At 38.5% G+C, this 142,710-nt stretch overlaps 9 protein-coding genes and 1 long non-coding RNA gene across 20 annotated transcripts; all 10 read right to left on the bottom strand.

The window, feature by feature from the left end:
- Nucleotides 1–4,104: 4,104 nt before the first annotated feature.
- LOC113047631 (uncharacterized) lies at nt 4,105–21,452 on the bottom strand. Its single transcript, XR_003276326.1, has 3 exons — nt 21,264–21,452; nt 20,961–21,061; nt 4,105–4,342 (listed from the first exon to the last, which is right to left on the bottom strand). It is a non-coding gene; the product is annotated as an uncharacterized LOC113047631 (long non-coding RNA).
- Nucleotides 21,453–25,280: 3,828 nt separating this feature from the next.
- ndufa4a (NDUFA4 mitochondrial complex associated a) lies at nt 25,281–29,160 on the bottom strand. Its single transcript, XM_026207901.1, has 4 exons — nt 29,008–29,160; nt 27,832–27,920; nt 27,527–27,587; nt 25,281–25,555 (listed from the first exon to the last, which is right to left on the bottom strand). The coding sequence occupies exons 1-4, from the start codon at nt 29,047–29,049 to the stop codon at nt 25,499–25,501; spliced, it is 249 nt and encodes an 82-aa protein (XP_026063686.1). The 5' UTR covers nt 29,050–29,160; the 3' UTR covers nt 25,281–25,498.
- A 2,667-nt stretch (nt 29,161–31,827) lies between these two features.
- slc35b1 (solute carrier family 35 member B1) lies at nt 31,828–38,840 on the bottom strand. 2 transcript variants are annotated; one of them, XM_026207900.1, is made up of 10 exons: nt 38,019–38,840; nt 36,726–36,829; nt 36,471–36,601; nt 36,362–36,392; nt 35,185–35,345; nt 34,965–35,091; nt 33,394–33,500; nt 33,161–33,314; nt 32,544–32,626; nt 31,828–32,509 (listed from the first exon to the last, which is right to left on the bottom strand). In XM_026207900.1, the coding sequence occupies exons 1-9, from the start codon at nt 38,138–38,140 to the stop codon at nt 32,574–32,576; spliced, it is 990 nt and encodes a 329-aa protein (XP_026063685.1). In that variant the 5' UTR covers nt 38,141–38,840; the 3' UTR covers nt 31,828–32,509; nt 32,544–32,573. The 2 variants fall into 2 exon arrangements, with proteins under 2 accessions (XP_026063685.1, XP_026063684.1); XM_026207899.1 differs by having other exon boundaries at nt 31,828–32,626; nt 38,019–38,838.
- Nucleotides 38,841–39,190: 350 nt separating this feature from the next.
- fam117aa (family with sequence similarity 117 member Aa) lies at nt 39,191–53,087 on the bottom strand. The gene is made up of 8 exons (XM_026207898.1): nt 52,594–53,087; nt 49,014–49,162; nt 46,149–46,244; nt 44,732–44,851; nt 43,649–43,765; nt 43,423–43,549; nt 43,011–43,164; nt 39,191–41,038 (listed from the first exon to the last, which is right to left on the bottom strand). The coding sequence occupies exons 1-8, from the start codon at nt 52,709–52,711 to the stop codon at nt 40,771–40,773; spliced, it is 1,149 nt and encodes a 382-aa protein (XP_026063683.1). The 5' UTR covers nt 52,712–53,087; the 3' UTR covers nt 39,191–40,770.
- Nucleotides 53,088–54,353: 1,266 nt separating this feature from the next.
- rundc3aa (RUN domain containing 3Aa) lies at nt 54,354–68,561 on the bottom strand. Of its 4 annotated transcripts, none has more exons than XM_026207895.1 (12): nt 68,083–68,561; nt 67,483–67,718; nt 58,537–58,652; nt 57,915–58,048; nt 57,677–57,762; nt 57,493–57,582; nt 56,972–57,052; nt 56,728–56,893; nt 56,347–56,504; nt 55,630–55,749; nt 55,441–55,541; nt 54,354–55,367 (listed from the first exon to the last, which is right to left on the bottom strand). In XM_026207895.1, exons 2-12 carry the CDS (start codon nt 67,716–67,718, stop codon nt 55,225–55,227), a joined length of 1,431 nt encoding a protein of 476 aa, XP_026063680.1. In that variant the 5' UTR covers nt 68,083–68,561; the 3' UTR covers nt 54,354–55,224. The 4 variants fall into 4 exon arrangements, with proteins under 4 accessions (XP_026063680.1, XP_026063681.1, XP_026063679.1 ...); XM_026207896.1 differs by having other exon boundaries at nt 67,483–67,667; nt 68,083–68,434; XM_026207894.1 differs by lacking the exon at nt 68,083–68,561 and having other exon boundaries at nt 67,483–67,854.
- Nucleotides 68,562–70,572: 2,011 nt separating this feature from the next.
- tlcd3ba (TLC domain containing 3Ba) lies at nt 70,573–82,709 on the bottom strand. 5 transcript variants are annotated; one of them, XM_026207890.1, is made up of 9 exons: nt 82,479–82,709; nt 81,904–82,176; nt 81,660–81,812; nt 78,967–79,126; nt 78,270–78,353; nt 75,720–75,942; nt 74,759–74,854; nt 74,281–74,390; nt 70,573–72,779 (listed from the first exon to the last, which is right to left on the bottom strand). In XM_026207890.1, the coding sequence occupies exons 4-9, from the start codon at nt 79,089–79,091 to the stop codon at nt 72,539–72,541; spliced, it is 879 nt and encodes a 292-aa protein (XP_026063675.1). In that variant the 5' UTR covers nt 79,092–79,126; nt 81,660–81,812; nt 81,904–82,176; nt 82,479–82,709; the 3' UTR covers nt 70,573–72,538. The 5 variants fall into 5 exon arrangements, with proteins under 5 accessions (XP_026063675.1, XP_026063676.1, XP_026063673.1 ...); XM_026207891.1 differs by having other exon boundaries at nt 81,660–81,809; XM_026207888.1 differs by lacking the exon at nt 81,904–82,176.
- Nucleotides 82,710–86,106: 3,397 nt separating this feature from the next.
- nlk1 (nemo-like kinase, type 1) lies at nt 86,107–98,633 on the bottom strand. Its single transcript, XM_026207887.1, has 12 exons — nt 98,392–98,633; nt 96,376–96,684; nt 96,077–96,206; nt 95,133–95,188; nt 93,371–93,477; nt 92,279–92,364; nt 91,994–92,203; nt 91,574–91,675; nt 91,375–91,461; nt 89,454–89,652; nt 89,269–89,362; nt 86,107–88,306 (listed from the first exon to the last, which is right to left on the bottom strand). Exons 2-12 carry the CDS (start codon nt 96,681–96,683, stop codon nt 88,258–88,260), a joined length of 1,428 nt encoding a protein of 475 aa, XP_026063672.1. The 5' UTR covers nt 96,684; nt 98,392–98,633; the 3' UTR covers nt 86,107–88,257.
- Nucleotides 98,634–100,006: 1,373 nt separating this feature from the next.
- Nucleotides 100,007–111,471, bottom strand: LOC113046839 (myc-associated zinc finger protein-like). Of its 2 annotated transcripts, none has more exons than XM_026207886.1 (8): nt 110,322–111,471; nt 110,028–110,178; nt 108,526–108,899; nt 105,295–105,632; nt 104,480–104,543; nt 103,312–103,483; nt 101,945–102,353; nt 100,007–100,951 (listed from the first exon to the last, which is right to left on the bottom strand). In XM_026207886.1, the coding sequence occupies exons 1-7, from the start codon at nt 110,355–110,357 to the stop codon at nt 102,028–102,030; spliced, it is 1,461 nt and encodes a 486-aa protein (XP_026063671.1). In that variant the 5' UTR covers nt 110,358–111,471; the 3' UTR covers nt 100,007–100,951; nt 101,945–102,027. The 2 variants fall into 2 exon arrangements, with proteins under 2 accessions (XP_026063671.1, XP_026063670.1); XM_026207885.1 differs by having other exon boundaries at nt 100,007–100,902.
- Nucleotides 111,472–112,549: 1,078 nt separating this feature from the next.
- Nucleotides 112,550–116,237, bottom strand: LOC113046838 (CDP-diacylglycerol--inositol 3-phosphatidyltransferase-like). Its single transcript, XM_026207884.1, has 6 exons — nt 116,044–116,237; nt 114,989–115,123; nt 114,755–114,908; nt 113,846–113,927; nt 113,652–113,733; nt 112,550–113,498 (listed from the first exon to the last, which is right to left on the bottom strand). Exons 1-6 carry the CDS (start codon nt 116,084–116,086, stop codon nt 113,353–113,355), a joined length of 642 nt encoding a protein of 213 aa, XP_026063669.1. The 5' UTR covers nt 116,087–116,237; the 3' UTR covers nt 112,550–113,352.
- Nucleotides 116,238–116,865: 628 nt separating this feature from the next.
- On the bottom strand, nt 116,866–137,826 carry LOC113046837 (serine/threonine-protein kinase TAO2-like). Of its 2 annotated transcripts, none has more exons than XM_026207882.1 (20): nt 137,350–137,826; nt 132,458–132,598; nt 132,310–132,381; nt 132,108–132,209; nt 131,987–132,032; nt 131,662–131,758; nt 131,403–131,516; nt 130,411–130,502; nt 129,961–130,054; nt 129,257–129,338; nt 127,482–127,649; nt 127,137–127,343; nt 126,921–127,049; nt 126,593–126,829; nt 126,034–126,162; nt 125,645–125,848; nt 125,304–125,543; nt 122,415–122,636; nt 121,757–121,939; nt 116,866–120,821 (listed from the first exon to the last, which is right to left on the bottom strand). In XM_026207882.1, the coding sequence occupies exons 2-20, from the start codon at nt 132,587–132,589 to the stop codon at nt 119,940–119,942; spliced, it is 3,432 nt and encodes a 1,143-aa protein (XP_026063667.1). In that variant the 5' UTR covers nt 132,590–132,598; nt 137,350–137,826; the 3' UTR covers nt 116,866–119,939. The 2 variants fall into 2 exon arrangements, with proteins under 2 accessions (XP_026063667.1, XP_026063668.1); XM_026207883.1 differs by having other exon boundaries at nt 122,424–122,636.
- Between the last annotated feature and the right edge of the window lie 4,884 nt (nt 137,827–142,710).

Raw genomic sequence — 142,710 nt, 5'->3', positions numbered from 1 at the left:
GTTTACAATTAGGATCTAATCTTCTATATTATTATTATTATTATTATTATTATTATTATTATTATTATTATTATTATTATATCAATATTTCTTTATTCAATAAAACAATATAGCCAACCGAAAAAAAAATGTCTTTGAAGCAAAGAAATTGCTTGTAAATTTGAAACATGACAATTTTACGTAGAAAAGGGGTAGTATTTTCTGAATTCTTTTATTTCAAAGTTTTTTTTTAATAAGTCCCCTCTGAATGCAAATTAACTGTAGTTAATAAAGTTTTTGAGGTCCTGGCATTAATCTCAGCAGCAGACGATGAACAGAAATCAAAGGTCAAGAATCTGGACTGATGTTCTCACAGCGTTTGATCTTCACGGACAGACAGTAATCTCCAGTCACACGGCAGAAATGAGCATTAGCCGGCTACCAGACAGAGTGGAAACAGAGAACTGCTGGCTGATGAGCTTGGCCACTTATGCACGTTGCTGTGGTAACTCTATTATAGGGAAGGTAATAGAGAGCGACGTTTGTTTGTAAGCTTGGAATTTGTTTAATTACGGAACTGCGAGCGAAACAGGCTCACATTTGCATATGTAAATCCAACACAGGATTGGATGGAAACGTTTTGGCATGCATAAGATTATTATTTATCCCTCTCTTTATAAGAGAGATTTATATATATATATACATATCAGTACCTTCTTTGTTTTATGACTTATATGCATTTCATAAAGCAAAATCTAAATGTTTTTTTTTTGTTTTGTTTTTTTGTTTTGTTTTTACCATACATATAATGTCCCAACTATCATAGATTAATATAATGAATAATTGGAATTGTATTATTACCTATAAAATATAGAGGAAACCAGTTTGAAAACAATCATCACTGTTGCAGTTCCATTTGATGTCACTAGAGGGCAAATATGACAATGCTTCTCTTTAAACGAATAGCTCACACAAAAACGAGAATTCTGTTATCATTTACTCCAACGCAAGTTGTTTCAAACCTGTACAAATTTCTTTCTTCCTTGGGATATAAGATATTTTTGAAAGATTCTGGTAACCAAATGGGTGATGGTTCAAATCAGAAAAAAAAAATTACTATGGAAGTCAACGGGAACCATCATCTGTTTGTTTGCCAACATTTTGCAAAATATCTTCTTCTTTGTTAAGCAGAAGAACTAAATGCATGCAGGTTTGGAAGAGCTCAGGGCTGAGTAAATAATAAAAAGAAAAAATTGGGGGGTGAACTATCCCTTTAAATGCACCTCACAAAGTGATCATGATTTACAAACAACACACCCACAATCCTGCTGACAGAGGGGAAAATCCCAACCCTTAAATTCCACCTTGCACTTTCTCTTCTTTTGTTCTCCCTCCCTCCCTCCCTCTCCATCTGTCTCTCTCTGCACTCTGTATGTGGTTTATGGAGAATTCATCAACAGTAATTAGCCATCTTGAGAGGGTGACTCCGCACTGTTCCTCAGGGAGGTTTTTCCGCACTAGGTTGAAGGGTCTAAACGTGTCACCTCACAGGTGTGCACAGATTTCACCCATATGTGTTTTAGTGTGTGTGTGTGTGTTTCTGAATAGTCACATTAGCATCGCTGCATGTTACTAATTCACAAGGACAGATGAGATATGGTGACAACGGCTCCCTGAGGGCAGCGAGGAGGGTGTGTTAGCCGGGTTCAGAACGCAGGCTCAGTTTGTGACATTTCAGGTCGCGAGGCAAAGCTCGACTCTTACTTGAGCGTTAACCACACCAGTGACAGATGTGATGCTTCTCCAAAAATATACCCAGAGGCACAAACACACAAACACATTCAAACAAATGCATCTGGTGGAGAATTTATTGTGAAAGTAATGTTTCTAACATTCCTGTATACATGTACCGGGCATATTCTGGGAAAACATAATACAAAAGTGTGATTCCTACAAACAATTCATTAATATTTGTCAAATAAAAGCAATAGAAACAAGTCATTGACTCTTCAGACATGGGACAGAAAAATCACTAAGAAAAAGAAATATGAATATGTACATTTAAAGATAAAGATTATTTATAGATAGATAGACAGATTGATTGATATAGTGAAAACGTATAGTAATGTAATGCTTAATGCATTTCATGTTGTTAATTACCAAAAATGGATTAAATTATACTTTGTAATCTACCCCGCTCTGTGTGAGTGTGTGTATATATACATATTTATATAGAAAAACTACTTTTGATATCTATGGGGGGAAATATGAGTATGATTTCTATTGAAAAACAAACAAACATCAAGATCAAAGGTCATTTTGCTTATAGGTCATATTACTAGCTAGCAACCCAAGAATAAGTTTAATTTAATTTATGGAATTCATTTTTTTATAAAATGATAATAAATATAATCTTAATACATAAATTTGACATTTTCATCATCATAGTCTTATTTTCATCTCAAGTTGAGTGATAGACAAGTGGAAAACACAGACTGTGAGAGAACACTGAAGCCTTGAACACACCAGAATGTCAACAGATTCAATGCTATACATATATCTATCTATATATATATATATATATTATCATATCCTGACCTTAATATGTTTATCAGTGGCACAGGAATGCACACACAACAGAGTGACCGCTTGTGTGATGTAAGCAGCAGATAGCATCTCACATGGACAAGACCACACAAAAACTCTCACACACCAAATCCATTAATAAGCATCCATTTGTGGTCCCAGGTCTTTTCCTCTCGTGTGTGTTCCCATCGTTCTTCTTTCCCTAACAGATGTACTGACTCATGGCATCACCAGAAGTAGCCCACCTCTCCTCCATCTTTCCCTCCACACAGAACACCAGCGCTGTGCTGAGACTACAGCTACACATCACCAATTAATCTCCACAGAGGACATGTCCAAGACCAGATGGTCCTGTCTTTGCCTGTGTGCGGGTGTACGTGTACATGTTTTATTGCATTATTAACAGCTTTCTTATGACCTCGCTGCACTTTGCTATTTTTTCCCCACCCTGTCTTCTCGATCTGATAGAGACCCGTGTGCGTCTGTAAATCCTCTTGTGGTTGAGTTGCGTGTTCGCTTCTCATTGCTTATATTGAGTGACCTGAAATCACCAGGGTCAAAAAGCATCCTCCTTCGTTTTCTCTCTCTCTCTTGCCCTTTCTCTTTCTCTCTCTCTTGCTTTATGAACCACGCAATGGTTAGAACACAATAATGTAGAGTTAAAGTTAAAAGAAATAAGAGGATGTAAAGAACTATGATTTGGGCATTGCTACAGTAAGAGTTAAAGAAGCGTATATAATAAAGAATATGTTTATCAATTTCATGGAAGTCCTAAAGGGATAGTTAACACAAACATAACTTGTCATCATTTACTCACTCTCATGTTATTCCAAATCTTTATGACTTTCTTTCACTTTCTGAGTAGCAGAAAATAAGATCATGTGAATTATGTTTCAGCCACTGTTATCCATATAATGAAAGTCAGTGGGGTCCAATGTTGGGTGGAAGTCATTGATGTTCATTATATGGAAGATATAAAACATTCAGAAGCAGAAGCTGTGGTTGCCAGAACTGTTCAAATCAGATTTTTGATGAACTAATAAAATATCAACCTCCTGAAGTACAAAAGTCTGTCTTGTCCCTTTAGAATACACTGACAACCACCAAAAACAAACGTGCTAAATGAGTAACGCATTGTAGAAGTGAAGCTCAACAAGCAGATTTCCCATGCAATTACAAAACGGCATCATGGTAATAATTCAATAAACATTCACTTCACAACATGAGATGTAACATAACATAACCCTAATGTATAAAACCAATAAGATAAAAACTAAGAAGCAGCTCAATATTATTTACAATTTTAATGAAAACCCTCAAGTGTCACATAGGGTTTTCTATGAATTTCTTTGCACTGTAAATTATAAGATGACTTGTTCTGTGACATTATTTTACAGTAAATGTCCTGTTAGATTTATTACAGCTTTTCACTATATACAGTAACAGAACTTGCACCATTACAATTTCTATCTTTTTTTTTTTTTTTACAGTGTACAGACACACACACACACAAAAAAAACTTTAGTGTTCTGCGCAAAAAAGAAAGTCACACAGGTTTGTAAAGACATAAGAGTGAATAAATTATGACAGAATTTTCATTTTTGGTGAATTATTCCTTTAGGCAAGTTAAACAGAGACGTGAATATAAGAGCAGAATGAGACTAGCTGCTCTGGTGTAACGGATGACAGGTTACAGGAGAAGGTGATTTCAGAAAGCCCACTCGTTCTCTCTCCCTCCTTCTTCTCTTCTGACACATGGCATGGGGCTCCACAATTCCTGAAATCAATGACCCAATATGTTCAGGCACAGATAACAGATGATCAGAAGATAGACATAATGGTCCCCACGCAATTGGTGAATGTCCATCACCAGCGTGAATATTAGATGTGAATCAGATGGGGAAGGTGAGCAGGCTGAGAAGGAATCTCGTGGGAATGTCAATTGCCGTTAAAGTAACGACAATGTGGAAGACAAATGAAGGCAATATCTGGAAATGGAATTAAACTTGTATAAAACGTGGATATGGGAGAATCTGGACATTTATCAAGACTATTGCACCAGATGCGCCAAAGTTCTTATTGGGGAGCGAGAGGATAAAACTCCAGGAAATGGCACGCCCTGGATTCATTTGAGGGATAACTTCCTGACAGGAGGGGAGCCACTTAGTTTACCCTTTGAGTTTCTTCCTTTTTTACTCAACCAACAAGACAAGCAAGATTCAACCCCTTTTGTTTCTTTAAGGCACAATATTCCTTAAAATCCTCGGGTCTACAAAAGACTTGAGTTAAATCAATAAATTAAATAAATAAGCAGTGCACAAGCTAGAATGGAAATAAAATGCAAATAATATGAGAAAGAGAATAAGACTGAATTAAAATCTGCTTTTAATCTATATAAAAAATTTACAAATTATTTAACAATCATAAAAAAAATCTTTAAAAAAATCATATAATATTCTGTTATATTTTATATAATTTTTATAAAATCCCTCTCTTTTTTTTTTTTATTTTTTTTTTTTGCATTTTACTTTAGCTCTTATACACTTATACTTTAAACCCGGATGTTTACTATGAACATGTTGGCTCTTGTGAAAAATTGCTTGCAAAATTAAAATGCCTGCTAAATGAATAACTGTAAAATGCAAACCTTTGTAAACCAACATCGCTGACCCTCATGCACACCAACACTAACCAGCACTTAAAAAAACAGGAAATTTACTCTGGACCGAGCTGGTTTTTTCGTCACGGGAGTCATCAAAGAGCTCAGGGAACTGTATGATTTTAAAATAAGATCCTAAATCTTGTTTCCCCCCAGTGTTAAAATGGAATCTTGCCTCGTTCGCCCCTGCTCTTGAGATGAATGATGAGGGATTCCTGCTAGCCGCCTGAAATAGCATGGAACGCCTATTGATATTCATACCATAACGTTTCCCTACAAACCCTGAGTGGAAATTTAAGTCAGAGGTTCCGTGGTAATCGCCTCGGTTACTGGGCCAGGGCCATTTCCAGGCTCTGATTGTGAGTTTAGTTCCTGTTCTCACAGGTATCTCCCATCCCATTACAAGCTGTCGAGGTGGAAAATGAACATTTTCCCCCCAACAATACTTTTTTTCTGCCTGCAACACTTTCTTCGCCTATCTGGCAGCACAAAAAAGCCTTCACCTCAAATAATACAACAGCCTAAACCATTTTTGTCTTCGTTTCATTTCTGTGTTTTACACATTTGGGAAGAAATCCATCTACCTGACCATATTTCCAAATGCCTCAAAACATGAACGGCACCATTAAATAACGTGGTCAGTGTAATGTTCACTTCTTTTGAAAGTTTCAGGGCATTTGTGTGTGTATTCTGGGCTCCGTCACTATCTTTGTAAGTGATGGGATTTCTCATACAGCCATCATTAACACTATTTTATCACTTTACCAAAGGAACACATGATATTTGGCATTGCGGAGGAGGAGACAGACATGCAAAAGGCAAACGCTCAAATTCTGCATTCCCCTGGTGCCTACCCAGCATGCACCTGGACTCAGATGTCTTGGTAAATTTTATGTATAAACACAGCGAGCCTGTTATTCCACTATGAACGTGTGGATAATTGCCAAGACTATCTAATATTTATCTTAACACGTATCCTCACCCCCGCGACAGAAAAACAGGAAAGAGAGAACAGAATTCCAATGTATTAATGTGACATGATCGAGGGAGCTTTTAAAAGGCTCGTTATTACCGCCTCAAAACTTGGGGCTAATGACTTGTCTGCTCCAATGCTAAGGTTTCACGTAATTGTCTCTTAAACACAAATATGAACAGTGTCGTCTCATTATATCCGGCTGGAGTTCTTAAGTTTCAGGCCTGAATGAATTATTTCTCGCCTCTCATCATGACCGTCTTTCTGCACACCCCTGCGCACCAATCATAAGAAATAAGAGTACAAGTACGTACAAGCTATATTTCTTTTTTTTTCTTCTTTTTTTGTGTAGAAATATATTCTATTTGTTAAACACACTGAAGACCAGAGTAATTAAATATCATATTTAAAGACAAACACAGTATTATAGGAAGACAATTAGAGAGATTTTGGAAGGGGACACAAATAATACAGTTAAAATTGTACTTGTATGGATACACAGAGCAAAGCCTTACTACTATTAGTGTAGCAGGGAAACCGTGTCAAATTAGACAACTTCAAGCTCAGGGTTGCCAGGTTTTCACAACAAAACCCGCCCAACTTCTACTCAAAACTAGCCCAAAACTAAGTGGTGTTTCGAGGTGGATCCCCCAGTAAAAATTGCATTCCGGGTGGGAAATACATGTTTTTTGACAAGGTTCCCCTGGTAAAGTTTGCATTGCAGGGGCTAGATATCATGTTATTGGGGTCGCTTCAACCCACGGACATGAAAAAGAAAAACCAGCAGCAACCGTGTTAAAGTACCCCAATTCCACGGGCAAACCACAAAATTTGTGACAAATTAGCTTGTTTATTGAAGATGCAGAACAAGCAGTGCATTACAATAGTCCAGTCTAGAGGTCATGAATGCATGAACTAGCTTTTCTGCATCAGAAACAGGTAACGTGTTTTGTAGCTTGGCAAAGTTTCTAAGATGGAAGAATAAGCAATAAGCAATATGTCTGTCTTATCTGAATTTCACAGGAGAAAATTGTTGGTCATCAAATCTAAAAAAATTGAACACACTCTAGCTTAGAACATTTTAGAAATTTAATCTGGTCTTGTTGAAATATATTGTTGAATATCATCAGCATAACAGTCCCGTATTTTCTAATAATATTACCAAGAGGCAACATGTATATTAAAATTACCAGAGGACTTAGGATAGATCATTGTGGCACTCCATACTTTGCTGGAGATAACTGAGATAAATAAACAAAGTGGTAGCGATCGGACAGGTAGGCTCTAAACCATCTTAAAGCTTGCCCTTCAATACCCATATAGTTTTGTCATCGATCTATCAGTATGTCATAATCTATAGTGTCGAACGCAGCACTAAGATCAAGTAAAACTACTAAAAAGTAATTTGTAATTTTAACAAATGCAGTTTCTGTGCTATGGTGGGGCCTGAAACCTGACTGAAATAATTCATAGAGATAAAAAAATATAAAAAGAAGGAGCACAATTGAGCAGACACAAATTTTCTAAAATTTTAGCCATCAATGGAAGATTTCAAATGGGTCTGTAATTTGCCAGTTCACTAGGATCTAGTTGTGGTTTCTTAATAAGAAGCTTAATAACCGCCAGCTTGAATCTGACCTAGGGATAACGATGAGTTATTAATATTGAGAAATGGTTCTTCTGCTACTAGTAACATCTCTTCCAGTAATTTAGTAGGTAAAGGATCTAGGCATGTAGTTGGTTTAGATGCAGTGATAAGTTTATAAGTTTAGCCTTTCCTGTCTTATAGTTATAAAGCACTGAAGTTTTTCTTTGGATACGATGAATGAAGCTGAAGTACTAGACCCTGTAGAATCTACAATTGTTAAGTGCTGTCAAACAATTAATCATGATTAATCGCATCCAAAATAAAAGTTTTTGTTTGCAGAACTTATGTGTGTACAAGAATAATATATGTTTATACATATATTCTGTAAACAAAAACATTTATTTTGGATATCATTAATCACAGGTCCTAGATCTGCTTCTCCATGGCCTCCAGCTCACCGAGTTCAGCTTGAACATGTCCTCACCTACACTCAAAGGTAGACACTGAATAAAAACAGTGAATAAAACAATGGTAATGTGTGTGAATAGAGTCAGAAATGTAAGCGAGTTTAGAATGAGATTCCAAACAACTGATAAAAACATCACAATAATCCACTAGTAATCCACAAATCCAGTGAAGGTGAAAACCTGTGTCTTTATAATAAATAAATTATGCATAATCCAAAATATCATGTCCAGCAGTGAAACATCCATCCCCTGTTGTCCTCTCATATCAAAATACTGACATATTTGTATAGAACTTTTTTCACTTGTAAATGGTGCTTGATCCGTGGTATTTCTCTCCTGATTCGTGTGACAAGCCAACTTCTTCAATGCAGATAGCAATATTATGGATAGAGGACTTTTAGCTGAAAGCAATGGCTAAAACAACAGGTTGAAGTTAAAACATCTTAACAAAGGATTTGTACTTTTTTTGATTGGCTGACAATATGTGGATCACTTGTGGATTATTGTAATGTTTTAATCAGCTGTTTATTTTTTTATTATTTATTTATTGAACTCTTATTCTGACGCCACCCAATCACTGCAGAGGGCCTACTGTTGAGCAAGTGATGTAATGCTAATTTAAAGTTTTCAGGAAATAATTAGGAGTTCCTGAGAGGAGTTCCTATTCATGAGAATAGGATAAATTAATGTAAAATGTGCAAAATGTACAGTATAGAACCAAGAAGTGCCAATAATTTGACTTATTATCTCCAATAACCTCATCAAGAAACATGGTCGTGTCACCGTACAGACCTTATTTCTACAAGGGAATGAAACAGTCAAGCCTATGATGACTCTTTGCAACACAGAGGCAAGATTGTAATGGATAATTGGCAACACAAAGACTAATCAAGCACGGGTGATTGCCTGTTTTTTAAAATTCTCTTCCAGTCCTTGTATCAATTTGCAACTAAATGGAAAAGGCCCGTGCATTGGAATCAGCAATGTGGAAAGCATTCTCTCCTTCTGCCTCTCTTTATCGCTCTCTCTTTCTGTCTTTCTCTATGGGTCAGCGGCAATCGCGAGTCCAGGTCTGGTTCCAGCGTGGGGACTGAGGGGGGGTAGTGTATAAAAATATAAAAGGCCTTGCGCTTTGATTCCTGCGAGGACCAGTCAAGAATAATAATGCATTACACCCCACAACCCTGCAAAAGATGCTGGAAGTATAGCCACACGTCTCAGTGTCCCACTGGAGGCTTTGAAGACTCCCGCTCAGTGTAATAGTGCCCTCTATGGATGCTATTATTGAATGCAATCAAATGGGAAACGAACAATCCCATGAACTCTGACACCAGAAACACAGTGGAACAGACTGTGATATATATTGCATACAGAAACTAATTAAACAGACTACAGACCTCAAGGACTGATGGAGCTGCAGAAAGAGAAGAAGAAAGTTTGTCCAGAGCATCAGCACAGGTGTTTGATGTCACGGCAGCTGGTGGGGTGGGTCCACCTGTCTCTGCACCCCCCACCTTCTCTGCTGTCTCCATGGTGACAGATGGAGTCCAGAGGTTCTGATGTATTCTCACCGCTCCTCCCTGCGGTCTGTCCCTTCGGTCCATTCTGGCCTGCTCATTCGGACTCTTCACAGTAGCACGGGTTAACTGCTTACAGAGAGGGTCAGGACCGAATGAATGGCAACAAAAACCCTCACGTGAGCTATTAAGAAGCGTAAAATTGATTTGTAGTCACAAATAGCCGAAGGAAGTGAAATCCTTGAAATCGAACCGTTTTAAAATGGTAAAGTCAAACACGATGGTCAATAGACATCACAGAAAAGGGGATTTTTTAAAAGAACAGATCAACCACAAATAAATATTACGTTCGTCCAATCTCTGAAATCATTTCTGTAATATCGGAATTGTTTCAGAGTAAATTGTGATTTTTAAATTGAGAGATTTCATGGGATACAAAATCAAAATTCAGATTTCAAATGTAAACTCATTTTTATGAGCCACAGTATCGTCATTTGTTGTATACTTCTACTATTTTACTACATGTCAACTATCTCACTTATTTATAGTTTTTGCTAAATTTAAAATGTGTTAGAAATTATCTTATGCTCCCCAAGGATTGAGGTTTTTTTTGCACAAAACTACAGTAAAAACATTTTTGTCAAATCTGAATTAAAAATAACTTTTCTATTTTAATATATTAAAAGATGTAATTTCTTCTTGTAATGGTGAAGCTGCCATTACTCCAGTCTGCTATTATCAATGTTTAAAATGTGTAATTATTAACTAATTATTTTGTGGAATATAGGATATACTGTATTTTTTTCTTTCAGGATTCTTTCATGATTTGAAAGTTAGATTAACAAGTTAAAAGTTAGGAATATTTCATGCAGCCTTGCTGAGTAAACGTATTAAGTTCTCTCTCTCTCTCTCTCGCTCTCAAAAAAAAAATAAAAAATTGTACTGACCCCAAACCTTTGAACGGTAAATGTTTAAAACATTTCACTCTTTACTTTATATACTTTACATTTCACTCTTTACTTTATATACTTTTCCATTGTTTTTAAGAACTCTTTAACCGTTTGTTCCCCACTATTGTCTGTATTGTCAATATCCTGGAATGTGTAATATCTGAGACAATGTTGATCCCTAAATAAAACTAAATAAACTCCAATAACTTTTTATGAAAGAGCTATGAAAGAGCAACCTAGGAGTAAGAATCCAACTGAACAAGCAAAAAAACCTTAATAATGTGTGTTTGCTCTTTTCTGTGTGTTAGTATATTCAAAAAAAGACAACAGTCAGTGTATCCGAGGTCTGTGTTCTCCCGGGGTTAATATGTGTGTGTTTTACTCTGCAGTACGTTCTACTCCCTCTACACTCCACAAGTTGATATGAGATGGTTCCCGTATTTCTCATCCTGTGGGTGACTGGTCACAGTTCCAGTAAATGACTAAGCCATGAGTATGGATGTGTCCTAGAGGACCTAATGATGTTAATTTGTTGAACTGCAAACAGTACCGTGGGTTAATTTTAACCGATGGCGTTCATGTCGACTAATACCACGCATGTGAGGGAGGGTGTTCAACAGCAGCCAAATGAACATCAATGACTACTGCCTCTGTGGGGAGAAAACAAGCACCGACACAGGAGGCAATATAAAGCCCTTAATAAACACCAAAATAAATAAATAAATAACTAGACAACTCTAAAGGGTCCATGAGACCTACATCTGTCTCATTTCCTGCCAGGAAGTATCTCAGTTCAGCCCTGTTCCAGTTTTTTTGTGTACGTGTTTCAAGCGCGCACTCGTTTCCTGTACGTCTGAGTTATTTCTAAGGGGTGATCTTCCGCAACAGCCACAAAACTGCATCGTTTCGCCTCGCGTCCATCAACACAGCTCCCGCTGGATCCACAATGGCACATTAAGCAATCCTCACCCGTCCCATAAAATAGACATACTGCAGCCCTGGCTGCAACAGTAGACACTTTCTTCATAAGCACTGTGGGTTTGCAGCCAAAAGCAGAATACCCTCAACCCCTTTATGACGATAAAACCATATAGTCAGCCATTTTGGATAAAATGGACTGACGATTCTCGGGCATGGACTGATTCAGGCAGCTTGAAGTCTCCCGCTGTGCAAAATGACAGCCTGCGAGACTCAGAATGACCACTGGCCCTGGCAGTAGGGCCATATCACCATGACAACAGTCAGAGGCATTGCAAGGCATGATGGGAGGTCAGCAACAGACTTCTTCCCAGGGGTCCAGAGAAACAGTTGGAGACCAGGCTTTCACGTACCACACGGCAAAAATAATCCTGTAAAATCTAGACTTGAAAATGCATTTTCAAGGGTTCTTTGTTTTCAGCCAATTATGCATAGATTTGAACACTGCAATTAACTTACACCACAAGACCAAATGTATATGGACACATGAACATCCATATGTAATGTTAAACATTTAATTGGTCTAATAACTATCAAAATCGTATTATTTTTATTAATATACATTTTTTATCACTTAATTTTTCAATGCGGAAGCCTATGGGTGAGATTTCCGGTTCATTAAAAATGAGAATAAATCAGTGTTCATGATGAAGATAATACATAATAATTAGGGCCTCATTTTGGCGGATCCCCCTCCTTCAGAGGCGGAGTTTCCGTATGGCAGACAGATATGTGCCGTGAAAAATTAACCAAAATTCATATCTCTATTATAATTCGTTATTATTAATTTAAATCCGAGTTAATATAAATATTTAACCAATGATAAGTATTTAAAAGAGCTTGTCAGTAAAACTTATTTACGCCATTGGATCCTCAAGCTCTCGCGAAACCTCGTCACTTCACGCAACTCCATTCAGATTAATGCGCGCGCACAGCCTGGAGGATCTCCTCTTATTTGCAAAGCAAGGGTAAACAAATAAATAGTACATCATTTTTTGAATAGTACAGCGTTTTCTTTACTCAAACACTATGTCTGTAAAGGCTAATGTCTTTGTGTGTTTGAAGACTGGAGAAGTACTTTTTTTGCCATCTAGCTAATATACTTTTGTACGTTTTGAATATCCTGTGCATAAGCACTTTATCGTTTTTATCATGAGACATTGGCCAAGTTTACTAAACAACAAGAAAAACTAAGCGCCCATATAGCAACAATAAACGTTATATAGCCTGTAAAAGGTGATGATAGCATAGGCTATAATCTCCTCATTCGCCGGCCAAAGACCTTGTTAACTCCATTTGAGCTTGTTTTTCATATAGCCTAAAGTTAATTTATTGTTAACACAAACATTGACGACGCAATTTTGTTTAATAATAATAATATGGACTGATAATAATAATATGGTAAGACACACCAATTTGCAATATCATGTAGCATTTGGACCAATCAGGCACACAACTATTTGTTTTATTTAAATCTAATGCCCCCTCATCTAACCAAAGGGTCTATGGACCCTTCCCCAAAATGCAACTATCACCACAAAAAGGCAGAACAGGCCTCTGGTTCTATAGCAAATAAAGGCAAACTTTCTGATAACACTAGGACACCAAAAATGTGGCAAAGCAACTCTTAACACAAGTCTCTCAAAAACAGAAACATAATGCACATAAAAAGGACCCTTCTCTAATTAATTCATAGAAAAACCTTGCCTCCAAAACGTACCATTCCTCACTGGCTCACTCAAATCCTGAGGGTGTGACATCATCACCCTATACAGATCACTGATCACCAGATCAGGGCGGTTCTTTTAGATTCAGGAATTCCAGGAGAAGATGCTGAGCTAAGAGCCTTAAAAAAACACCCTAAGCTTGCGCCTTTGGCCTTGACTTTCCATTCATCAAGATCCTCTGATTCAAACTGGTCTTTCTCATCAACTCACTTCAGCAGAGACCAACTAGAGCCCCAAAGTGCATCAGGACTCTTTTTCAAACAGGCGAGACGTGCAAGTATCAAACTTAGCCTTATTAATTGATACATCAAGTATCCTATGCACTAAGAAAGTGATGTTTCCTTCAGGCTGTAGATCTGCTGAATATCAAATTGCATGATAGCTTCATGTCTTTATTTCTCTTCTCTTTCCTGCTTAAGCTTTAACCCTTTTTCCTATGCCCACTGTATGCATGTGTGTATGTTAGACTAGTTTAAGTGTTTATGTCGTTAATAAAGTCTGACTTGTATCCCACTTGAGGTTGTTCATTGTTTGCTCATAAATGAAGTCCCTATTCATGCAGATTTTTGCTACATGCTCTGAGTAGTATTGTACAGGAACCAGGAACTTAACCAGGAAATAAACATTCTTAGAATTGACAGACAGTTGACACTGAGAGGTCAAGTAATACTTACAGTGGATCTAAATATTTATAAAATATGAAATATGAATAATCAATAAAAACTAGTTATGATTAATTATTAATATTTCCCCTTTGAGCTGATTCGCTACAAATCAATAGCAAAACAAACTGTTTTGTACAGCTAAAAATAGCCCGATGTGGATGAGACCGGAAGCCAAATGTCACAGATTGCCAGGAGAAGACAAAATTAGATCCTTGTGCAGTTTAATTAAATTTAAACAATAATCCAGAACAAAGCAAAAACCTGGCAAAAGGTAAATGCAAAACACAGGTTAACAGAAAATACAACGTAACAGGTTCAATACTGCAGCGACAAAAGACAGAGTGAGCATGGTATAGGTAGTGATGGGACAATGAGTAAATAACCTACAGGTGATGAAAATCAAAACGGAAAGGACTAGGCAAAGGTCTATGGGAAATTGAGTTTATAGCATGTAACAGTGAGATGGGGAGAGTGCAATCAAGTGGCCAGCCCAGGGCCAGACAATGCGACACTACCTCTCCTCTAAGGAGCTGATATTAGACACTCCACCAGAAATCACAAAAGTTCAGGAGGGAGATGGAAAAGAGGCGGATCAGGGGGAAGGAGGAGAACCAGACCCATGTAGCAGAAGAGGACCTGGAGACAGGAGGAGAACCAGACCCATGTAGCAGAAGAGGACCTGGAGACAGAGGTAGAAAAGGGTACCAGGGTGGAACCGGCAGAGCAGGAGGCCAGGGCAGGGCATAAGCCCTCTAGGGCAGAATTGACGGCAAGGATAAATCTAATAAAGGCGGCAGGCCAAGGAGCTAGGTTGGCGCTGGGATGGCTTCTGGGCCGATAACGGGCTCTAAAGTGGACTCGGAGGGCTCCCAGACTGGAGTAGACTTTGGAGTGGACTGTAAATGCTCCCGTACTGGAGCAGGCTCTGGAGTAGACTCTGAATGCTCCTGAACTGTACCAGGCTCTGGAGGGGACTCTGAAGACTCCTGTACTAGAGCAGATTCTGGAGTGGACTCTGAATGCTCCTGGACTGGACCAGGCTCTGGAGGGGACTCTGAAGACTCCTGTACTAGAGCAGATTCTGGAGTGGACTCTGAATGCTCCTGGACTGGACCAGGCTCTGGAGGGGACTCTGAAGACTCCTGTACTAGAGCAGATTCTGGAGTGGACTCTGAATGCTCCTGGACTGGACCAGGCTCTGGAGGGGACTCTGAAGACTCCTGTACTAGGGCAGATTCTGGAGCGGACTCTGAATGCTCCTGGACTGGACCAGGCTCTGGAGGGGACTCTGAAGACTCCTGTACTAGGGCAGATTCTGGAGTGGACTCTGAATGCTCCTGGACTGGACCAGGCTCTGGAGGGGACTCTGAAGACTCCTGTACTAGGGCAGATTCTGGAGTGGACTCTGAATGCTCCTGGACTGGACCAGGCTCTGGAGGGGACTCTGAAGACTCCTGTACTAGGGCAGATTCTGGAGTGGACTCTGAATGCTCCTGGACTGGACCAGGCTCTGGAGGGGACTCTGAAGACTCCTGTACTAGAGCAGATTCTGGAGTGGACTCTGAATGCTCCTGGACTGGACCAGGCTCTGGAGGGGACTCTGAAGACTCCTGTACTAGGGCAGATTCTGGAGTGGACTCTGAATGCTCCTGGACTGGACCAGGCTCTGGAGGGGACTCTGAAGACTCCTGTACTAGGGCAGATTCTGGAGTGGACTCTGAATGCTCCTGGACTGGACCAGGCTCTGGAGGGGACTCTGAAGACTCCTGTACTAGAGCAGATTCTGGAGTAGACTCTAAAGACTCCTGGACTGGACCAGGCTCTGGAGGGGACTCTGAAGCAGCCCATGCCCGCAGAACAGCCCAGAGGCTAGAGGCAAAGACGGCCATCTTGATTGTGGCAGCAGCAGTTAAATGGGCAGATCTGTAATGATGTCTGAGACCACCAGAGTCAAGTCCTCCAAGACCGCAAGATTCCGTCTCAGTGGGAATTGGAAGGACAGGGCTGGTGGAAAAATCCCTGCGGAAGGGTTCTAGATTGCCTGGTTTAGCCCAATATATTTTTAGTTAGCCTAAAGGATTAATGTGGGGGAATTTTAACATTTTGCAATTGTATTAAGCTTTTTTTCCAAATGCTTTGGAAAATATTAAAAATACTTTTATAAATCTAAATCGTTAAGTTTCTCCACAACCTTTAGGCCTACTTTTAATGTCAATAGTTCAGTCATTCTGTTGACACACCGTTCTCACACAATAAACCTATCTGATTTCGAAAAAGCAAATGATGCTATAATTACAAAGCCTGAAGGACACGTTGTCAAGATCGTTGTCTCTCTTTTTTCCTACTCTTCTCTCTGTGGAATGAGTCAGGGGGACTCTCCATCATCAGTGAGTGTGTAATGAATCTATAGAGACATGTTTGGGCAAATAATTGAACCGTTATCATTCACGACTTAATTACACGCTCGGGGAATATGAAGTCATTGTGAGCGCCAGCCAGCACAACTTGATAAATTCAACCAAAAAACTCAGTCATCATTTACTCAACCTCACATTGTTCCAACTGTATTTAATCTCTGGAATACAAAAGGTGCAGTTTTGGAGAATATTCTGGTCACTGTTGTCAAAGTGAAACACTTTATAGGGCCATTTACACAGCAGCCCTTTTAAAGTAGAATATCCATACAGTGTTTTAACAGCCAAACACGTCTGTCTAATGCATGTTTAAATAAAAAAAACAACAGTAAAGTAGTGCAGTAAATGCATTCTGTTTGAACTCTTAAAAGTATCATAAAACGTTTCTTGTATGCTGTATATTACGGGTCTTCTGAAGTCAAATTATTTTTGAAAGGAGACAAGTCACTGTGTAGGTAGGCTAAATCTTGGCATCCGTGAGGGGAAATATAACAATGTCCAATTCATGGACGTCACTTTTGAGTCTATTTTTTTTGAGTAAACCAGCTAATCCAGTTTATAAAACTGGTCCGAATGATTCGTTCAAGAATCAAACTGATTTAGTTCTGGAGTTCAAAAAACGCACTCGATTTTGATTTTAACAGCTTTCTGGAAGGGGAGATTATCAGTAACCTATAGAAATTACATGATTCAAAATTTCTTCTCAAAAGCAATATTGAATGGAGAGTGAGTGAAAGAGAGATGATCAGTAAATTAAATACGTTCATGCTTTCTGAACATTACAAATACTCTGCAATATCATTGTCAGGTCAGCTAGCCTGTGAGTTTGTTTCAGGTGAGCGCTGGTGGGGTGGGACTGCTATAGCATGACGCTAATCAGCGGCTGGCAGCACTGGCCAAACGGGTGGTCGGGGTCTGGCACGGCGGTACCCCAGGACTGTGGCGCTGGGTTTGAAGTTTAATGATGCCAGCTGCCGGCTCTGCCAGCCTGGAGGCACTAACGATCTGGCGGTGCCAGCACAGAGGCACCTGGACGCTCGGCACGCCACAGCACGGACGGGGAGGTGGGGATACCACGAGCCCATGATGGGGCCGTGTGCCGCGGAGGGGCTCGAGCGCTCTTTGAAGAGTAACCACTCCCCCCCCCCCCATTTCCATATTTCATTACACGCAGCTGAGCGACAGAGCCCCAGCCAGATGTTCTATTTTGAGCTATTTAAATTTTGACCTGCTTTTCCTGCTTCTGTTCGTGTAGAAGAAGAAATAAAAGATGGAGGGGTTTCAATCAACAACAACAGCACATGCCAAGTTAGTCGGAAAGATGCTGGTGTGGATTATTACACCTTTTTTTCTCCACACAATCAGTTGATTTTAATCTGGGAAAAAACTGACAAAGCACAGAAAAATTTAACCCTGTTTAACTTGTCAGTCTGCTCAGGCATCTGTGGAGAAGATACCACACACACACACACACACACACACACACATCTTACTGCACAGAGCTATTCACCGAAATTGCTTGATAAATGTGTTTGTTCACTCATGCCCTCATATTTTAATTAGTTTATTGAGTTTTTGTTTATTCACATTCAGTTTTAAACCTGTTTAGTTTGCTGCTCACCCGCACCTTCATGAATCATTGAACAGCATATTTTATCAGTAATCAAGGTTATTAGCCCAGAGTAGATTTTTATTCCTCAGAGTTCGCTCTTTCATAGCTCCAGAGACTTATTGGAGCTCTAAATTAGGCAGCAATTGTGTCTCAGACTTTTATACTAAAATCTCTTAGGAGAAATAAAAATAGACAAAAGGTAAGAGAACTCAGCTATAAAATAAATTTGCTCAAATAATTTGGAGTTAAATGAGAAATGTTTGACTTCATAGTGTAATCTGACCGGCAGAAATTAACTGTTTATATATATATAAACATATTAAGATATGAAGTATATATATATATATATATATATATATATATATATATATATATATATATATATATATATATATATATATATATACTTCATATCTTAAATCGTAAACAAAAGTTTTTGGAGTGAATGCAAAATCATTTAAATATAACTCCTTCCTTCCCATTCATATTGTTTTCCATCACCACATCTGCTAAGGGGCGCCATCCTTAATCAGTTATCTGCTCTTAAATATGAGGTCCAATACATTTCTGTTGAGTCTCTAAATAAAATCAATCAGGTATGTTTCTAAGGAACAACAAACCACCATTATCATTAAACCACTGCAATCGAAGTAACAGTGTTCACTGATTAATTACATGTGTCATTTCCCATAACAGTTATTAATGGTTTTTATGTAGCATTATACACATGATTATTATTGATTATTAAAATATTCCTAATGCAATTTTAATTATAGTTTAATCATTATTTAATTATATCATTGAGTCAGACAGAAAAGTAAAATATAAAAGAGTTCTGCATATCAGTTATCAGACACTTGAAAACATTGAGGCTGTTTAAACAAAAACTTTGTTTGATCTCTAGTTACGAAAACTCAGACTCTTTTTTTACTGTGCACTGATTTAGTTCAGCTCGCTCCTAATGCCTTCACACACACACACACACACACACACACACTGAACTCTGATATCATTCTCAGGCTAATGTCTGCAGGCTAATGTACTGCACCATCTCACAGCTATTAATATGGATTTGATCCTGAGATCACGCAGCACCCAATACAGCTCTAAACCGCAGGAGCACGGCTGACCTTTGTAGGAGTGTGCGAGCGACAGAAGGAGGGTGCAACGAGAATCTCATTTCCACAAAATACTGTTGTCTACACCCAGCATAAAAGTGCTGTCCTTTAAAATACGACAGCAGACAAGCTATCCCAGCATTTTCTAATATGTCTGATGAATAATATCTTCCCAATGCATGATCTAGACACACACATAGGTGGAATACAGTGTGCCTGAAGCAGAGATAGCTGCTGTCAACACTTGAGGCCATCCATCACTGTAACCCAATCAACTTTAAGTGCTCGCTTTAATCCAATCAGTCACAAGCACACTCAGCTCATAATCCAATCGAAACAGGGACATTCCCAGACGACAATCTACTCCACCTGTCAGCACCACTGAGCTTGTGTCAGGCAAGGCTTCTGATTGGCCTTAGTCACCTAAAGCTATTGGACAGCAGGCTAGGTCAAGAGAGGTCATGTCAAAAATAACGACATCAAATAAAATTCAAACTCCCAGTGAGATAAACTACAATAGAAAAAATATTTAAAGAAATATTTCCCTATACATACATAAATATACATACATTACCATCTAATAAGTCCTATATCATTGTATTAGAGTATCGTATAGACATGGGAGCTGGTTATTTTGACTCAAACTGAACGTCACACATGTTAGTCCCTGATATTTCCAGGTCTTCCATGATGAAACTCTGATATTGGTTCATGCAGTCGTTTTCTACTAAAGCCCTGATGTGATGAATGTATAAATAAATCAGTTTTGTTCTGGTTAAATTATAAATATTGTGCCAATCATCAGAACATTGTTGAAGAACTTGCCCCAAGACTCTCTTGTGTTAAAATGACAAAACCCAATTAAATGTCTCTTTAAGTAACAGCTGTTTTAACATCCCTGAAGTAAAAGGAAATTGTGTCGATTAAATTACTTTTTGAACCATTTGGGTTTGTTATAGTTCACATTAACTCTCTAAAAATTTAGAGAAACCTAAATGTTTTCCAGTGCTGTGAGGAATAAATATAGTTGAAAGCTATAGTATGCCTTGATTAAATGCACATCTATGAGATAATGACACTGTTTCACAACTAACTTTGGGTAAACAGTTGATGTCGATGTTAGCTTAATGAACTGCAAGCTCGAGAACATTTGGTGGATACAAAGACGACTAAACCTTGCTATTTGATCAGTCAGATAAAAAAAAAAATGATATCAACTTCAGCTACACTTATAGCTGATGTTTATTCTAAGATAACATGCCAGGCAATATAATAAAATCTTGTGTGAGCTGAGAAAACCAAAGCAAATACGCCACGTTTTCTGGTGTTTACCAAGAAATCCTCCCATCTCTCATCAAGACAATCAGAGTCAACTCGCCCTAAGCTCAATAAATACAGAAGAACAGACTAATATAAAAAGTTAAGGAAGAAAACGGCATAAAACTGCGGCCCAAACCGAAGAAAACACACCGTGCAGCTGATCACTGATTTTAATACCTAAATTATTCTAAGAGTACACCTTTAAATTATTGAATATTAATAGTGTATAAAATATGATTTAAGATATGAAGTAAAGCTTTATTTTTTTCACTTACGTACTCTAGATATATGTTTGCAGTGTCTGTGGGTAAAATGTGTTGTAAAAGACATTTTATGACATTACTGTCTGAGCAGTAAATAATAATGAGGATTTTGCACTCTCTAAAGAAAATGTATAGGATGCTTACCTGTGCAAAATGAAATACTATATTGTTTTGGGTGGTTGCTTAAAGGTCCAAGTTGATGTCAAAGTTGATATTCTGCTCTGTGGTTCTGGTTCTTCTTCAGTCTATAAGTGTTGACAAGTTTGATTGCATAGAAAAGTATCAGCATTCGTCTTTCCAACAAAACTACATGGACAATCACAAAACTAATCATATCAGTCGTCACAAAGTACATCTCAAAAGTAAATAAATCTCAACAGATGGGAAATTTGCAAACTGAATGACTTATTTCCCATTTAATGTACAGTAAGGGAGCCCTGTACACACCTGTTATTTTGGTTCCTTTAAATGTCATCCATTTCCAGAAATCACAAATTGCAGACATCACTTCTGATGACAGAGTCCAGTGTGTGTGTGTGACCAAGAAAAACATTTAAAGAGAGGTTTAGACAGAGCTAATAATTCTCTCTCTCTCAGTGTGTGTGACTCTGTCTGTTTCAGACCACGCTGATCCCTCGTCTGACCTGCAGTAGATCTTCTTCAGCACACTGACACTTTCTCCCCTCACCCACTCATTATATTCTACCTGCAGTTCGATCTGACACAAAGGCCCGTGTCCACAGGTCAGAGGTCAGGAAGATGGATGACTGATTTGTGAGAGTGACCCCTGGGGTGACGGACAGCCTGATCCACCAAACATAAGTCTGTTTTAAAGCCAGCGTAACAGAATACTACACTGCTGTCACTCAACTGTGACCAATCATGTCTCCGCAGGAAGTAGATACAGGAATAGCAATGGAATGAAATATACCTTTGCAGACCTCCTTTACGTGTTTTCAATCGCACACTCAGAAATACAGTTGAAATCTTTGTTCATTCTGATTCTGAGGAGCAAGTAACTGAATCATTTACTTTCTTTGACAATGTTCCTGCTAATGAGGGCTTGACCTTTTTCTCCAAGTTCGCCAAAACTTCTAAAGTAATCTCAATTAATCACAATTTACAACACATTACTTGACAGATATCCCACTTAAGGTGTCTTTATTAGTCTGTTGGTGAATTCAAGTCCTCCTGGGAAGACTTGACAAGTTGTAGTTATGACATTAGGTGCATTCAAGTAACTTTGGTCAAATGTAACTTTTCTACTGTTTCTTTATTTACCCTACACCTACAAAATGAATACATGACAAAAAATGTATAATTTTTGTTAGTTTTTAACAAATTTACCATCAATACAGATGCTACATATCTATAGTCTTTGGCTGCATCCATTGCATACAACATGTTTTCTCACTGATATGCTCCTAACTCGAAACTCTCCCAATCGTAATAATGAGTTTATTATGGTGTTAATACAGAAATATGATCTATCCCACAGGACTTGAATGCATCATAATTATCTTATCTTTAGTCTCTGTAAACAAAAAAATTCGAGGGAGCAGCCCGCATTTTTTAGCCAATCAGGAATGCTCTACGCCTGTCAATCCTTAAATTTGCACCAGTGGAAGTTGGGAAAACAGCTGAAAAGGCTTAAAGCACCTTTAACTCTTCTGATTTTCAGCTCGTCTTTGAGATCATTGGGTGCGAACCATCTCCCATCTCAACAGCCATCGTAACAATTCTTTCATTATCAGCAAAAAATGTGAAATAACCTTTGCGAAGGCGGGTGAAGTTTTAAAGCCGCTGGCATGCGAAGGTCTCCTTGACATTTTGCCGCTCATCTTCTCGAACGTTTTCTCCTGTCTGAGGGAAGAGATGTGTGCGCCCCAGTGACATTTACCAAAGTCATCAAGAACGGGAAAAAATGGTATTAGCAAAGAAACAGCTAAAAGCAGCTTGTTCCGTTCCAGGGACCAGATTTAGAAGAACATACTGTATAAGCAAGTCAACTGCAAAGCCTGAAAAAAGGCCTATATTATTTATTATCTCCTCTACCGACCCTCACTATATAAATCTGCTGATCCCAGACATCAGTAGCAGTCAACTAGTGTAAAATAAAAACATATTCATATATTCATACCCTACACATTTAAAACATATACAACCTTTTACATTTTCCCCAAATACTAAGACACATTTCCTGAAGCCAGTAACAAAAATATAAACAAAGTACAGAACAGTAAACTTTGTTGAAGGGTTAGTTCACCCAAAAACTCACCCTCGTGTCGTTCCAAACCAGCAAGACCTTCGTTCTTCTTCAAAACACGAATTGAGATATTTTAGACTAAATCTGAGAGCTTCCTGATCCTCCACAGACAGCACCTGAAATGTTTCCAGAAGCAAGGCCATCAGTAAAATAGTCCATGTGACATCAGAGGCTCAACTTCAAGTTTGCAAAGCTACGAGGAGACTTGTTGTGTGCAAAGAAAACAAAATAATATGATTTATTAAAACAATTCTTCTCACTTCCTTTCATTTTTTGGAGAGTACCACGACACATGTGCACGCTTTCCCCAGAACATAATCAAAAATATTCAACATTGTTTATGTTCAGGTGAATGTGTGCACATTGAGCCACTGATGTCACATGAACTATTTTACCCCTGTCCTTGCTGGGTGTGGGAACATTTCAGTTGTGTTGCAGACAACGGGAGGGTCACAGAGCTCTCTTTTCATCAGAAATATCTTAATTTGCGTTCCGAAGATGAACGAAATTCTTACAGGTTTTGAAACAACATGAACATGAGTAATTAATGGCAGAGTTTTCATGTTTGTGTGAACTATCCCTTTAAATGAGTGTAGAATGGCAGAATTCAAAATCTTAGTATTATTTAAATTATTTTCATTAAGACACTAAGAGGGTGGAAATCAATATCACATTTATTCGGAGTTAGCATTGCTATAATTTCAATTTTCTCGCTCAGTCCTTATTTTTACATCATATCAGATATAAATAGAAGCTCTGGCAATTCATAGCTTATACGCTTCGTGCATATTGTAGAATTAAAACACTGTATACCCAAATGTCAAAAAAGTGACTCAAATCAATGAACAGCACCAATAAAGCCCCATTCTTACAGATCATTAACTAAAAAAGTTGGTTTAGGGTATTCTCACAATACACCTATATTGCCTAGAGGTTGTTGGCCTACCTTCCCCCTCACCTGGAAAAAAACATGGATAACACAGCATACATCTCATCAGAGACTGCCTCTCACATGTGCTCTCCTTTCTGAACATTTTCCGTTTCGATCCCGAGCTAATAAACACATGTAAGCCTTTTTAAACATTCTGGCTGGTGTGTGAACAGTTGTCATCTTCCTGTCGACCGCTAGAGGGCTCTGAGCTGTGTTTGACACCAGCTAGAAAATACAGGGGTGTTGATTACCATCGTTCAAGTCCAGAAGCGAAGTGAGAAGAGGAAGTCTGGACTCTTCGCCTTTTTTCCAACAATTTGCTGCTGCAGCATCACTCAGGACCTCCCATGTTTAATTCTGGAGGTGTTTTACTGAAGACTTTCACTCCATTTCACACTCTTTATTTGTGGAAAGCAGATACAAGGTTTTTCATGCAGGATAGCAGAAGTGATACTTATAGTTTTAAACACTTTCTATGTATGCTTTCAGGGAGCTTAAAGAACCGTCTCCAATATTTACTTTAGCATACAACTTAAATTATTCTGTGACACAATGTCATGAAGCGTAGTTTGTCCAGGAAGGCAGCAGTCTGAAACCTGACTCGAAACAGTTTCATCACCATAGAACTGATGCTTGTGCCTCATGAGTTCAGTAACATGGCTAGAGGTTTTGATAGACATTTGCAGGGCAACTTTCAGTATGTTAACACCTCAATACTCCCGGGTGTAAAAAAAAAAAAAAAAAAAAAAAATTCACAGGTTTATTGACACCAACATCAATACTAGAGCAACTATATATAGTTGCACAATCAGGTAAAGCCCACTAAGGCACCTCAGCACCTTCCAAAGAAAGCCACCTGATTTACATGTACAATTATATATTAGCTATATAATTAATATTTTAATATAATTTAATTTGCTTAAACCACACAAGACTTTTCGCTTTTCCCAAGTCCATGACAACTGTTTTAATTGAAGAACATAGTTTTCCAAACTTCAGAAATCACGAAATGAATCAAATGCAACTATAATCAACAACCCTAGTTACTGTAAAAAAAATAAAATAAAAAATACATTTGAAAATAAGCGACAGCAAAAGTATCAGAGGCAGTTTTAGCTTTGCAAAATAATATGAACAGTAAAATCAGACATGAAAACTAAATCAGGGGTGTGTGTGTGTGTGTGTGTGTGTGTGTGTGTGCAGTGTGAACAAAGACTCAGTCTCAGAAACACTGGTATAAACTCCCAAATAATCATGACACATGAACTGTTTTTCACTGTATGAGGGAGAAAACCCCTTTATTAATCGTTTCTGACTACAAAGAATTGAGGGAAAATACAAGACACCATAGATGTTTAAAAGGTATCCAGAAAAGCAAAGACAAGTACCATTTAGACTCTTTGCCGAAATAAGACTTCTTGTTGATCTTTAGTTTGTTTTTAAACCTTTGGTCCAGCTCTGGGCGTCTGGATTCCCTGGATCCGTCTAGAAGTCAGGACGGTCCTTCTTCAGCTTGCTGTAGTCTATGCTGACTGCATAGAACTTGAAAAAGAAGAACAGAAAACTGAGAATACAAAATAAGCAATTTAACGACATGCACTCTGCAGAATCCATTAACTCCACTGGCTGTTTAAGTATTGAACTTGAACTCGACTCTACATCAAATTCACATTAAGACACGCGCATGATTAGATTTATACCAACTAACAGAACACACAAAATGAGCTTATGGAGCGCTTAATGAATTAAACCCATTAAGATCAGATTAGGTCCTGATACAGTCCTACAGTCAGATCTTTTAATAGGCTTCCCTCATGCGCTCCGGTAACAATGGCGGGTTTAATTGCTGGTCCAACACCACATGCGCTGGTCCGTTAGCTTGCAAACTCAAAACTACTGTTGCATGCTGGATGCTAAACATCTTGAAGAGTGCTTTATCATCACATTTAAAGAACGTTCTGGATCAAAGCAAAAGTTTTACCAATTACCACAGACTAGAACTTTGACTTATCCCATAGTTCATAAACAAGTCAAAATCGTGCTTAAAGAAAGAAAGATGGTCAAGGTAAGGAATTCCACAGTATCTAAAAGCAGAGAATATAGTCATTTGGAACAAAAATGTGTTGAGCTGTAAAATTGTTTAAAACATACATTCAGCAGGTTTATCTGCTTTACATGGCCATATAAGGAGTACAATTATTATTTTTTCAATAGAAAGTGTCTCATGCCAATCTTTTGTTTTTACATTGGGATTTTTTTTCCAAGTTCATGCCAATGGCTCGATGCTCTAACCAAATTACTGTGCACAAATGTGAAAAATTTAGGCTCAACATTTTGTGAGTGACCTGATCAAAGATCATGAAGCACTGTATAGAGGATTCAAAATGAAATCTCACAACTTAAAGTGAATTAATAGTCCAATGAAGAGCGTTTCAAATGTAAACTGCAGCAGTTCATTTCACAGTAAATGTGTGGACTGGCATCTGTTCCAAGTTCAGGCCAACCCAGCCATCTTGTTCATGGAGATTGTTTAGAAACATTTAGAAAATGGTTTAATGTATGAAAGCTAAATAAATATTGTAATTTTACTACTGTTATTTTTATATATATATATATATATATAACAAAAAAAAGAATTCACATTCCCCACAGTAAAATTACAATTGTAGCGATATTTTTGTATATACTAACGTACACACACTTTAAATAAAACATTACATAAAATATTGTACATGAATAATACTAGTGATTATTTTGGTATAGTTTAGTTAAATGTTTCCCATGAAACAATAGGCGCACACCATGTTTCTGTATTCTGACATTATTGCAAAGCTCAGTTTTTTCATGCTTACGGATTATTGTTATTATCGCCGTCATGTTCTGTCACTTTGGAAATTTGTAAGCAAAGAGTCCTTCAGTGGATTTCAATAGGCCTCCATTCAATGTACTTTAGTGTAAACGCAATGGTTTCAAACTGAAGGACGAGTACAATTTTGTTTCAGTTCCACAGAAGCTGTTGACAGAACTTCATGAAACTTCACAGAAACACACAAAACTAAATAAATCAGCGAATCGAATACACTTGGAAGCAAAATGAAACCGGGTTTAAATCAAGGTTCCTCAAATCTTGCCCTAAAGGGCCAATGCACTGAAGAATTTAGCACCAACCCTGATCAAACTCACCTACCTCTGCTTTTCTAATCATCCTTAAGGTTTGTGGCAACAAGGGATACAGCTTAAACTGGAACCTAACGATAAATTCAGTTTTCTTCCTATTAGACTGTTTTATTAACGTCTACACCTACCCCAACCCTAAACCTACCTTGTTGTGTGCAGTGTGACATGCCCAGTAGAGGAAGCTGTACACCATCTATAATTTAACCATCCTTAAGACATTGATTAGCATGATCCGGTGTGTTTGATTAGGGTTAGAGCTAAACTCTGCAGGAAAGTGGATTTCGTGGGCCAGATTCGAGGATCCCTGGTTTAAATGATCATGCACATGTATCGTACCTTGTACTGATCAGTGGGCCCCAGTTTATTCCAGGGCTCTGGGTTGTTCTTCCTGTCCCAGCTGTGGATGAAGCAAATGAGTGCAGAAATGAATGAGGCACGCATGATAAAAACTAAATACGACGATGAGATAAACATCTGAGCAGCACTGTTGTTCTCTCCCAATGGTTTGACTCAAGGTATGAAGAATCACAAATCAGATTTATCACTCTCGATAACAATCGTTCCTCAATTTACAAAAGCACCAGGCCTTTTACGGTCTACTGAGAGAGACAGTTTATATCTACGGTAGAACAGATGCTTACCAGACATCTGGGTTACGCAAGGCCAGGCGAGCCAGATATGTCAAAGACATGGTGCATCCACCGCCAATGAAAAAAAACAGCGGGATCAACTATGATGAGAAGTGAACAAAACACAAAATAAACACATATAAAGCAAGTCAGGTGACTTGAATGTGATGCAATAAACGTCGAAATCATGTTTGATGACCATCTAGTATGGTGGTTCACAACTGGTTTTGCCTTAGAAGGCAAATTTGATTGTATATTATCAACTGGCAACCCAAAATATTAGTGTACATAAGCAGATAACATTTCCAAAACTATATTACAGACCTCCAGTTGAGAACCACAAATCTAGATTATGCAGTAATGACTGGCATTACTGTTACATAAATCGCCTTACAAATGTTGCCTCATGAAACACAAAAGACTTAAATGACTCAAATATAGCAAATCAGAGTCCCCCCCAAAAAACCTCCCACAGCTTCAAAACTTCGGTTCACGAGCACAGAGCTTAAGAAGATGTGGACCATGAAATTAAAATATGGAGCCAACCAACGAAGAAATATTAAGAAAAAGATAAGGGCTGTGTATTTGACCAAAATCGCTCGTCTTTTGTCCCCCTCGTTCAGTGCAAATATATACAATGAAACTCGTTTTAAAGTCATATAATTTAAATCAAAATAACACTTCATCTAATTACTTAACTTACATAAAGCTGCGCAGTAAATGAAGTGTTGACTCGTGTGGGTCAGCTGCGACTAATTTAACACTTTTGTCCTATTCGTGTACTTGTGGCGACACAAAATGAACATTTGATAGATGCACAAAGCATTTCATTTGCCATTCCTTTTGGTTTATACGTCTTCACTAAAATCTGAAATTGCACCAAAAAGAGCGATTTTAACCGGCGAAAACATTTAAACGAAATAGTTGATTTTAACCGGCGAAAACATTTAGACGAAATAGTTGCATAAAATGGTATTATTTTAATAACTTCCATTAAATTTCCAGGCCTCGGAACCACTATTTTAATAGGTATTTTGGGATTAATTAGGATGTTTGTTTCTTCAGACTTATAAATATCTAGACTGCTGGCGTGTCTGGCATTCCTCCGCAGGGACACTAACGTTTCGCTAACGTTGCGACAACTCGTCTTTTACAGGAGAAATCCTCTCGAAATCATCGTTCACTTACGGCAGGGTGGCTTCTGAGTTGCCGACTGACCGTGCTCAGCATTGTGACTATTGAGATGATATAAAATCTCCCAAAAATGTACAAACAGAAAAGAATTAAACGTGGCCCGTTAAATAGCTCTTGCAGAGGACCCCTCCAGACCAGCACTGAGAGAAAAACAGGCGGTTTATAGAGTTCGCCTGTTTTCTTATTTTATAATTTAACTTACCTTTCCTCTCATTTAAGTTTATTAATACTAAGTACAATGTAAAGGTTGAAATTTTCATAAAATAACGATAATAAAAATGATAAATCGATGATGACATGATTATATACGGAGGTGTTTCGTAAAGGCGGTGCTGTGGATACCCTTTGGAAAGCGCTGTGTTTGTTCTGGTTGATCGCTGAGCTGATCTAGGGTCAGTTTGAGAGTTCGCACAGACACTACAGTGTTATCTGAAGTGAGTTCAGATAGCTGATCCCAGACGAGAAGGACCTTACAGAATCTTGTTCTCGGTCGAAATTGTGTTTACCTTGAGAAGACTTTGATTTAATGTGTATATATGATTTTAAATGTGCAGGAAGTACATATATATGTTTGACTCACGCACACACATTTCTGTTTGCTGCATGATATTTATTTTCCTTTAATCGTTTGAATTTGTTGTCTGTTTAAAGGGTCTGTTTCACCTGAGCAATACATGGACAATAAACGAGTTGTGTTGTTGCAAATGTAAGTCTAACAGAAACTGTCAAGAACATGTCTGGGTCATATTGCCCCTCAAAGATTAAACCTCATAATAATAATTGAAACAAAAAAAAAGAAAGAAGATACAACTAAGTAGTTTAGATTCGTTTATCTTTGAAATTAAATGTTTAATTAAATTACACTTATTTTGCATTGTGCCATTATTTTTATATATTAAAGACATTTGCACACTAATGTGTGACTAATATGCATCTCTAATGTATATTAGATATATTTCTATATAAATAATTCATTTGACTAAACCACAAATGATACTAACAAATGATTGCAAATTATACAAATATTGATTTGAACAAAAATTGTAAATAAAGCTATATATTAATATATAAATGTATTCTAAATTATATATTAAAAAATATATAATTCTGTCAACAAATATGGGACACAGGCATGTAGTCATAAGAAATTATTTTAAAACGTCACCAAAAAAAGGTTTATGTATTGTAATTTTACACAATATAATAATCTTACTTCTTACAGTTATTTCCATTGCGATGCAATTAAACAATTAAATCGAATAATAGTTGTTTACCTCTGAAAATGTTAGTTTACAAGGGTTTATGTTTATGAATTCACATACACTTTTTTACATGTATGTATGTCTTAATTTTAACAATTATCATCATCCTGCATTTTCTTCTTTATATTCATGGCATGTGTTAACAAAAGCACCTTAAAATTCAATTTGCATGGCCTAAAAGAGCTTAGCTTTAAAAGGAGCATAATACTAAAATAACAGAGAGGTAGAGAAAAGGAGAAAAGCTCTTCATCATGGTTTTAGTCGTGCAGGACAGCCTCTGGGCAGCTTGTTCAAACGCTGAGTGTGGAGGAAAAATTGTTCTCCTCTGCTGGCTCTTTTAATCAGATTGCCTTCCTGACATCCGGCCGTGTTTGTTTCCCTACAATTTCATTTTCTGATCTGAATTGCACATTAACCTTTCCTCGGAGTTCTCGTTGAGCAAACGGTGACTGTTCTGTGTTGCGATCACGATTATGAATCAGAGAGGTGGAGGGCTGACTCTCGTCAGGTAGACTGCATTTCATCCAGTTTAACTGCATCTGCTGCTTCAGTCCATTCAAGTCAGTGCATGACAGGGCAATGCCACTTGAGTGAAATCGTGCCTAATTCAAGTATGAGTAACCTCCAAAGTATTGCAGTATTGCTAAAACGAGGAAACAAATTAATAAGTGTAAAGACGAGTTCCTAATTGGTGGCCAAGATTACATTTTTGTCCGCATGTCTCCGTAGTTTTGCACCTATACTGCAACAGGTCTTTATAGAAATCCTGAGAGAAACGCTTCTTGAAAAACTGAAACGCAAAATTATTCTTTCTTTTTTTTTCTAAGCGTTCAAAAAGCCACAGGTTGATAACGCCTACTGGTCAGACATGAACCAAAACTCAACTCAAGCATGTATAAAAACAACTGCGAATTATTTAACAGAAGGTTGCGTCTATTAAATGAAAACTACCAAATCTTTATAAAAATATTAAATATGTAGTGTCTGTATAATGTGTGTTCTTTGATTAATTTGTTGAACTTGTTTTTTTTTTTTTTTTGATGGAAAGCTTGTTAATTAGGCTAACAAGGAGGTGTTATTAAATTCAAATTAATCAGAAGTCATAAAAACCACTTTTTCACGAGGACTCTGCTGAAATCACGTGACTTTGGCGTTCTGAATCAATAGTTCGAAACAAATGATTCGCAAGAGATTCGAAGCTTCACGGAGCAGTTTCGATTTCTAAAGCGCCCAGCACTTCTGTAAAGGTGCGACTGCAAACAGACACACCACAAACCCATTCATGTCCAAAGTGCGTGTTTAATGTCATTTGGTTGTTTTTCTCCCTCCAAACAGAGAGACACGATGCTGGCAGACGTGAACAGCGTGTTTGGCAGACGTTCCTCGATGACAGATGGTCAACGGCATCTTCTAGAAACATGATCGAGTATCCCTTTTATTTAAACACTATTATGATTCTAAACAGATCGTTTTATAGAGATGCTGAGAAGTAATCTATAAAATTCCATTTTTATTCTGACAAGGATATAGTATAATGCAGATGATATTTCTCTTTTTGTAAAAAATGTCACCTTTCTTTTTTTTTTTTTTGCTGACTTCAAACAAGACACATGAATATAAATATGACATCTGGTATGAAAAAGTCATGTTGACAAATAATTAATCTATACAGGTGTTTGTGCATTACAAGGTAAACGCCACACACATACACTTCTTGGGGAATGCAATGACAATCAGACGTTTAACAAATTACTGCCTAAATTAGAACTACAGTAAAGACAGAACACACCTGTCTGACTTCTCAAATGTCTAGAAGGTACATATATAGAAATGTGTCAAAGGTACCAACTCTGGTAGTTAGAAAATTTAATGTTTAGCTCGCTGGAGGGAGTCTTCCTGGATGGACAGTCAGCTGTGGTGTGTCTACCTTTTATAGACTCCAATTTTAAATCGGATCTTTATTCAAATTTGATGTTTTTGAATTGGCCTCATGACAGATTATGATTAGGCACAGACACATATTTGCACTGTCCCTCTGTTACCATGGATACCGTTTTGCAAGATGATGGTCAGATATATCCCATAATTAAATGTTCAGAACATGAGCATAATAATGCTATTTTAAGTGCTAAAAACAAGCTCTGAAGTATACCAGTGATGGAGTTAGTGTGGTAAAGTGTTTAGAATAAACATCGATGTTCATCTCGGGGTTCAGATGCAAGCATACATGTGCGCACACACACACACACACACACACACACACACACACACACACACACACACACAGGGTTCCAGTTTTCAGTGTGTCGTCTTCTTAGGAGACTTTCCAAATTTGGCATCCAGTCCAAGGCCTGAAAGACAGAGAACAGTCATGGTTGAGCTCATTATATATCTGTTCACTATGCCCATACAGCTCTGGACTGATTATTAGTACAGCTCAATATAGAACTATTCACCTTTAACAAGCTCAGAAGTACACGACTAGTCAAAAATGTGGACATACGTCGCCGAATGTGTCCGTTTCTAACTAACATTTTTAATCCAGATCCCAAAAGCTGCAAATGAAGTCTGTAACTAAACTGTACCCATGTATAAACGCCTTTAACTGGATTTCTTTTTTTTCAGTTAACTAAAACATTTTATATTGCTAAATTATACTATATGATTTCTGAAGTATCATGTGACTTTGAAAACTGGAGTAATGATGCTGGAAATTCAGCTTTGCATCACAGGAATAAATTATATTTTAAAGTTATAATAAAACCAATATTTCTGATGCAGGCTTGGTGAGCACAAGAGACTTTGTTTTGAATCACAGTGCTTGTGTGTGGGTGTGCATTACAATATAAACATACATAATACAGTTTTGAGAACGCATCACTCACCGAGGAAGACGAGGATGGTCCCAAACCACTGCATAGTGCTGATGATGTTCCCAAACAGCAGCACAGACCCCAGGATGGTGAAGAACTTCCGTGTGGTTGTGATGATGGAACAGGTGAGCGGCCCGAAATACACCACGGTCATGAAGATGAACGTCTAGGTGAATAAAACCCTGGATTATCACCTCGGTGCTGGAGTCTTAATGAAAGATATATTATACAAACAACAAACCCACCTGTCCGAGAGCGCTAGTGATGCCGAACAGGAGGATATTATAGATGATGCCGGGGTAGCGGTCGGTGAATGACAAAAACTCCCACACCTCGCCTGTCCAAAGCACAACTATGCAGAAAGAAAGAGCCAGAGATCATTTTAGATTTAAACTTCTCTTATTAGCTACAGTGATCACATTCTGCTTTTTTATAACCTCATTTAATAGTGTTTATTACGCCATAACGAGGCTGGCAAGTAACGTTACTCACATTTGGGCTTGGCAGAGTTAATTCTGGACTCTGTATTATTTGCATAGTTGAAAGAGAAACTTTACAAAAACTATTCATTATTTCTGCTAACTTCAGAGAGCACCACAGGACAGCTCTGGTTTCATAATGAGAGGTTTGGAAGGAAGGAAGTTTGCTGCATGTGTGATGAGATTAAAGATTAAAAGTGAGGAACAGATGCCTTTCAGAGCTGAGGCAGACAGACTGAACAGCTGCTGGAGATCAGCGGGGTTGCTTCTGTCAGGTCTGAAATAATAACAACAGCGACACGAACCATAGAGCCAGAGCTCCCCCTGCTGGAGGAAAATACACTGGCAACGATGGAAATGCTATTTAAAAGCAACACTATAATTGTGGCGCTCTAGTGGTTAATAAACAGAACTGCACGCATCCCGCGGAAGAACATTCTCAAGTTTATGTCTATGGCGATTCACGCAGGTATGTGTTACTCCGCAGCGGTGACGACCCGAGCAGGCAACAATAGTCCGAATATAATCACTTATTATAAATGTACCGTGGTGATTTGGGATAATACAGGCGTTTTGGTAGATGAATTTATGATGTACTCGCCCATCATATACATCTAGCAAATTTGGAAAAAAAATATATACATAGTGTTGCTTTAAAACAAGTTATTACAAAAACAAGGAAATAATGTAATGTATTGTACTATATTTTAATATGTCATTTATTCCTGTGAAGCAAAGCTGAATTTTCAGTATCATTACTTAGTCTTCAGAGTCACATGATCCTTCATCCTAATATGCTAAATATAATAAATAATCCTAGTAATGCTCATTCGGTGCTCAATTAACATTACTTCTTATCATCATTATTAAATTCTTAAGGAAAATATATTTTTTTAAGGGTTAGGATTAACAGAAAGTGCAAAAGAACAGCATTTACTTGATATACATCAACTTTTTGTAACATATTTATTGTCAGTTTTGATTATTTTAATGTATCATTGCTAAATAAAACTATTAATAAAAATGTTTATCTTACTGCCCCAAAACTGTTTAACTATAGTGTACTGTAACCACAACACAGGAAGTGTGGAAGAGGAAGTTGTTTTTTTTTTAAATACTGAGTTTAACATCAGAAACACCGTAAAATATCTGAATCTCATATACAGAAGTCATGAAAAAAATATATATATATATTTTCAAATATATAACCCAGATGGAAGAGTTATTAAATATTCAAGTGATAAACATTTATTGTTTTATCTTTAATAACCAGTTCTTTCACTAACAGAGTGCCAGTGTTCCTATAATTTAATAGGTCTTTCTGTTTAATAACTCACGTATTCCTAGGACCAGTGTGGACCACATGTTGATGTTCAGCATCATGTGATTGGCTCCCGTCTGGTACCGTGCCCTCATGTGGTCCTGAGCTACACCTGTCAGCCCATCCAGAGTCAGAGACAGCAGCTATCAAACAAACACACACATCAGATCAGCTTTAACCAGAGAACAACAAATGGTATAGAAGTGAAAGAATGGAGGAAATTCAAAGAGACCAACCAGCAGCATCTCTCCGAAGCCAAATGTGTGTTCATCTGATGTGCTGGAGCCCTTGTTGGGTTTGTAGAGGAAGAGAGCGACCCCGGTGACGATTAGAAACACACACAGATACTTCGTCATGGGATATTTCTTCCTTAGGATTGTGACACCCAGAATCATCACTGTGGAGGCAAGGGGACAAAAGCACAATGAGAAGACGTGACCAAGACCATCAATCTGCAGGCGTTAAAAAAAAAGAGAAGGGCAAGAAAAGAGAAGATTCTGCCATATGGCCAACAAACATGAGTCAAAAAATATGGCCATATGGGAATATATGCTCACAGTTAGTCACTGAACATTGAACATAGTCTAAATAAAACAACGTCCAAATGAGACATGAATAAAAACTACAGTGGCCAAAAAAAAATATTTGGATACTTGATTGTATGGTGGGGGAGCGGGATGGCACGAAACCATTTTTTGGGAATTCACTTTTAAGATTTTTTTTTATAATGATTTATGAAAGGCCATCTAGATGGATTTTTTCTTATTGTAATTAATCTTTTATTATTTAGTGTTACTTAGGTGTCCAAAAACACTTAATAAGGGTCCAAAAAAATGTTGAGCCCACTGTTTAGTCTTTTATACACTAACATTCAGTTATTTCAGGTTGGATTTATAAAAAATTATCTAATCTTTACCAAGCTTGTATTTATTTGATCAAAACATAGTAATATTGACAAATATTTTTTTAAATAACTTTTGTATCTGAATATATTTTAAAATGATGACTGAATCTGACTTTATTTACTCCAGTCTTCAGGTGCACATGATGCTTCAAAAATATCATTGTAATATTCTAATATCTCCAATAGATATAAAAACTACTAATTATTTTGTGAAATGTATGATGCAGCTTTTCTAGATTCTATGATAAACAGTTGAAAAGAACAGCATATCAGTAAAAATGTAATTGTCTGTATGATTATAAATGTCTTTTGTGTCACTCGTGATGTTTAATGCTTATTTCCTAATGGAAAGTATTCATTTCTTTAAAAAAAAAAACTGTAAACTTCTAAATCATGGTGTATTTAGAAATTAAACTGTAAATCCCTATGTTTTTGATGTAAACTACAAGCCAAGCGTTTTCCACATTCTCTCCTGTGTCTGTGTGATTAAAACAGATAAAGATACTCACCTGGTATAGGTTTACAGGATTTCCCCAAAACCTAGAAAGAACAAAGCCTCATGAGCGTGATGCTGTGAGGAAGAGACTCAGACATCGGAGAGTAGAGATCTGTGCAGACCTGTGTGGGGTAGTTGACGTACTGCAGGGCCGAGTTACTGGACACCATGGCACCCAGGTAAGACAGAGAGCACATGCCATACAGCCAGCTTCTCGTGTGGTCCTGCTTCGAGCCCTCGAAAAACTGAATTACTACATACACAGAACAGAGAGCATGCTAAAATTCTAATTCTAATTCAGATTCTAAACACCTGCAGCAACATTTATGTGCCATAACATGATCCACACATGCGATCAGGACATTTGTTTGACTCACAGAGTCTGGCGAAAGCAGCATTGATGATGCACTGGATGAAGACTAGTGTGGTGGCATAACGAAACTTCTCCTTCTTCCCCGCTTGACTGTAGTCTCCTCGCGTGCTGGATGAAACAGAAGACAGAGGCAGTGAATTATGGGATTGAAGGGAACAGCTGTGTGGAACAAGGAGACTTAATATGACCAACAGTGGCTGGGGAAGAAATTGTTGTTTAGAGCAGCGACTAATTTTAGCGCTTGATAAAAATATTCTTCAGGATGCCGAAAGGTCAACTTATCTGAGGGGGCTCAAAACAGCGCGTAGAGATGAATCTCATTAAAGTATAACGAACTGACTCTAGCGCAGTTTTTCTTGAACTAACTGAATAGACACCGGTGCATATTTAATATAAACACTGCGTCATTCTAGATCCTTATAGTAATATATCATACTACAGTAATAATCATACTAGTAAGATTTTCATTTGAACAATAATGTAGCCATTTCTCACAGAATACAAATAATAATAAAAAAACTAACTAGTAAGATAACAAAATGTTACTGGTAGCTAACAAATGGGATCGACACGGATGTCTGAATACTAGTGTTCCTAAATCTGGAATAAATCCTAGTATGAATACGCACTAGTAGCTAATGAATAATTACTAGTTAAATCAGTTCCAGCAACATACTAGTTTGAATTATTTGTGGAATTTCTGATTAGTATCTAATGAAGAGTTATTAACAATATTTTATCACATTATATATTTTAATTACATTATAATTTTTGGCTGTATGTCACGTCACTCACTCATTATGCTTGTAGATACTAGCTATTTTAAAGCATTGGATCATAATCAGGGGCCAGTTGCATAAACTACTTAGACTAGTCTTAATATATATATATATATATTTTTTTTTTTTTTACAATAGAAGCACCAGATAGAAGTGGCTTATTTTACAAATATTGTTCTGTATAAAGACCCCCCTAGGAGTCAAAAGCTTGGGATAACAGAAACATATGCTAGAGCTGTCTTCAACAACTGAACAGAATGGAGAGAGAATCAACTCTCAAGGTGAAATAGCTGAAGAGTCGTTTCCACTCTCTCTAACCTTACATACTAATGCAACCACATGTGCAATGAGAGAGATATTTTGTGTGTGCCATAATAGCAACTAAGGATTCATTCAAATGAATGAAAGGTTAAAGGAGTAATAGTCGAATTAATGAGACAAAAAAAAAACCATAAGTGTAATATCTGGTTAAATGAATCTAGGTGTATAACGCAGTGCAGTCTGGTAACGTTACTCACATTGTCTCCTGCAGTATCCCGTAGTAGAAGTAACACACGAACACTCCGCAGAAACACACGATGAACCGGAGCCGCTCGTTCTGCCACAGAGACGGTCTGCTCGCTGCCTTCCCGGAGGCCATGCTCTCTTCCAAGAGTCTCGGTATGGACACGGACACCGCTCCGCTCCCCGTCCCCCGCACTCCCACGTCCCGATCCACTCTATCGGCGATGACCGGGAGCCCGGAAATGATGACGCGACTCTAGGTCCCCCTCTTCTCTCTGCTCGGATGATGAGGCTCTCCTTTCTCTGATATATTATAGTCTGAGAGCGACTTACAGTTACAATGATATTACACTTCCTCTATTTGCTTTCTGCAATTTACACTTCAGTGACGCTGACTGTGTGCAAATAGCCGCATCCTGAACACGACGCGGCGTTTGTTTCCAGATACTGCGAGGAACCTCAAGCGTTTAAGTAATTCTCCGCTCGAGATGCTGAGTCAACGGTCGGTTTTTAACATTTAACGTAGCATTGTTGAGGCTGCCTCTAATAAATGTTTTCATCTGACGCGTCACATGACTCTTGAGGAGGACCTGAGGAACTCCAGGTGCTCTGATGGTGTGCCTGTAACTTTTTCAGGATCCAAGAGAGAACAGCTCGTTATTTGCTGAATCGGGTCGACTTCTCACCCAGCACAGGTTTTCGGCTCAGTCTGTGTTTCAGTACGCAGCTGGAGTTTTATTTAGGTATTAGATTCCAGTCTCTGTAAACAAATCTGGGGGACCTTTCTTGAAAATAAACGGTTAAGATTTTTACGTAGCGGTATGTGTATTACTTGGATTGGTCCAAATAAGCAAAAGCTGACGACATGCAGCAAATCACGTGGCTGGGATCTTTAAGAGGGCGGGGCATAGAGTTCCTCCGCATGCGTCACGTGTCCATCAGGAATCCAATTCCAAGAGTTAAATTAAATATACACATATGAATGTACATTACAGTGTGACGTTAGATAGATAGATAGATAGATAGATAGATAGATAGATAGATAGATAGATAGATAGATAGATAGATAGATAGATAGATAGATAGATAGATAGATAGATAGATAGATAGATAGATAGATAGATACGAGACTTATGCTCAAGAATGAATAATTATTAAGATGATATACAGAACAACAGGCACGCTCTTATTTCTCTGCACTTCTCATTTATGGCAGCCAAAACTGAGTCACATAAATGTACAATATAGAGGACAAAAACAGGATTGGTGTACAATAACTGTACTTGAGACAAACAACTGAGAACAATGTCAAGAAAACAGCACCCTTACAGAACAAGCTAACAAGTCAGAACTTAAAAAAAAAAACTGCACAGATGATGCCAAGACTGAGACACAATCCATGCAGATATATGGGATGATAACAGTGCTTCAATTGACAGCAAACAATCATTTGCTGGAAGTCTCATTCTTTATGATATGCACATATTGTACCTGAATGCAGCAAACTTGCTTGTGTCTTCTGTGAAGTGTTTGTAGAACCAGTCTGTGCTCTAATGAACTGTGGGTAAGAGTAGTCAAGTCTGAAGTGAAATTCAGTAAAACATACAGCACTCATATCAAGTGTGTAGCAAAATAAACCCTTGTCGGGGTCCTGTCAGTATTCTTGTCTTTCACCAAGTTTAAGTGTCAGCGGCCCACATTGCACAAAGACCTCAGAATAAACAAGCACTAATGGCCTTTTCCTTTCCCTCATTATGTTAAAACTGTAAACAGTTTCTCTGGAGCGTGAATCTCACAGAATCTATTAAGAAATTATCCCCGTCATATTTCAATCCAAACTCAAAAGATAAAATAGAAAAGGTCTATCTTAGTACCCATTTTATACATACACTTTTTTTTTTTTTTTTACTTTATACTTTAATACAGTAACAAAATAGGCCCCTTCTTTGTCCTATGATTATGACACAATACAAATTTGTGGTGAAATATGATGGGACTTTTTTGACAAGCTTTGTAAGATTATAGATAACAGCTTTTTGCTGAACATTTGGAGGCATTCATTAAACACCTTTATATCAGAGCTGTACTTAACGTCTAAATGTATATATTTTGAACAACTGAACAGACATGCTGAGAGGATTCAAAAACACCCTCTGATGACAGACTCTCTGGTCTATTACTGCCTCTTTGTGCTGGTAAAAAAAAGAAAGCACAGCATGCAGTAAAGACCTGTGTCTGAGAATACTGGATTAAGAAACAGAGGTTTCTGAACCACAACTGTAATATCACCACAGAGTGGGTCAGGCTTATAACACACATGTTTTATAGTCTGTCTGATAGACAAAATCTGTTCAGAATGACTCTTCGGACAGAGATAAAAATATATTCATACACATTCATACACGTGACGATGAACAGGCATCAGTATGGTTTTGTAGAAATTATAGAAATTATAGCAATAGGTAAATGCTATAATGTGAAACGAAATGATCACAAGTGCCAAGTGGAGTGTCCTGAGGTCAAAAGGTCGCCAACAAATCAGATCGGAGAGAGTCCACCGGAGTATTAGAAGAATAAAAGTTCTCCATTGTCTTCTTCCATCATGATTTTTACCCTCTCTGTGTCGATCAAAACAAGTCAGACACTGAGTGGATGGCACGAGCGGTTTCTTCTCTTTCAGACGCTCTGATGTCACAGTTACTGATGAGATGGGACGAAGGCACAACCATCTTTAGTTTTTCTTTTCTCGTCATGAATGTGCTCCATTCACAGAGAGGTGCTGGTGGGGTCTGGGAGGGTGCCGCTCAAATAACCACCCACGGTGTGTCCCGGTGTCTGGCAGGGGGCAGCACTCTGAGCCGAACAGCCAGTGACGGGTGAAACCGACAGGCCACGAAATAACAGGTCCATAGACGGCAGGAGGGGCTTGAGGAGACTGACGGGACAGAAGGCGGAGCCACCGTGAGGTGTGAAGTTCACCTTGTTAGGGTCAGGACAGGAAGGCTGAAGAGGAGCATTTCCATGACAGGGAAGGCTGCAAATAGGAGATTGATTGCATATTATAAATAAGCACTGCATGTGGGTGGGTGTGTGTATGTATATATATATATATATATATATATATATATATATATATATATATATATATATATATATATATATATGTGTTAGTAATATACTGCAATTTTTATTAAAAAAGATTTTTTAAGACATCGGCGGCTAAATGTGCCTAACTGGCATGAAAATGGCCTTCTTACTGTTTGACGGTCTCTATCATACACTTTCAGTTTTTGAATTTTTTTTCCTTTTTTTGCTGATGAAGTCTTGGCATGCTTTGTGTACACGGTCATGATTATAAAGCCTGTTCTTAACCTCTTCAGCTCTGCAGCATTCATACAGATCTTCATTCATACAGACTGATTCTGGCATAGCGGGATTTAAAAGAGCACCCTACTCACATGCAGTGCAGTAAATTGATAAAAATGGTCTAATTTAATAGAAACCATCCTAAATGCTAACACACGGGTGGAATAATTAATATTTTTTGTATTTTTTCTTAATTTTACGATAAACACAAATAAAAAAATTCAATTTAGATTTTTTTTATTAAGTTTTTATTTGAAAATCTGTTATTTAAGATCTGTTTGGTTAATCTCCCTGCAGTGTCTTTTGATTCCACTAAGTGTCACTGAACAGGGAAAAAAAAAAATTCTTTGTATAATTAAAAAATAATAATAATGTTTTCCAATATTTAATAGAAGAGAGGCAATATGTCCACTAGGGGTCTCTATTCTGCAAGATCAGGCACAGCTGCATTTGAAAGAGTTCCAAACCCACATACATTGGGCTAATTGGATAAAAGTGGTAAAAAATTTCACAAAATACCTTAAATTTTAATACATGAGTGGAAAAATTCATAATTATTATTGCATTTGTTCACAATCCAAAGTATCCCAACTCTGCATCGAGCTAGCTGCTGGCGCTAGGGGGCGGTGCCCATTTCTACATGATCTACATAAGCTTTCATTTGATATAGGTCTCATCTATGTTTGGCTAGTTTGAGCGATATGTATATGAATATTATTAGGTCGATTTAACATAAATACAAAAGTGATGGGGTGGACAAGAACACTGAGGTTCTAAGGTTTCAGATGACATCATGTATGTCTAGTTTAGTACTCCACAGCGAGGTGGGGCTGGGGACAGAGTTCAAGAGGTTAAACTCCAAACAACTGTTAAGGGCATTTACATGTGCAGACTTCAGACTTCCTTGATTTGACATTTCTGGATGTCTGACAACTCTCACACTTCACCCAGGGCTTGTACTAACCACTGCTAAACAGCTTATACACTACACTGATATACAACCTAAAAAATGCAGACAATGAAAAGAAAAATATCATCTTATTTATTTACTTCTTTTATTTTGTTAAAAGGCATAAGGGCATTTACAGGACAGAGAGTGCTAGAAAGTAGAGATGGATTGATCAAATCATTAATTTAAATTAACTGCACAAATTGTTGATTAATTAGATGCACTGGAACCTTAATATTCAGAATAACAGAATTTGCATAAAAAAGGCCCAAGATCAAGATAATGTAAATGTATGGTCAATATAAGAATACGGAATAGACTTGTATTATTTTCTTAACACCATTAATAACACTACATTATTTAATCCCTATTTAATGTTTTAGAGGTCACACTTTTGTTTGGGGACAAATTCTTACTATTGACTATGACTTTTGCCTCAATTAGCTCCTAATGTCCTGCTTATTAATAGTTAGTAAGGTAGTTGTGACGTTTAGGTACGGGTAAGGATCTAAAATATGGTTATGCAGAATAAGGCATTAATATGTGCTTTATATATACTAATAAATAGCTAATAAGCTAATAACATGCATGCTAATAAGCAGTCAGTTAGTAGAGAGAACTGGTCCCTAAACTAAAGACTTAGTGTTTCCTATCCAACACACACAGCGGTTTGTGTTTGTGCTAAACTTACATGGCCTCCTCAGACACACGAACTCTCTCACAGCCCTCTGGAGGCTCTCTCTGAAAGACGTACGTCTTGTTGGGACGAGGAGAAGATGATGGTGGCTCACAAATACATAGAGGAGGGGAGGAAGACGGACAGAGCGGCCCACACACAACCATATCTATACACAACACACACACACACACACAGAGATACAGAGAGTCATCAGCCAGATACATATTACACAATTAACAGTTTCACACAGAACTTCCTGTCACGTGTTGATAAAATATGAATGATGTCCCTCAGACCAAGTTCAGTTTGTGCTATTTTTTTCAATTGTTAGCACATTCATCTGTGGCCGTCTTGTCTCAGTTTGACATGGAAGATGAAGTATAGAGTTTCTAAAGTCTGTTTCTTTGTGTCTACAGATACTGACCGGTGTCTGTGATGGGGCAGGGAGAGTGTGAGGGGGACAGCTGGGCAGGAGAAGGGTCGCTCTGGGAAGCGCTGCTGTACCTCTGAGCTGGGACGGGGGCTCTGTGACCATCTGGTACCTCAAGAATCTTAACAAAATAATCCAAAAAATAATAAAATAAATCACGTGGGTTTCAGATGGTTGTGTACCTAAAACAGTAGATACAGACAAACAAATACACACTGACTTTGTGCTGTTCTTTTGTTGTTTCGGACACAAAGACTCCCTCCAGCTCCAGATTTAGTCCTTCAACACTGCGTCTCAGTCTGGGGGCCAATCGGCTCAGTGGAATAAGAGGCACCGTCTACACACACACACACACACACACATGACTCTCAATGAATCAATGATGACTTTAACTGACTTAAACTGAAAATGAAGTGTTTATTATTGTCCTTTTGCATTATCAACACTGTTTTCCTGTTTATTACTGTAAAGCTGCTTGGACACAATATGTATTATAAAAAAACGCTGTTAAAATAAAGGTGACTTGACTTGACTATCAGAGAGAAATACAAACATACACCAATATGTGTACAAGTACAAGCTGAAAGGGAAAAACGTGTGTGTGTGTGTGTGTGAGATATATGGCAGTTGAATGTAACCTGAACACACATAATTCGTCCCCTTGGAATTATAAGGTTCTATCTGACATTTTTGTCAAAATTGAGTTATTCACATATTCTTATTCTGTGACAATTTATTTACATTATGTGATGTTTTATTTTAAGTTGTGTACATTTCGGGATTTTTTTATTGAAAAAACAAAAAGGTTCTATCTACAGAAGTCTATGGAACACAAAAACTTTAAAGCTCAATATCTCAAACTACTCAGAACGCAGATAGAACCTTATAATTCCAAGGGGACGAATTGTCCTGCATGTGTGTAACATAATAAGCATGCATAGCATACAATGCACACAGATTTATGCATACTGTCACCTCTAAATATACTAGTGTACAAAGAGAGGCACATAACCAGCTTTATGTGTGTGAGCGTGTGTGTGTGTGTGTGTGTGTGTGTGGCTGTAGCTCACTGACACCATCTAAGTAAAGCTGCTCTGTTTTTAAATCTCTGTTGCTAGTGAGATGTGGGCCAATCTGAGAGGCTTATCTCATAATGACTGATCATAAACAAGCACAACCTTTCTAAATGCCCCCCACCTTTCTGTTGATGTCCCCGAGCGTCACTACTGTAAACTAACAAGCTGGGCAAAACTACACGGAGACATTGTTTAGAATTGTGGTCTGTGTTTCCATTCTTGTTTACCTGTGTACTTCCAGGCGTGCGTGTCTGGCTGCTGTGAACATGCTGGTGTGTGTGGTCACAGTCCATGGCAGGAGGTGCATGTCTGGAGCGTTTCTGCAAGGACTGACGGAGCTTAGCAACCTGAAGGAGAGAAATATGAGAGTTATAGTATCAGATGTAAACTTATAAGGTGCAGAGAAGAGGTGAGACCTAACTGCAATGCCCTTTATGCTGACATGCAATAAAGGTTATATTTTCTGTTCTCTGTGGATATGCTTGTAAAAATCAGCTGAGATGCCACAGAAGTAAAATAGGTCTAGAATTGAAAATTGGTACAGAATGCTTCCTGAAAATGGGTGGGACAGGGTGGCCCGGACTAAATTGAATAATGGGTCTAAATAATAATGTTTTTTTTTTTTATTTGATTATTACAATAATAATGCCTTCTATTCTCACTTGGTCTGCAACAGCGTAATGAATCGCACTGATGATGTACCATGAGGTATGAAAATACAGATGTTGACATATAGGCAAAAAAGCCTATCGTAATGTTTGGACCAAATAATCTTTTTTTTTTTTTTTAAATACTTTATTCTAAAGGATTTTTCAAAAAAAAAAAAAACACAGAAAAAAACAACACTGGCTCGGATTAGACACACACACACACACACACACACAAAAAAAAACCTATGTAAAAGTACATTAATAGAACACAACAGACTAGGTGCCCAGAAGGCATATGCAGCCTAGAGCTTAGAGAAGCCTTCAGGGGCCGACTGAGTTGTTAACTTGTCCAAATACCCGAGAAATTAACTGGACCAAATAATCTGATTGGTCGAACATTTTATGATCCTACGCCTTGCACAGAAGACATTAAAAAAAACATATAATTACATATAAATGCATTTAGGCAACTTAACTTAGTGATTGCTATAAATCACATACTCTGCCTTTAAATCCATCAATAGTGACAATAAAGATATTTCTAAAGTTACAAAATATCTCGATTTCAAATAAATGCTGTTCCTCAGAATTTCCTTTTCAGAATAATCCTGAAAAACATGGTTCCCACAAAAATATTAATCAGCACAGCTGTTTTCAACATTGATAAGAGATGTTTCTAGAGCACCAGAAAATCATATTAAACTGATTTCTGAAGGAATCATGTGACGCTGAAGACTGGAGTAATGATGCTGAAAATCCAGCTGTGCGTCACAGGAATAAATGACCTTTTCAAATATATTAAAATAGAAAACAGTTATTTAAAATAAAGAGAAAAATACGCAGCCTTGGTGAGCACAAGAGACTTCTTTCAAAAGACATTACATAAATCTTACCAACACCAAACTTTTCTGAAGGGTAGTGTGTGTACATGAAAGCACAATTAGTTTGTAGGAAATTGAATTGGAACTAGTTTTTTCCATCATCAATGACTTACCTCTCTGAGGTGTTCAGCGCTACCCCATGATGCCGAGCGCTTATGACCACCACCTCCTCTCCGCCCCCGTGTCTCCTCTATCCAGGAACTGGGAGTCTAAGAAAAGAAAGAAAACAAGTGTACATTTGACGTTATTTTAAAGTTACTAGTTTACAAAAGCTCACGCCCACACTGGTTTCTCAGTGAGCCATCAAAGCATCATTTCACTCAGCTGAATACCATCTCTCAGACTTTACATAAACTAATCCAGCTTTTAACACCCACCCTCCTCCTTCAAATGCTGCTCTTTCATGCACCAGTTCAAGATAAAGCATCTGTTCCTGAGAGCGACGTTGACATGTTTTTTTCTGTATGTCACAAATGGAACTGAAAGCTGCTTCCGCGCCTCACTAAATGTATTTGAATACGGAACAGAAAATGTGACACACCTGCAACACACAGACACGCCCAAACACACACACACACACACAGCTGCGCGTGAGGTGCATGAGAGAAACCACCGACTCCGCTGCACCACGCTTTAAAAAACACCATGTGTTTGTCCTCAAGTGCACTCACTCACACAGACAGACACCAGCGTACCGTCATGATACCCCCGTCCTACCGTCCCAGGCCTCTGAGAAGACGTGGGAGCCCGGCTAGCGCACACTAGATCACCGAACACCAACTGATTATTTTCCAAGTGACCCACAATCACCGAGCTCCATCTCAGAGGTTATCATAACCCAAAAAGTGTCCTCCTCCGGTGTCTCTGTCCCTCTCTTCCTGTCCCTGCCGGAGGTCACGAATATCTTATGCGGTTGGGATGCTAATGCAATAACATGCAGTTGAAGAGAGGCATATTAAAACATGTCATCACCCCCGGCCCCTGGGGTGCGAGATCAGGACTAACCGTGACTGCTTAGTGGCTGGAAGTTTCACATGGCCCAGTGGGGGCAGGGTTGTGGGTTGATTTAAATATAAATTCAGCCCTTATTCCTTTCTGCCTGGACACCCGCCTGCCCGCCCGCCCACGTCAGGCTGCCATGGGATTAGGCCTATAAACGGACATTGAGTTGAGGGTCTGTATGCGCAGCACGCTAGATGCTGGCTAAAGTTTCAGAAGTCCCCTTCTGTGGACGGGATGCGCGGTCAGATGACGGGGGGGTTGGGCAGACTGTCTTGAGACTGTCCAATTGTTAACTGTTGTTGAATGTCCACTAGAAAGTGGGTTGCATTTGTTCATCAAGAAAGAAATGCATGATGCAACGTGAATATATGAAAGTAGGGGTGTGAGTGGGGGTTCGGCTTGTGCATTGTATGTATGTGTGTGTGGCAGGGGTTGAGGGGGACGGTCACTATGAAGGTCATGTTAAACAAAACCTTTTTTTGGGTGACCGGTTATCAGTGAAAGCATAGCAGATCACCTGCTGAGAGACACAGCCAAACTGGATGTAGCATCTAGGAGGAAGCAACAGCCATCTGAAGAGACTCACAGAGCGCCGCTCTCTAAACTCAGCAAAGTGACGAGGTGTTACAACTTCAGATCTAATCTACTAAAGAAAACTTCAACTTTCAGTTGTAGGGTGGTTTCCCAGGGGATAGCCAAGCAGATTCAAAAACAAAATCTACTTGAGTCTCAATGGTGCAAATCACAGCATCAACAGAGAGACAATTTCTTTCCCATGTAATCAACTGAAATAGTCTCTATCCTCATTACGGCTGCATTTACAGTGTTTGATCAAAAATACAACAGAACAGTTATATTGTAAATATTCTTACAATTTAAAATATTACACATAATATATTATAATATATGATAATTAAAATTGTGCAGTTTATTCCTGTGATGGCAGAGATGAAGTTTCAACATCATTTCTCCAAGTCTTCATTCAGAAATCACTCTGTAGCAAACAACTGTGTTGCTTAATATTTTTGTTGAAACGGTGGGAAGAATATATAAAATATTTAAAGATAAGATATTTAAAAAAAATATCTTTTGTAACATCATCTTTTACTTTTGATCAATTTAATACACCAATGTAAAATAAAGGTATTCATTTCTTGCAGAAAATCTTGCGAATGGAATGAGAATCAAACTGTAACCAGAGAAAAACTAAACTGAATCAAGAGCTTGTGAACCTGAATTAAATTAAGATGGATGGCTAGGATTGGAATGCCTTAGATACCCTTTTCTTTTTTTGCTCTCTTTAATAATTTGTACTGACTGAGATATTTTCATGTCTGATTGCTTAAAAATAATAATATCACACAAACTCTCATAAATGAGCAGCATTGCACAAACAGAATGTTTCTTACTGAATCAAATTATGTGAACGGTGCAAAACCTTCACCAAAGCGAGATGCTGAATCAAAACAAACAGCCCCAGCAGAAAGACGGTCACCTCTTGTGTTTGTCTGAATACAGCACACCCCAGCAGGCATGTTGGAGCAGTGCTCCAGGAACCCATATGGAACCCATTTGGAAAAAAACAATATGGCTGCCGTTCCAGGCTGAGTTTTCCTAAACTCCTTCCATTACCAGCCAAACTCACTCTCTCTCTCTCTCTCTCTCTCTCTCCCCAAAGCCAAGATCTTTCATTTAGCAACCGCTTGACTTCAGCTCTCTAAAACAAACACTGTGTCCCCTGGCCTTTTCAGAAATATACTTCACAAACAACACAAGTGTTAAAACAGCTGTGCATAATTCTATACGTGTATCATGTAAAGCAGATCAAACCAATGGTTAGTTTTATTCCCCACTGAGTAGTAAAGTCTCCAGTCCACGTGGTCAGACAGGACCTCCTTTGTTTGCTATTAGTATCACAGACTGTGCTAAAGGAACAGGTCACCCAAAAATGAAAGTTTGAGTGTGAAGGATCCCACCTGTGTGGCCTTGTCATTGACACAGGTAAATGGCTGACACTCGGGGTCTCTAGGCCAGGTGCCCTGAAGGTACGGTCCCACCAGAGTGTCCAGAGACAGTGTCCGTCGCAAAGTTGGCTTCGGCGGGCGACCCTTCGTCTTGTACTCGGCTACAAAGAGAGGATAGGGAAAACAGAGAGAGAGAATGAAACTGGGAGATGTTTTTAAAATAATAAATGAAATTCAACAATAAAAAAGACACATAGCATGGAAAACTCAAGGCCATTTAGAATGGATGCAATAAGCTAGAAGTGAAACTTCTCCTTTTTTATTCATTTGATTGCACTGACATATAAAGGCACAACGTTTTAACAAGGAACTGAATTACAAAAAAAAGGGCAGTTTTATTTCCGATATGAATACTGGATTCCCCTCACGTGAATTAACATACTACTGTTTGAAATGTGTGCAGTAAAGCTGGAACTTTCAGAGGCTTGTAAATGGCCCTGAAACACATTCCATGCCCGAAAGAGCCGTTATAAATAGACGCTGTTGTCGTAACGGATGCTGAACATCCTGGTGCTTCATCAACGCACTGCAGACAAGCAAGTTATCAGGCTCTTGCCCAAAATACTCCAGAGGATCATTTTCACATGTACACAAGATGGTTTTCTTTCCTCCGTGCACTGATCATGTCATAGAAACTAATAATGCTACACCTGATCTCTGACCCTGTCAGGTGCTTCCTGGATGCACCTCCTCCTCCCAGCCCCTGGGGTCTTTTCAGTGGGTTTGGGACACTTCTGATGGTGGAGGTTTACTGGTGGGTGTTAAACAAGGCACACTTGTGTAGTACGGAGACTGTTTTCTCACTGAGTTTGAGGGGAGTGTGTAAAGCAGGTTGGGTGACTGTGGATGAGATTGTGACACCATAAGGGTTGAGGTGTATGGTTTGTCTGATAAGGTGCAATGTGTAAAGGAGTCTCACGAACAACAAATTCAGGTCACATTTCACCCCAGCGTGTGTGTATATATGCATTTGTGTTTATGTGTGTGTGTGTGTATTAGTGCTGTCAAATGATTAATCGCATCCAAAATAAGTTTTTGTTTACATAATATATGTGTATACGTTATATATTTATTTTGTATATAAATACACACACATGCAGTATATATTTTGAAAATATTTACAAGTATCTCCATATATATATATATATATATATATATTGATATTGATATTATATATAAATATGTTAAATGCACAAACATATTTTTTTTTAATATATGCATGCATATTTGTGCTTTAATGTATATATACATAATAAATATACACAGTACACACAACTTATTTTGGATACGATAAATCATGATTAATGTTTGACAGCACTTAAATATATTAATTATTAATTTCATATCAACAAAGTAAACAGTACAAAAATACTACTATAATGTACAAATACTAAATTTTTAGGCATTAAATTGCAATTATTTTGCATTATTTTAATAAGAATGAGGTGGAATGTACTTTAAAAAAAAAAGTCTTGATTTGCCCAAAAAACAAGTTTTGTTCTCTTTATGCAAAAGGAATTTGGGTTTAAACGTGACCAGGACATGTTCCTGACAGGCTTGATGAGATCATCTGTGTGTTTTCCTCCAACAGCTCATGTATGAGTTTCACAGTCCTGGTGAAAACTGCCAACGAGCTGCATAGTTCAAAATCATATCCTCCTTCTACAAGCATAGCGGGCAGGATATGAAAATACACAAACTGGCATATTGACTAAAGTTACACACAGCTAAACATGTTAACACTATGAACTAAAGCTTGTGCTCCTTTCTGTTCCCACAGAATATAAAAACACATGCCATGATATTGGGCCAAGTTCAATGAAGGCTTAAGAAGACTAAGCTCATATATTTGTCTTTCAATAAACAGACTACTCATGACCAGACCAGGAAAAGTAAATATGATCACTTTTTCAGCACGGATTTAAAACTGAGAAGACTATACTCATATTGGTAGCTGAAAGTACTGCCAGTGAGTCTAAATGTTTAATTAACAAGCAAGACGTGAGAAGGGATGTGTAAAACTTCTTGAATGACTGCTGTTTCAGTTCTGTGGGAGTTTGAGGAGATTCCTACCTCGTTTTGTGTGGGTTGCACACATGACTTACTGAGCAAGAACACAAATGCTAAGAGACCAGAGGGATTTGCTGTTTACTGCCTTGGAAATTCACAATAAAAAGAAAACAGTGATTTTGGTCATTTTATCTATTTTATTGTTCGTAGACTGCCGTGTGGAAGAGCGACTCTTCTCCAGCAGCCTCGTGCATTCTGAAGATCTTGTTGCACTCAGAATCAAAGACCCTTTGTGATTCGCACATTGTCCTTAAACTAAAGACGGGACTTTTCAAAGTATTCTCACCTAGTTGAGGAAATCTGACAATACGCTGATGTAAAATACCCGAGACAGCCCGACACCTATGAAAAATGTCACACTCAGACCAAAGTTTACTAAAAACACAGACCTATTGCTCAATATACACTAGAAAAAGTTAATAAGTATTTGTTAAAAGAAAATACAACTTCAGTTTGTCTACTTCACGTTTACTCAGTGTGTTACTTGCTGTTTCTTTGTAATGGTTTATTAAATGTATGGAGTGAAAATTGTTTGTAAACCATTTTGTGTGTGTGTGTGTGTGTGTGTGGCTATTATGCCAATCATTATAAAACAAGAGTTTACAATGTCCGTGTAACTACTCCTGGTATCATATTAAAATGTATTAAATAATTCCTATGCAATACATACGTATACAACTCTGCCAATCAATAATAATCAAACTAAAGGATTTGAAACATAACCATTTAAAAGTATGCAAATGCACTGGTATTATCAACTAAACTTAATATGCAACACTCAATTTTACACAAAATGTAACAGCGAGCCCCTGCTTTATTTCTTTACCCACCAAAGGGGCCTGAAAAGGGTTGGATCCCCCTGACATGCGATCCTAAACCTGCAAATAAAATAGTTCTGTATAGTAAAATGCTTTAGCAACACAAAACAATGCAATAACTGTTTCCAAATCTGACATCTTGGTGTATAACTAAGCTGGAATGTGACAGTTGTTAAATTTGTTTTTCCTGATGCTGCCTGTAGATATTAATAATGAAGTAAAACAACACTGTACACACTGTTTATGTGCTGATCAAGCCAAAACAGTGATGAGAGCTGATAAAATATTGCACGCAAACAGTAACATCTGAAAAAAAAAAAGTGACTTGATAGGGCAGACCTGCTATGTTTAATCAATCCCATGCCATGCTTTGTAACCATAATGGCCACAAAACATGTAGGGAATAAGGTGGGGGTCGTTCAGTGCACTGAGAACAGTTCTGTTGCACCGAAGCCATGAGAAGTGCAGCTTAACTAAAGCATTTCTGCAGATGATCCATTCACATAATCAATATGATCATTATACACAACACAGGAGAGTTCGAATTCTAAGCAGATTTAGAATGTACAGAAGAGTTGGGCGTATCAGAAAAAACAACTCCACGGCTTTATAAAGCGCTTTTGTGTGTTTATTGTGGTTTTTACCTGCTTTGTTGTCTTTGCAGCGAGGTGCTGCTCGGTTCTGGAGCTGAAACGGGACCGTGGCTCGGACGGGCTGCAGTCCTTGATTACCCACCCGGGCCATCCCACTCCGACACGACATTCCCACAGTCGCTTTGTGCTTTCAAAAGCCTTTAAAAAGTCCACCGACCTCGCAAACTCCAGCGTTTACCTACAGCTGATACCCCATCAAAAGTTTTCGTCCAACTTAGCCGTCAAAAATAAAAGTTTGTAGGCAAATATTTTGATTTAGCACACTCGCTAGCTAGTCAGCTACTTTCTTTTGTGATGATAGTGAAGTTGTCCCTAACTAATAACAAAATACGTTTTTTGTTTTCCTGTGTGAAAAAGCATAGAAACTTTTATGCACCGTCCTTAAACGGTTTATTCCACTTAGCCTAGTAAAGTTGTAGTTGAGGAGCAGAATACATTGTATGGGCTGCTGCCAATTCTTCAAGTGCACAATCTGACAACAGACAACCTACTACACACTCGTGTCGGATTCAGAGTTCTGCACAGTGTCTAAACACATGTTTCCACTCTGATTGGCTGCGAGAAAATACTACTCACACCCCATTGGTCGATGGCAGCATCGATCTATTAGGGGTGGGTCTCAAAGGCGACTCTCCCCGCCCACTTCATTAAAATGTATGCTTTCCACAGAGTTCCACCATCAGCAGCGCAAAGCGTGATAGGTTAAAAGGTCTCCTCACTGAAAGAACATGTGGCTGTTGAGGCAAAGCTGGAGTAAAATATTACAACTTAACTGGTAGTTAATAAAAAAAATAAAAAAAATAGTTTTTACCAATATGCTTTTTGATGGGATATTGAAAGTGGCAAGCGTTGTTTAAGTGAATGTAAATATGATAGGAAATAAGTCGTGCACTAATATAGTTTTGTTTTTCCTTCAGTGGCTGATAGATAGATATAGGATACACCCATATGCTTACTCTCAAACTAATTTGTACACTCCTAAACCTCCCTCCCCCTATCAGTATGTTTTTTTTTTTTATTGTTGAAGTTTTATATGTGTTGCTTGAGGGAAACTTTGAAACATGTATGGCACTTACAGTATGCATGTATTCGGACAAACAGGTGGACGCTATTTCTGACCAAGCCTACTTCTGTGCCACCAAAATGCCGTTAAGTGATACACAGTACTGTAGTGCATTCCTTCAATGTATACAGATAAGTACCCATGCAAGTATATACTTGATATATATGCAGAAGAAGGGCGGGTGTTGACCACAAAGTGCCAGATAACACATTTCTTTGAAGTCAATATGAGTTGCCTTTTGCAACCAGTTTTATTTCCATAATACTCCAAGTGAAATGGGATATTGAGTAAGAAAATGTAGTTGCAGGGGTTACTTTTATCTATTTGTTTATTTGTTTTATAAGTAAAACAGAAATTGTTTAACACTGCGTGTACCAACATATTTGTATTATCATATGCTTATATTGCTTCAGTTGTTTCTTCACATCAGATAATTCATCACCCTTCCTTCTTTAGGAAACGTGGCAATCTCTGTATGTAGCATAAGCCAATTCTAAGCAGATCTATCATGTGATCTTTCTGTCTGATCATTTCCTGCAAAGCAAAGCCATTTCAAGCAACCTACACTGGATGCAGAGTTCTCCCAGGAAGTGCTGCTATTGTTATGACTCTGATGTTTGCCCTGAAGCATCTGGGCAAAGAATGTGAGATTTACATGCTTTGAAATATTCATACAGACAAGTCTGAGTTGACATAACAAAATTATCATTTATTACAATTCAAAACTGCAGAGCACTGCCACCGCATAACAAAATATACAATTATGTAACTGAAGAAACACAAGAAATGACGCAACACTAATAAGAGAAATATGACAAAAGATTTGAATTTAGCTGTCAACACTCGCAGTTGCTTCCAGTCAAATCATACAACTGTCAAAGGAGCAAGTACATCAAGTCAGCAAAGGCAATTTCAGCCTGAATAGAGCGCATTTCACATGCAGATACAGGCAACAGCTTTCGTCCACTCCCTTCCCTGGTCTCTCTCTTTCATTCCCTGGTATCTTTTGCTTATAAGCATATGAATAAGGTAATGCATCTAAATAAGAGATTCAGCAGTGGCTAACATGACCAGATGTGCCACTCTCTATGTTCATGTTCATTTCAGACTGTATACCGAATAACTGCCAAATCTTGAGTTTTATGCATCACTTTGATCTACTTGTGCATTTGGTGCTGGGAATTCAAGGACTGATGGGTTCAGAGCTAACGGAGATAAGCTGCGGTGTCTTTGGGCTCTAATATGAGGCTCAGGTAGTGACACTCAAACATGCTGATGAAAACTGCACCGAAGAGTGGAAGACATAGAGTGAACAACAAACTGGCAAGTAAAGACAGGAAAACGAGAGAGCGCTGGAGGGTTTGTCATTCAAGGATTTTTAAGATCTCACAATTCACGAAAAAAAAAAAATTCAAATAAGACACCTTGTGTATTTAATACATTGTTTCAGCTCATTGGGATCTTTGAAGGATGTCGGTAGGTCAGTTGTGATGTTTCCTGGAGGAAAGTACTGTACATCTGAGACTGACAGTGTCTTGTTGATCAGAATTTGGCGCCCTCTAGCTGGGAGACAGGGCAGGACTAGGCTCTGTGCTGATGTTGACCAAATACTCACTGGACTTGAGACTTGCCAGTGACTTACAGCTGGGTAGAGAAGCCAAAGAACCACACAGACCGAGCATAGAGGGAGTGTTGTCTTTAGCTGAGGAGACAGCATTGATTAGTAATCGGTATTCAGACATGCTTGTATTGTGTGTTAATCAGTGTGTTTTTACCTGCTGACCAGGCTGTGTCTCCATTCTGATTGCCGTCTTCCTTCTGAGAGTCAGAGTTCAAACTTGCATCAACTGAGAGGTCCAAACTGTGAAAACTTCTCCTAAACCCAAACACAACATTTTATTGCTAGATTGACTAAATTGAGCGGTGCTTTCCTGTGGGACTTCACATTTCAAGTCAGTGCTTACCGACGGAACAGCTTTACATTTCCTTGGTTGTTGGCGGCTTGTGCAGTTGTCCACTGGTTAATGAGTGGAATAGACAGTCCTTTTGCCAAATGAGAGGACTCGCAGGGAATGATGCCAGTGCTGCACAACATACCAGAATAAAGCCATCAGAGACTTCCTTAGAAAAAAATTAAAAATAAAAAACATTCATTTCATCCTAAGTGTAGTTCAAATCTATTAACATACTTACTCACATATTGCTTGAGACTTCCGGATATAAAAATTATAAATACACTTTATTTGGAGTGCTACTTGAGCAAAACGCTAATTTCTTAATATTAACCCTAAAATGTGTTTTAATGTCACTATTAATAAGGGAGTGTATGATCTTCGAGTAATAGCATTCTTTAAATGCAAGATAAAGCGTACCTGAAGTGTACATGCAATAGCTCCACTTTAGCACAATCAAATACTTCAGTGTATCTTTAGTTGGACCTCACTACTTTACATACAAAATTAGTTGTTCCAGTTTAGCAGACTTTAAGCATACTGGTTCAGTATACCAAGAGTACAATTTCAGTGATTGAGTACAATTTTATAAATATGTTAAATGTATTAGTATACTTAGTATGCAATACATGTATTTTGAATACATTTTTTGTATATTTATTTTTCACTAGGATTCTAGTTGACACAAATGCAGAAGGTGTTATAGTGTGTGTGTGTGTGTGTGCATACAGTTGTGCTTGTAGCTCCAGTATAATTGCCTCCAGTTCTTTCTTCTCCTGTTGACTCTGGACCTGTAGTTCCTCTAGTTTAGCATCAAGCCGCTTGTTCTCAGTTTCTACATTTTTCAGCTGGGATTCCCTCAAGCGGACCAATTCCTCTAAATAACCCTAAAATCACCAGGATTTATGGATCAGTATTTGAAGGGCACTATTTCTGCTTTAATCAGCTGTGTTTTAGAACATAGTAGCTGGTTTCTTTCTGATCCAAATTGGTCGTTGCAAGAGCATCTTGGACCAGCAAGAAACCAGCTACAAAGTTAAGATGGATTTGTCAGTAGTGAACATTGTCAACCAGATCACCCAATGACTAGAAGTCAAAAGCTCCCAATACCTTTTGGGCATAGACGATCTTGAATCTTTGCTCCATCTTTCGGCATTTGTTGCTCCAGGTCTCTTCGTCTGTGACCAAAGGAATGTAAGGATGCTCGGCTACACTCTCATCACTGGCACTGCTGTCCACACTGCGGCGGTCGTCTTCATCACTCAGGTAGTCATAGCTGCAGGGGCAGTGATGATATTTGAAAGGCTACTATAAGGTTAAGGATTTGTGTTTGGTCACCAAATGAAAAACCTACCTCTGGGTGAACTTCAAGTAAGGTGTGTAGTCAATCACTGCAGGTGTCTTTCCATCCAAAACTTCTCCTTTTAGACAGAAACTAATGGCAGAAAAAAAAAAAAAAGACAAACAGTCAGTATCATATCTCATTATTCGAATTACCCTTACGAAAGGAAAATATATTTACCAATATATTTCTTAAAATATATTGTGATATATTGTAATATATTATTTTTCTTTTTATTTTCTAATATTTTATATATTTGAATACATTTAATAATATATTGATGATACATATATTATATAATATATTGCAAAATATACAAATGATTGCCGCTTTCAATATATTGGAAAAATATAAATATATACAAGAATATATGCCTAATATATTACATGATATTTTCCAATATACTGCAATATATTTTTGTTTCATAATAGTGCCACTAGCGACAAAGAAATGACACATTGCTGAAAAAAAAAAAAACTTTCACACTTAAATAAGTGTCATTTGTGAGTTGTGAGCATATATGCAGTTTTCACCTGAAGTCAATGGCACTGAGTCCAATTAGCATCCCTGTCAGAACAGTAGCCTCCTCCCGGAGCATTATGGCACCATCATCATAAAATCTCCTGCAGTGCAAATGTAGATTTACAAATCTATCAAATTACTTTGAAATGATAAAGACAGCTTTCAAGCTCATTTGAAAGAGAGCAGAGTTATAACCTGGTTGTACGAGTGTCTCTCAACGCAGTGGCTACATATTCAGACAAACGCTTCTCCATCAAAGCTACACGAATCCAGGCTCGTCCCTGTAGGACAACAAGAGAGTAAACAGTTACAGATAAAACTTTGCTAGTGAAGCAGGATGGAAAGAATCAGCACACCAGCATCCAAAACAAAACACATGCTATGCTAATCGTCTCAGGAGTGTAAAGAGTGCTTGAAGATGAAAGTGTCTCACCTTTGCTCGTGACGTGCTAATGTTCTCAATGCTCTCAATGCTGCTGATGCAGTTGTTGTGGACTTTACTGCAGGCCAGACGGATATAGTCCCAGAAACTCCTTTGGCCATCTGAACTGAACCAACCACCTGGACCTGATAAAATAAAAATCACCACATATTATTAGCGAGTACCAACAAACATTGAGAGTTAACTCCTGGCCATGGCGCTCTCATGCCACACGTCATGTTCTCACACAGTGAAAAATACATCGCGGAGTAAGGAAACTGTTTCCAAAGAGGAAACTGACAACACACTGACAGACCAGACACAGCAGGTTACTTGCGGTAGGAAACAAATTTTGCTTTTTTGTTTTAAAGAAATTCAAACAATAAGTACTGTTTAGTGGCTCTTTAATGTGTCACGACAGATTGCTGTAGCGCCTGAACTGAACATCTTTTCATATTTACTAGTTAAAGCAAACAATAAATATGAATGAACATCAGGTATTTTGTTTCAACTGTGAAAAGATATACACGATTTTTCAAAAATGGTGGATTCTGCGTTATGATTAGTAAGATGGCCTGTCAATCAAGATCCCTGCTAAGGGTCAATTGACAGGAAAAGTTGATTTAACATATACCTTTGAAACGATGACTTAGGATGTGCTCCAAAATTGCTGCAAAGTTGATGAACTCCTCCGATGAGTCGTCAATAGGCTCTGCAGTGTACTTTTCCAACAATGTCTTCACAGAGAACCTAAGAGAGTAACAGAGAGGCGAGATACAGTACGTTTTGTTATCTAGATATGCTACTTAGCATATCCGATTTGGAAAGTCCAAATTCATCAGAAAACCAAAACCACGCAGTGAAATTCCACACTTCGCTAACAGTATGATTTGCATCTTAAAGACAGACACAAGCACTAGCATCAGTGCAGGCCCTACTCAACGCTGCTATTCTAGCTGATGTAAAGACAGGCGTTTTCGGGAGTGGTGCCACAGCGGACTACTGAGGTCAATCCCAATTGTCTTGTGTGCTAGACAATGCCCTTTTGATGCCGTATTCACGTTACCACTCCTGCCATCACAATTGGAGTCCTTGTGCCCCTGCCAACATCTCTATGCTACTTGTCGGCGTGGAGACCTTTGTCCTCGCCTGGGTTCCATTCGATCCTCTGCGCCTGTTGTTGTTGGTTTTTTTAAAAGCAACAGTATAGTGAGCGAATCTCCCTCGTATCCTAACACACTCACGCACACTTTCCCCACCCACTCACTTGCTGAATTGGTGGTGTGATCTATATAGGGCTGTCCCGATACAGTGTACAGTTTTCTCCCAGAACAGTCAAACCTGCAAGGCGCTGGTATGCTAGGACTCTTGCCCACTCAAAGGGTAGAGGAAACAGAGAGAGAACTGAGAGTCTGAAGACCTGACGACCTACATGCCTTCATGGGGAACACCAGTATTACGGAAGGGAAGACTGCCCTGTCTGTGGGCGGCTCTTCAATAGCCAGGGGCAAGACTTCCATCACAATGGGCAAGTCCTCAATCACCCGTGGGGTCACCACTACCTCTATGGGCGAATCTACCATAACCAGAGGCAAGACCACCATCTCCCTGGGCAGAGCCAGCTTCAGCCGAGGCAAAACTACAACCTCCATCCGCAAGGCCCTCATGCCCAAGCGCCGGACCAAGTAGATGGAAAAGGGATCCACAAACGCTGAAACAAAGACCAAGACTTCAAAAGCAAGAAAGAGCACTGAGAAGGACAAGACAACCAATATACAGCAAGAGGAAGACTCAAAAGCCAAGGCTTTTCTTTTACTCAGAAAGACCTGCTTTTCAAAAGGGAAAATCAAACTCATGAAAAGCAAGAAGGCCATCTCATGGGGGAAGACGGTTCTTTCGAGGAGCAAGACCAAACTGAGGAAGGGAGAGACTGCGTTTGTGGTGGGTACAACTACAATCACTCACGGGGAGACTACTAGTTCTTTGAGCAAGGCCACTTTAAGTCAAGGGGAGAAGTCTGTCACTGTTGTTAAGACTTCCCTTAAAAGAGGCAAAGAGACTCAATGGAATCTCTACTGGGATTTTCATCTGTGACTTAAAGACACAAATGCAACTGCAAACAGCATATGTAGAGTATACATGTATGTGTTTCCACAAAGAATAACTTACAATAACAAAGAATAACTGTAGCAGAGCGTTTCAGCAGGTTGGATGTCTTGTAAGGTGCAAGTGTTTGCCAGCTTGCTCTAGAATCGCACACAAATGCATTCTAGATGCAAAATGAAGTGTAAGTGTATTTTAAATTGGCTTGGAACCGAGCATGATGTGTTTGTCACTGAAAGAGAATACAGATGATTTTAAATTAAAGATTTGTCTGAGAACATGTTCAGAGATCAGACACCAATCTGGTTTTCATGAAGAGAACATGCATGCATGTGTGAGGGTGTGCACTGCCACAATTAGAATGGCTGCTATTGTTGTTCACATGCAGAAGAGGGTCTAAGTTTAATAGTGAGCCAGAATCCAGATCTGAGATTCTGTTTTGCAAGTGGAATTGTATCATTGAAATGGACTAACCAAGTCATAGTAAAATAACTTCAACCATAGCCTTACAATAAAAATGTGCGTTGTTCATTCTTTGACTTGTTAATCTTACATTAAATGTAGCATGAATCAACCAGTATAACAATGAATTAAATCAGAATTGTCAATAAATAGACCTTTGAGATGGTCATTGTTCAATGTGTTGTTCAATCTTTAAAATATTTCAGAGGGTTTGTTTGACTATACCTTAAGCTGGGCACACACTGGTTGTCAAAATATACAACGTGACCCAAATCAGATCTTAGATAAAAGCCCCAGCAAACTATAATGTTTATTTTTTATATCAGACTGTGCAATCATAGCCAAGACTTTGGTCCCAGTTTTCTCATGGACAGGTAGTAGAAGCGGTAAGACTTTGTCAAGTTTAGATTTATCAACAAGAAACCAAAATCTTACAGTGTGAACCTGGCTTTACCTAGCAGCGGGCACAACTAGCAAGCATCTCAAGAACTGGCTATATAGGAAATGTATTAATTTTCACAGCTGGACAGAACAGAACCGAACAAAACACTTTCAACAATAATTTATTTGAGTGTACATTTTGGGGATCTGACATAAACTCATAAAAGCAGACCACACCCTAGAGTCTCAACAATCTGTGTTGGGCAGTCAACACGATACCCTTCTCAGAAGCCATGTACAGTATAACATCGGATAGCGGTTCTAGGGAGGCACAATGCCACGGTAGTGATGTCACCACCAATTGTGTCGCTCAACAATGTGTTCTTCAGTGCTTTGCTTTAGTGACGGGACAATGCAGTCTACTGTCCGCTCTGCCCCCAGATAGAACGAAGGCCTCCTACGGCAGCCTCTGTCCATTCACGGCACACAGGGGAGGTATGTGGCCTTGCAGATCCCACGTTATACTGCTCAACAAGAGCTTTATGCTGCATGGGGGTTGCTCTCACCACGCTTAGCATTCTGGTCCCATCCCGACACTAGCTGTTTGGACTGTCACACCCAGCCAGACACTGTCTGTGCGCGTTGGGATGCGTTGCTGCCAGGGCACGCGATGAGCCATCATCACCTCATCCTGTAGAATCAGGAGAACAGAAGTTTCCCAAGGGAGAGTTGAGAAAATTTAACCCTGAACGTGCTCAAAGTCCAGTCATCTAGGCTGGCTGCTGGAGGAGATCTCCTGGAGCTTCTCGGCCACCACCTTCGGTTCCGCCATGGGTAACACCAGTTTCACAGAGGGCAAGACGGCCCTCAATCTGGGGAACACATCGATCAAGAGAGACAAGACCAAGCTCATGATGGGAAACTCTTCTATCTCCCGCGGGAAGAGCACAACATCCCTGGGCTCTTCCACCATCACCAGTGGCAAGACGAAGATCTCCATGGGTGGTGCCTCCTTCAGCCGAGGCACCAAGACTACGTCCTTCCGAAAGGCTTTTATGCCCAAGAGGAAGACTCTTTAATGGGCAGAAATGCCAAATTTTTGGGGAGGGTGCATAGTGCTGGGAGTGGGATGGGGGGACAGATTCACCAAGCTAGGAACAAATAAAACATAGACATATATCACCAACAGCTGAGGAAACATCATCATCATCAGAGCATACCTTCTGTGGAGATAAGTTATTGCATTTTGAATAATTTTTGCCATTCATAACAAAAACTTTACCTTTTGGACCAAGTCTCTTTTTTGTTCACCTAAAATTTCTCTGGAATACATCCTGGATACAGGTTAGTAATTAATGAATCCAACTCCAAAGGATGATGGTTATGCCATGGACTTTTATCTGTAGCAATAATAGAATTACTTCTGTGTAACATAATTTAAATTGTGGTAATTAACATATTTCATTATGTTACATCGATATTCCAAGGTTTTACAAGAATCACTGATCTTGCCAGCTTGGATTTCAGTTTAGTCACCTGTTGTTGTTTGATTGTGGCTGTTTTCATTGCTTTGTCATTTGACCAGGGCAAAATTTGTGCAACTGTAATGACAAACCAGTTAGATTTGGGTACTTTAATCCACAAACGATTTTTGAGTTTTGATTTTCTCTTTGGCTCAATGAATGAACCAAGAGGTGTCTTCCACAAGGGTAGGGCAATCCCATGCCCCGAGAACATTACAAATACCAATAATCATTGCAGGAAGGATACCTCCCAACACCATCCAACCAATTACCTTGATTGGACACAATGCCTGGTGACAAGGGCAGTGAAAAACACATGGATATCATAAAGTCTGACAACTGTACAATGCGTAAATGTAAATATTAAGATGTGCATGTCTCTGAGGGTCAGCAGGGTGAGGGCTAAAATGCTAATATAGGAATGTGGCAGCAAGACTGTCTTGGTACGATTTGACACTGAAAAACAAACGTGCAGCCACTTAACAAATGGCTTTTGTGTCCTTAGTCTTGCCCCCTTGGTAACAAGCCAAAAAAGCCAGAACCTTCTATGAAATATTACTTCATAGCACTTTTTCCTTAAGATTTTGTTAAGTTTTTTTTTCAGAACACCTTTCACAGGACACTATGAATAACCTCCCAGTTCTGGATTGTTCTCAGCTTTTAAAGCCTACATATAACTCCAGATTGTTTTTGTACCTCTCTCCTATACCCTTTCCATCCATCATCCCTATTTCCCTTTTCTGGCCCCCCTCTCCCAGGCCTGACCAATGATCCTTTCACTACATCTCCCTCCCACTCTCTGTTTTGAACTTTTTAATTAATTTTTTTCACTCCCCTTCCATCACCCAACTTGTAGGCAGTACCAGCATTGTCTGCTAATTCTGGTTAAGCATTTCAATCCAATAATTGTTCAGTAAAAGGCCCCCCCAGACAGACTGCAGCACATCTTACAGACAACAGTATATATTTCTTACTATAACTGGAGGATAGTTCAGTGGTTTAGGTATGTGCTGGCAAGCTAAGTAAGTGAAAATGATGGTTTGTGTATTTGTGCGTTCAGCCTCATTGCTCGGAGTTAAAGTTTATCATGGAAGAACCAGTCAGAGAAAGCTGAGCTGATGCCAAGACAGGTTCGGTAAAATAAATATGATTTTGACATGTTCCTAAGAAATTAGATGGTCAGAGAACTAGATCTTAAGGATGGAGATGAAAATATGGCAATTGCTACCCACTTTAAAATGTCTGAATAACACTGATCCCCGGCTCCTTTAAGAGAAATAGAGAAAAGCTCATTTAAGAAACTACACATTATCAAGACAACTATGTCCCTTTGAAAAAATGTCCCATAAGACAGTGACTTCTGTATATCATTTCAGATGAAAAGTCATACAGAAAACTAAAGCTGTTGATTGTGCTATACAAAGACTGACACTGAATTCAAATGCTCATCCTTGCAGAGTTCTTGAATCATCGGAGTCCACACCTTTACATTACTAGCTTCAGCTGTCCGGAAAACTTTCTCAAGGAGATGAGCAAAACTGGCCATTCCATTATATTGGAAAGTCAAGACATGGGGACATCAACAAGAGCCTTTCTTTTACCGCTGGAACTCTTACCTCTCGACTTTGACCTGGGAGGCAGTCATCATGCCCTATTTTACACTGCTTCATGTCTTAAACTCACCCTTTATCAATGATGACATTGCTGCCATTCACTGTTACAGATCTCATGGTTCAAAGTACTGAGCTCTTGCCTTGTTACATGGAAACAATTGGGAATACTCTTTTATCCAAAACAACGTACAGTCCATTCGAGGTATCCCATTGGTAAAAAACAACAACCGACAAACATGTAAACCTATTTTGAGTGCCCTTACATTGAAGTCTTTATTTATCCCCTCTGAAACTGACATTTGTTTAGTCTGAGTGTAAAAACTGAAACTGTGTACAATGTGTGACCGTCTATAGTTATAGCATGTCAGAGATCCAGACAGTGTGTGTAACCATTGAAAAACATCACTAATGTTTCGATCTTAGCACAGAACAAACTCAGCTATGAGATAAGTGGGTTGGTAATGGGGAGTGAAAATAACCATGTTTCTGTTGGTCAGAACCCTTCTCCACAAAGTCAACAGCTCTCAGTTTCAACAAAAATGCTTTAGAGAACTATATTGGTTAGATTTGCACCTGATTTACGGTTTAGATCATCTAACATGAAGACTACACTGCCCAATGTGATTTAGGGGCCAAATAAAAACATGTCCCTGACAATTTCAATCTGGTTTAAAGGTTGCTGAAGACTGAACAACAACTTTCATTAATGAGCATCTCACTGTGGACTGAGAGACATGACAATGGGAGTGAGGGTTTGATGATTGAGAGTGAAGGAAATGAACGTAATGGTCTCCTGATCTCAATGTACCAGAGAAATACAAACACATGAGAGAAGCACGGGAGATTTAAGTTATGTGCCTCTCAGAGCAACAAGTAATCTGAGCTAATCACGATCCAATTAAGCAGTGTTCGAGATTTGTTTGCTAGCAGCCATTAATTAAGATTCCAATGTATTTTTCTTCGTCAAGTCCTTTGTCCTGTGTAACTTGTCATTTAAATGTTTCAAACTGATCTGGCATGGCCATACAAGAGGTGTGGGAAGGGGAGAAAGGCCTCTGCCCTTTTCGACAAAAGCGTCTTTGTGTTTATAATAATCTGTGCGGTCTGAAGTCCATTTTTGTAATTTTTTCTTGTTCATTTTTCCACTCTGCATTAGCATAGCATAATGTGTTTCATGTGTTTAACAATTCCTACATTATGCCATCCAGATGGTAGAACCTTGGAAAGTTTGGTTCTAACCACTGTGCTGTATACTTAATAAATATGTGCTGACATTAATAAAGGTCTATTTTCATGTTGTTATAATCCAAAAATAGTTTTTTTGGAGAATTAATATTAACACTTTTAGAACCCATATTCTTACATACTACAGGCAAAGAGATGGGGATGATGATGTCACAACAGCTCGCCACATCACAATCATCTCTTTGACTGCATTTCCATTATGACAACACAATGGTGCTGCTGTCCCAACAGGAGTGACAGTGTTCTGTGTCCATTCAGCAACTGTACATGTCCTATGCCTGGGGTGCCCCTAAAATGAATTATTCAACACCCACTTAATGTGTTGTACCAGCCGACCGGTAAAGTGCAGCTCTGGTGCAGTCCCACACAGCCCTGCAGAACTGAATGCAGTGATGGAATTCAGTTTGTGCCTCGTACGCTTCAGCCATGACTCACCAACGTACATTACACAGTGTGCTGGGACAAAATGTGCACGTAGCATTGCAAGCGTACAATAAGTGGCATTGGACTGAGACGGAGTCAAGATCCTGATGTGGATCTCCTGATAGGGGCTAGAAAACATACACCCTTAAAAATAAAGGCTCCAAAAGGGTGTTTTTGCAGTGATGCCATAGAAGAGCCATTTTTGGTTGGGGAGCAGTTTTTAAATTAGCTATTTTCAAGAACATTTGTGGGCCTGGACCACAAAACCAGTCATAAGGGTAAATTATATGAAACTGAGATTTATACATCAGGAAAGTTTAACAAATGAGCTTTTCATTAATGTATGGATTATTATGGACAATATTGGCCGAGATACAACTATTTGAAAATCTGGAATCTGAGGGTGCTAAATAAATCAAAATATTGAGAGAATCACCTTTAAAGTTGTCCAAATGAAGCCCATAGTAATGCATTTTATATATCAATTTTTTTTTACACTTACAGTATATAGCAAATACACAAAATAGTTTAATGGAAAAATATCTTTATGTAACATGCTAATGATTTTTGGCATAAATGAAAACCATATTATTTTGACCCATACAATATATTGTTGTCTATTGCTACAAATATTTTTTTTTTAATATTTTTACCCAGACTTAAGACTGGGTTTGTGCTCCAGGGTCACATTCAAAAAAATATAAATAACCTTTTCTTCTTTTGAAAAGCTCTATGGACGTCAAAGGTTCTTCATGGAACCACTGATGCTAATTAAAAAATATTTGTTTTGAAAAAGTGTAACAGCTTTCCATTTCTGAATTGATGAAGCATCTGTAAACTACTTATTACTTAGTTGTAGATGAGATTTATTTAGTAAACTGACTTATCCACTGGCATGCTGAATGAATGATGCAAATGAAGCAAAGTTGACAATACATTCATTGTAGTGTGATTTTTTGAACAATAAAATAATACAAGGAAAATTAATGCACACACAGTTTGTTTAAAACACAGATTTGCATTTTGATATTTTAATTATTTACAGTATATGCAAGGAAAATCAACATGACATCAGTTTGTTTATTGGTTAACATCCAATAGCCATTATGGACTAAGTGACTTCAGAAAAAAAAAAGAAGTTATTTAAGATGAAGAGATAACATTCCATGCAATGACGGTGAATCATGCACAGAATAACAGGAATCTGCATTAAGAAAGTAAATAGGGTAAATTTGTATTTTAATATTGACTTTAACAGCTACATAGAAAACAAATTAGTGTTAATGCATGATCCTGTTAATTAGGTAGTGTTGTCTTTATTTGAGAAAAATATTTTACCAAACCCATACACACACACACACACACACACACACACATATATATATATATATCGCATTCACTTTTTTGAGAAAGGCTCTGTGAGGGAGAATGTCATATTGTGGGTTTGGCCTATCTATCTAGTGCACAGCATGAAAATGGTCGGATGGATGTAATGACGTCATGGATGCTGCTATGAATAAGGGACAGACGTCCTTAAAGGGTCTCATATTCAACGCTTTTACGCAACCCAAAAAAGGGGTAAAATAAAAGAGATGTTTTATCCTATGCCCTAGTTACATACATATACAATTAGTATATTATTATTTTATATTACCTAAAGTTTTATAAATAAATTATATATATATATATATAAAATAAATAAAAAAATACAATTAGAAATCTACCTCGAGACAGTTTTAATTACCTAGGCATTAGGTGACATGACAAGCTAAGTGAGAACACGCTTCGTGCCGTGGAACGTGACTCGCTGTGTGTCACGCAGTAAGATACCTGCAGACGGTGATGAGGTTCTTGCGTTCCACGCCGCTGTTTCTAGAAGAGGATTTCTTCGACGTTAGACCCATAGCCATCGCGGTCTGGAGACAGCCGGACTTCACTCGGCGCAGGCTGCATCGAGCCTCCAGTCTGGCGGAGCGGCTCAGACCCCTCCCTCCGCTGCTGCGTGTCCACTCCAGCTGAGGAGACCGGGCCACAGAAAGACATCCTCTGAATGCTCTCTCAGACATCTGAAGCGTAATATAATCAGCAATCATTCAGACGAGATCGATCGGAACACGCGCACATGATTTCAAATGGCTGATGATAATAACAACATGCGCAACGGTCATGAATATGTAGCTGTGGAGTACTTCCCAGTGGTTGTTTTAATAATTTAAAGAGATAAAACGAGTAGAAAACGTTGTGCTGTGGTTAAAACTAATTATAAATAAATTACATCGATGCAAATTAGTATAAGGTAAATGCGTATCAGGTAAACCTTATTATTACTTTTCCCATTATTTCTCAAAACTAAAGCCTGTAAGTAAACACTATAGACTATACCAACCAGTTTGCTATATTAAAACACAACATAACTGTAGTCACACTTACCAGGAAACGTACGAAGCATGTGGCAGGACAGAATGTGTGCGTTATTTATTCTATATATTTTTATTTGCAAGCAGGAGGGTTATCTCAGAATGAAAACGGTGTGTGGCAACCAAGCTAGGTCTCCTCTAAAATTTCGAGGGAAAAGCACCTGAAATATCAACGTAAGCAAATATCCACGTAATAATACTTTTTTTATTAAGTCAGCAGTTTTGTGTAAAATAATGCGCCACGGGCGTTAGACATGATTCAGCCTCCACGACATCAACGAGCGGATCTCGAGTTTATTTCATTTAGATGATAAAGCAAGTGTAGCTACACACGACCACCAGAGGACGACGTTTAACATATTGTTCAGACCTTCACTGTCCAACAGAAAATGCTCCTTCACGATCTCAGAAGCGAGATTCAACCTGTTAAATCGGCTGTAAATTAACCATAAATCTACATTTAGTTTCTCAGTCGAATAAACGAAACATCTTCGTGCTTCTCTTACCGGAAACTCGTGGGCTGATGTATGAACACAGAATTTAGGTTTGAGATGGTTCCTTTAAATTATAATTAGTATATTATATTATTATTAGTATATTATTATTTTATATTAACTAAAGTTTTATAAATAAATTATATATATATACAGTATTGTTCAAAATAATAGCAGTACAATGTGACTAACCAGAATAATCAAGGTTTTTAGTATATTTTTTATTGCTACGTGGCAAACAAGTTACCAGTAGGTTCAGTAGATTGTCAGTAAACAAACAAGACCCAGCATTCATGATATGCACGCTCTTAAGGCTGTGCAATTGGGCAATTAGTTGAAAGGGGTGTGTTCAAAAAAATAGCAGTGTCTACCTTTGACTGTACAAACTCAAAACTATTTTGTACAAACATTTTTTTTTTCTGGGATTTAGCAATCCTGTGAATCACTAAACTAATATTTAGTTGTATGACCACAGTTTTTTAAAACTGCTTGACATCTGTGTGGCATGGAGTCAACCAACTTGTGGCACCTCTCAGCTGTTATTCCACTCCATGATTCTTTAACAACATTCCACAATTCATTCACATTTCTTGGTTTTGCTTCAGAAACAGCATTTTTGATATCACCCCACAAGTTCTCAATTGGATTAAGGTCTGGAGATTGGGCTGGCCACTCCATAACATTAATTTTGTTGGTTTGGAACCACAAAAAAGAACAATTTTACTCTCATCAGTCCACAAAATGTTCCTCCATTTCTCTTTAGGCCAGTTGATGTGTTCTTTGGCAAATTGTAACCTCTTCTGCACATGCCTTTTTTTTAACAGAGGGACTTTGCGGGGGATTCTTGAAAATAGATTAGCTTCACACAGACGTCTTCTAACTGTCACAGTACTTACAGGTAACTCCAGACTGTCTTTGATCATCCTGGAGGTGATCATTGGCTGAGCCTTTGCCATTCTGGTTATTCTTCTATCCATTTTGATGATTGTCTTCCGTTTTCTTCCACGTCTCTCTGGTTTTGCTCTCCATTTTAAGGCATTGGAGATCATTTTAGCTGAACAGCCTATCATTTTTTGCACCTCTTTATAGGTTTTCCCCTCTCTAATCAACTTTTTAATCAAAGTACGCTGTTCTTCTGAACAATGTCTTGAACGACCCATTTTCCTCAGCTTTCAAATGCATGTTCAACAAGTGTTGGCTTCATCCTTAAATAGGGGCCACCTGATTCACACCTGTTTCTTCACAAAATTGATGACCTCAGTGATTGAATGCCACACTGCTATTTTTTTGAACACACCCCTTTCAACTAATTCAACTAATTGCCCAATTGCACAGCCTTAAGAGCGTGCATATCATGAATGCTGGGTCTCATTTGTTTTCTGAGAATCTACTGAACCTACTGGTAACTTGTTTGCCACGTAGCAATAAAAAAATATACGAAAAACCTTGATTATTCTGGTTAGTCACATTGTACTGCTATTATTTTGAACAATACTGTACGTTATGTATAACTACAGACCATAAGACGGCAAATAAATAAATAAATAAATAGCTAAAACCTTTTAATTTCAGAACACACGAAGACGTGACCATTCAGGTTTCTGATTTGACTTCTCTTAAAAAAAAAAAACACTAACAAAACTTTAAAAGTCAAGTAAATAGCGTAACCGTTGAGAGCTTCATCTTTCATTTCGACGTTCCACGCATTAGCGGCCACTCCTTCATTATCTCTGTTGATCTGATGTGTTATTCACACAGCCTCTGCCTGTTGCAGCGATAAGCCTGATCTCTCAAGTCAAGAAACCGTTTTAGTCAATGCCCCAAACTAAGGAGTATCATTACTTTCCATTTAACATTATAACTAAGAGAAGAGAATTTGGGAATACGGAAACCAAGAGCCACTGACATGGTGCTCCAATACTAAAAAAAAAAAACACATTCAGGCAAATTTCATTTAACTAAGGTATGCAATTATCCTTTTGTCTCTCACACACAATCACACACACCAAGCAGGTGACACAGAGTCTTTGTTTCAGTACAAAAGGAGGTCAAACACAGCATCAGAGCACACAGCAGGAGAGAGAGAGTATATTTCAGCCGAGAGAACCAGAATTACAGAACAGTCTTCAGGCAGCTAGAGTAACAGAAGCCTACACAGAAGAACATTTAAGATGTGAATTCCTATGTACATTCGGACTTGGCCAAATAAATACAGAAGAATAAGTTAACAATATGAATAATTACATAAAAAGATACAGTCCGTTCCTAGCTCAAAATATGATTTTTAAACAGTTCCCAAACCAGTAGACTTTGCTAGAGTTGAAAGTACGGGCCCCTAATTCACGCCCAGCACTGGGCAGTCCCTTTGAGTAAGTGTTGTGAGGGCCCAGTGTAGTACTTTGTGTAATGAGCATGTTGAAATCATTACTTCTAAGGCTACATTGATGCCTATGGGCAAACAAGCTAACTGTAAAAGCAGCGAAAACAAAAACATTCTGGTGCGTAACAGAAACATGACTAATCTAGAAGACTCCAATCATAGTGGTCCAGAACTACATCCAGGACGCTGATCTAAAAACATCTATGCAGTGATTTTAAAAGTATTACAGTATGTCACCGACTTGGATTATAGCTTAGCACCCCTTCTTGGGATAATTCAGTGCAAGATTGACTTCTAGGATCCACTTTGTGTGCCACCTCTAATAATACTGTTTAACGTCAGAGTGGCAGAGCCCGGTTTGGGAGCACAACAATCAGGCCTAAGGGAGGTATGTGACAGCATTGTTACGCCAATGACACTTTCACCATAGAAGCGAGGACTAGTTGGTGACAAAACACAAAATCAGTGGACCTCCTATATATCCGGACAGAAATGAAGGCTGACTGCCTGTTAAGAAACATTGCATCAGTGTGGAGAATAACAGCAGTTGTTACTCGTTCAGTGTGCAGATTACAATCAGTGGTAGCATCAGAATCCAGCTTGTGGTGTGGATCCATTAAGAGGTGAGTGAGGACATTTGTGATGGCAGCCTCCTCACATAAAACTGTACACAACGTACAAATCGACTGGCTCGGGTGCCAACTTCAAGTGCAGTATTTCACTGGGCAGCTCGGTCTCTTCCCCCTCCGTCTGACGTCTGGATCTTAAAAGGATTGGAGCACTGCAGCAGAGATATGCTAATGCATTACCTCAGCCTCATCCGAATCCTTTCAGTGACCCCCCTTCTACTTTATATCTGCTGATTCACTAACCATCTGGATGCAGCCGCTGCCATCTTGTTTTTTCAGCTGGAAGGAGGCCTTGCACCCACCGTGAGGGTCTGAAGGATTGTTTTGAACCAAACAACTTTGTGAACGGTTTTGTTTTAAACTTATCCACCCGTACTTAGCAATAGAACTGAATATATAATAAACAAACAGGTGCTACAGAAATCTAAAATAAATTAAAATCTATTTGGAATCCAACGCAAATATATTAATAAAACCTTATGTACAAATCGACTGAGAACTTTCGGGTTCCCTTTTTCGTATCCTCTCTGCAACCGTACCACACAAAGAGAGATATGAGGGATCTATCAATCCTCCCATCCATCGATCATTTTTAATACTGTTCCCGTTGCATCCACATCAGTCCCTTTTCCTGAAGCTTATGACCATGGTTATCTACAAATGATGCCCTAAACCTCCAAAGCAGCAGATGACATTTCCCCGACCTACTGCTCCAACACAGAGAACGTGCATGTTAGGGGGAAAACCATCTGTTTGGTTTTGGTCTGCAGTCTTTTTTTTTCTTCTCAATGGGAGGATGATGGTTGGTGAATAGCGAGGGTACAGACCTCCAGTTTCTTTGTTTGCTAACCCACGCCACTGCGTCTAAGGTAGATCCACCCATTGTAATAAGTCAGTCTACCTTCGGTTTCCTGTTTGGTCTAAACCTAGCAACCCTGTACCTACATCTCTATCTCTACTCCTCTCTCAGTGCGAGTCGGTCTCTCTGGGGCTGTATCCGTTTGCAGGGGGCAGGAGTGAGGTTTTTGATTCAGAGTCTGTGGTGCTAGGAGTAGCTTTGTGCCGTGAGGCTCTGGTGAAGAGACGGAAGGCACCCCTGCAGATGAGGGAAAACCAGTAGACCTGCGGGGCCATGAGCAAAGCTGCACCTGCGTTACACTGCCAGGGCACAGACAGCGGCACCATGTAGAAGGGGATGGAGGCGTACCTGTGATATGAGCACAAACAAATATTTGCATATAGTTAGCATATAGAGAATAAGTAATTATCGGTATTTTTTATAATCAAATAAACTCTTTCAAGAAAATCACTCAGGGCCATATTTGCAAAGCCTATCTACTTTAATGGGGAAATAAGGAAAAATAAAATGCATGTTTCAGGTTGGTCCACCCACTGCACATGTGCTGTCCCAAGTGTGTGTCTCAGGAAAAAGTTTTTATGGAAACCACAGTATCGACCAATGGCTGCGGTAATGCAAAGTCTTTACTTATTAACAGATGGCTTTTTTTATTTAGGAATGCGGGAATCATGTCACACCAGGGACGATAATTGTAATGATAAACATTACTATAATTTAGGGTTGCACAATATTGGATTTTTACCTATATCCGATATTTTTGCCAATAGCTGATGCAGATACCGATATATTTCCTTTTTAGTCTCTCCTGTGCAAAGATTATAAACAAACTATTTTTATGTTGCTTTTTTATTTGTAGATGGTCTAAAGCAAAAGAATACCTTGTATTTAAGTTTTCATAAATCATTTAAAAATATATTTTACACACTAATGAACAAATCTGTATATAAAATTATTTACAAGTGTCATGTTTGTGATTTTTATTCATCAAAGCGATATCTTCTGACTTTTAAAAACAAAAAAAGACTTGTGATTTTATGACTTGTTTTATTTATTCAGAAACACAACTATCCTAATGTTTTCATTTATTTTATTACAAGTACGCCTAGATCGCCCCTAAATAAATAAAAAGCCTTACTGGATGGGCATTAGAAGACGGGGAGGCTCTTGTGGCTGCTGCACGTGCTAGTGACAGTTGACTCGATCGCACATAGGGTTTATCCTACGCTTTATTCTGTACGTGCATTCTCAAATTAAATGGGTGATCCAAAACAATCTAATCCCAGTTCAGGCAAGATTTTGCTTTAAGAATGACCCCACTGCTGACATGATCATTTGACTAGCACCAAACCCTGAGCACAAGTGAGTTTATTCGTCTACTTGGCAAGGCATATCGGCTAATTTCTCTTATTTGTCCGATTCCGATAGCATTCCAATATTATCGTCTATCCCTACTATATTTGTTTGCACAAGTGTTGAGTCAAAGGATGCTCAAATTTCCAATCTTATGAATAATACATCAGGACTGTAATTTTAAGAACATGCCATCCAGACTGATGAGGGTTGTCCGGGTATTACGATCGATACAAAACAACACGGCTCCTGATCTTTGGTGGTTATTACAATCATTTTAGGAGGAATGTGTAAATGTCTCCGGTTCAAACCAAATCCTGGGTTGAGAATGAGTGAGAAATATGTTTGTCTGAAAACCTCAAGATTTAAGAATCCATGTTAATATCCGAGGTAGTGTGACTCAGAAGATTAAAGAAAGAAGGAATAGATGAGCAATAGAAATATAAGAGAGTGAACGACTGAATGAGAGAGAGAGAGAGTGTTAAACAGTGATCGTTACCTGCCGTAGGCGTAGTAGAGGTAGGGGAAGAGAAGAACTCTGCAGATGAAGAAAGTGACCAGCATAAGAGCTCCATTGACTTTATGTAGGAGAGTGTGCTGTTGCTTGTACTGAGGCAAAGAAACAAACAAAGGAGAGAACGAGAAGTAGAGAAAGAGAGAGCGTTTAACAGATAGAGAGAAAAATATTAATAGGCAAAGCAATGAACCCTGAAAACCATGATTCAATATTCCCCACTACACACTCAACACTGAAGCAGTGAAGGAGATGTGTACGAGAGAGTTGTAACAGTAAAAGATCATTGGTCAATCAACAGATGTTTTAAGATTAGTACATCTAGTAGAAATTACCCGTACAACTCCAAGAAAAGAAAGTAGTGCAAAAATCTGTTCACCTAGGTTGTTAAACAGAAAGATAGAGTCACTAAACAAAAGAAAGATGGAGGGATACAGAAAGACAGGATGAATGTGTTTAGTACCTGGATGAGTATTTTTCCAAGACAGACGGATGGGGTGCTGAGTTCTGCCAGGAACATCACACCCTGGAAATAATCCCCTTTTCCCTGTCTCCAGAACTATGAAAAGAGAGGGGGAGAAAGAAAATAGGGAAGAAAAGGAAAGAGACGGATGGGATAGAGGAATTGGAAACAAAATAATTAAAAAGGGGGGGAAAGAAAGCAAGAAAAGAGCATTGAAATTCAACAAAGGGAAGGAAGAGAAAAGGAAAGAAAGGAGAATATGGAATAAATAAAAAAGGAAAGGAAAGGAAGGGAAAAGAAGAAAAAAATTTAAAAAGACAGGAATTAAAAAGTAAAGGGGATGAGGAAATTGAAAAGAATTGAATGCAAAGGGGAGAAAATGGGAATTGGAACAGAAAAAGGTAGAAGAAAGGTAAAGGAAAGAAGAAGTAGAAAGCGAATTGAAGGAAGAGGAAAAGGTAGGAAAGGGGAAGAGGAAAGAGAAGGCAATTGAAAGAGAAAGAAGAGAAGAAGGGTGGGTGAAAAAAGAAGAAATTTACACTCGTGCATTGTGTCAGATGTAGGAAAACTCAGTGTGGTTTTATCAGAGGAAAGCGCTGTAAGAGGGTCTCTCTGTCTTATCAGGCCAAAACACTCATGGCCATTTAAGTGCAGCTAATGCCAGGGTGCTGCTGCTGCACTGCTGCCGACAGCAACAGTCTCCATGGATACAGATGGAGAGTGATGGAGAGCGTGATTACAGGGTGAAAGTACACAGTCCCATTCAGGACAAGTTTGACTCAGCCACACTTCAAGCCACCCACAGACCATGATCCCATCAAATCACTCTTAAACAGTCATCAAGTCAAAGCCATGTTACTACCCTCCAAACACATGGTCAGACTGGCTCTGACGGGCCTCCAGAATCACTTGATGTGTGTGTGTGTGTGTGTGTGTGTCACTCAACCCTCCTGCCACTCACCACAGAGACAGGGAAACACACAGTAACCATGACGACATGGTGCAGGACCATAAGGAACTCTCGGCGCAGATATCCGCTGATGGCTGACCTCATCGGTTTGGCTTCACCCTCCTCCTCGTGATCTTTGACCTGAAGTTTGTACCAGTGGCACATAAACATGGCATAGATGTCATAGACGAAGTAGGGGACAGCAAAGAGGATATAGCTGCTGGTAAGCCAATGCCTGGACAAAGGGAGGAGAAAGAGATGAGGAACGAAAGAACAAGAGTGAGAAACACCGAGATCAGATTTAGGGTTACTTTGCAACAATTACCCCTGTTTATATACATGATGATATTCCCATGATGGATGTCATTCATTACTCAATATTTCTATATATTAAATATTTGTAAAAATAATAATGCTCAGAAAGGCAACTTAACATCTTAAACATGCAGATTTATTTTACATTTAATCACTTTTCTAAATCAGCTTTAAAACCAAAGCAAGTCCAAGCCAAGGTGCTTGCTACTACTGGGCATTACAGAAGATATCAATTCCTCATTCTGTGTCTCATGCTAGACGAGCATTAATATAGGTTAGAACAACATGAGAGAAAGTAAATGATGACTTCTCATTTTTGGGTGACATGTTCTCTTATAATTTGACTAGCAAATCAAGTAGAGTCAGACTGTGGAGGCAGTAAACTACTCTCTGCACGTTCCCAAGAAAAATGGGATAAATGTGTCCATGTCTGAAAGTTAAACAAACACTACCCGTCAAAGGTTTGGGGTCAGTAAAAGATATTAGTAGGCTACTTGTGTTCTTCAAAGATGAATTCAACTGATCAGTAACAGAAATGAAATTTACTTCGTTATAAAAATATGTTTAAAAATCATATTTTAAATAAATGCTGTTCTTTTGAACTTTCTATTCATCAAAAATATATCAGTTTCTACAAAAAATAAGCAGCTCAATTGTTTTCAACAATTTATATATAAATATATACGTGTGTGTGTGTGTGTTCACTGAAAATTCAGTTTTACATGACAGGAATAAATTCAATTTTAAAATACATTCAAACAGAAAAATGGTCATTTTGTTTACTGTGTTTTAGATCAAATAAATGCAGCCTCTGTGAGATTTAGGGACTTCTTTCAAAAGCTATTTTTAACAGCATTAAATGAATTGCAATTTCTAGCATCAAAAAGCATCTTCTCTTGAAGAAAAAAAAAACCCAAGCATTTAAAAGGGATAATTCAATTTTGTCATTAATTACATAAATTAGCCTCATGTTGTTCCAAACCCGTAAGAATTTTGTTCATCTTTGGAACACAATTGGGATATTTTTGATGAAATCCGAGAGCTTTCTGACCCGGCATAAACAGCAGTGCAACTACTGCGGTCAAGGCCCAGAAACATAGTAAGGACGTTGTTAAAACAGTGCTTCAACTGTAATGTTATGAAGCTACAATAATACTTTTTGTGCACAAGGAAAACAAAAATATTTCTAAAAATGAAAAATGCAATGAAAATACAGGTACTGGTACTCGTTATTGGTAAGTATCAAGTACAAGAATCAGTATCAGCCTGTGCTGGGAAAAGTATCTGTGCATCCCTACTGTTTTTAGTAACTACTGTTAAGATATTACATTGGAATTTAAACTTTATTACAGTCAGGAATAATTAAAAACATATTGAAGCAATCAGAATACTGATGTACTTTTTTTTTATTAATACTTACAAAACCTAAATTAGCGTGTTAAATTCAAAATCGGACAAACAAAATGTAAAAATAGGCCTAGTATTTGACTTGGCCCTTGTCTAAATGCCAGCTCTCCTGTATCTTGACTGATGAATTTCCTACACATACACAGAGTAATTGAATTTACCTGGCTTAAATCATTTATGAAACATGATTGCTCTGACCTATTTGAACTGTCGTTCTTAATTTACTTGTGCGCCTTTGGGTTAAGGAAAAATTAAACAAGATAAACAGTTCTAAACAAGATTTACAATTCGATTAGGCCAGGCAAATCAAATTAGAGCCAACTGTTTTCCACAAACCTCCTAATGGGTTTCACAGAGCGTAAAGAGGCAGCTTTCAAGTATTAACTACAATCGCTGACTAAAGCTGTCATAAAAAGTCACCGTCAAGTTTTTCCAAAGTATTTTGCCAGTCTACTCTCTCTCGCTCCGTTTCCCCCAGGCTTGGTGCGCCACTGTGGATTTACAGAAAGGCTCGCAACCTAATTAGTTTCTAATTAGATTACAGGTGTGCATTGGAGGAATAGCTCATTCTTAGAAACACTAAAGGGAATACTTTCACACTCCTACACATCTGGGAACATTTCCATAGAAAATGAGAGAATTCTCAGCCGTATATGCAAACGCGACACAGGTGAAAAGAGGCGAGAGAGACACACGCACATGGGAAAACAAACAAACACCTAAGTAAAACAGTGTTGAGCATAGTAATACACAGAGCCCTGCGTATACACTCAATCATAATAGTCAAAAAAACCTATGTTCACAGTTATATCTTGTTACATATCTTCAGCTGATACTCACTGGTCCTCAATGATGTCTTCACATGAACAGGCGATGATGTACCCGGCAGAGGATGCCATGATGGCCTGAACGGAGGACACCAGTCTGAGAAAGGGTGAGAGGAATAAAACATTCATGAAAGACCGAAACAGACTGCAAACACCCTTGGATAGGAGATATTTGAAACCATTAATAGCCGATTTTGATGACACCAGTTAAAGGAAGGGTCATTTAAGCAGGATATTACTCTGTAACTTTCCTAGCCAAGCAGAAAATCAGACATGCACTGCAATCAAATGTAGCCTTGCATGCAACATCTTTAACTCAGCAGATTTTAATCAGACACATTTCACATAAACTTACCAGAAACACGTTTAGTAACGGAGTCTGCAGATATTTGATCATTATGGGATTATCTTCCTCTTTCATTTCAGGCAACCAGTTTCAAATATTTTAGCGACTTTATTTTAGCGAAGTTATCTCAGCGCATTTTATAGATATTACATATACATCATTCAAAAGTCACATTGACTGATGCATTTAAACAACTAAAAACAAGTTATCCCTTTAATTGAACCTTAATAAATCACACAACATACAATGATGGACTTTATATTTTATAAACAAAAAGAGCACAGATACTCAAGTAAATGAAACCAGGTAGCTTGAGCCTGACAGCACCTTTCAACACATCTCACTTACTCTTCCCTTTATTTACCTGGACGAGACGATGACAGCATCCTTCTCGCTCCATTTGAGCCCAGGAGCATGTTTCAGGAATCGCTTGGACAGCAGGAAGAGGCCTGGGAAGAATATGGAGCCAGCTGCAAGGATGCTCAGCATAATCTCGGGCAGTGGTGCTCAACGTCAATGTGTGTCTATAGAGGATAAACATAACACATTTTAACGTGGATAAACATAACACATTTTAACGTGCATCTTAAAAAGTCCATATGTTTTTCACAATAGGATGTATACTAAAAAAAACAACCTTGCCATTCGTGAAAACCCAATATTAAGAAATAATGATTTAAATAGACAAGCAACAAAAGTATTTTAAAAATGAGTGAAGGGCAAGGCGAAGACAAAAGGATGAAACAAAAACGGGTAGAGTAAAGAAGGAAAATTAGACCACAAAATACACATTAACACTTGACAAACAAGACATATGCCTTCTTAAATCAATGTGAATACATCAACTTAAAACACCATTCATCTTTCAAGTCAAGTTCAGACGACAGACTAATGCATTGTGACAGCATGGCACAGACAGATTCCCCACATATCTCCAGGAAGACCATTTCAACTGCATCCCTTCACTGATCTCATTATTGCTTTGTAAGGAGCTCTTAAATCATTCCGGACAACTGCCATGTTTGCAGAAGAAGCTGGGTTGTTGGGGGGGGGGGGTGGAGGTGGAGGGGATGGTCCATGCTAAAATAAGCACGGAAAGGATTAGCAAGCAAGAGATTTAGAAAGATTACAGCAGGGAGAGGGAGGGGAGTGAGATGAGGGGACACCGAGAAGAAAGAAAGGGGATGTGTGGGAGGGTGGAGGCCTCCTCCTGAGGTACAGTGAGGGTAACCTTGTGGGAGGAGGTGAAAAGGAGTGTCTTATTCCTGTTATATTGCTACAGTGGGACTGTGAGTGCGTGTCTGCAGCAAGCCAATCACAAAAGCAGAGTAAAAAGACTTAAGTCCAAACCTGCAACCGACATCAAATTAAAACCAAGGAGTGCATTACAAACACGACAGCCAATGTGCGTTCGTTATTCATTATTCTAAAGCTTGCACGAACGCATCTGTTAATGCAGCACGCAAATAATGCAAGAGATCGAGCAGCGACAAATTCTGTTACGAAAACACACCACAGAGGAGACACGTGATGCTCTCGGGATTCAAACCATCTCTAATCTCGCGCAAACGATATTATAAAACCCTCCGCCGTTCCCTACATCATCTCGGTCACGCTCGGATTTACTCCGTTCACGTAAACAGCAAAGCAGCGCGAACGGCTCGCGCATTCACAACGCTACCTTCAGAGCTAGCAGGCTAGCGGCATCCATCCTATTGTGTCCTCCTCGCCAGCAGTGAGTCCAGCAGCAGCGCGCGGGGCGGAGGGAGTCTCGCGGACAGGCCCGTTGGCTCTGTGTGTGTGTGTGTGTGTGTGTGCTGACGGCAGCCAGTAATGAATCGCTTTCCTCCCCACATGGTTGATGGAAAAAAACCGGTTGCAAAAAGAGCCCCCAAACACAATATGATTACTGTACGCCAGTGTTCAATCCGTGCCATGCAACTCGTTCAGACCCAGAGATAACAAAAATACGATAAACCTGAATTATTAGTTACAATAAAACTGCAAAATTGTGTTTTTTATTTTTTCTGACATCCGTTACAAGGGAAAGCCAAGACGTCCATAATATTATGCAAATTAATTTACTGTTAATAATAATAATAAAAATCTTTATAAATGTTATTAACAAATATTTAATATGTTTTGTTAAACACATACATATGGTACCATAGACCACATTTATTTATTTTTTTATCATGGAACATGATCTTTACTTAATATCCTAATGATTTTGAGCATAAAAGAAAATGATCATTTTGACCCATACAATGCAATTTTGGCTATTGCTACAAATATAACTGTGCTACTTTTTGTGGTCCAGGGTCACAAATGTATTATAGTAATAATGGTAAATTATGCATAATTATGTGCAACTAACCAAATCCTAACCCTTCAGTAAGTGCATATTGTTGATAAAGAAGTGTTTCATTGTATAATTAAATTGTGACAAACCTAAAATCAAAAAAAAAAAAAAATAAATACATTTGTAAAGATCCTGATTTTAATTGTTGGATGAACATTAATTTAAAACATAACTGTTAATGCATATGGCAGCTTAAACAAATAAACAAAAAACTAATTATAGACGACATACTTGGTCCGATTACAAGGGTTGCATCCCTCCTCAGGGTTCAAACCTTTAACCTTACAATGACACCTGCTCATGCATTTTCTTTAACCACTATGCCACACCACCTACAATGTCATATCATCAAACATACACAAAGCTGAATGTCACTACGTGAGCACTGGTCAGATGTCTGCTGCTGTTATAGGCATTTAATTCACTCTATAATAACAATAATAACTTTGGCCAGGCACGGTCTGAAAATAATCATTTTGCCGAAGAGCACAAATTTTCTAGGATGCAATACTGAAACCATATTAAGCAGCAGTTTTGCAGCACTACACATAAAAACACCAGAGAAGGGTGATGTAAGTGATAACGTGTAACTGAGTCTGAATGGGTTAAAGTGATCCTAAAGATGCTAGAGAAAAGCAGCAGGGGACAGGGACATATTAGACAAGAGCAGAAGGAGCAAAAAGGCAGAAGATTACATTAAGGTTGAGCAGCGTTGGTTACAGGGAAGGACGATCCTGTCACAGTCTTCCAGAAATTGGATCACAGGGTCCAGGAGGCATCTGTGAGACGGTCCACATGATGATGATGATTTATCCGAAGCTGCACAGGTTTTAGATTGTCAGCACCTGCTGGGAAAATACAAGAAAGAGCAATCATAGTACTGCAAAATTCGTCTGTCTACAGCCAGCTGTCCAGGAAGCGAATGCATCCCTAACTTACATCTAAAAGACCCGATCCGCGTCCATCTGGTCTTCACAAAGCGCTTTACTCAAGCCGAGTCAGCAGATCAAAAGCTGCAGTGGTCAGATATGGCCACACTCACACATTAGCCTTGCAAATGACTTATTTAAATGAAAATGCGGGCTAGCCGTGGCGGAGAGCCGATCCCTGCAGCAGACGGAGGAAGAGAGAAGCAGGTCTCCAGGCAACCGCTCTGGTCCCCGGCTCTGTCTCTCTGACCGCCTCGCTAGGATTAGACGGAACAAGTGGGGACTGGAGAAGACAGGGAGGGTGGAGTGGCTCACATTTGACTACAAAACATGTGCAAATCCTAAACCAAATGCCGAAAGTGATCTAAATAATGGCGTTATCCGATTTCGTCTGTATGTAAAGTAGAGAAAGAGAGTCACGCTAGCTCTCGGGCTAGCGCTGTGCTAACACGACTCAGAGCCTCGCTTAGCGGATAAATACAGCCGTGGTCTCCCTCAGCTGTCTTTTCAAATAACCCTTAACTATTATCACCGGAGAAATTGTTAAATATATCAAGGAAACGCGAAAAGGCCGGCTTAACTTACTGTTCATCGCTCTCGGTTCAGAAGTCGCGTCTGTTCGACAGGCCCCCGTCCTAAATGCGTTGACAAGAGATTAATTTTACTTTTAAATCTGCACCGCGAGTCTTAGTAACTAACTGCTGATGGGCCAGACGAAAAGGAACGCGACGGATTTGCCCTTCATTGATTGGGTTAAGCTTTGATTTACAGTAGATTTGACCAATGGCGAGAAAAAACAAAGTGACCTGATGGTGCAAGACCGCATTAACTATTTATGGCCCGGCGCGTCTTTTTGTCGTCTTTTATTGTTGCAATAGTCCGTACTAAACGTACATAATTATAAATGTACTGCTCAAATAATACGTTTTGTTTGCCCAATACACGCAGGCAGAGAGTAAGTTTAGTCTATGAGTTTAAAGTTACCATTAAATCGACTGTACTTGTTTTTATGGAATGTTGCAGTGTTTATATTCATATGTTCTTTAATTAAATATTTTAATAACGTATTAAACGAAACCACCATACATACATTTTGCTAAACGCTTAGTACCTGACGTGACAGAATGTTGTTGTGCAAAAAAAAAAAAAATTGTGTCAGTGCATGTTTTACAGAATAGCAGTTATATTGTGTTTTTGTAAAATGCAGTATTCTATTGTCAGGCATTACGGGGAAAAATGGTTAATACTATGCTCTCACCAGTTAAGTGTGCATGTGCCAAGTTTATTTTTTCATTATATAAATACCAGTGTGTGAATGGGAAAAATTTCACTTTATACATCAGTCCCCTGGAGCTTAAAAACAAACTTGCCATAAAATATATTTAATGGATGTGCTGCTTTTAGAAATCTTTCCTATGGCATTAAACAACGATAGCATGTTTTTTATTACTGATTTCTTGGTTCAGTGCTTGTGCTATACAAGATTGCATAAAGAAATGGGTCACTATGGGTCCAAACTTCAACCAGTTCCCAATGTTAACTCTGTTTTCGCACCATATGGGGACCATAGTGTTCAGCTTTTCACTGCATGTTCCCTTGTGATCATCTTACTTCTACTCTCTCGATAATCTGTATTATAATATACAGCTGCAGCTGTGATTACAAGTAATGTGATGTGTAAATAAATCCTATTAGCAGCATCTTTGGTTTCCCAAATTATATGTGGGGTGAGAATATATTTGGTGTATGTTCAAAATACATTTTCTGAAATCTGATCTCACACAATTTTAGATAAATGTTTCCTTTTCTTTTCTCTCTCTTTTTTTTTTAAACCAAAGGTAAATTATGTTAGTTGTGTAATCTCATATCATTGCAGGCCTGTATACGATACTATTCTGTATAAGATACTATTTTGTGTCTAAAAGCTAATATGCATATGGAAATTTGATGCAGATGCAGTCTTAAAAAAAGATATCCTAGGATCAATTTGTGGTTACTTTGGGGATTTGAGAACAATAAAAAGCTTGAGGATGTACTTACACTCAAACGAACCTCGTGCAGATCCTGATGTACATATGGTTTTACAAATTTGAATGATACACATAGCCTTTCATACACAAGGCCCTCGGTGTAGATGTAACTACTTATATTCATAGTCATTAATAGATAATGTAAATATTGAGTGCCTTTACTAAAATAACCAATCTCAAGATTAGATTTTTAAAGTAACCTTTTAAATTACATTTCTTAAAGTCATGATGAAACCGAAGTAGCGACAGTTTTACAAAGTTTGTTTTCAGTGACGTTTTGATTAAAGGGGGGGGGGGGTGAAATGCTCCTTTTCACTCAATATCCTGTTAATCTTGAGTACCTATAGAGTAGTACTGCATCCTTCATAACTCCAAAAAGTCTTTATTTTTATTATATTTATAAGAGAAAGATAGTCTGTACCGATTTTTCCCGGAAAAACACGAGCGCCAAGAGGCGTGACGTGTGGGCGGAGCTAAAGAATCACGAGCGCCAGTAAGCTTTTGAGTTGAGAGCATGTGGAAGCTGTGACACAGAATCCAGAGGCTGAAATTTAACAAGAGCAGCATCAGCAAAGGCGTCTCTATGTGGTATGTACTGAAACTGTATATATTTGCTTAGCGGTTTTGGAAAATGACTAAGTTCCACTTTATGTCGTCTTTTTTTTTAAGCTGTAACTTTACATGTGGAAAGTGCAGTTTGATGACAACATCGCATGTTGTTTACTTGATGAGCTTATGCGCTGATAGCTAAGTTAACAACACAGAGATATTTGAAGCAGTTTTACTCACCGCCTGCGGTTCCAACACACAATCTTGACCCTTCTTCGTTGGGACTGCATCATCCTTAAGAAATAAACGATACGCAAATCCGTCGTCAAACTGGGCCTTGTTTGTAAAACAAGCACCTTCGAAATGCAGGTAACAAACAAAAACACTTGCACAACTCTGTTGATGCTCTGTAAAAATAAACTCCATCCACTGGTCCCTTAATGCTGTTTCTCTTTTGGTAATCTGTGCAGGGTTGTCTTGCCCTGCCAACCAAAAACACACTTCTTTTGTGACTTTTCGCGACGCTCTCGCTCTGATCAGTGAAATGCATAGACAGTAAAAGAAATGGACACAGCGACCCCATTGGAACTCAATTGAGACAAGTGAAGCCCATTTTTAGCACTTCCGTTTCTGACACGCAGACTCAAACGAAGCTTGACGACGTCAGCAACCTGTCTGACACATGTAAATCTTCTAAGTGGCTGTGCGTGCAAACTGCCATCGTTAATCTTGCAGAGACGGCGAGCTTGAGCGGGGAGTTCTTTGTCGTGAGTGAGCAGAAGTATTCTGATTAATTATTTTGTATAGTATTTTAAAATGTAACCCCAGTATGCCATATTAAGTTAATTGCCTGCGAGCTTCTCCTCCTGTCTGTACGGTAATGCGACAGAGAGACGAGTGGTTATGACGCAATCGTTAGCCTATTTTTTTTTACAAAAACTGTTTATACAGGGCCATAATGTAACATAGAAGGTAATGGAGCCCTTTATAAATTGTCGTGTATCTTTAGAAATAAATAATGGACAAACGGAGTCTTTAAACGCCTCAGATGTAAAGTTATTTGCTGTCAAAGTGACGCCAAAATGAATGGGAGTCAATGGGAATGCTAACGCAAGTGAAGTTCTGCTAAAAGATGGCAGCCCCCACCCGACTTCAACTTCCGGTCGAGTTCCTTGCCCCCTGGTGAAATGTCTGTGCTGCTCAGCCTTGCTATACAGGAGCGCGCGCTCTTCCGGCAGAAGTGCCTTAAGACCCATATAAGGAAATTCCGCTCCATCTAACGTCACACAGAGCCATACTCGAAAAAAACTTTCCAAAACGTGTGACAAACCAGAAGAGGTTTTTAATTTTTGAAACTTTGTCCATGTTTAGCATGGGAATCCAACTCTTTAACAGTGTAAAAAACTCAGTATGCATGAAATAGCGTTTCACCCCCCCCCCTTAAACATTACAAAATGAAAAAAAAAAAAAAACACACAAAGTATACAGATTTAAGATTTTTCATTTCATGCTGATTTTAAACATCCCTAGTTCCAAAACATAAAAACCTCTTCAAATCTTTTTAAATTAAATACCATTGTTCTGCCTCATACATGCAATGCAGTTTTGGATGACGGACCAATAAGATGCAGAGGCAAGGTTTCCAGTGTCTTTAATGACTATTTTACCATAATCCATATCTTTTTTTTTTTCTCTTAAAAACTTCAAGTATTTGTTGGGAACAAAACAAAAGTCCAAAAACATTTTTTTCTTCTAAAATGCAAAGACAAAAAAAAAAAAAAAATGATAACAAGAAAGTAATAACCATCTTAAAACAACTGTTCAATCATTTTATCAAAGCCATAATAGTCATTAACACAAATATCAAGTTCTGAATTTCTTAAAAATGTCTAACATCTATTTTACGACTAAAAGAAATTCACCATTTTCTTAAAATGTTCCCTTCCTGCTTGGCAGTCGGTAAGACTGAACCAACCCACTGATCTTCATTCGTGTCACTATTTTGCTAGTTTTTCTACCAACACAATAGCAAAACGGGTCATAAAAACAACATCAACTAAAATTTTAAACCAAAAGCAAAAAAAAAAAAGGTCACAATACATGGGGGAAAAAGAGAGAGACTTTCCTATAATAAAATTAAATATCAACAGCACATTTATAAACGTTTCTAAAATAAAACTCCTAATGCACTGCAATTGCAAATCTTAAGTGAAGTCCATACACACATGCATTGAGAGACATTACTGATGAGTGATAACGGCCTTGATACAAATCGTGCCCTGCTCTTGTGTTGCCACCTGCTGGTAGGAGGCAAACTCTTCCAGTACTGGGCATCTTTGAGTACTCAGCTCTGCAGTAGACCCAGAGAGCACCAGCGACAGCCTGGACCCACGTCTACAGTGTCTACACTCTAGTCCATATTGTCGAATATGAAACCTGAGCTCTAGACGTGTCACTTTTACAAATGAGTCGGGGAGGTTTTGGAGGTATTACACAAACAGCAGCATTTCCCCAACAACTATTAATTAACCATAAGCCACCGTCTTGAAAATCCGCTCTGAAGGACAAAGAAAGCAGATGGATTCAGAGAGAGACTGCGGCCCATTGGAGTAGCTCTCCACACACACACGCACACACACACACACACCTGACGTCATTCGACTGCATTACAGTACATGTTTGATAAACGATTGGGTTCAGTCTATATACACCAGCCCAGTGAAATAAGGGCCGGTTGAGGTAATGAAATATATATATAAACAAAACAAAAAAAAATTACAACACTGCACATTCCCTAAACTCTCTGAAACCACAGAAATTTTCCAAAAACACTCACGGACCAGATGGCTCGCTCATGTCGCCATGAAACCCACGCACCTGGTCCACCTAACAAGATGGACAAGACGACAATAAATTAAAAAGAGAAAATAAATAATATTCAATCTATCTTCTCTGCCTACAGAGCCTCGCCCAATCAGAGAGCAGGATGCTGATAACGATCCCGTTTGGTCCTCGGAGGGGGGCGGGACATTTGGGAAGATGCTTCAGGTGGAAACGGCACAGTACCTGTCATCACGAGACGATGCCATCTCTAAACCTCAAATGCATTTGCTCAGGGATCATTTGCACAGGGGGCTTCATAAGAAATCTTGAGAGGACCCCCCCGCCCCAGAAAAGAGCAAAGAAAAAAAAAAAAGTAGAAAATCTGAGTGATATCGAACAGAAAGCATTCAGCTGAATGAGGAAGCAGTAACAAAGTAAGAAGACTTAAGAACTTTTGGTTAGCAGAATTATTTTCAGAATAAAACCGAAGAACCCGCAAAAGGAACACAGTGATTAAAGTCTATAGACCGAGTTTAGAGATACAGCGGCAGACTGAAGGGGGCTTGTGGGCACCGTCATCTCATCTGATAGTGAAATCATGGTCAGCGCAGTCTCCTCATTTGCATTATTCCAGATATCTGTATTGCACAACATTGACGTTGGCTCATTTAGTCATATTCAACAACCCATTTTCTTTTTTTATGTGGAAAATTCTATTTCCCATAATCCTCAAGCACGAGTCAGTATAAAAGTGTTCTCAGCAGCATCAAAAGCATTATTCATCAGTGTTGTAAGTGGATCTGGACAAAAAAAACTAAACAAAAAAAAAACTTGTTTTTCTGAAAATTCCCATGTCGAATTGGAATGAGTGCTGAGAGTTCATTCAAAAGCATGTGATCCATCTTCATCCCCAAAGCATGCTTGCTCCTATGATCCACATTTCCCAGAATCCACCTCATCCCTCATCTCTCTTCTTTCCTTGATACTTTTGAGGAATGCCAGGCTGTGGATCTGATATAAAGAAATAAAAACAGAGATAAATTGTTTAACATAGATTGCATACAATTTTTTGTTGAATTGTGAATATGAATTTGTTATTTTTGTTTTCTTTTTGCACAAAAAATATTCTTGTAGCCTAAAAAAAAATTAATGTTGAAGCACTGATGTCACTTGTACTATTTTAATATTGTCTTTACTACCTTCCTGGGCCTTGACCATAGTAGTTGTGCTGCTGTCTATGCAGGGTCGGAAAGCTCTCGGATTTCATCAAAAATATAATGTGTTCCGAAAATTAATTAGGGTCTTACGGGTTTGGAAGGACATGAGGGTAATTAATAACAGAATTTTCATTTTTGGGTAAGCCATCTCTTTAATAACTATATTAAAAAAAATTGTTTTTATAGAGACCACACTGTAACATCACAAACATCAAAAAAAAAAAAAAATAAAAAAAAAAAATAATATATATATATATATATATATATATATATATATAAATAGTAAGCTGTATATTATGGCTTATTTCGGTTTCAAAATGGGTTGAATTCTATTCTAGTTACACCATCTCTACTGCCGTGACATTGTGACTGTGATTAAAAAAAAAAAAAAAAAAAAAAAAAGACAGGAGCCAGACTTACATTTTTTTTTTTTTCCAAGTAAGTTGTTTAAGTCGTACGACTGATACTGCGGTGACTGTTGCTGACAAGTTAAATCTAGCAGGTTTGGTGTGGCAAATCCAATGATGCTGGTAAAAACTATTATCTCTGACCAATCAGTGTTCTGCAGTGTTAAGATGTTACATTTTAGTATCGATGCAGCATTTAAGTGAGCCATTTTGAGCCAAATTGTATTGTTAATCATTGTTTGATTCATTTTAAAAAAGGGCAGGGGCTACAGCAGTGTCATTTTTAATTTTGAGTGTATGTACTGGAAAAAGAGAGGAGTTGTCAAAAAACACTTGTTCTTATACTCACCTAATGAAGGTTTTGAAGGCTGCACTCTGGGGATTGATGCACAAAGGCACTCGTTTGCCTTGCTGGTGCTCTGTTATAAAACGATGGATGAGCTCTGAGAGAAGAGGGAAAACAGGTCATCAAAATAGGTCCTTCATGTCAAAAGATGATGGAGATTTAATCGTAACAAAGCACCAGTGAGTCACCTTTGCCCTGCCAGACGGAGTGCATGCTCTGCTCATAGTTGTGGCTGAAAGGTCGATCCGCAGGCGGCTCAAAGTCTCGGGTGTACACCCTCCCGCTGGGCACAGAGTAACAGCACTTACACATGCAGGTGTGGTACCGCAGACGACCCTCATCCAAATACGGATGAGACAGAGCATCACTGCCCGAGATGCGCTTAGCCTACAGATGGAGACACACACAGACTAATACCTCAAGAAGAACTGAAGTCATTTTCACTCCAAAATAACAGTAATAGTAATAATACAAAAAAAAAATAACATTACTGTTCAAAAGTATGAGGTCAAGTGTTTTTTCTTAAAGGGGGGGTGAAATGCTATTTCATGCATACTGAGTTTTTACACTGTTAAAGAGTTGGATTCCCATGCTAAATATGGACAAAGTTTCAAAAATTAAGTTGTATGTTTGAAGGAGTATTTCTGTTCCAAAAATACTCCTTCCGGTTTGTCACAAGTTTCGGAAAGTTTTTTTCGAGTATGGCTCTGTGTGACGTTAGATGGAGCGGAATTTCCTTATGGGTCTTAAGGCACTTCTGCAGGAAGAGCGCACGCTCCCGTATAGCACAGCACTGAGAGGCTGTGCACAGACATTCACTGATCAGAGCGAGAGCGTCGCGAAATGTCACAAAAGGAGTGTGTTTTTGGTTGGCTGGGCAAGACAACCCTGCACAGATTACCAAAAAAACAGCATTAAGGGACCAGTGGATGGAGTTTATTTTTACAGAGCATCAACGGAGTTGTGCAAGTGTTTGTGTTTGTTCCCTGCATTTCTAAAATGCTTGTTTTACAAACAAGGCCCAGTTTGAGGAAGGATTTGTGTATCGTTTATTTCTTAAGGATGATGCAATCCCAACGAAAAAGGGCCACGATCCTGTGTTGGAACCGCAGGCGGTGAGTAAAATTGCATAAAATATCTGTGCCTCCTTGTTAGTGCATCCGCCTCCCATGCCGGAGACCCCGGTTCGAGCCCCGCTCGGAGCGAGTTGCTGCTGTTGCTGCTCTCGTTCAGTTTCAGCCTCTGGATCTGATTCTGGATCATAAATATACGGCTGAATCTGACTGTTAGTAGCCATGGTTTGTTTTGGATGATGGTTTTTTCCTCAAGGTAATGTGAGCTTCCAAACGCTCTCTACGCAAAAGCCTACTGGCGCTCGTGATTCTTTAGCTCCGCCCACACGTCACGCCTCCAGTCGTCGTGTTTTTCCGGGAAAAATCGGTACAGACTATCTTTCTCTTATGAATATAATAAAACTAAAGACTTTTTGGAGTTATGAAGGATGCAGTACTACTCTATAAGTACTCAAGATTAACAGGAGATTGAGTGAAAACAAGCATTTCACCCCCCCCCCCCCCTTTAAGAAAATACTTTTTAAATACTTTAAAATTAATACTCTAAAAATTAAATGAAAAGTGTTTCAACTATTTGAAAATAAGGAATCTGAGGGTGCAAAAAAATCCTTTAAAGTTGTCCAAATGAAGTTCTTCTTAGCAATGAATATTACTAATCAAACATTAAGTTTTCACATATTTAAGCTAGGAAATAAAAATAAAAAATCTTCATGGAACATGATCTTTACTTATTATCCCAATTTTTGGCATAAAAGAAAAATCTACAATTTTGACCTATTCAATGCATTTTTTTTTTTTTCTAAGTCACTGGGGTATATTTGTAGCAATAACCAAAAATGCTTAAGACTTCAGTTTTTTGCTCAGCGGTCACATATTTATCTTAATGTGCTTCATATGTAAATGTTGTGAAATATAAATACAGAAGCATGTATACAGCCTCAAAATAACTATTATTTTAAATATATGCCATGAATAAATCACAAGAAACCATTAGTCTAAATGCAGAGTTACCGTGATCTAGAAAAGTCATACTCACTGGATCAAAAACTAGCATGCGGCACAAAAGATGAACAGCTTCATGTGTTGCTCCATCTGACAACATGTACAGAACAGACAGTGAGGGCTAAGAGAGAGAAAGCACAAATAAAAGTTAGAATATTGTATTTGATTTGATTACAGATGTGTGCATTACATCTTTATGGACTAATAAATGGATGTAAAGGAGGGCACTGAACTGGTTTGTGGGGTCCTCTAAGAATGTGCGCTCGTGCTCCTTCACACGCGGAGGCCATGGCAGAAAGAGGAGGAGTCCCGAGGAGATCAGTGATCAGATCCAACTGACGGAAAGAGAGAGGAGGAGAAACACTTTAATTCACCATTTCTCAAAATCAAATGAATTAAAAAGACCTCATATTCAGCAAGATTAGAGTGTATATAAAAATATCCTTTAATATATAGTATTTAATACACAAACATTTGAGGTCTGCATATTCCTGTGATTGTAAGCTTAATTTCCATTATTTCATTACTAATTTTTCAATAGATTTGAAATGTTGAAAACAGCTGCTTTTGTTTCTGTAAATTCCCCCCCCCCCCAGATTTCTTTAATAAACTGTCCCCTTTTTAATCTTTTGAACGGCAGTGTACATTATTACCTGTTGTATGGGGCTCTGAGCCTGGAAGAGAATACGTCTGCCCAGCAACTCTGCGAAGATGCAGCCTACAGACCAGACGTCTATAGATGAAGTGTAATGCTGGCATCCCATCAGGACCTCAGGAGCACGGTAATACTGCGTCACCACCTCCTGGGTCATGTGACGAGAAGGATCCGGCTCCTCCACTCGCGCCAGGCCAAAGTCACAAATCTACACCAGAAGGAAGAGTGACACATCTCGCTTTGCCGTTATTATTTGATTGAGCACATTGGATGTACACGTTACCTTAAGCAGACAGTTGCTGTTGACCAGCAGGTTCCCTGGTTTGATGTCTCTGTGCAGAATGCCTGCAGAATGCAGGTACTTCAGCCCTGCGAGAAACAGAGAGAGGACATCTGATAAAGGACACTGACACTGACATGAACATGAAGGAAGAACATATCAACACAACAAAACGCCAACTGTGCTAATTAGGAAATGAATACTTCCTGCACTTGCTAAGACCAAGCAAACTTGCTACAAAAGACTAAAATTTCTAATACATGCTGTTCTTTTAAAGTTTATATTCATAACATGATGCTAAAAAAAAGTCACTGTTACCATTTCCACAAAAATATTGATAATAATGAGAAATGTTTCTTCCAAATCAGCATATTAGAATGATTTCTGAAAGATTATTGAAGACACGCTGAAAATTCAGCTTTGCCATCAGAGGAATTAATTATTAAAATATATTATTAATATAGAAAACACCTATTTTATACTGCAATAACATTTTACATCATTACATCATTTCACATACTGAATTTCTGATAGAATAAATGCAGCTTGGATGAGCATGATGGACTTTCTTTCAAAAACCTTGAACAAATCTTAAACTTCTGAACAGTAGTGTGTGTAAAATACAATCCTATCTCAAATAATGATGAAAATCATAAAAATCTAAAATCATAAAATTGGACAAACCTATGAAATCACACATCAATCTCATCTACGGGTATAATTACTGGGATGAATTTGGGATTCAAAGCATTTCACAAGTTTGACTCCATTAATAATGTCATCCCTACTCCAGATTCATTATAAACATAAATAAAGCCTCAGCTAAAAGCTTCACCGAACTCGCCCAGCAACAAGAGGAAAAACTGCCACAAACAAGATTAACAGTTCAGTGGGATTTCGCTAACAAATTTTATTTCCAGAACATAAGATTAAAGCTTCTCAGGATGATCACAAGGTCAAAGATAATCCCATTCTGCTACACAGGCACATAACACATCAAACTTTCATCTGTCCTGATTAAATACTCCAGATTCCCGAAATTAAAAAAAGAAAAGAAATGTAATCCAAAAGTGACATATGCCCATGTGAACTCACCCCTGAGTATCTGGTAGAGGAACACCTTGATGTGATCGGTGGTGAGAGGCTGAGGGGACACGATGACTTTATGTAGGTCACTCTGCATGAGCTCAGTGATCACGTATCTACAGACCCAGTTAAGAAAACAACTGACCTGCAAAACACCTACAGCCACAATCACAACTTCTGCTGTATGCTAGGGCTGCAAAACGATTAATCGTCATTAATCGCATTCAAAATAAAGTTTGTTTACATACTATATGTCTATATTTATTATGTATATATAAATACACACACAAGTATATTTTTTTAATATTTGTATGTATATTTATTCTTGTAAATAATTTATATGTATAAATATTTAATATATACATTTTCCTTCATACATTTATGTATTTACATATACATAAATATACACAGTACACACAATACATATAACCCTCTACACACACCATGGCAATTTAATCACCGTTTGCTAGTAAATTCTTTGGTTTACTCACTAGACTGATATACATACACACAAGCACACACACACACACCCACACACATACATATACACATATTATATATATATATATATATATATATATATATATATATATATATATATATATATGGCACCGCTTCTTAAATCTTAGCTCCTTAATCAGTCAATCAAGCATTATATTATAATATTTTGATAATAAGGCACTATTTAATGATATACTACTAATAACATATACAATGCACTAAGGATGGACTGCTGGGTTCATGAATATTAATCATGTTGTCTGCATTCAGTCAAACTGATTTGCTTAAATCAAAGCAGACAGTTATAGATGAGCGTCAGCCAATGAGATTGCCGTTTCCGCATTAGCTCCGCCCACTACCAGATAAATCGGCATATCTTCTACTTGCTCCTAAACGCTGAATGAACTCAGTTATTTTGACAGAAAATACGAATTTGGTAAAGAATTTGGTTTGGTTTTGTAGTGCGTCGACTGAGTGTGGCGTGTAAGAGAAGACTCACACCCGCTCTCTTTGCACGTGAGAAACACAACACAGCGCTCTCAACATAGCAGTAGCCCCTCACTGCAGAACACAAGATCCAGGGGGCGTGGTTGGATCCACATCTGGGGAGGGATTGGTGGGTTTAGGTGTATGTTAAATGGGAGGAGTTGGATCTGTTTCCAACCACGCCCCCTGGATCTTGTGTTCTGCAGTGGAGACTTTAATGAAAAGGGATGTATATAGTGTGTAAACTAGTGCTGTCAAACGATTAACTCCAATCAAAACAAAAGTTTTTGTTTATTTAATAAATGTGTGTATGCTGTGTATATTTATTATGTATACTTAAACAGTGTACGTTTTGATCATATTTACATGTATATTATATATAAATATTTTATAAATTAAATGAACATTTATACATGTGTATTAACATATAAATATACATAATGCATAATAAATATACAAAAAAACTTTTCCTGCATTATGCAAATACATTACTTGCAAATGTATTCGCCAAAGCTAATTGTCACTTGTATTTGGCCTTTGGCAAAGTGTGAACTTTGAATGTTGGATGCAAACCAGGACATTCATAAATTAATAAATGATAAAACAGCTTCACATTATGCTCAATCGGAGTTAAAAATTCACATGTTTGGGTTGTGTTCTGGTCTGCCTTTACTCCACGTCTATCACTTTCACACTGATAAACATGCAAATACAGATACTGCGGTTTAACGTTATACCATCTGCCACAAGTCTCAGAGGGCAACAACTTGAGTCTGAAGGATACATCTCCTCAAAGCAGTCGATCTGTGGAGGTTGGAGAATGTCAAGGGCAGACAGCACCTACCAAAGCAAATTCCCATCATTACAAAAAACATGCAATCAAGTTCAAAGACTGAAAACACACACACGTTTACATGCACCCAAATAATCCGTATGTAGTCGGATAGACGGCTCAATCAGACTGAAAAACGTTCATATAAACACCATAATCAATCTGATTGAGCTCGATCCGAATGAAATTTCGACCGGATTGAAGGGGGTGGTTTATTCCTCTTCTAATACGATTGAGCATGCATGTAATCACTCGATCGGATTGAACCACGAAACTGAAAGGATTGTGCATGTGCAATGACGCAGAAATAACATAATGACGTATGACACACAGAACAAGCAGCTCTTCCTTTTTAATAAAGTGTTGAATAAATGTGTGTCCTGTCATTATAAAACTCTCCTTTCACTCTGTAACTGTGAATTGAGCAGGACAACCTTGTTTTGGAGACTCATCCACAGGCAAACCGTTCTGGGCGTGGGGAGGGGCTTTTTTTTTTTTTTTTTTGCGTGATAAATATAAGCAGCACAGCACAGTGGTTTATATGTATATTTATTCATAAACGGGTAAATATTAAAACAAATAAAGAAATCGTGTAGGAGAGTGGTTGGTGAGAAACTCTATGTTATCTATGTCACTTTCACTATTTGAGCAGGGTGCACGTCAAAAAATCTATTCCGATTTGTGGCTTGTGACATATAAACCCACACATCAACCCGATCACTTTATTTAGTGTTCATGTAAACACTACAATCAGATTCATCCATCGTAATGAATTCAGTCGATTGAACAAAAAAGTGTGCATGTAAACGTAGCCACTGTCTTTCACAATAAACCCATTCTCTCCTTTTATGCCCAACCATGCATGCCAGCTTCCCTTTTCCACCCTCAAAACTTACATTGTCATGTTTAAAGAAACATAGCATCCGGAGTTCCCTGAACACACGTTTGCAGGAGACCAGGTTCTGGAAGACATTCGGCATTTTCTTCAGAGCCACCTTACGCCCATCCCGAGGGTCCGTCACAGCCCTATCAATGCAGAAGGACAGCCAGAGTGACTAATATATATTACACTGCCAAAACCTTGGGGGTTTGGGAAAATTTTTATGAAACTTTAAAACATTCAGAAAAATTATTTTTAAATTGTAAGCATATTTTACATCATAAATCATTGTGCTAAGATGACAGCGGGACTTACCAGACCACCCCAAATGCACCATAACCGATAGGCCGATCAGGCTCCATCTCAGCAGGACTTGGAACCTCACTTGCTGGGTTACTGTGAGGTTGCGGGATGGCCGCCCCTCCGCCTGCGCTGCCCCCGAGAGACGCCGGGTGTCTGGGAGTCCCAGCGGGTGCGTTGGGTCCGGTCGGATTTGGTGTTGCGCTGAGGCCTGTTGAGGTAGTGCCGGTCGTGGTGTTGACACAGAAATACTTGTGGCCTAACTCTGATCCAGGGAACAAGTTACCACACACTGTTGGCCGAGAGGATCCATGGAAAGCCATCCTACATGATAAACACGGGTGAGGAATTATCATTAAAGCGACTGTCCACCAAAACAATAACAATTCTGTCAGCATCTGAAGAATGCTGTTAACCAGACCGTTCAGTTCTCATCGATTTCTATGGTATTTTTTGTCCACAAACTGGAAGTCAATGGGAACCGAAACTGTTTATTTACCAATATACAGTAAGATATACACTAAATAGTTTTTCCAGAGAAAAAAGAAAGCCATACAGATTTGGCGTGGCATGAAGGCAAGTACAGTATGAACATTTTCCCTTTAGGCGTACTATCCCTTTAAATTGATTACCTGCAGTCCAAAAGTATCTATAAACACACATTTCTAAATTATGAGGCCAAACTATGTACCAAGCTGACAGAAAAACCTGGAAAATTAGGTTAATTTTCACTTGTATTTGCCGCTTGGCAAGGTGTTAATTCTAGACCCTGGATGCAAACCAGGATATTCTTAACAAGGTAGTGCAAAAACAGCTCCATATTACGCCAAACTTGAGATGTACCAAAATGACAGAAAATTCCCACTAAATGTTCATGAAACACAAAAGCAATAAAATAGGCGTCATCCACTGAAAATCTCCACATCTGTTGAAACCCATCAATCTCAATTAAACGCCATTCATAACTTTGCAACATCAGTTCTCATGTGTGTCATAACCAATTTCCAAGTCTGAATATGTAGAACATGCTCCTCATACAAAGGTATCATATGACTTCAGAATGTTGGGGAGAAATGACTTTTGATTTTTTTGGCGGCTTAAATATGTTGGTCAAATTAAAAAAGTTTTAAATGACTGGTTATATATTATAAATTTAAATCAGTTTAAATATATGTATTATATAGCTGTGACTAACGTTAACCCTTTCAATCGTGTTGTCTGAATAGCCGGGATAGCACTATGGTAATTTTCTAAGGTGAAGACTTCCTCACCAGTTAACCTGTCCAAAAAGAATTAGGTATATATAAATAACAAAATAGTGAACCTGAACATATAGGTCGATATTAGGAAATACAAACAAGTTGTGGAGCAAGTGTTCACTTCCTGCAGCCGCATTGCAACAGTGCAGCTCACTTCAGAAACATTACTAGACCAAATGTAAGACAAAGCTTGATGCACTTTAATCATGTGCTCGCTCGGTGGTCTAACAGCACATTTCTCTGTAATATCAATGGGAATAGTCTGCAAAAACTTCTGCTTGCAACACGTCTGGAAAGTTCACATCAGTCTTGTTCCTCATCTTTGTTCGCAAGCTGCTCTTTCCTCTATAAACCCAAGCTAACAAGCTACCCTTCAATGACACAACTCGCTAACTTACAAGGTTAATATTTATAAGCTGCTATTAGCCCTTGCACACACCACAGCAGCATATAGTTCATTCCTCTAACGTTACTTGTTTTGTTTAGTTTGATATAATTTCAAGCCAGTTAACTATAATAATAATGTAGCTAACGCGACCTCACCAGCTGTTACCCCCGGCTAGCTAGCTAATTAATCTGCTCCGTGACCTGTATATGATGTTTATATGCACAAATGGTCTATTTCAGAGCGAAAATAACAACAAGAAGCGAGTATAACCCAATATAATGCACACGGGAAAGGAGCAGTGAGCTTAAACTCGTGGTAAAGGCCGATAATGTCGGTTTATTGTCTGCAGATGTTTGTAAAGTTAGCTTTAGCACAGCGGCTAACCTCCCGGAGCTGACGGAGCGGCGGCGGAGCTCAGATCTTCATGACGGACGCTGTCGGACCGCAGCGCTCTCCCCGCATCTCTGCTCGCGGTGAATCCTTCTGCTGCAGCCGACTCCAAACCTGAACCGTCTCGCAGGGTTCCTCTCTCTCTGATCTGGAAATCAGCTGTTGGAGACAGCGGCGGAGAGGGAGAAGGAGGAGTTGGAAGGGGAAGGAGTGAAAGAAAGGAGGGATGAGTGTGTGGGGGAGGGGAGGGGAGAGGAGGACCACCGTCACGGGTGTAAATAATGCGAGGGACGCGGGTTAACCGTTCACGGTATTCTGCTCATTATACTCAGGAACATGAACATTTCCCTGAATATTTCGTCTTATTGTTAATATACATTGTGGAAAATTGCAGTAGCCAGGGCAAGTTGACTGATGTTATCAAGTACGCTGCTGTTTGCAGAATTACCGGATTTGCCTCCAGTCCGCTCCCGAGTCGAACTAGTGACTTTGAAATGTGCACAGACCCACGTCACCATTTGGCTAATCTTCCCGGTACTTTACACCGCGGTGAGAACACAGAAAACAACAGGTCTGAGGGAAAAAAAAAAGTTCCTGGTATAATTGTTCCGGGTAGTTTCGGTGGAAATGTGGATTTAATACACGCAGCAAGGTTTTTAGATAATACATAAAAAGAAAACAAGTAGATAGAAGAGAAAAAGAAAAGAGAACGCGAGTGTTAGAGGGTATTTTTTTTTTTTCAAATAAATACAAAAAGAAAAAAGAAGATAAAATAGAGCTTACTAGTTAGAGGGATATATATATATATATATATATATATATATATATATATATATATATATATATATATATATATATATGTGATAAAATAAAACAAGTAGAAATAATAGAAATGTTATTAAGAGTGTAAGTTGTAGAGAAAACTTGTTACTTATTCTTGAAGATGGCCGTTGTTTCGGGAGTTCCGAATTCGAGTCTTTTTTTCTGATCCTGTACCCCCATCCCCCAACCCCCCACTTTACTTCCATCCTAAATACTTTCATATCATACTAAATCTAAAAATAAATAAATAATAAAAAACGAAAGGGATTATATTATAGAAATTATATATTATTTATTATTAGTGCTGTCAAAAATGTAATCGCGATTAGTCACACCCAAAATAAAAGAACTAAAAACTGAAGCCATGTATCAGAAATATTATGACATACAGTCTATGATTATGACCTATGATATTATTAGTCTAAAAGGTCGAGACCTCTGAGGTGGGACTGGCATTTCATTTAAAACTATAGCTATTTCATGCTATGTTAATGACATTATTATTATTTTATTTTTAGTTGTGTATGTAACATTTAATAGTTTAATACATTCAGAATAAAAAAAGTTCAACAAACATTTTTAAATATTTATTTTAAATAAAAAAGTAGGATTTGTGAAAAATGTAATATTACACCATATATTCGCAGAAAAGTGTCATACCCTTTCTTTTAGAAGAATCACTTTTCATTTTCTAGCACTGTAGCAGCGGTGTGTAATATCAGCTGCAGAAAAGCACCAGGTAACTTCACATACACATGATATCCCAATAAAGCAAGTGAGACAGCAGTAAGTTAAATGCAGTATAATTAGGTGCATGTTCATTATACAGAGATTATTTAGGTTAAGAGCACAGCGACACATATTGGCTTTAAACAAGCATCAACACAAACAGAACTGGAAACATAGGTTACAGATCTTATGCAACATAATCAACATTATTACATCCGTTTAACTTCTTAAATGAAATAAAAAGATCAAGATCAATGAGAAAAATATCAAAGGAGGCATTGAACGATAGATGCTTTTTTTACTACTCACATATTACGTACATTTCAAATATAAATATTTTGTCCTTGTGACCATCTTTAAAACTTTGTTTTCTAATCCTACATTTCATCCCCTCATACGTCTGCGGAGGTGTCATTTCTGTCAAGATCATTTATGATGGATTGATCTCTTACAACAGAGTAAATTTATTTATAAAACGTATCTCGTCTGGATTTGAAGTTCATGTTGCTCCGAGCCATTATTATATAAGGAAAGGTTGGGAGGCATAATATGTCAATTCCTCTTAGTGTTCTACATTCCTCAACACTGGATTTTTTTAAATAATTAAGTGGGACAGCACTTAATAACAGCCTACATTTAAAACCAAGGAAATGTACTGACACCCGAACCAGTCATCCATCGGACCTTCCTAAGCTCTTCTTCTAAACACTTTCAGTCTGTATCCATCAGAGCAGATCAAAGCGTACGGGGAAAAGTGATTCCAGGGAGACTTGCTGCTCTGCCTGCACAATAAAAGTGAGTGTGAAGCAGGGTGATGTTTCTTCAGTTCATTCAAAAGACACATGTATTTTAAGGAGAGTCATTCAGTTCTTGCTCAGTCCCAGTTAGATTTGAGGTGGATGAGAGAGGTGGGTAACTGGTGGGTTAACATTGTGTTGGCATTTCCATGGCACCCTGGAGTGAGAAACATTGTTTGGTTTGATTGACTGGTGACAAACTGCATCTACAAGATGGACAATGCCATTATAAAAACATATTATTACTTAACAATAGGACCGAGTAATATTAATAAAATCACCAATATAGCTGTGAAAAATAAGCACACACACACACATATATATACAATATACATACACAATAATATATAAATACTGTATATTTAAATTTGTTATCAAGTAGTTTTATAATAATGAACGCAAAAAGTAAAATACTATTATGAAATAAGAAATCAAGACCATGTTTTTTTACAGATCCTAGATGAAAGATAAGGAAAACAATATTTTAAATAAGTAAGATAAAACTGATCGAGCAGTAATGTTTAGCTATACAACATAATTCAATATATTTTTTTCTTAAAACATTTTAAGGTACTGTACCATTTAAAAGTTTAGGATCTGTATGTTTTTTTTGTTTTGTTTTTTGAAAGAAATGAATACATTTATTCAGCAAGGATGCATTAAGTTAATCAAATTTGAGAGTAAAGGCATTTATAATGTTACAAATTATATCTAATGCAAATAAGTGCTGTTCCTTAGAACCTTCTAATCGCCGAAGGATCCTGAAAAAATAATGCATTACGGATTTCACAAAAATATTAAGAAGAACTGTTTCTAACATTGATCATAATAATAACCATGACAAAAATAAATCCAATTCTAAAGCATATAAAAATAAAATATAAAATTGTTAATTGTATTAATGTTTCACAATTACAATATTTTAATCAAATAAATGCATCCTTGGTGAACATAAGACAGTTCTTTCATCATAAATCTTTCGTCATAAATCTTACAAACTTCAATGTTTTGAATGGTAGTGTATGTAAAATGCCACATGGGGATTTCTGATATAACATTTCTGAATGACAATACACTGATTGATTTTTGATAATTGATTAATTTAATTAAGTTCAAATTAAAGTCTCTGTGACATTCAATTCAGTGGCAGCAAAATCGTGGTAAACATGTTGTGAATGTCTGTCTGCTTCTTTGCTCACCTGTCCAAGTTTGGCCCATCCTCTTAGATTTCTCTCCCCTCCCACCCATTACCCCCCCCCCTCCCCTCGTGGTGTGCTGTTGGCTAGCTGTGGCTCTGAGGAGCAATGCTGGAGCAGTCAGTCACCAGCAGCCCGACTGTGACCGGAGTGCTGGAAGCAGCAGTGGCTATCCCCACAGTCGCCACAGAGCTGCTGCTGCTGCTGATGGGGCAAGAAACATTGGGGTCCGTCTGGTTTGCGTGCGTGGCCATGTGACCCTGCAGCTGTGTGGGTGTCTTGCAGTGTACCCCACACAGCTGGCATAACAGCACCCCGCCTGGGCCTGAGCCACGGCCGATCCCACTGTCCTTCCACTCCTGCCCATGATGCTTCTGAGCGTGGACACGCAGGTACGTCAGAGTGGTGAAACCTAGACAAAAAAGAAGGATTTTTATTGTTTTCTTGTCACTTTCTTAGTGCTGTAAATAATTCAAGGAACATGATACGTTATTCAAATCCTAAATTTAAAACTTAACAACAGGTTCTAAAATATGCAGATCAACTGTTATTTGTTTAAAATCCCATGATATGCAAATGAGCATTTGTTAATCTTTTATATTATTTTTTAAAAGGTATTTGGGACTAGAGTGGCTGCAGAGTATGTTTTGTTTTCGATTCACTAAAAAGAATCAGCTCATTAGAATCATTTGTTTGTAAATGGAATTATGCAAAAGGATTCACAGAAATGATTTCCTTCACCATTATTCAGTAAATAGAGACATAGTAAAAGATTAATAATTCAAGTTATAGTCTGAAATAAATCTGATGAGGTCAGACGATAAATAGTCGACATGTTTTTGAGATGTCATTGGCTGCATGCCATTTATTTAGTCATTCATTTAAAAATGAGCAGTTGTTGAATTTTTATCTTACTTCTGATATCTGTTTAAAACTGCTGTTCAAAATGTGTGGTTAGTAAGATATTTCTTTCTCTCTCTCTTTCTTTCTTTCACTAGGAAACAATAAATTGATCAAAATGTATTAGTTTCCACAAAAATATAAAAGAAACACACATGATAAAAAAAAGCACAACAGTTTGCAATATTGCTTTCAATAATACATTTCTTGAGCAGCAAATCAGTGCATTAGAATGATTTCTAAAGGATCACATGCCACTGAAGACTGAAGTAATGATGCTGAAAATTCAGCTTTGACATCAAAGGATAAATTACATTTGAAAGTATATTTACTTATTTAGTTATTTTAAACGGTTATGATATTTCACACTATTACCATTTTGACTAAACTGATGACTTGGTAAATAGATTAAAAACAGGGTAATAAATGATCAGAAGTATAATCGTGTGAAATAATTCAATGATACTCACTGCGGTTGCAGAGGTGACAGACGTGATGCTGTGATTGGTTATGCACTCTCATGTGATCCGTGATGTAAGCAGGGGAGAGAAGTTTGCCACAGATGTGGCAGGGAACCTTGTCCTCGTGTCTGATCATATGAGCTCGTAACCGGTCTTTCGTAGCGAATGCGGATTCGCATGTCTGCACAAACAAACAACACGGCTCATGTCTATTCTGATCTGCCTTCATCACACACATCATGACTCATCCTCGTCTCACACACTGCCAGACACATATGGCTGCAGCCCACACACACATACAGCAGCACACGTATGACCACAAACACACATACAAGAACACGTAATTCAGTTTAACAATAAAGAGCCAAAACACACAGCGCAGAATGATTTACTAGAATATTCAGGACTACTGTATATCTAGTATTATGCAGTTGATTATCATAGAAAATAATATTATTCATACATGGGTACATAAAGACTACTGTTCAAAACTTTGGGGTCGGTAAGATTTTTTTACTCTTTTTGAAAGAAGTTTCTTGTACTTATAAAGGCTGCATTTATTCAATAAAAAAATACACTAAAAATAGTAAGACTGTAGAATATTATAACTATTTACAATAACAGTTTTATATATTAAAATGTGAATTTATTCTAGTGATACAAAGCTGAATTCACAGCATCTTTACTCCAGTCTTCAGTATCACATGATCCTTCAAAATCATTCTAATATGATGATTTGATGCTCAAGGAAGATTTATTATTATTCTATGATGAATATAAAAGTTAATGTATCCATGCTAAAGAAAAGTAAAAAAAGAAATCTTTATTAAAAAATTATTTATGAAAAAAATACATCTTACCTCAATTGTTAGAGCAGTAGTATGTATACTAGAGTAAAAGCATTAATATTAAAAATGTTTGGTCTTTTTTCAAATAAAGGCTGCATTTTTTTATCATGTAATTTGCTAAAGTATACCACATATATAGCTCATATTGCTAATAAATAAGTTGGAAAATGCATTAACATGCATGCATTTCTTCAGCAAAACTTGTAATGAATGCGTTGTCTTGGTTTTTACACTCTAAGGGACGAGGTCAAATTATTTCCATTGGTAATCAACGGCACATCGAATCACACAGAGCATGCATCTTCTAGAAACTAGAGGAGTATGATTACCGGACATTTGAAGGGTCTCTCTGTGGAGTGCACCTGTCGCACATGACTGTTAAGATGGTCGGGCCTGGAGAAGACAGACACAAACACAATACGTACAAAAACACAAGAATTAGCATGGACTCATCTCCAGGTGAACTAGATCTGCCTCTGTCTGTAGCCTCAAGGCTCCTTTACAACTGCACGCAGTTTGTACAGTTGCTTTTCGATAATTATTTGCTTCTTTACATTTAAAAGATGCTTTAACACAAACTATGCATATATTATACCATTATAAATATCTTTACTGTCACTTTCGATCAACTTAATGCATTCCTGAAAAATAAAGGTATTCATTTAATTGTAAAAAAAAAAAAAAAAAAGTAGTTTATATAAAGTGTATAAAATATGCATTACTTCTTCATTAAAAATGTTGCTGCTAAATAATTTCTTATTACCTCAGGGCCTCATTAGCCCCCCAAAAAAATCAGTTTTACTACGCTGCATGACTGGACTGCATATGGATGTAGACGTGTCTAAATATATATTACATAGATAAATACAGACAGAAGGTCACTCGTTCCTCATCTAACCCATTTTTAGTCTCAAATTAGTAATTAGGGCATCTCTCCATAGCTTTTAGTGAAATGCCAACATTCAGTCCTCCAGCACTGTCAGATCTACAGGATAATGCTCACGGTTGAAGCCTGCTGTGAATCGGCATGATAAACAGCTTGGTCTTGTTTATAACAAGCATGCATCTGTTTATAGAAAGAAATCATGTAAAATGCATGCAATGTTGTTGGTTTTTTTGGTGTGTACAGAGGTTTATCTCTTACCGCGAGAAGCCCTTGGCACAGTGTGGACACACATACGGTTTCTCCACTCCTCCCTGGTGTGACCGAACATGATAACTCATCCGATCCTTTCTCTTGAACCGCTGCTGGCAGATCGGACAGGAGTACGGCTTCTCGTCCGAATGGGACAAGCGATGCCGGTTAAGATGGTACACGTCCCTGAACGCCTTCCCGCAGGCCTCACACGCATGGTTCTTCCTGACCGGATTAGGGCTGGGGTTGGGAGCTGGACTGATGGGTAACGGGTTTGTTATTGGGATAGATATTTGGATGGGGGTGGGATTATTTAGGGCATCGTTGATGTTGGTATTTGGTGCAGCCTGAAAAACAATGTCAGACAGATTTTTTTTCAACGTTAGTGCCACAAACAGAGCAAATCTTTCTGTGGGTAAACCATGTTCATTGTTTGCTGACCTACTAACCAACTGACTGTACTTGTTCGACAAATGAGGCGAGAGCTGGTATGAAACCAGGTTACACAGCTGTTGTTAGCCTGATTTTGGCAGAGTCTTGGGAATTGGACAGTTTGAAACTGACTGCAGCTACTTTAGTTGATTGTGGGAGAGCAGGCATATGGAGAAACAATCATGAAAATATGGTAAATGACACTTTCCATAAATAGTTTATAATCTAGTGTCCCAATACGGTTTTTAAATCACACGTATCATGTTTTTGTGTTGTGAGAACTAGGAGATTTGTTTGAGCTGTTTGACCTTAAAGGCTTGAATACATTTTAAAACAGGCAATGGCTGAGGATCTCCCTGTAAGACATTCAAATCTTTACAAACACAACAGACTCACAGAGAAACATGCACCACGCTGCTAGGAGATTGCATCACAAATGTAATCACTGTGTTTTACAAACAGCTCAAAATATCAGGCATGTTTTATATCTGGGCAAAAGTCATGTTGTGTATTGCAGACTTTAGATAATGAAATTATAATGCAATAAACAAATTTAGTAAATATCCGTAGTCACAAAGTATTTGTTCCAAGCCAGCTTTATTTAAATCTGCAGTGTTTTTATTATTATTGTTATTTTATGATTAATATAAAAATTAAAATGATCTATATATGTATTCCTAGGATTGATATATATACACACATACACAAATATTTTCAATAAATTTTAAATATTACATTTAAATCATTTATTAAATGCGTATTACTAAAAAATAAAAAATTGATAAAAAATTGAGGTTTAAACTGTAATTAGATTTATTAAAAAAAAAAAAAAAAAAAAAAAATCGATCAACCTTTTCTGATACCGATAGTTAAGCCCCTGATTTCAACTGAACATTTATGTGTGTGTTTATACACTACCGTTCAAACGTTTGGGATCAGAAAGATTTTTAAGGGTTTTTTAAAGAAGTCTCTTATGCTCATTAAAGATGCATTTCTTTCATCAAAAAATGCTGAAAAATCTGTAATATTATAAAATATAATTGGAGTTTAAAATAATGGTTTATTATTTTTGGTTTATTATTTTAATATACTTTAAAACATAACTCATTTCTGTGATATAAAGCTGAATGTTCAGCATCATTACTCCAGTCTTCAGTGTCACATGATCCTTCAGAAATCATTCTAATATGATGATTTATTATCAGTACTGAAAACAGTTTTTCTATTTAACTTTTTATTCATCCAAAAATAAATTCTTTAAAAAGGTATCACAGGTTTTAAAAAAAATATTAAGCAGCAAAAACCAACACTGATAATAAATCCGCCTGTTGTTAATAAATCAGAATAATTTCTGAAGGATCATGTGACACTGAAGACTGGAGTAATGATGCTGAAAATTCAGCTTTGTCATCTCAGGTAGAGTTGTGACGTTCGCGAACGAACCGATTCTTTTGAACGGCTCATAAACATGAACGATGGGAGCCGAGTCGCGACTGGAGAGGAGCCGTTCTTTCTATCGTTCTTTTTTCCTATGCGTGTTCATACAAATGAGCTCCGCCAGGAGACAGAACAGTTATAGGGGGAGGGGCGCACCCAGCGCAGGCCAACCCTTTATAGCGTGATGATATTAGTTATTAGTTGTGCATGCATTTACATTGCATTTTGTGTTCATTTAAAACTTATTTTAAAATCATTAAAAATGTTCTTTTGTGATACTGTACTTGTATAGAAATGTTTCACTAAAAGCTGTTTTCCACAGACATTCATTGCAGCCCACTTTGTTATTGTTCATTGACTTGAAGGGGCTGATGTCCTATTTGCAAAGTTTACAGTAGTAATAGTATGTAGTATGTAGACATTTCCATTTTATTTATTCTAATTTTATCTACTTAAAAAAAAAATTAGTTTTCTATCAAAATGTTCTTGTGTGATAACAATGTTCTTGTGTGGAAGTGTTTGTAGTAAAAGCGGTTTTGCACAGAAATTCATTGCAGCCGGCTTTGTTTTTTATGTTTATTTGTGAGTAGGTATTGTATGAATAACATAAGTCAACGTAGTTTTACACACACACACACACACTTTGTACTAAAGGTAAATCAAAATAATGATGTCACTGTCTAAGCAGAGGGATTTGTGCAACCCTATGGAATATAGTCGACACATGAGAAATGAGGTAATAATCAATATTTCAGAATAATTCAAACTCAGATATTGGTGTGTGATATCTGAGCTTTAATTATTTGACTACAAATCTCACCTCATAATACCTCCCAGTGATTATTTCCAGGATAAACTGAGATGCTCCCAAGCTGGCTTCTTAAAACTGACTAAATATTTAAAAAGAGCCAAAAGAGCCATTCTTTTGAACGGCTCTTTGAAAGGAACGGATCGCGAAGATCCGGATCCCCTCAAAGAGCCATAAATCCCATCACTAATCTCAGGAATAAATTATATTTGACAGTATATTAAGAAAATTGCAATAGTATTTCACATTACCTTTATTATCAAAAAGTGCAACTTTGATTACCATAAGAGACTTCTTTAAAAAACATTAAAACTCTTTCTGAACCCAAACATTTGAACAGTAGTAAGTGTGTGTGTGTGTATGTGTGTGTGTATATATATATATATATAGCCTATACATTTTATTATTTTTTATTTAAAGCCCTATTTTGAACCCTATTTATGAAAAGTGCCTTAAAGTGAGTAAATATGAGATATGATCATGGGTAGACAAGTCACAGCAAGAACAAGTGAAGTGAAGCAAAGGTATGCAAAGCATTAACCGAAGACACAAACCAAGCCGACCTGAACCATTGTCCCAGTAACCACCACTGCAGTAGGGAGGGGCTGGTTCACTGTCATGGCGACCGTTGCCGGGGCGAGAGAGAGAGCCACCGTCTCTAGCTGCTGGTTGCTGATTGGGGCAGGCTGTGACATGGGGTCGACCGCCGTGGGTATGGAGGCAGGTATAGACAGCTGGAGGAGAGAGAGAGGGATGGTCTGCCTCTCCACTCGTGCTCCGGCCTTGCTTCCATCTATTTTCTCTCTAGCGGCCCGGTCCTTCATCTTCACTCCAGTGTGGACAGACTGGTGACGCCGCAGGTTGTAGCTGTTCTTAAACTGCTTGTTACATATGGAGCAGATGTGTGCAGGTCGGGCCGGCCGAGTGACTGGCTTCACTGGGGAAGAGAAACAGAGAGAGATGGTATTCATACGCAGCTGTAGTCCACACTCAAGAAACACGCTATGCTTTATTAAAACAGTTTCTACTCAAAAAGCTTGGTAGCAGTAATTACAGTGAGATGTGAAATTTCATGCTTTTTTCTCCCTTATTCTACTTCAGGACAAAAACAAGAAACTTTTTATTACTAATGCATCACAATAATGTGACAAAAATGCACATTAGTTATGAAAACCGATGCTTTATCTGTGTGTTTATCATTCTCTTACCATTAGAGAACTAAGCATGATTTACTGCGGTACTTCGTCAGGACTACATGAAGTGGATAAAAAATGGCTCAATTTGCATTGGTCCCGGAAATGTTTTTACCCTAGGGATCTGAAAACGATTATTGAGCAGCTCCAACGTGAATCATATCATTAAAACCTTTGAAAACATGATGGCTTTGAAAAGTTGGAAAAAAGACAATGATATTAGACTGTGTATGTCTGGGATGAGCTACTCAATGAACTACACATCATTATGAATTGATAGGAACATACATATATATATATATATATATATATATATATATATATATATATATAGACACACACACACACACACACATTTAATAATTTTGTATTTTTATTATTTTAACTTAAACTTATTTCAGTTGCCAAAGCAGCACTGTTTTTATTATTATTATTATTATTTTATTACTTTCATCTATTACTTATCATTTAGTTTATTGCTTTATTTATTGATTTATTGAGAATCCCTCTTCAGTAAGTAATGTAGTTTTCTGACAATTAAGCAGGATCACTAAAACACATTCGTTGATAGAGAAAATTAATTACAAATTGACTTCTGAAACCCCACTCACAGCCATGTTCAAACATTGCGATCCCGTTCATGTGTTGAATTTGCAAATCTGATTTCTCCAATACACTTTGAGGGCAACTATCAAAGAGAGAATACATGCAGGCATCCTAAATGATATTCCAACTTTATGCAAATAAGTGGCTAATTAACATCTCCACTCATTTACATCCCTCTCTAGCCACAAATGCAAACCTCTGAACCTCAGTTCTCTCTCCAGTACCCCAGTGAACTCCCCCACCCTCCTGATTTGCCCCTCCCTCACCCGGGACGGGCTCCTCGCTCAGCGCCGCGGTGTCCACCGTGGATGGGGGCGGGGCCATGTGCTCAGGGGGCGGGTCCTGAGCGGCATCCGTGAGCTCTGGGAGAAGATCTGATTGGAGGCTCCCGTCAGTTTGGGACTGTGAAGGCGGAGTCTGTCGTGAGAAGGGGCAAATTCACAGATTTTAAACATTCTTTTTTGCCTTGTGAATGAAAGTACACCGGAGCCATTACGGACAAATGCTAGCTATCATTTAAACCAACGTTAAATGACTAAAAAGCATAAGCATATTCTTACCTGAAAGAGGAAATTGCTCCAAGCTGCATCCATCATGACGTATAGAACAGTACTGGCGTCGCTTTAAACAAACGAGTCAATTTTTTTTTGTTTCTCCTAATGGACAACGTCTCCTTCCACTACCTCATCAAATCTACATAATAAAATGTAAAGCTACCAAATATAAAATGACAGTGAAATTTAAAACGTGAAAGAATGCATATTACACGGACGAAGATAAATATATATTTTACCGTAAATAGTACAAAATAAGAAATGTCAGCTGTCAGTCACGGTGTGTTATTAACGCCGCATTGTCACATAACACAGTGAGCGACCATGCTTAAAAATATAATCTAAAAAGAATGTCTGCTTGCAATGTTTTCTTATTAATCAGACCGCTGTGTAATAATTCATGCAAAAGTAATAGAATTCAAAAGGCAGTGTAATGTTTCATTTGCTCGCATGGCGTGGTTTAAAATAATGCCATCAGTTTTATTATAAGGTTCCTCCTCCAGGCCCGGAGCGGCATCTACGCGAGCCTCGGCGTTGCGTTAAATCTCATTCGCGTCTGGCGAGCGCCTCACCGGTCGTCGTCCATGGCTCCGCCTCGGCATTTCAATCGAGAGGATGACATTTTTTTCCTTTTTTTCCTGCAATACTCTCACCCTCCCACCCTCGCTCTTTCTTCCTTTTCTTTTTTATCCCGTCTTCTCTGCCCCGCTGTCTCTCCCCCACCGCCGTGTCCCCCTTGTTTTAAAGGGATAGTATTTTGAGTGAACACCCCCTCTGTGTCTTCGTCCCCTCCTCCACGCGATGTTCTCGAGCGCGGTGTCCTCTCGCGCCCCTCCGGCGCTCGAGTTCGGCCGACGCAAATTACAGCTTAAACATCGAGATCAGTTAAAAGAAACCATCCGCGCGTTCTTTTCCAAAAACTAGCCCTACAACACAGAGATTCTCGGCGGTAGACAGCTGGATGTTCATATGGGGAAAAAATGTCGCAGGTCCTTAAAGGTAAAGACGCACGCAGACGCAGCCGCGGTAAATAATAAGCGGCTCCAGATCACTGCCGATAATAATTGTACGCGCCCAATAGTTTTCAACACATATATCAGTCAGATTGACGCACAACTAACAGCTTGGGCCCCCAGTGCGTTGCTTTTTGAGTCTCACAAAACATTCTGAGAACAGAACACTCGTGTATTTTGAAAGGAAATAGAACGTTTGTTTCAGGCTGCGCGTGTTGCTTCAGAGAACGTTGTGGTGACTGTCAGTTTGTGTGCATATGACAGGATTTTTTAGAAAAATTAATTCAAGACGTAGTCAGCCAGACGATGAACATTATTAACAGCAATTATTATATGATGCGGGCACACTAGTAGCAATATTTGTTAGTTCTGTTTGTTGATTCAGGGTTAGCATCATCTGGGGTCCTCTGAGGGGTCAGCATCATCTCTTCTCAGGTGTTCTGGATCCAGACTGGAGTTTGTGTAAATCCTAGTGGCAAAACATAGAAACAAATAGAGACATCATTAGCATAGCTGCTGATCCAACAAAGTAAAATTAATTAGTTTAACCCAAGCTGAAGAATAATAATGGACATTTGATTAGATACAACTGCAGTCACTCACAATTTAAGAGACACATTATTCAAATGCTTGGCAAAAGAGATTCGTTTTTAATCTAGATTTAACCAGAGAGAGTGTGTCTGAACCCTGAACATTATCAGGAAGGCTTTTCCAGAGTTTGGGAGCCAAATGTGAAAAAGCTCAACCTCCTTTTTTGGACTTTGCTATCCTAGGAACGACCAAAAGTCCAGCGTTTTGTGACCTTAGGGAGCGTGATGGATTTTAATGTGTTATAAGCCTAGTTAGTTACACAGGTGCTAAACCATTTAGGGCCTTATAGGGAAGTAATGATAATTTGTGACGGATAAGGAACTTAATAGGTAGCCAGTGCAGAGACCGCAAGATTGGGGTTATATGATCATATTTTCTTGACCTGGTAAGGACTCTAGCCACTGCATTTTGGACTACCTGTAGCTTGTTTCTAAGATGGAAGAATGCAGTTTTTGTAACATGGGAAATTATTTTCAAAAGACAGGTTGCTGTCTAATATAACACCCAGATTTTTGACTATAGAGGAAGTAACAATACATCCGTCTAGTTGCAAAATGTAATCTCCAAGATTCTGTGTAGTGTTTTTTAAATTCATTAACCGTTCTTGAAGTAATATCAGTAATAGCTGTATCTTGGTATCAGGTTATCTTTATTGTCAAATCATCAGGTTACAGTACAAAGCACTTTTCTTCACAATCATATAACTCTCATATATTTCCGATTATCTATCAACACAGCTGTAAAACTTTAGACAGCAAACAGTATTTCTACCCCCCTACCACAAATAATACATTCAGAAGGCAATGGACGAAAATGATGCCAGATCCACTTGTTTAATATAATAATGGCTTCGCACTCTTCAAATTAATATTCAAAGTTCTTTGATATACCTGCAACAAAACAGTAGTAAACAGGCTCGTACAAAGTGTTCAAACATAATTCAGTATCACAAGTAATGAAAAAACAATGGGCAAGTACAGTAATACTTGAGTGGCTTTCAGTTGAAGCATGGAATGTGTCAGTCTCTCTCTCTCTCTCTCTCTGTGTGTGTAGAAATGTTAGTTTTAAATAGCAGTGGTATTCTAAATCTCATTAAAATGATAGATGATGATTCCATTAACAAATAGATTAACCGTCAACAATTAAAAATGATGACACCCCAAAGATGACATAAACATGGCACACTCATAGTGCAACTAAGTTCCATCAACAGAAATAAAAAGCAGATCTACAGGAATATGGATCAAACTCCTAAGGAATTTGCCCTGGCATTATAGAATGGATGATCTATATTCAAATAAATATAAATGCCCAGTGAGGCTTTGCAAGGTCCCATAACAGATTTCCATGATCTCATCCTCATCTATACTGGCCAGCGTTCTTATTTCACGGCCTTTGTCTCAGTTTTCTTGGTTTCTGCACACTCTCAGGTCTCACTGTGCTTTCCTCTGCTCTCTCTCACGGTCAGCCACATCGATAGCTGCCATGTTACGGGAGGCGGTGATGAGGTGGAGGAGACTAATGCCAGACTTCAGCACACAGACCACACCACAAACTCCCAGCAGCCACTGCAGCCACACTGCGGAGAAAAAAAATCCAACTGATGTTTAAATGTAATATAATTTATATTATAGCATTGCTACAGTACATCCTTATGGATTAAGTACTACTTGAATGAAAAAAAAAGTGCAGCAACACTTATTAGTTGCCATGGTTATATGCTGATACTCACCCTGGGGTTCCTCAATGTAGTGCATTACATACAGCAGACAGAAGAACAGCTCGTTCCCCATGCACATGAAAAACAACACCGGCTGTGGAAAAACACTGATGTCAGAACAGCCTGTACGTGTAAACGTCTGTACTAGATATGCATGCTTCAAGAACATCTAAATAAGCTTCTGACTGTGTGAATGAATGTGTTACCCTGGACGTGTAGTACAGCCGTAAGATGGGGTTGCCAGAGAGGTCAATGGTCTTGTGACTGGTGGCTCCCTTCATCATGGAGCTGAAAGAAACAACTCATATTATTAACAATGACTTAAACAGAACATAAAATGATTCTAGAGGCCTGTGGAGATCCATGAAAGTATTCCATGGGCTCCACGGAGAAGACAAAGTTTTTCTGACAATTCAGATTTGTTTATTAACATTAATTAATATTCTGACATGGATCATATAATAGTGTTCATTACTGATTTTGATGAAGTGTCATAAGGAAAATCTAGCTGAGAGACTGTGGGTTCAAACATAGCTAAAAAGTTTTTTTTTTTTTGAGGTCATGATAAAATGCAAATAGCAACAATTCATTTCTTCCTTATTGTGAAAAAATCTCAAAAAAAGGAAAAACATCTAAGGCAGGTTCTCAATCGACTGTTAATTGGATGAAGCCAGATCTAAATACATAAATAGATTGTTGTTTTATCAGTAGATGTATATTAGAAATGGGGGAGCTTTTAATTGAGCATTTTCACTGGAATGAAAAGCAGACTGCAATTACTAGCGATCAGACAAGTGAAGCGTGCATCTGATAGCTATGTGTGGGGGTCGTGTCTCATGTAGCACAGTCTAGGCAAAATGACTATGTAGCCTTTGCCAGGATCTGCCTCTAAACGGATGATGCTTATCAATTTAGGATGAGATAATCTGTAGACATGAAGAGAGATTTCTAGAGACCCAAAGATTACGTTCATTCTATATATAGATCATGCTTGTTAATGCAGTCCTTATTTCAAGCATTTAACCATGGGACCAGAAATTCAAAAATGCCTAATTTTCGGGATTAAGGACTCGTTCCTGCTGCTCTCTGTTGGATACAAGATGTTTTGGACACACCTGTGCAGGTGCAGCCAGTGACTGGCTATGTCCAGACACATGCTGAGCTGAAACAAGAAAGTGTAGGACGGGTACAGCAGTGCCAGGTTCACCAGCAAACACATGGTGGCACAGCGGTCGGTCAACATGTCCAGCATGGCACCAAACTTTGTACCTAAGAAAGAGGCAGGGATGGGCATAGAGAGAAAGAACAGTAAGAGGAATAACACACAGCACAAAGCTGAATATCTCTACCTTGATTAAGAGCGCGGGCTGCGTGTCCATCAAAGGCATCCAACAGGGCACTCAGTAGGTAACAAAACACTGCTGGGCCCGGGCAACAGGGCATCAGGTAAAAGGACACCAGAGCCAGCACAATACGGGCATATCCTAATGAAAGTGTGGAAAAGATTCAAAGGGATTATGAGTGCATATGAATGAATGAACATATGGGGACAAAAATAGATTTATCACAGATTAGGAATTTGTTCCCTCATTTTACCCTACTAATTGGTTATACAAAGTTTTGATTTAATTTAAAGTAGGGAATTATTTAGTACAATGTGGCCCCCGATTTACTAAAACGAGGGAATGAATTTAGAAGTCATAGAAACAAGTTCTTAATTTGTAGCCATGATTTAAATAAAACAAGGAAATTAATTAAAAACACAAGAACTAATTGTTAATTCGATATTTTGATTAGATTTTGAGATGTGCTTGTTGCACTTAAAAGTTGGGGCAGATGAAAACAAACACGAATTGATGGGAGTTTAAGCAGAGTAAATGATTTACTATGATCTTACTAATAACTTTACTAGGTTAGGTCCAAAAATGTTGACAATAACATATGCACAGATAAACGGTTTACAAAAAGTTATTATATAATAATGTGACTTTAGACAATGAATGGTGTGAAAGTGAATTTTAATTTCATAGCGACTTTAGTCCTCTTTATATACTACATTGATTGTTTATAATGTTCTCGGTTATAAATCAGAGGCTGAACTGAATCAGAGACAATTATATAATTTTTAATTAGTCCTAAAGGGACTTTGACTGAATTAACTTCACTCTGGATTATCAACTGACAGCTACAGCATCATGTCAACATCCGCCGGAAGTAAAAAAAAAAAAAAAAAAAAAAAAACGCTGTCAAATACAATAATCATGAAAACTGTACGCTAGAATACTTACATAAAACACTTTTGTGATCTTTAAATACAGATTTTAAATGAAGTAGCCATTATCTGTCAGAGAGCGGCGGTCAAACGTGCGCAGGGCTCACGTTAACTCTCTCGGTTGACACTCACCGATCAAATTCGGGACGAAAAGGAAGATGTTTTCTTCGGCCATGCTAACGAGCGTTTCTGTTTGGACGGAACAGCCTGGATTTTCTCTTCTAGGTGTCTGTGTTTCTATTTCCCTCTCCTATCCCCTCCGTCTGCTGCTGCTCGAGGACTGTGGCTGTGCGTGCTGCTTGACGTCATGTTCCATGTGCGCGCGCGCGCACGCCGTCAGAGAAATCCTCCCCTTTAATTGGCGCGCTCTGTGCTCTGTCACGGAACGCATCACATAACACGCTGAACCCAAATCAGCCGTGTGTCAATGACAACACTGTGAAAGTGTGGGGGATAATCTATCTATCTATCGGTGCATGCAATTTACATTAACAATAGTTATATTAGCTAATAACAACCTTAATATTACCTCTTCAGAGCACTGCATACGTTCTGGTAATCATTTTTTATTAGTTCTTTTATTATGTCAGGTTAATCACAAAAACCTCCATTCAAAGTTGTGGGAACAATCGTTTTTTTTTTATGAAAAAAAAAATAAATAATAATAATTAAGCCACAATTTGATGTTCCAACCTGAGAGTTATCTTACTGTTTGTACAGAATGTAGCTGCAAAATGTCCTATAACTAAATGGAATAATTTTGTAACTAGGGCTAAAACAGCCCTACACCAGAACCAACATGTGCTTTTTTTTTTTTTTTTGTAAGCAACCAGTAATTTCCATTTAGTATTGTCTCGGTCTCTATGGAAACAGTCTTTTCACTCTCACCATTCAGAAAACGGGTTAGAGCTAAAAGCAAAATGTACATTAGTCCAGACAGATCACACAAGGTTGTTTTGATTCAATCCTTTTTAATGACCTGTTAATCATTTTCTGTACAAGTTCTATAGCCCATGTGTTAAAGAGTCCTCCTGTAGTCATTTCACCTGAACGTCATTTGGCCTATTTTTCTGAGCTCCCTGAACAACCAAGCTCTCCATCGCCCCTTCAAACATCACAATTTTGCAATACATTTCGGCACAGGCTACACACACTCTTCCAGACACCTGCAGCTCCAGGTCTTCAAACACTGCAGGACGATGATAGCAATTTCATACATTTACCGTAAGTTTCCTACCACCAGATACTGAAACATCCCCTCAAGAGGATACACTAATAAGATTCCAGCATGTGATGCTGTAAACACATTAGATGGTAGCCCAGCGCTACAGATGGAGATACAGATCTCCTCTTCTGTCCGTAGATGTTAGTAAGGAAAGAAATAAGGGAATGCAGTGCTGGGAGGATTTGGGAATGCACACTGAAAAGGAAGTAAGAGGTGATTGGCCAGGCACAGGGGAGTGAGGTACTGCACGTCTCCTCGGTTCAGGAGAGCCAAGGGAGAGTCCGAGTGAACGCTGGTGTCTACAGAGAGCTGGCAGTGTGGGAGCAAAAGATTTCGGGTTTCCCGAAATAAAAATCTAACATTACTGGCAAAATCGAGCTTCGTCTTTCACCACATTTTCACGGCTATGCTGGAGATTTTGGTTGTTAATGTAAACAGCTTGTGATGCCTTTTGTCCGTTTTGTACATAAAATGTAAAATGCACAAAAAAGAAAAGAAAAAGTAATGCATTCCAGAAAAGAAAAGGGAGGAAAAAAACCTGCTGGATGAAAGGGGGTGTGTTTGAGACACTTGACAGTCTAGAAATGTTCTATACAGCTAAAATCTCTTAAAATGATCTGTACAGGTTTAATACTGGCTCTAAAATACTACTCTCCTGACGACACACTGCACAACAGACTCCTACCCTGAGATGTAACAAGGAATGCTGGGATAGGTAGTCCTTTTTGTTTTGTTTTTTTATCTAAAATGTAGAGACTTAAAATTCTTACTGTGACACTGCCAACATTTACCACCTAGTGGTAAGCATCGATTAAAAAAGTTTTGAAAAGAAAAATTAGTGTTCAACACAAATCTTACAGCAACAGTAGTAGGTGTAATAATAATAATGACAATATCTATTATTATTACCCTATATAAGAGTTAGTGCTTGTATATACACATGTATAAGTACAATATAGATCAAAAGTGTTGAACAGGTAACAATCGTACGACTTTCGCTGTCAAACCTTTGACAGGTGATGTATTATACACACATATTATACTCAAAGTCATATATAAATGTCTGTTGTGTATGTTTGTATACAAATGGTCGCTGTACATCAGTCTCATGCACAGAAACTTGTAACCCAACTCTTTTTTTGGACATGTACATCATATTTACACAGTCAAGGAAATGGCTTCTTAACCCAGCCAGGTTTAATCTCTTTTTTAAAGTAATTATATCATGCCTACGCTAAAAACAGACACTCGATTACAGCCCAGTTAAACCCAACTGCAACTTAAATGGCAGCTTGCCCTTATAAGGACAGCGGGCGGAATTGCTTTAGGCCAGCTGAGCCTCTAGATGGCAGCATGACATGTGGCATCGTTTAATAATAATAATAAAAAAAGAATACAGAGTACAAAAATCATTAAAAAAAAAAAAACCTGCCTCCTGTTCTTACCTAAAATTCAAATGTACAGTTTAAAAAGCATCACTGAGAGATGTTCTTTTAGTATTGTTTTAGTGCTATCTACATAATTACACAAAGATCAGTTTAATCACCCTTTTAGTTCCTCAGTTTACGCCTCTTCTCCCTGAAACATGCTACAGCACCTTCTATTGCATCCGACTCGTTCGCTCTGCTCCCGTTAGCAGTAAAACTGACATTAGTACGTCTCGTCATACTCGGCTCAAAATCAAGTTCCACTCATCAGACAGAGTCAATGAATAATTCTGCCACTGTTCACCCACCCTCGTGTCATTTCAAACCTACATGCTGTTATTTCATCTGCGAAACACAAAAGAGAAAGAGTTTAAAGAGCAAGTTCACCTGTCATTTCCAACCTACAGACTTTCTTCAATAGAAGATTTTTCTATGTATGAACAAATTTCTCAAAACATCTTCTATGTTCCACAGAAAGAATAGTTAAAATTTTGGAACGGAATGCAGGTAAGTCAATTATGAAAAATCTCTTTAGTGCAGTTCTTTTCTATATAATGTAGGTTCACAGCTCCAAAACAAAGACAAAGCGCATGTTTGGTTTAGAAAAAATATTAATGCATGAATTTTCTATTTCAGTCTGCTCAAACAAAGCAGGTGGACAGCTTCAGAAAACTCTGAATATAGCACAAAAGTCAAGTGAACTACTTCTATGGTGCTTTCTGGACCATTTTAGATCTAAACAGAACTTGTTGCATAGAAAAGGGCTGCTTTAAAATCTTCCTTTTTTGTTCTACGACGATAAAAACAATATGTAGGGCTTGCAACAACGTGAGAGTGAGATAAATGACAGATTTTTCATTTTTGGCAAGCTATTCCTTAAAGTAAACCCAGGCTTTAATTAAATTGCACTAAATGAATTCAGCTTAATATGATCCAGGATTAAGCATTAAATAGTATCTTGAAAAAAATGTCTTTTAAATGTTCAAATCTTAAAACTTAAACCTAGATGTGCAAGAAAAAACCTGGACATGAAAGCAGAATTCAATGGTTCTGTCTGACGGTTTAAAAATAAAACTAAACTAAACTGAACCGGCTGAGGATGAGCCCAATCTACAGTATTGGCACCACTTGTTATTTTCATCTCTTCCCTCCCACACACTCAACAGCATAGCTTTCTGCTCGTCCTTCCTGTTCCTGATCTAAACCCTGAGCCCTCCCGCATCCCAAAACCCTGAGATCTATCTTCTTTTAAGTAAAGGTGTGCCCATCTAAATACTGTTTCTTCCCTCTGCCTCCCTGGACTCCTACACGAGCTACGAAAGGCCTTTTCTCCTCAGAACGTTCGCCTGCACCATCTGAACTTCCTGTCTGACCCTCTACGAGTAGGAGAGGTGGGATCCATTGGAAATGTGCGATGTCACTGATGTACTTCGGCTCAAGGCTCCATCAGCGCCCGACCCGCCGGCACCTCCGCCCGAGGCTGTTCTCCGAAGTGGACCTGGGCTGTTTCTCAAAGCCATCAGGCTGGGGCCCCTCACCGCCAAGCACTCACCCCTTCCTCCGTAGCCACTCTGAGAGGAAGAAGAGGAGGAGGAGGATTGAGGAGAGGATGAGGAAAGGGAGATGGGCGGAGGAGGTGGTGGTGGAGGGAGGAGAGCAAGGGACTGGGCAGAGGGATGGGAAGAAATGTGATGCGCGTGGCCATGAGAGGAGGATGAAGATGAGTGGTGGTGACCTCCTCCTCCTCCCCACTCTCTCTCTCGGCTGTCGCGGTACAGGTGTGGTGTGCTCTGGTGGTGGTGGTGGTGGTACTGCTGCGGTATGTAGCGGAGGTGATGGTGCGAGGACGAAGACGCTGAAGAAGCTGGCGAGGCAGAGGAGCGAGAGCTTGGAAAGCCACGGGCGCCGTTGCCGTCTGAATCCCTCTCTCGGCTGGAGATTTGCTCCCCTTGGCTGAAGCCAGCTGTACTGTTTTGACTTCGCCAAGAGGGCGGCGCCGCTGAGTTTTGGACGCCGTGGCTCCACTGGCTGCCTGAGCGGGGCACGGGACGGGACGGCCAGCCCCCGGGTCCGGATGAGGGAGGGTTGGGGTAACCCTGATTGTAAGCCTCAGCAGGGATGCCGCTCAAAGCCATGTTACTAAAGCCCAGGCGCATGCTCTCCGAGTCAAAGGACTCAATTTCTCGAGCTTGGTGTTCGAGCAGAGCCCGGATTCGCTCAGAGCGCTCATTCTGCAGAGACAACATCTCCTCCTCGATCTGAAGAAAGGCAAAGGGGTGACCGAAAGAAAAAGAGTGAAAAAAGTGGACTATGCATCAGATGCTTATTATTACACTATTATAGTGTCATCTTATTGAAATCAATTGAGAGTTCAGTTTAATTTATATTATTATCAATGCTGAAAACAGTTTCATATTACAGCTTAATATTGCTTAAACCATGATATATTTGCAGGATTATTTTTTAACCATAAAATGTAATACTGACATTTTGATCAATTTAATGCATCCTTGGTGAGAAGGATATATATATATATATATATATATATATTAAAGAAAGGATATATATATATATATATATATTTATTTATTAAAGAAAGGATATATATATATATATATATATATATATATATATTTATTTATTAAAGAAAGGATATATATATATATATATATATATATATATATATATATATATATATATATATATTTATTAAGGATATATATAAAGGAATATATATATATATATATATATATATATATATACGTGAGAAGGATAAAAATATATATATATTAAAAAAATCCCCAAATTTGAAAGCTAGTGTAAATAACATAAGGACAGTTGACCCCAACATGAAAAATCTGTCATCATGTATTCACCTTCTTCAAAACCTGTAAGAGTGAGTTTCTTCTGATGAGCATTTGAGATATTTTGAAGGATGCGGATAACCATGCAGTTTGATATGAAAACAATATTAAAAAAGAAAATGCTATGGACGTCAATGGGGACCGGAAATGGTTTGGTTACCAGTATTCTTCTAAATATGATCTTCTGTGTTCAGCAGAAGAAAGACATTGGTACCGGTTTGGAAAAACGTGAGTAAATAATGACAGAATGTACTATCCCTTTAAAGCAGATCATTATGTTTCGAACAGGTTTTTTCCATCATAACCGATCCATTCAGGATTACTCTTACCCTCTGCTCAAGGAGAGCTCTCCGTATAGACACTCTCTGCTCCAGGTCTTTGATCTCTCTCTCGTGTTGCGTGTCTGTGTGCATCTTTATTTTGCTCTGATAGGCGTTGAGCAGCTCCAATTCCTGCTGCAGCTGCATGCGCAGCGCTCTGTACTCATCCTCCTGAGTCTCATCCAATCGCAACTGTTCGGTAAACAAAAGAGGCAGGACATCAGTAGAGAAGCAGCCAATAAAGAGATGTAGGTCTAGTGTGGAACAGGAACTGTGGTTTAAGTGGGAAAACCTCATGAAACATGTCAAGAAAATTTCTTACTTCTTACTTCGAAATCTAAATAAAATATTTTGTTAAACGAAAATGAAGCATTTTAGGACAATTAGTTGTTGTTTTTCCAAATTATTGAGATGTAATAAATATGAAAAAGATAACATTACTAAAAGCACTTAATTACTGCGTTTATATTACGCAGGCATAAAGATAGTATTCAAATAAGCCAATGAGAATAATGGGAATGGGAGAAAATGTTCTTGACTGGTTTGTGTGACATTAACTCAAATGGGTGTTTGCATACATGCATTCTTCATTCTGGTTACTGCACGTCATTCTGTGATTGTGCACCACTGAAAGTGAAATAAAGCATAAAAGAATGTCTCTCCTTGCCTTACTCACAGCCTGTGTGGACAGCATGTCTTTGATGGAATGGTCGTACTGCTCAGCCAGGATGGCCAGTTTACGCGTCTGCTCCTCTTTGAGTCTCTTCAGTACGGTTTTATGCTCTGATTTGGGAGTGGTCTCCAGCAGGTGGTTGCGCAAGGCTTTGTACTGCCGTGTCTGAATCTTACAGGTGTCTTGGAACTGACGTTTGATCTGGAGCTCTTTCGTCTGAAAGAACAAAGTGCAAGAAACATACTTGAGCACCTGACAATAGCTATTCCTCTGGTGTGTATTTACATCACTAGAATCTTTGATTAGATGTCATTTAGATGGTTCAGTTTAACAGAAGTTCTTTGTGGTATCTCACGCTTGCAACTGCCAAACAGGTCTCTTTTCAAAAACAAACATCAGTCAGTGAGCATTAAGGCCCGTTCACACCAAGAACGATAACGATATTAGGGTCCACACCAGCGAACGATATTGTTTGTGTATTCCAAGCGGATGCGCGTCTGCTGTTTTAAATTCTCAAGCTCATTACAGCAGGATTGATTCGGATTGGTTGGCAATGTTTTTATTGTTCATCAGAAAAAAAATCTGAAAGTGATTCCAACGATATCGTTTCTCTGTGCCTTTATCGTTATAGTTGTGGTGTGGACTTATGGAGTGAGTTTTGGTTCTTTATTACATGCGAGAAAATAAAAGATCTGAGAGAAAAAAAAAAGTTTGAGGGAAAAAGTTATCACACTGATAGCAAAAAAACATTTCATGAGAGAAAAAAGAATATTCGAGAGAAAAGGTTTTCATGCCAATAGCAAAAAAAAATAATATTTGAGACTAAAAAAAAGTTTTGAGAAAAAGTATTTTCTCATAGAACATAAAAAAATATACATTTGAAATTTTTTTACATTATTCTGAGAAAAAAAATCTCTCTCAAAATACTTTGAAAAAAACTCTCAAATATATATTTTTTGCTATCAGTGTGAAAATATTTTCTCTAAAAAAAAAAGTGTTTCTCTCGAAATGCTTTTCTTTGCTCTTGATGCAATTTCTTGCTCTCGTGTCAGGATTTTGCTTTCACTGTGAGAATTGTGTCATGGGCGGGGCCACGTTCCTATTGGCCAGTCGGGTGAGCATCGTCTTGTCTTGGGAGTCGAACTGAATCATTACACCATTGTTCGGTTCACCTGCATAGATGCCGCCTCTGCCTTATGGCTAGTTAAATTGAGCACGGACATATGACACTCCAATGTTTGGGTAAGATGATGACACACAGCTGGCTGAGCAAGTTCAGTATCACTGAAGATTAAACATTAAAAAAATAGCACTCATATTCATGAATAAATGTGTATTATATTATTTGCTTGCTAATCGCTAGTAAAGCTAACCAGCCATCATGCTAGGTAAACTTGCAAACTCACCTGGTTTATACTATGTTTAAATCAAATGCCAAATTAATGTTTTGATTTAGATAGTTTCACGCCTTATTTAGTGAGTAGTGAGTGAGCAGTGATTGATATACCGTTTGAAAGTGTCCCACCTAGTTTTGTTTAAAATAGTCTTTGTATGGTTGTTGCACTACATGTTTAGCTACACTGCATGTATAGTTCACAAACTCAGCTACACGGGCTTATTCTAAATATTTTTTACCATCTAGCCGAGGTCTAGAGCAGACAAGGTAAATTGCAGGTCTAGAACTAACTCTTACATTAGCAACCCACAAATATGTTTGTGCCTGTACTGTCATGGTAATTATTTTTTCTTTTAAATCTTTCAAACGGTTTATAAATCACTGTCTAACGTTAGCTAGTTGTAGGGTTGCCACCTTCCATGCATACTAACGTTAGTTGAAAGTTGTACGGGAGGTTGTATGAACAAGCAGTTACTCTTCAGGTGCTTTGAGGCTAGCAAGTGCAAAGGTAGAAACTAGCTCACTACTCACTAAATAAGGCGTGAAACTATCTAAATCAAAACATTAATTTGGCATTTGATTTAAACATAGTATAAACCAGGTGAGTTTGCAAGTTTACCTAGCATGATGGCTGGTTAGCTTTACTAGCGATTAGCAAGCAAATAATATAATACACATTTATTCATGAATATGAGTGCTATTTTTTTAATGTTTAATCTTCAGTGATACTGAACTTGCTCAGCCAGCTGTGTGTCATCATCTTACCCAAACATTGGAGTGTCATATGTCCGTGCTCAATTTAACTAGCCATAAGGCAGAGGCGGCATCTATGCAGGTGAACCGAACAATGGTGTAATGATTCAGTTCGACTCCCAAGACAAGACGATGCTCACCCGACTGGCCAATAGGAACGTGGCCCCGCCCATGACACAATTCTCACAGTGAAAGCAAAATCCTGACACGAGAGCAAGAAATTGCATCAAGAGCAAAGAAAAGCGTTTCGAGAAAAACACTTTTTTTTTTTTGAGAAAATATTTTCACACTGATAGCAAAAAATATATATTTGAGTTTTTTTTTCAAAGTATTTTGAGAGAGATTTTTTTTCTCATAAATAATTGTAAAAATTTCAAATGTATATTTTTTTATGTTCTATGAGAAAATACTTTCTCTCAAAACTTTTTTTTAGTCTCAAATATTATTATTTTTTGCTATTGGCATGAAAACTTTTTCTCTCAAATATTCTTTTTTCCCTCATGAAATGTTTTTTTGCTATCAGTGTGATAACTTTTTCTCTCAAACTTTGTTTTTTCTCTCAGATCTTTTATTTTCTCTAGATTCTAGATGGTAATTAATTCTAGATGGTAATTAATAACCTTAAAAAAAATAATAACTAGGAAATAACCTTTCCATTTTGCAACAAAAAAAAAAAAATTCTGAATTTAGTCCAACCCTGCAGTGCATCTCACAAGCACTAAAGATCCCCTCACCTTTAAGCTCTTGGGTTGCTGGCGGACCTCCACAGCGTGTTTCTGACGGAGTTCCTGTTCACGCCGCTTGTTATACTCCATCTGGTTGGCCAGTTCGCTCTGGTGCTGCGTTCGGATCAGGTCGGCCCGAGTGTGCTGGACCAGCCCCAGCTGCCTGAACTCCAGCTCTTGAGTGGTCTCGTGATGTCTCAACAACATCGCACACTCCAGATCCTTCTGAGTCTGACGTTTATTCAAGTCCTACAGACACAAGTCAAGATATAGCAACAGATGCCAGATCAAAAAGTGAGGTAGAAAGCGAAAAGGAATGGGAAAAGCCCTCATAAATGTGTTAGTCTAACCTCTCGGAGCAGGTCCTGCTCTAGATTGTGTCTGGCGAGCAGCATCTTTCTCTTATATTGTCGGCACTGCAGCTCATAATACTGCCTCTGGCGCCGTAACAGCGAAGCCTCCTCCTCAGCCTGGATCTGCTGCAGACACTCTTTCTGCCTCACCAACCATTCCTGCTTCTCTCGCTTCGGCGTGGACTGGTTCTCACTCAGCTCCTGGTGCCATAGTAAAGGATATCAGGGGGACAAGAGCAAGTTAAGGATAAGTAATGGGACTGATGAATATGATGCGAAAGACGTGAACAGTTTGACCAATGTATTATCTCTTGCTACATCAAGTAGAGCTACTCTTATTTCATAGTCATGAAGCCATAAGGACAGCGAACTGTTCGACAGCGTACCTCCTTGAGCTGCTCCTTGCGTTGCCTGTACTGGCGCTTCTGGGAATCCAGCAGGCTGTTGAGTTCTTTCTTCTGCTGGTTCAATATGTGCTGCTGAAATTTTTTCTCTTCCGTTTGTGCAGCTTTAATCTAAAAAAAAACAAAAAACAAATATAAACACACAACCATTAAAAAAATTTGGGGAAATTAATACTTCTATTCACCTAGGATATATTAAACTGATGAAAAGAGACAGTAAAAGCATTTATAATGTTGTTTCTATTCACCATAAATAATGAAAAACAATGCATCCAAATCAGGATATTAGAATCATTTCTGAGGGATCAAGTGACACAAGACTCGAGTAATGGCAGCAAACTTAGCTTTCCCATTAAATGAAGATGATATATCTTCAAAAATATCAATTAAAAAGATATTTTTAATTGTTATAATATTTGTTTTTACTGTATTTTTGATCAAACAAATGCAGCTTTTGTAATAAAACGATATTCCCATTGTTGCACGTAATAGAACAAGGGATTGTGAGAGGTCTAGTACCATTTTCTTTTTTATTTCTCACCTCTTTTTCCAGGATGGCCTGATGTTTCTTACTCAGCTTGTCGGCTTCACCGCTGAAGTTGTTTCTCTGCGTCTCCAGCTCTTTGTCCAGTCTGAGCTGATGTTCATCCATCTCAGACTTGAGTTTGTTCTCCAGAGCCAGCAGTTGTTTCTGGTGCTGCCTCCTCATGCGCTTGTAACCGGACATCTGCTCCCTCAGAGCTGAGCCCTGCTCATGCTCCTGAATCTGACGCGTCACCTGGAAAGAGAGAAAGAGGGAGTTGTCTGTCTTAACGTCCGATATAAAGAGAAAACATGGCCTCTGAGCTGCAGGTTAGTCAGGAGCTCACCAGCGAGGCTGTGCGGATGGTGGCGAAATGGTCTCTGTTCCTGTGCACCCTCCTCCGAGCAGCCGACGACGGCTGCTGCGGAGACTCCATCTCCGGCTGATATGGGTCGTCGTAAATATTATCCCGTGCCTGACAGACGGATTGGACAATTAGAAAGAGGTCAAGGACAAGATAGTTTCAGAAGACACTGTGCACTGTCCGGCCTCGTTTACGTACAGTGGGGCGGTGAATGATGGAGCTGTTAGACGTGACTGTCTGCTCTCCCTCCTGCATCATGGCCATCTCCGCACTGTCATCGGAGCCGTCGGCCAGGCTGTTGACCGAGGAGCTCTGGGAGCTGGCGCTGATGGACATGGAGGGGACAGACTGAGAGCTCTCCATACTGTTCACCGTGCCCATCTGCAGGAGGTACTGCTCTGCTTCCTACACACACAAACAAACAAACAAGGATGTCATGGTCTTTTCCTGTTTTCTGCAGTATAGAATATCACAAAAGAGCAGACACTGGGCTGAACTGGACAGAGGGATCAAAGACAATGCTTGGCCATCCTTTGGATGTACCTCTTCCTCCTCTCCTCCTTCCTGTGTGGGGCCATTGTGAGTTTCCTGAAACAGGATCTTCTTCATCTTCCTGTACTGCAGGTTGTCCAGCTCTCGCACGGCGTCTTTGGTGCGCGTGATCAGATCCATCACTACAGAACGGGGGCGCTCTCGGCATAGAAAGTGGTGCTGTGAAGGGAATACACGGTGTGAACCACAGAGCTTCATTACACAATCTCAGTGCGTCATATGTGTCTTACTAATAATAGCTATTTATGATTTAATTGTCCATTTTATCACTTGCAGTATATGCTTACTGCAAATACAGCTTAAGATGGGATTTATTAGGAATCCAGTATGAGCTATTAGTCACCAGCCATTAGTGTAAAGGTCCCTTTTGTTTCTTAATTGGACTATTTCTACTTTTTCTATTGTTCTTGTTATTCTGTTTCTAGCATAATACAAATCAATGGCAACCTTTACAATCATACGCTAAAGCTGCAAATCAGAAACGTATGTTACAAAAGAGTTCTTTCAAAGAATTGCTGCCATTTACCACTTGTTACAACAAAAATTCTTTTATCATTGCTAAACTTTATATTGATCAAACATTCAACATTGATAAGAAACATTTATTGAGCACCAAATCAGCATATTAGAATGATTTCTGAAGGATCATTTGACACTGAAGACTAGAGTAACCAGATTTTTACATTACATAAGAATTGAAAATGGTTACTTTTAAATTGTAACTTTTCACAGTATTGCTGGTTTTACTGTATTTTGGTTGAATGAATGCAGCTCATAAAAAGTCCTTTCAAAAACGGTGTCTTTGACCTCAATCCTCTGAACGATACAGTAGTGCGTGTACTTTTTCAAATGTCTCTAAATTTAGGTCATACGGTCTTAAAAGTATGCTGATGAGAGATCATAAACGCTCTTTGATGGATCAAACTGATCACATGTAATGGCCAAGGAAGTAATGGTTGAATTTGCAGTTCAAACAGCCAAAAATATTCAAAAACCCCTTTCCATTTTCAAAACACGTTTGAGCTAAGAATCGCCCCTTTCACATGGGTTCTGCCATACATTCTTTTTCAGTATTTGAAAAAGACATTTCATCCAATTTTGTTTCTATATTGTACTGGAAAATAAAGTGCATAATAACTGTGATTATTTCAAACGAATAACAACAAGGCCATTAGGTAATGATGACAGACCTAGCAACAACAAAAGTTCCAAGGAGGAGAGAAAGTGTGTGACCCTGGGAGCACAAAACCTTAAAAGTCTTAAGTTGCTGGGGTATATTTTTTACAATAGCCAAAGTAAAGATTGTACTGGTCAAAATTATCTTATATATTTTACTTTTATGTGAAAACTCATTAGGATATTAAGTATAGATCATGTTCCATGAAGATATTTTGTACATTTCCTACCATAAATATATAGAAACTTAACTTTTATTTATATTTATTAAAATTTACAAATAGAAATATGCATTGCTAAGAATTAATTTGGACAACTTTAAAGGTGATTTTGTCAATATTTAGATTTTTTTTGCGCTACAGATTCCAGATTTTCAAATAGTTGTATCTTGGCCAAATATTGTCCTACATCCTAACAAACCATACTTCATCTGAAAGCTGAATAAATAAGTCTTCCGTTGATGTATAAATCTCAATTTCGAAAAAATTAACACTTAAGACTGGTTTTGTGGTACAGGGTCACATATTTGATTGAAATAATGAATATGGTGTCAGAAAGTGTGTGTGTGTGTGTGTGTGTTCAAGTCTCACATTGAGCAGCACATCTGAGGTAGGCCTGTCCTGAGGGATCTTTTGAAGACAAGAGTCCACAAAGTTACGGAAGTAGTCCGACCTGCATTAAAGAGAGAGAGAGAGACAAAGGAAAAGTTAAACACACACAGAATGCATAAAAGAATTTATATACAGAAAACAAGACACTACAATAAAAATGAAAACTGTCATTTAAAAATGTAATTTTAAACTTCTTTTCGATAAACAAATGGACACGGGCTGCCCAGCCATTTTGAAGTTTGTTGTGGAAGGCTTCCAGCCAGCAACTTCCAGTTAATTGAGCTGTACAAAAACACTTGATCATGCCGCTTTATTTTTCAGGCTAGAGATCGTAAACATATCATACTGTTTTTACTGTAGTGAAACAGTACAAAATACAATCTCCTCTTGTTTTATTTCTCTCAGAATCAGAGAACATTCCCTTTCATTACAGGTACATAGTCCATGGACATGTTGATAATGGATGATTTATTATTTTGTTACAATAAATTACTGTAATATCTATCTATCTATCTATCTATCTATCTTCAGCTTTTGTTGTGTAGCACTAAATTCTAGAATTATACTTTGAATTATGTACTTTGCAAAACAGACAAACAGAAATATTGATTGTAAATGAAGAGGAAAAAGACTAAACCAAGCGGTTGAAAGAAGGAAAGAACAGGAAAAAAAAAAGTTCTCACCAGTGGTTTGACGCCAGGACAGGGCTTTCGTTTTGCGCAATGTGGTATAAGGCACTCATAGCATTCATATTGAACAAGGGTGGCTTCCTTTCAGCTAGACAGAAGGACAAATAGAAATATAAAACCAGTGCAAACACACACAAAAAGAATTCATTCAGAAGAAAAGGATGGGAGATCAGAATTAGTGCTGCAATGACAGAGACTATAGAGAGGTGCGAGTGAATAAATGAAAATGCTGGGAGGTTGAGGGGAAGAGTAGAAGTTATCTTACAACCCAAAGCAGCTTAGAGACTAAAAACAAATCCCCTCCACTAGCAAACGACATAGACACAGCACAGACTCACAAGCGGCGAAACACGCTGGCCTAAATAAACCCCCTTAATACTCGACACGACCTGGAGTTTCAGAGCTCCGTGGGAGGTCATGGATCAGTTTCAAACCATCACAAACCTAGTTCGATGCAGGTGATGCCGAGAGACCAGACGTCCACCTTCCCGTCATACTGCCCCTCGTCCATGGCTAGTATCACTTCTGGGGCCATCCTAAACACGAGAGGGGACAGGACTGATAAACAGGACTGTCTTTGCTCATTTGAAACAAATAAAAGCACAATCTACTGCTCAGAAACTTTAATATTCACAATACAGGTTCTTCCCAGTTCACCCAGCCTATTTTTGGACAAAGGACTATGCCAAATTTAGCAATTTACAACAAAGATTTTATGGCCATCAATATGACTGCCTTTTATTTGGCCATGAAATGTGTTGAAAAGGGTAATGCAATCCCTGTCATGACTTACAAGTAACTTACTTAAGTAAGTAAGTTACTTTCTTTGAAGTGTTAAAGGCATAGTTCACCCAAAAAAAAAAAAATCATTAATTGTCATTATTTACTCTCCCTACTGTTGTTCCAGAACCGTAAGACTTTTATTTAATGATTGGTTCTTTTCTGGATCAGTACCATAACAAGCATGCGTCGTGATACTCTCGTGAATGGCGGCAGATACTCATCCGGAAAAGAGGAAATCGTTGAATAAAGTTATTATTTTGGTTTTCTTTGTGCACAAAAAGTATTCTCATATCTTCATAACATTACTGTCGAATCACGGATGTCACATGAACTTTTTAACAATGTTCTTGCTACCTTCAATGTTTACATGAACAGCATTTATTTGAAATATAATTATTTAGGGACAATGCAAGCGCGTTAACTTCCAAAGACTGGTTTCCCTGCTGAATGTAAGTATTTATTTCTTACTGATCTTTCTAACACCGAACTTTTAAACTGCAGTGTATTGTTATATCAATGTATAAAAATGCTCTAATTACTTGTGCACACTCATTTAGGAGAAGAAATCCTGACTATGATTATATGATGACTTCAAGTAAAATCAAATCATAGAATAAAGTCCCCTCAACCAAACAATTGCATTTTCAACTTACCAGTAAGGTGTACCCACAAAAGAGTTAGCAGGAGAAACAATCGAGGCAGAGCCAAAATCTCCAAGCTTCACCTGACCTGGCTCAGTTAGCAGAATATTACCTGCCTTCACATCTCTGGAAAAAGAAAAACACCGAAAATAAAGACCTATGCATCTTTCAGCACTGAAAAAAAACAACAATCAATATTGACAACAAGTTGAGAAACTTCAGCAAAGCGAGCTGGTGTAAAGATAAAAACAGAGATCAGGAAGGGTCTCACCTGTGTATCATGTTGTGAGAGTGAAGGTAGGCGAGGCCCTGAAGTGCACCGTGGGTAATAGCAGCTATTTCAACCTCCTGCAGAGGCTTCTTATGCACTGTAGGATCAAAAGACTAAATATTTCACAGTGGAAAAAACCAGCACAGTCTAGAAATCTGATGATAACAATATTTACACCTACATACACCAACTGATGATGGTACAACTACAGCACAGCAAATATAAACAGACACCTCTAATGTCAGACAGGACAGCTGAGGAGAGCAGGACAGCTTTATTTGAAAAGGAAGGAGGACGTGAGGAAGGGTAAACATGAACTACTCACCCTCTAAAAGATCAGAGGCTGATCCTAGACAGTATTCCATCACCAGCTAACAGGAGAGACGGACAACATTAGCACACGGCAGACAAACACGTCGCTCACATACATGTGTGTCCGTGCTTACCCATGCTGTGTGCTCCCTGAGGTAGCACCCTTTGTATTCGATGGTATTGGGGTGTCTGAGTTTCTGCAAGAACTTCACCTCCTTTATGATGTCCTGCCATTTCTGGGGACCAACACGCCAGGCATTAGTGAAAATGTGATTTGTGAGTTTTAATCAGTCTGGTTCAGTACTACATAGGTTCAAATCGCATTTTGATCCTGACCTCATTAGACTGCTTGCCACTGAACGACATCTTCTTGATGGCCACCACTTCGTTGGAACGCACATCATGAGCCTGAAAGAAATATACGGTCATACAGAGCTCGTGCACAAATGTCCACGGCACACGAATCTTGGCATGGGTTGCTTACGAAGTACACGGCTCCGAAGCTGCCATGACCGATCTCGCGGAGATCAGAGAAGAGCTTCTCAGGATCATCCCTGTAGAAGAGCTCAGACACCTCCGAGTCCTTCGGGGTCCCAGTACGCACGCTGGCAGGCATGACGCGCTCCTAGGATGGAGAGAAAGAGAGAGAATGTGTAACTATGAATGCGAAATAAGCAATTGTGTTGCATTATGTCTATCTGCAACATCACAAAAACAAGGCACTTCTCAACAGGCCGAATCTTTACGGAGATATAACTCAAGACTTCCTTTAAGACTGTCATTATTGATGATTACGGCAATCGGACGATCATCGTGACTATTAATCAAGTAATTACTTAACTGATTACTTTTCATTGTAATCCAGGGTTTTAAAAAACTGAGTACACAAGTTAAAGAGCAATCATGACAGCCCTATACGTCCAAAATGAATAAAACCTAATCTTAGAGCAAGTAAAAATGGATGTCACCAGACACTACCTTCATTAAGATGATAATACATAGTTTAAGTAGCAAGATAATGACCTTGATATAGCCTTAGTGATGTATGTGATTTGAATCAAGGACACACGGTCTTTGAAAACAATATCTCAAGAAACTTTTTTACTGCAAAAAATTATGTATTGTTATATTGTATATTGTTGAGCATACATTTTAAAAAAACATTAAAAAAAATACATATTTTGAATGGTGGTGTAACGCTCAGTTCAGCAGGCTACAAGATTTTAGACTTTTTTTTTTTAATATATATATTTTTTTTTTTACTCCCGATGCCGATATCTTGAAAAGCAGGGTGGCCAATAAATAGCTAATATAAAGCAGATTTATTATTATTTTTATTCATATTTAAGAAAGAAAGACTTTAGATGTCAAAGTATTTTATTCAAATAAATAAATATTTAATAAAACTATAATTAATAAAGAAAGTAAACACTAACCAACAGGGCACTCAATTTTCTAGGAGAAAGTGTGTGTGCATTGGGAAATGGGAATCATATTTTTACATACAGCGTACAGTGAAAATGACAAATATGACAGTGGGCAAATGCATAAAGAGCAGCATAATTTGAAATCATAAGTTTATAGTTTGAGAAAGTATTATAATGTTTGCCTATTACTAATAATATAAAAGCAATCGTTATTATACTTTTTGTATACAGTAATTCATTTGCTTAACCGTTCCATCTGGTTATTAGACATCCGTATTTGACTGTTAACAACGACAGTAAACAAGAGAGAGAATGTGAGCACTGTGTGTGCACAGGTGCTGCCGTTTTCAGAAAATGTATCGGCCAAAGCCGATATTTAAAAATAAAATCCCAAATATCGGCCCATATATCGGTCGACCACTAGTGCAGTTTGACATGTTTCTTGTTCAAAACACACACACACACACAAAAAAAAAGAATCATAATAAATAAAACATTTTACCAAAATGCAGGCAAATGTCATAATTCTAAAAAACAAAAACAAAAAAAAAAACACACATTCTTGGTTGAGGTGAAAATGTTTTTCAGAAATGGAACCAAGTGTGAAAAATAATCAAGATACCACTCTAAACTTGTAGAGTGAACTCCTCTCATCTCTTCTCTGGCTTAGCATATATGCCACAATCTGGCATCTGCAGCACACCATAAAACACTCAGAAGTCTGTGACCCACTTAGAAGTTGTGAGACTTGGTGCTGCGCATTAATAATGAAGATGCAGTAATCTGCCCTGGTTGGATGATTCAAAGTCAGATGTGTAAGTTCCTTCTTTTTCATCTTATCCATGTTAGCACACCCAATGCTGTTTGTGTGCACGGTGGGAATATTGTTTGAATGTTGCCAAAAATGGTGAAGAAAAAGATCTAATCTGGTTAATTTACATTCAAATACAATCCATAAAGTACACGCACTTCTCAAAATGTAAAGAAAATCCTGATGGCCTCCATCTCATTTGCATATGCATGTCAAACTCACACATTATGCACAGACAGTGGGAAACATAAATATGTATTGGTTTAGTACAATGTTTGTGAGGGAGTGAAAAAATATTTTTGGGCTACATTAAAGTGATGCCATTAACTATTCTTGTTACAGTAATTATCCTTTTTTTATATCCAATTTAATGTTACTCTAAAAACAGCTACAATAAGAACTTCAATTAAAAACAGCAACATTGCCAAATGAAATACATTTGCATGATTTACAGCCAATATTTGGCAGAAACCTGACCTGATGAATCCATTCACGTGATCTCCATGCTCTGGGGATGATCGATACTGAAATCTGATCTAAATGTTTACAGGGTACTAGCAGCCCATCTACACTCTAATAAAAAAACTCAGATATGTAGACCATGAACACATTCTCATATTAGTTTGCTTCTCAGACAGGTGGAGACTTGCATTTATTGAGATTCTTTCTCTCTTATCTTGATGTCTTTACTGGCTCTTGAGGCTCAAGGTTTTACGAGAGCACAAACAAAATCCAAACAATTCCAAACTGACTTCACTGAGTCTGTTGCAGAACTGTGAAAAACCACAAACACGGAGCTGTTGTATCAATTCACAAAAATGTAAATCTGAAACACAGCCACCTTGCATACTAAACTATGATTTAACAAACACAACAGACTGTCAGTATGAGTCTACACGTGAGGATTTACCCTTGATATGTTTCAATGGCATGTAAATGAATAGAAACCACGCAGATATTTGATTTAAGAGATGGGTGAGGCCTATAGAGTCAACATGGACAGTTCGAAACCTATTTTTACCTCTGTAATCTGACAAGCTTCTGAATGAAACACAATATCAAATGGGAAAGGGTGGGACTTGATGTGATCTATTGGGAGTTGACAATGGAGCCAGATGGCTGAAGGCAAGGGGGTTGAAAATGGGGATCTGTGATGTAGCAGTAGGAAAGGAGAGTCGTTTCCTTATTTTAAAGAGGATTACTAAGACAACACTGTTCGTAAAAGAAATTACATACATTAAGAAAGCAATTTGGTCCATTTCGGCTTTAAAAGTTGTGACAAACTGACCTTTTCTTCAGTATTCAAGTGCAACAGATTACCAAAAACCTCAAATCTAGGGTGGACTCTATTGGCTGGTTGTTGACTGGATTTTGAGTTTTGGTCGGGTTTTAAATGGACTAAACGATTTGAGAGAATCCTGTAGATTTTGAACACTACAAGGCCAAACCTATTTTAATAAAGGAAACATGCACGATTGTTCACGACAAGATCCATTACAGGCTTTCAGGAAATAATCTTCATTTCATGCTAACTCAGAACAAATCTGCCGTGGAGCACAGAGGACCTGTGATAGACAACAACTCCGAAAACAACTCCAGAACAGACACACAGATCGAAATATAATCCTTCAACCAGACACCCCTGCACAATAAGTCAGACGGTGACTCAATCACACCGCAGGAGACCAGCGAGAAAGTAATAGCCAAACAAGTTCATCGGAGTTTTAAAGCTTTTAGAGGCATAGGAAACTTTTGTAATTCCTGGCTGCTTTAATGAAGACTAGAAAATCCATCAAGGAGACGCACATGTTGTTTGGGCTCAGTGGATCACCAGTACTTCCTTTGCTTCAAACAGCCTGATTACAGGGTGGTGGGGGTCTATGGGATGGAGAAGCCTATTTTACACTTCCTGTTTAAAGAAAGGAGGTTCACGTAAGATCCAAGTGAAAACCCACAGCTGCAAACCAACCCACAATACCACTTTTTTTTGCACATCTGTATATTTAAGGGATGGTTCACTCAAAAATGAAAATTCGGTCATCCCTGACTCACCCTCGTGTCATTCCAATCCCATTCGTTCATCTCTGAAACTCAAATTAAGATTTTTTATAAAAGCTTAAAACGGTTCTGACCTTTAACTTTAAGTTAATGTAACCCAAACTTGGATTCAAAAAATTCCCAAAAACAATGATGAATTGTTTAAATGTAAATAAAATCCAAAATGTAAAATCTGTACATTGTATAAAGCAATGATTTTTCTTTTTCTTTTGATTATGTTTACCATGTCTTTATACAGTTTTAGACACAATGATTTCCAATTTAAGGAGTAAAATATATCATGGTTATTAAAAAAAAACAATCTTCATTAAATCATCATATGGGCTTGGATTATGGATGAAACATCTGTTAACCCCACCTGATTTCTATCTTCAGTTCACACATATAGGCTCCCAGACCTGGGTGTGTCATCCAAGACTGACAAGTGCATCTTTACAAAGCATTGATGAGGTCTTTGACAGTCTTCTAACATCGCACAATAAATATGAAGTATTGATTACACTCAGCCTGATGTGCTATTATTGTACTTAAACGGTAGCCAGTAATGTTCCACTGAGTGCACTTAAGTCCATAATGTGTTTGTGCAGCTGAAGCACACCTTCCACATTACTAAAACCTTTGGACTTTGTGTGCAGGCAGTGCAGCACTTTTGTTGTCCTCGGGGCTGAATGAATTTTCAAGTGCTTTAAGAAAAAAAAGTGTGAAGATTAGCATACTATTGTATAAATGCTAATCAGGGATGGAGGGACAGAATCAGTATCCGGTGTTCTGCTGGAAAAGGGAAACTAAACAATAGAGAAGCACACCAGCTGTCTCTCCAAACTGCATTTTGGAGTATTAGAGACACAATATTGTATAAGACGCTCACTAGGTTTTGAGACTGATCCACTAACTTAAAAGGGAATGATTTGGGTTCAAACCCACGGTTATAATGTAGTGATGGACGATGTCCGGCTAGTTCATGACAGGCTCGAGATGAGTCTGTCAACAGCGACAGCCTGAAATCTGGACAGCTGGAAAAGTCTCCCAAGCACCTTTATGTTATAAACTCAAGTGTTCAACTAAAACAGAGTGTCTTACCGTGGCGTGCTGCGATCCTGCTCCTAATTCCGTGTGAATAAAGTTATCCGGCTTCCTCTGCAGATAACCGTGGCTTTTGCTGTTTTTTTGTCCGCTGCGACGTTTCAAATCAACACACGGTCCATATTTCTACCAACATCCGCCTACTAGCGTGCTTAAGAGTATAATATGATAACTGTGAATGTCGTACAATACTTTAGTGTCTATGAAGTCTTTATCTCACTCTTTCTCTAACGGCTCGTTAGCCAGCTAGCCAAAGGTTTGCTCTTTGAATACGGGCCGCGGCTGGTGTACCTGCTCGCCCGCTCCCGCGCCTAGCATATTGCACAGTTACATCCGCACTTTTGATTCTCGGTATGATTTGAAGACTAATTTTATTACGTGTCCGATTGTCTTTCTATCTAACCCCCTTTTTTGTCCAGGAAACGCAAAATGGCTTCGTGGGGCGGGAGCCAACCGGAAAGAAGGTCAAAATTATTTACCGTGTGTTTCCGGTGAAGAGTGGCATTGGGAATCTGCCATCTTGAAAAGGTCACAGACGGGCACGCATATATATATATATATATATATATATATATATATATATATATATATATGAATATGAGTGTCTGTGTGTGTGTGTGTGTGTGTGTATATAAATCGGTCTACACTTGTGTTACTGAGCACTTCTTCTTTTGCCGAGATAATCTATCCACCTCATAGGTGTGACATATCAAGACTCTGATTAGACAGCATGATAAGGCTATTGCGCAGGTGTACCTTAATCTGTTGTGTACAGATAAGGGGTGCTCGGATCAGGATTTTTGAGGCCGATCGTCGATCATAGAAAGCAGTAGCTATCGGCCGATACCGATCACCAATACTGATCTTTTTAAACGCTTCTTTTTATAATTGATAACTATATATATCTATAAATATATATATATATATATTGATACTCAAATCAGTGTGAAGTTACTTCTCACACAAGTTTTGCAAATTAATTTAAACGTTATTTAATGAAGAAATATAGCATTATAATTATTTCACCCGCACCAGATAGAGACTGAGACGATGCCAAACCTCTCACAGCAGGCACATCATCAGCTTGAGATCATTTTTTCTGAGATATGCCTTTTTAGAGACCGCCGATCAATCATCCCAAAGCAATTATCAGCCGATTGTGATCAGAAGCTGATCAATCGAAGCACCCTTAGTACGGATCCTTGCAACATGGGACCGTGAATTATTATGCTGCAACATGAGGTGATTGTCGTGGATGAATGGCACAACGATGGGCCTCAGGATCTAATCAAGGTATCTCTGTGCATTCAAAATGCCATCAATAAAATGCACCTGTTTTCGTTGTCCGTAACATACGCCTGCCCATACAATGGTCGCCGTGATTTTGGCAAGTAAGACCTGGAGCCTGGATCAACATCTATTGATGATCCTGGATCAACATTGTTGTCCAAAAATATAACAATCCCTAACCCTAAACCTAATCTACCCATAATTTATTCCTAAAATCTGTGGGAAATGATTAACAACAGTGTAGAAGAACCTAACCCTGATTGTAAGCCTAAAAAAGATATTTCCTGAAAAGTTATATCTCAATTCTGATTGGTTGATTGGAATGTTGTTCCAGGATCAACAAGGAAGTTGATCCAGGAACATCTTGTACTTGGCAAAATCCCGTGGACCCCATTCAATAACCCCACCTCCACCATGGGCCACTCGATCCACAACATTGACATCAGCAAACTGGTCACCCACACGACATCATACACGCTGTCTGCCATCTGCCCTCTACAGTGAAAACCAGGATTCATCTGTGAGGAGAACACCTCTCCAAAGTGCCAGACACCAGTGCATGTGTGCATTTGCCCACTCATTTATAATGACGAACTGCAGTCAGGTTGAGACCCTGATGAGGACGACAAGCATGCAGATTAGCTTCCCTGAGATGGTTTCTGACAGTTTGTGCAGAAATTCTTTGGTTATGGAAACCTATTGTTGTAGCAGCTGTCTGGGTGGCTGGTCTCAGACTATCTTGGAGGTGAAGATGCTGGATGTAAAGGTCCTGGGCTGGTGTTGTTACATGTGGTCTGTGGTTGTGAGGCCGGTTGGATGTACTGGCAAATTCCCTGAAACGCCTTTGGAGACGGCTTATGGTAGAGAAATGAACATTCAATTCACGGGCAACAACTCTTGTGGACATTCCTACAGTCAGCATCCCAATTGCACGCTCCCTCAAAAGTTGCGACCTCTGTGGCATTGTGCTGTGCAATAAAACTGCACAGTTTAAAGTGGCCTTTTAGTGTGGCCAGCCTAGGTCACACCTGTGCAATAATCATGCTGTCTAATCAGCGTCTTGATATGCCACACCTGTGAGGTGGATAGACTATCTCGGCAAAGGAGAAGTGCTCACTAACACAGATTTAGACAGATTTGGAAAAATATTTGAGAGAAACAGGCCTTTTGTGTACATAGAAAAAGTCAGCTCATGAAAAATGGGGGCAAAAACAAAAGTGTTGCATTTATAATTCTGTTCAGTGTTTATATATATATAAATATATATATATATATATATATATATATATATATATATATATATATATATAATGTGACGAGTCAGCTGCCTCCTCCCTGATTATCACCGGCACCCCGTCCTAAATCGCCGCCCTTCACCAGGCTCCCGACTTGAGTGGGTGTGTGAGAGGAGGGGCGCTGGACGAGTCAGGGCTGGCGGCGTGTGATGGGGCACACCTGAAGGAAGTGGAGCCTCATTACCGCCGCTGTTTAAAAGCCCAACGCGCCTCTCCTCAGGAGACCGGTCTCTTCCCCGTGCATGCACACTGGTGTCCTCGTGGGTCCAGGAAGGGTGCGTTGAGGGACTCCCGCGCCACCAAGACGTGAGCTGCCGGACCCGCGATCCGGATGGGAACCGCACCCCTATACACGGCCGACGGGCCAGGATGCCGGGCCGTCCATCCCCTACCAGCGCCGCGGCCGACGAGAGAGATGTGGCCGCTAGAGGAAGCCGCCGCCCCTCGCGCCCCGGACCAAGGAGGGGAGCGCGTGCGGCCGCCGGACTCCGCCCCTTACCTGGACCCTTCCTCCATGAACACTGCCCGACCCACACAAACCCCGCAGCACGACGAGGACACCAGATTCCCTGTTATTTTGGACACTTTCCCCCTTTGGCCACTTTTATTCCCTGTTATTTTATGATTTCTGTTAATAAAAGCCTCTCCGAGGCCTGACGCCACGCCCACTGTGTCTGTCTTGTGCTCCTCCCGTGACAATATATATACAGTCATGCCCAAAAATATTGGCACTCTTGGTAAATATGATCAAAAAAGGCTGTGAAAATTAATCTGCATTGTAAATCCTTTTGATTTTTTATTTTAAAAAATTCACAAGAATGTATCCTTTCATTGGATAATAAGAATTTAAAACTGAGGGGAAATATCATTATGAAATTAATGTTTTTCTCAAATACTCGTTGGACACAATTATTGGCACCCCTAGAAATTCTTATGAGTAAAATATCTCTGAAGTATATTCCCATTCATATTCACAATTTTGAGCACTCCAGCATGATTATAAACATGAAATTATCCAGCCATTGCTTCCTGTTTCAGAGAAATATAAAGTGGAGGGAAAACAAAGCCCAAATGCCCTTAATCATCCATCACAATCAGAAAAACCAAAAAATATATTTCTGATGTGCAGCAAAAGATAATTGAGCTTCACAAATTGGTGAAGTGGCTTTAAGAAAAGAGCTAGAGCAGTGAAAATTCCCATTTCCACCATCAGGACAATAATTAATTTCCAATATTTCCAATCAACAGAAAATGTTAGAAAACTGCCTGGAAGAGGTCGTGTGTCTATATCGTCCTAATGCATGGCGAGGAGGTCAGTTTGAGTGGCTAAAGACTCTCCAAGGATCACAGCTGGAGAATTGCAGAAAATAGTGCACTGAGCTCCAAACCAACCTTCTGCTATAGCCATTGCAGTCCTCTGACCTGAACCCTACAGAAAATGAGAGGAGTGAACTGAAGAGGAGAAGCTGGGAATCTGAAGGGTCTGGAGTGATTCTGGATGAAGGAATGGTCTCTGATCTCTTGTGAGGTGTTCTCTAACCTCATCAGGCATTATAGGAGACAGTTTTGAGCTGTTAAACTGACAAATGGAGGTTTCAAAAAGTATTGAATAAAAGGGTGTCCTTAATTGTGTCCAATGTGTATTAGAGAAAAACATTTATTTCATAATGATATTTCCCCCCATTTTAAATTCTTATTATCCAATGAAAGGATACATTTTTGTGAATTTTTCAAATAAAACATCAAAAGGATTAACAATGCAGATTAATTTTCACAGCCTTATTTGATCATATTTGCCAAGGGTGCCAATATTTTTGGGCATGACTATTTTTTTTACAATAAACTAACATACAATCATTTGTTGTATATAATAATAACCGTTAGATACGTACATTACAGAACAAAGTTTAGATTATAACACTGCTATAATAAACAGACTGCTCTTTTAAACAGAAGAGATGTATTTATATACTCCATGTTACATGTCAGCTTGTTCACTGCACCATATAATTTTTTTCACAGAAATGTGGTTTTTTTTTGTTTTATATTTTTATTTCACAATGATTATCAATTAAGAAAAATACAGTGTAACAGCATAAAAAGACATTATTATCATTTAACATTTTTCTGCCTAAAGAAGTGGATCTTGGACCTCTTCTCTTCTCTGTCCACATGGCATCAGTAGGTTCTGTCATTCAGAAACATGGCTTTTTATACCACTGCTATGCTGATGACACTCAACTCTACCTCTCATTCCATCCTGATGATCCGACGTTAGCTATTCGCATCTCAACTTGTCTAACAGACATTTCTTGCTGGATGATGGACCATCACCTTCAACTCAACCTTGCCAAGACAGAACTGCTTGTGATTCCAGCAAACCCATCGTTTCATCACAATTTCACCATCAAGTTAGGCACATCAACCATAAATCCTTCAAAAACAGCCAGAAGCCTTGGAGTTATGATTGATGATCAGCTGATTTTCTCAGACCACATTGCTAAAACGGTCCGATCCTGCAGATTTACTTTATTCAACATCAAAAGAACAGGAACATGCTCCACATCTTCTTGTTCAAGCTCTTGTTCTGTCCAGACTGGACTATTGCAATGCTCTCTTGGCAGGCCTTCCAGCCAGTTCTATCAAACCTTTAAAATTAATTCAGAATGCGGCAGCAAGATAAATTTTTTAAATTCAAGGCATTGATGTTTGCCTACAAAACTACCACTGGCTCTGCACCCATTTACCTAAATTCATTACTTCAGACTTATGT

This window comes from Carassius auratus, chromosome 28, assembly GCF_003368295.1.
Source record: "Carassius auratus strain Wakin chromosome 28, ASM336829v1, whole genome shotgun sequence".
Classification (NCBI taxonomy): Eukaryota; Metazoa; Chordata; class Actinopteri; order Cypriniformes; family Cyprinidae; genus Carassius; species Carassius auratus.
The sequence above is the reverse complement of the archived record's forward strand: the minus strand, read 5'-3'. Positions and strand labels throughout refer to the sequence as shown.

What these genes read in the sequence shown, in the direction of transcription:
- ndufa4a (XM_026207901.1), bottom strand. Translation starts at nt 29,049, where the DNA reads ATGCTGAGCACGGTCAGTCGGCAACTCAGAAGCCACCCTGCC. An exon ending in AACTCAGAAGCCACCCTGCC is followed by an intron (nt 27,921 to 29,007) that starts GTAAGTGAACGA and finishes TTCTCATCATAG; the next exon opens with TTGATCCCGCTGTTTTTTTT. An exon ending in GGCCCACTGATCAGTACAAG is followed by an intron (nt 25,556 to 27,526) that starts GTACGATACATG and finishes TTCTTTTTCAAG; the next exon opens with TTCTATGCAGTCAGCATAGA.
- slc35b1 (XM_026207900.1), bottom strand. Translation starts at nt 38,140, where the DNA reads ATGGCCTCCGGGAAGGCAGCGAGCAGACCGTCTCTGTGGCAGAACGAG. An exon ending in ACGTCAACTACCCCACACAG is followed by an intron (nt 36,393 to 36,470) that starts GTCTGCACAGAT and finishes TGTTCTTTCTAG; the next exon opens with GTTTTGGGGAAATCCTGTAA. An exon ending in TCACTAGCGCTCTCGGACAG is followed by an intron (nt 33,315 to 33,393) that starts GTGGGTTTGTTG and finishes TTATTCACCTAG; the next exon opens with ACGTTCATCTTCATGACCGT.
- fam117aa (XM_026207898.1), bottom strand. Translation starts at nt 52,711, where the DNA reads ATGTCGTGTCGGAGTGGGATGGCCCGGGTGGGTAATCAAGGACTGCAG. An exon ending in GCGCTGAACACCTCAGAGAG is followed by an intron (nt 44,852 to 46,148) that starts GTAAGTCATTGA and finishes TCTCTCCTTCAG; the next exon opens with GTTGCTAAGCTCCGTCAGTC. An exon ending in GCACGCCTGGAAGTACACAG is followed by an intron (nt 43,766 to 44,731) that starts GTAAACAAGAAT and finishes GTGTGTGTGTAG; the next exon opens with ACGGTGCCTCTTATTCCACT.
- rundc3aa (XM_026207894.1), bottom strand. Translation starts at nt 67,745, where the DNA reads ATGATTGCTGATTATATTACGCTTCAGATGTCTGAGAGAGCATTCAGA. An exon ending in AGAGACACTCGTACAACCAG is followed by an intron (nt 57,583 to 57,676) that starts GTTATAACTCTG and finishes TTTGCACTGCAG; the next exon opens with GAGATTTTATGATGATGGTG. An exon ending in AGATCGTCTATGCCCAAAAG is followed by an intron (nt 56,505 to 56,727) that starts GTATTGGGAGCT and finishes TGGTGATTTTAG; the next exon opens with GGTTATTTAGAGGAATTGGT.
- tlcd3ba (XM_026207890.1), bottom strand. Translation starts at nt 79,091, where the DNA reads ATGCTGAGCATCCTTGCAGCTGGCTCCATATTCTTCCCAGGCCTCTTC. An exon ending in GCTGTCATCGTCTCGTCCAG is followed by an intron (nt 78,354 to 78,966) that starts GTAAATAAAGGG and finishes ACCCTTTCTCAG; the next exon opens with ACTGGTGTCCTCCGTTCAGG. An exon ending in TGTGTTTCCCTGTCTCTGTG is followed by an intron (nt 74,855 to 75,719) that starts GTGAGTGGCAGG and finishes CTCTTTTCATAG; the next exon opens with TTCTGGAGACAGGGAAAAGG.
- nlk1 (XM_026207887.1), bottom strand. Translation starts at nt 96,683, where the DNA reads ATGGCTTTCCATGGATCCTCTCGGCCAACAGTGTGTGGTAACTTGTTC. An exon ending in CCTCTACCAGATACTCAGGG is followed by an intron (nt 92,365 to 93,370) that starts GTGAGTTCACAT and finishes TGTTTCTCGCAG; the next exon opens with GGCTGAAGTACCTGCATTCT. An exon ending in GCATGCTAGTTTTTGATCCA is followed by an intron (nt 89,653 to 91,374) that starts GTGAGTATGACT and finishes CTCCATCTGTAG; the next exon opens with GCTAAGCGCATCTCGGGCAG.
- LOC113046839 (XM_026207886.1), bottom strand. Translation starts at nt 110,357, where the DNA reads ATGATGGATGCAGCTTGGAGCAATTTCCTCTTTCAG. An exon ending in GGAGCAATTTCCTCTTTCAG is followed by an intron (nt 110,179 to 110,321) that starts GTAAGAATATGC and finishes TTCTCACGACAG; the next exon opens with ACTCCGCCTTCACAGTCCCA. An exon ending in GAGCGAGGAGCCCGTCCCGG is followed by an intron (nt 108,900 to 110,027) that starts GTGAGGGAGGGG and finishes TCTCTTCCCCAG; the next exon opens with TGAAGCCAGTCACTCGGCCG.
- LOC113046838 (XM_026207884.1), bottom strand. Translation starts at nt 116,086, where the DNA reads ATGGCCGAAGAAAACATCTTCCTTTTCGTCCCGAATTTGATCG. An exon ending in TTTCGTCCCGAATTTGATCG is followed by an intron (nt 115,124 to 116,043) that starts GTGAGTGTCAAC and finishes CACTTTCATTAG; the next exon opens with GATATGCCCGTATTGTGCTG. An exon ending in CACTGGCTGCACCTGCACAG is followed by an intron (nt 113,928 to 114,754) that starts GTGTGTCCAAAA and finishes TGTTTCTTTCAG; the next exon opens with CTCCATGATGAAGGGAGCCA.
- LOC113046837 (XM_026207882.1), bottom strand. Translation starts at nt 132,589, where the DNA reads ATGCCTGCCAGCGTGCGTACTGGGACCCCGAAGGACTCGGAGGTGTCT. An exon ending in CCTCAGATGTGCTGCTCAAT is followed by an intron (nt 127,650 to 129,256) that starts GTGAGACTTGAA and finishes TTCCCTTCACAG; the next exon opens with CACCACTTTCTATGCCGAGA. An exon ending in AGCAACCCAAGAGCTTAAAG is followed by an intron (nt 122,637 to 125,303) that starts GTGAGGGGATCT and finishes TTGTTCTTTCAG; the next exon opens with ACGAAAGAGCTCCAGATCAA.